Genomic DNA, 144179 nt, shown 5'->3' with positions numbered 1-144179 from the left:
GAAGTATTAATTTTTTATTAGTTTTTTTCTTATTATTTATGATAAAGTGAATGGTCAAAAAATAAATAAAAGCAACCCTTGTGAATTTGGGTTTGAGAAATAACTGTAGTTGTCTCTCCTTATTCATGGGGAATATATTCTAAGACCCCCAGTAAATGCCTGAAACTACAGATAATATCTAGCTGTATATGAAGTTCACTTTTTTTCCATGCACTCACATCTATGATAATGTTTAATCTATAAATTAGGCATGATAAGAGATTAATTATAACTAATGATGATGTAGAATAACTGTAACAATTTACTTTAAAGTTATGTGAATGTGGACTCCCTCTTCTCTCAAAACTGTCCTCACCTTTATTCTTCTTGGAAAGATGTAAAATGATACAGTGCCTACGTGACAACACCGTGGTGACTGGTTAAGGACTGTGATATAACAATAGGAATCCAAGACCCTCTCCAAGGTCCCTGGGAAGCCATTCTGAGCAGCATGATGAAATCTCTCCTCATCCTCCTTCATCCTTCCTAGTACATGAGTCATTCCTTTATCTAGAATATCCATATGGCATATACTAATTACCTATTAGTCATAGGTATCTTGTTGGTTATCAAATCACATGTCACCATATTGCAGTATTTGTGAAAAGGCACTCTATTTAAAATGTATGGATTGCTTATTTCTGTAATTTTCCATTTAATGTTTTGGACCATGTTTGATAATTGAAACTACAGAAAGAAAAACTGCAGATAAGAGGGACTACCATAAAAGACTTTGAAATGTGCCTGAATTATTTGCTAGTTTGCTTAGGAGAAGAAGTTATTCATTGTTTTTTCCTTTGTTTGATTCTTTGATTCTGATTCTTGGGGTACTCATAGTAGATAGGAGCACTACAGATATTTATGAATAAACAAGTACATGTTTAGTTATAGATCGGACCCCAGAGTTCTGTGACTGACAGAGTTTTGAAGAAAACAGCAAGAGATGTACTTTAAAAAGTGCTGAAAATGATCAAAATGAGATTTGTAGCTGGAAGACAGAAAATACAGAGGAGAAGTCAAAATGGGTTTGAATACCAAAGAGAAGAAAAAAAAACCTGATAATAAGAATTTATTTGACATTTTTTGTTAAGTTCTATAGCTAACAAGGGAAGTTAATGTCAAACTCGTCTTTTTCTCCTAGTATAAGCAACCAAAAAATCCAAATAAAATTGCAGATCTAGGCATGTTAATAATTTTTATTTTGCTCATTACTTTTGGGTCACTCAAAATAGTGTGTCGAACTAAATGAAATTGGAACACTAATATAGAAGCATTAAAGCAAAACTTAATTTTAAGGCAAATTACTGAGGACATTCCAAAATATGAATAAAGATTGTGAACCTTAATTTTTCTCACTTCCTGGTATAGTAGGCTTCCACAGATCTCCTTCCTGGCAGAAACCTCTTATTTTCCAATATGACCTATAAAATTTCTCACCCTAACTTTATCTAAGTATATATCTGATCATTCCTAAGGGGAAAGATGAAAATTCTCCTTTGGACTTAAGTCCACCCACCATAGGAGCTAAAGTTCTCTGCATACATTCATTAAGTCCCAGATGCTTTCCATTCACTATTAAACTTCAAAGCAAATAAATTATTAATTACTTATAGTATATACTCACAATAAAAGACAATGTAATGGGTTTTATTATGAGGATGTTTAAGTAAATCATCCATTTTCTAATTGTACTTTTCAGAGGTTTCTACTTAGTTCTTAATGTAAATTCTATCTTTGTCCTTATGCATCTCTATTTTTAAGACAATGAATATCAAAAAGTATAGTGATAAAATGATAATTTTTGTCATTATAATTGAAAGTATAGTGATTAAAAGGACATTTAAAATATGGATAAACATTGACAAATTGCCATAAAAATGTAACCAATTCATCCTCTTCTTACCACTATGTGGGAGTGTCTGTTTTTCTATATCCTTCTCTAAGTAGAATCAAATGTCAATCTCATTTCAATCTTATATGTCAAAAACAGTATCTCACTATTATTTTAAGACCTATTTCTCTGTTTGTTATAAAGCTTTGGTATATTCTTATGCCAATTTGTCATTCATAGTCATTTTCTATAAACTTCCAATTTTTTTACTAGGTGAATATTTTTAAATATTTTTGTGAAATTACTTAATCCTTTGCATTCCATTTACATGGCACTTTCCAAATTTCAGGTATTTATATTATTGTAATTATAATTATTATTTTATTTTAAACCAATGATGTGTATAATCAATCAGTTTTTCTTTTGTGGAGTTTAGAAATGGTTTCTTATCCAGAAATTTCTTACTACAAAATCTTGAATATATTCTTTGATTAATGTATTTAGTATATGCTTTTTGTATTTGATTGTTTTACAAACATAGAATGCATTTTGGAGTATGAATAAAATAAAAAACAAGTTTGCTTTCTCCACAGAGTTGGACAAATGGTTCTAAAAAACAATAGTGGGAAAATTCATTGATTATTCATTCTTATTTATTAAACTTACTATGTAACATTCACTGACAGAGAACATTAAATACTTCTGTTGAAGGTGGGAATTCCTTTTCTCCCTGATATTCATAGAAATGTTTCTTATAGTTTAAAAATAATTTTGTTATTACTTTAAAGATATTTTAAGGAAACATCTACCTATATTGTAATGCACATATTTTGAAAAAAAATATGAGGAATAGTTCCTACACATTAAAAATATACCATCTGTTAAAATAACTATTATTTTCAATTTTGAGTTATATTCAGAGAATTCCTAAATTCTATCTCTATTTTGCAAAAATTAATATCACTGTATTCTTTAATGTTCATTTATTTTATTTTCTAATCTTTTCTCTAAGATCTTATAATTCATATCATCACTCAATATTTATGTGTAGATTTTTTTGTGCAGTTCTTGTCATTTATTTTTATACATATTATACTGGCTTAAAAATAGTAATTTACTTTTCTTTCTGTGCTGGGGATTAAACCCACAGTTTCATGCATGATAGCAACTGCTCTACCACTGCTTGTGCCCATTCCCTGTACTTTTTTAGGGATTAAAAAAAAAAGAAATTATTTGTTTCTTAAAAATTAAAGGTAATTTCACATGGAATTCTTTTAGAAATGACTAATTTTATGTCTGGATTACATAATATGCCTGATAAGCCTACAGACAATTTTCAATACAGAAAGAAAAAAATTGAAGGACAGAAGCACATCCAGTTGTTGAAGTATTCTATTTCTATTATTTTTTATCATATTTTAAATTTAGTAAAATTAGCCTTCAGAATTTTATCTTTTAATATTTCTACATTTTATATTATCTTTGTTTCCCTTTTAGATTTTTTGTTCATTTCTGTAAATAGTGCAGTTGCATCAAGTTATTTTATACTATTTATTACAGTTCTACTTAATGGCTAAAATACATATCTTCTTCTTAATTAGTTCATGGATATTTTACAAGAATGAGGTTTCTGAAACATTACAGTATGGTCTGTTATTTGATTATATTTTACTACAGTTACAATCTGAAGGAATTTCTGGATTTAAATGTCTACTACTAGTCTATTTACTCAACTAACTGTGTTTCAGAGCTTCTTTTTCTATGTACAGTAGAATGGAAAGATGTGAGTAACTGAAGAGTGTAACTTCCAAAATTGCCTTTTACAGTACATAGGGAGGGCTTGTTTACTTTGAAGGTCTCAGATATTTTGGGATTCTTAAAGGATTATATACGAGTGACAACAGATTTTTCCAATACTTTTACTATCTGTTCATGTGACCAAGGTTGAGCATGCCTTGAGGTGATTGATGGTCAAATCCAAGTTAGTTGTCACTGTTGTAAACTGCTTTAATCTTTCTATGTCTTTCAAAGGTTGCATATAGTAAGACTGCTTCTTTAGTTCAAAGATCTCAGCATGTCAAGTACCATACTTATGGATGTTTGTTGAGTCACCAAATCACACTGTTTTAAATATTAAAAATCTCTAGATTCATCACATAAATCTTAAAAGCTATATGCATTATTGTGGGTGTGCATGTGTGTACATGTGTGCTAGCAGCAGTTGCCTCCATAGGAATCTTCATTTAGTTTTTTTAATGTGCATATTCCAGTGTAGGCTGGGGTTAGTGAGGCCTAAGCTAATGTAACATATCCCAGAAATACAATGTTATCATAAGGGCTTCCCAACTCTTGTTCTATAAAAATCTGAGAATGGGGATTCAAATATAAATTTTCTGAGATTCTAAATCATTAGCAAGGAATTGTCAAAATAGGTGGACTGAACTACAAAAAAGAATTTGAGTACAAGGCCAATAGATTCAAAGATAAAAGACAGATGTGAAAAATTAAAAAAAAATAATAATAATTTTTTTAAAAATTACAAGTTAAAGATTTAGACTGAGCAATTTGTGCAGTGACAATAGTGGCTTTCTATAGATTGCTTGTGACCTTAGAAATGAATGGAAAGGCAACATTAAAGTAAAGTAAACTTTATTTCCATAGCTGCTGAATACTGAAACTGCAAAGTCATATTAAACTTCTTTGCAAAACATCATTCAACTTAGTCATGAATTCAGTGAAAAATCATGCAGCAGAGAAACAAAGACTTACACCTTCTCACAACTCACCTGAAAAATAAAATACCTTGGAATTTTCCACCTGACATCTCACCAGCAAAAATAAATGACTGTAAAAAGATGCCAGGAATCTCAAAGAAACATCCATACATTGTTTCAGAAAATGGCTACAACTGCTTTCATTGAAATGCTGATTCAGAAAAATCTGAATATAAATCTGAATTATTTGTAGAATGTATGAAACTGATTTTCACTGCCTACCTACCAAGCAGGCAGTTCCACTAAAAAAAAAAAAAAAAAAAAAAAAAAAAAAAAAAAAAAAAAAAATCTATTGCCAAGTGTTGCCTATGGATATTACCTTTTCAGTGCTTCTCAACATTGCAATTGTCATTACAGTCCAAACTATTGTCACTCCTCCTAGAAAGTTTTCAGTGTTCTATAACTGCTTTTCAGAATGCAGGCTTAGCTTCTCAGTGCAATCTGGGTAAGGTAAATATGATACCTTACTTGCCTACTCAAAATAATTCAATGGCTTACCATTTTCTGATGTTGAAGTTTAATTATCTTAATGTGACTTAGAAGGCACACCTTTATCTGCCCCAGTGTGTCTTCTTACATCATTATTAATATCAGGGACTCCATTTCCAGGCCTTCATCCATCTTTATAAGTCCACCAACATCTACCAAATGCCTAGCGTAATACTGGTTTCTCAACAATTGTTTTTTAGACTTTATTTTATTTATTTATTTTATGGGGTGCTGAAGATCGAAACCAGTGCCTCATGCACGCTAGGCAAGTGCTCTCACATTGAGTTACAACCCCAACCCACTAATTTTCTCAACGATTTTTGAGTGGGCAAATCTAGTCCAAATCCTGTTTAAGGTAGAGAAACATCAGAGAGAGTGGTAACAGCTATAATGAAGATGAAAGATTTTTATCTAAGGGGATAGGAACATATCTTGAAGCAGTCCTTGGTGAGTTCTCTGTGGTTAAGGATCTGACACTTAGGTTTACTGCAAAACTTATGTACAATATATAACTATACGACTGGTAGGATTCTACATCGTGTATAGCCCGAAAAATAATAAATTATACTCCTTTACATATGATGCATCAAAGTGCATTCTACTGTCATGTATAACTAATTAAAACAAATTTAAAAATTTTTTAAAAGGTAAGTAACTCCATAACCCTCCTTTAAAAGAATCATCTTGGCATTCAACAGAATATTAAAGGTTAAAAACTAAGCAGCTTGTGGAAAGTCACAAAGTTATGGAAAATAGGAGAAACTTGACTGTAGCTAAACACCTATGACAAGGGAATAAACACAGAGAATAATTTGAAGATAGGTTGGAGTCACCTCATTAAAGATCCTGAATGCCAAACTGAAAATATGGGGCTTACAACTGTAGTTAATAGAGTTGTTATATAGGAAAATGATGTGATGACATTTGTTATTTACAAGATAACTCAGGGACAACTATAAAAGATCCACTAGATTGAGAAATGTTTGCTAGACACAAGAATATAAATGAGTGAAGTGTAGTCATTCAAACATAAGTCTTGGTAAGACAAAATTGCATAAGGTATGTAGACTGGTCTTTTCCTCAATTTATAGAAGCATTAACCTTAAGGTGTCTGATAGGACTGAGTTCAGATTCCAGCTTTAGAAAATACAAAGTAGGAGATCTCAGGGAAATTGTTTAACCTCTTTTGTTCTTGTTTTGTTATCCATGAAATAATGATAATAGTAAATTTGAAAAGATTTCCAAATATTATGGGAAATATGTGAATGTTAAGCTCCTAAACTAAATAATGCTTAATTGTTTATACTTCTTATATGTTTAAGGACATTATTTTCAGAAGTTAATTTCTGAAAGTGTCTTGTCTTCTACATATAATTCAACAGAATCCTGTGGACCTGCTTTACTTAATCACATGGCCTGCAATGTTTGTCCCCTATAAGTACATATTCAAGGTTATGAATCTGGGTTCTTCCTGCTTCTCATATTCTCTCTCTTTTTTAATATATGTATATTTTTTAGCTGTAGGTGGACACAATACCTTTATTTTACTTCTATGTGGTGCTGAGGATCGAACCCAAGACCTCATGCATGCTAGGTGAGCGCTCTACCACTAAACCACAACCCATCCCCCTCATATGCTCTTTACCACAACAGCATTACATATTCTCTGGTCACAGTAAGAAAACTGAAACAGAAATCAGATAGAAATCTGTTTTGCTTGGGATCCAAGATGAGAGTCTCTCTTCAGTGTCCACCCATATATCTCCATCTAGATTTCTTGGATCCCATTCTTTTCCAAGCAGTGCCCTCACTTTTAACTGCAGAGATTCTTCAAGGCTAAGAGTAAAACTTGCATCATAGTTCAGCCAATTACAGGATGAGGGTTTGGTTTTGGTTTTTGGCAACCTCAGCCCTGTGGCTAAAGGAGAGAAGATTCCCCTTTAGCACACACTGAGAAGTTTTCACGTGGCTTATACACACCTGGAGATGAGAAATTGAATCTTTGACTTCATCCTTCTCTTTTGTTACATTGATGAAGCCAGAAACAATCAACCAACATCATTCTATTTATCAGTTTTCCAGAAATTTTCAAAATTATCATGTATAGAAGTCACTGAACTCCTTGACTATCACAAGTGGCAAATTAGGATCATTGAAGGCATTTACTTTGCATTTCTCTTTAAAGAGTTTATGTCATGAATGATCCGAGTTTTGCACACTACCAGCAGGAAAGACTTTAGCAACTATAGGCCTAACCAATTTAGAGAGCCCACTCCAGAAACCACAAACTGAGGAAATTCATTCTTACAATGTTTCTCTAGAATGGCTCCTGGTAACGAACTCTATATTAGGGCATACACACACATATATAATTAAACTATATTATATAGAACTATGTATATTGATTATTTAGCATACATAATTATATATTATGATATCATATTTTTATATATTATATATAATTATATATTAGTTACATAATATATAATTATAAAATGGGAAATTATTAGATTGGCTTCAAAGATCAGAAGCTGGATAGTCTCATAATGGTCACCTGCAGGATGGGGAACTGGAGAAACCAGTAGTTACTCAGTTCAAGAAACTGGAGCCTCAAAAGAAGAGGCACTAATGATGTAGTCCTAGTCTGAGACTGAAGGACTGGAAACTAGTTGGAGAGTCTGCTTTGGAATAGTTAGGAAGTTAGAGTTCAGTGTTCCCAGGTGATCATAGCAGCCACCCAAGCACCCCCTCAAGAAGAATGGAACTTCTGTCCCCACAAACTTCCACCCTTTTCCTATCCAAGTCCCCAGTATATTGTTCTGTACTGCTCACATTCCAGAGGAGTCTTGCCCCTCAGTTTGCTATCCCACATGCCAATCATCTCTGAAAACACCCTCATTGACACACCCAGAAGGCTCTTAATCCTACCAGATTAATCACCAGATATAGACCAGTTAGGCATTTTTAGAACTCTATTTTTAAAAATGTGAACTTATTCTGAGATAATGGCCATGACATATAGATAAGATTTGTGAAGTTTTGTGAGGTAGAATTGGACTTACTGGATATAGATGAAGAGGAGAATATAGAACAAAAATAATGACAGCAAATGCTGATGTTACTGAACAATATTATGAATAAATGCAAAAGATCAGTTTTGTGAGAAAGAAATATGATAGAGTTCAGGAGCACCTAATAGTGGGAATTCTATATATACAACAGGGTTGGTTTTTAATTATAAGGACATTTAATCCTTAACTGGAAAACTGGTTAATTGTACCTATACTCATAAAGTGGCAAAACCAAAGGGCATTTTGTCATTTAAAAAACTAGCTACTCAATATTACCCTATGTATATGTATGATTACATGAATGGTGTGAATCTACATTATGTACAACCATAGAAATGAAAAGTTGTACCCCTTTTGTGTACAATGAATCAAAATGCAGTCTGTAAAAATAAAAAGTTTTTAAAAATAAGTTAATTAGTAAAAATCTAGCTACTCAAATGATGTTATTTGTTCTACAAATATTTCCTTCAAACAATTGTCTGCAAAATCTGAAATAACTGCCGGCCTTTGCCCAAGTAAACAAAGCTCCCTGAAGACTGATCTGAAAATGAAAGTACATCATGATAGGAAATCTAATAAGCAAAGAATTCCAAACTGTGTTATTGTTGAAAATCCCTTCAGGAAGCAAGAATCATCCACAGTGGCTTGCCTGGTAGCTGTGCCTCCAGTATCGCCTGGAATCTGGTGAGAAAGATGACCAGTTGTTCCTGCAGGAGGCACACTCCTGGGTTTTTGCTTTTCCTTGCTTCAAAATGCTCCTGTTAGATATAGTTAATAGTTGCTTCTTCAGGTATCCATATCACGGGACTTTAACTGATACTGTGAGTACCAATTCTCCCTTCAGTTCAAAATCTATTCAAAAATGTATTGAAAAGTAGAGGATGGTTTCAATTTATTGTAATCTCACATTTTATTAAAATATACTATCATTTTCATGAAATGTAATATACCTCACTCACTTCCCCAAATTAAGAAACTGTACAGCATGAATAAAATCATCCTCATTGAGAACTATTTGTGGATAATTAAAATTACAACATGAGTAAACAAGAATTCAAGTAATCTTAAAAAAGTGCTCTGAGATTTTATAAAATAGTGCCTATTTTTATAACTTTAAAATGGGGTTATAAGGTTATAAATAGCATTACTTGTTAGTCAGAAATAATGCTTGTAAACGTTAAGTTGCCTTATTAAGAAAGGGACTGGGCGCTTTTTCAGTCTCTAGGTATTTTGGGAAAAGGGATCTGTTGTACAGAAGGTCAGCAGAGGTTAATGATGCTTCAGGAAACCGTGGGTTTAGCCCTGACTAAAAGTCAGCTCACATGTCTGCAGTTGGTTCAAAGGGTCAACTGCAAATATATCTGTGATCTAATCAACAATGGTCTCCCAACTTCATTGTAAATGTCCTAAATTAGTGCTACTCCATTTGATTTTTTTTCCCTTGGTAATGCGTATTGCTTTATAAGGAGTATTGCTCTTGGTAAGAAAGTTCTGTCTCTGACTAAATTGGTACATTCTTTTTTATAAAATTAATTTTTATTAGTACTTTAGAGTTATGTATAATATTGGTGTTCACTTTGACATAATTATATAAGCATGGAATTTTAATTTATTTAAATTTATTTATCCTAATTTAGTTCCTAGTACTTCCCCTGTTCCCTTTCTTCTGTTCTACTGGTCTTTTTTTCTATTCATTTACATTTTCTAAAATTAGTGCATTATGCATATACATAAAGGTAGAATTCACGATAGAATGTTCTTGTGTGTACATAAGATAGTTTGAAGAGTTTCTCGACCTTGTTGCTCCCTTTTCTGGTGCCTCTTCCCATGCTCTCAGTACCCTTCCTCTACTCCAATGATCTCAATTCTATTTTCATAAAATTCCCCACCTCTTCTTTTTTGCTATTGTATAGGAGAGAAAAGATTTGACCCTTGACTTTCTGGGTCTGGCTTATATCATTTAGCATGATGGTCTCCCATTCCATCCATTTACCAACAGATTCCATAATTCTATTCTTTTTTTTATAGCTGAATAAAACTCTATTTTATATATATATATATATATATATATATATATATATATATACGCTGTATTTTCTTTATCAATTTGTGGTGACAGGCTTATGAGTTTGTTGTATTTCCTGGCTATTAGGAATTATGCTGCTTTGAACATTAATGTACCTGTATCCTTATAGTAGGCAAATTTTAGATCTTTTGGATATATACTGAAAAGTAGGATAGTGAATCATATGGTTCCATTTCTAGTCTTTTCAAGAATCTCAATACTGCTTTCCAGAGTGGTTGTAATAATTTGAAGTGCCACCAATAACATGTGAGTATACCTTTTTCCCCCACATCCTCACCAGCATTTTTTATTATTTGTGTTCTTGATAATTGCCGTTCTGATTGGAGTGAGATAAAATTTCAATGTAGTTTTGATTTTCATTTTCCTAATTGCTGGAAATATCAAACATATTTTTCCACAATATGTTGACCATTAGTCTTTCTTTATTTCTTCTCATGAGAAGTGTGTGTTTAGATTTTTGGAGTTTTTATATATTCTGGATATTCATTCCCTGTCTGAGGAACAGGTAGCAAAGATTTTCCATTCTGTAGGCTCTCTCTTCAAATACTTAATTGTTTCCTTTGCTATGAAGAAGCTTTTACATTAGATGCTGTACCACTTATTACTTCTTGGTTTTATTTTTTACACTTTAGAAGTCTCACTGAGGAAGTCAGTGCCTGTGCCAATACAATGGAGAATTGAGCCCATATTGTCTTCTAGCAAGTGCAGAGGTTCTAGTCTAATTCCTAGGTCTTTGATATACTTTAAGTTGACTTTTGTGCAGGGTGAGAGATAGGGATTGAGGTTAATTCTTCCACATATGGATACCCAGTTGCCCCAGCACCATTTGTTATCCACTCTATTGATATGTACTTGTACTTTTGTCTTCTGTTCTGTTCCATTCATCTTTGTGAGTGTTTTGGTACCAATACCATGCACTTTGGGTTTGTTTATTTTTCTACAGCAGTATAGTAAAACTTGAGGTTTGGTATTGCAATGCATCTAGGATCACTCTTCATGCTCAGAAATACTTCAGCTATTCTGGATCTCTTATTTTTGAAAATGAATTTTAGAACTATTTTTTTCTAGTTCTGTGAAGAAGTTAATTGGTGTTTGTGGGGATTGCATTGAATCTGTATAATGCTTTTAGCAGTATGACTATTTCAATTAATTTTATTTTTTCCTAATTCAAGAATGTGGGAAGTCTTTCCAGCTTTTAAGATCTTTAATTTCTTTCTTCAGTGTTCTATAGTTTTTATTGTGGAGATCTTTCACATCCTTCATTAGATTAATTCCCAAACATTTTATTTTATCTAGATTATTTTAAATGAGAATATTCTTGAAAGTATTTCATTTAAAAAATTATTCTCTTTAGTCCTTTTTCTTGGACTAATGAGTGAAAAAACTCAGATAATCAGCTGTGAAAAGCCTCCCACTTTGACATTAAAAATCATCAAAAAATTGCTACCACTTGTCTGGTGACATTTATTTTAAGAATCAATCTAATAATATAAGGGTTCAATTGATAGGAAAAGATTTAAGGGACTGGTGAGAACTAGCTTTTCAACCTCAAATTTAAAAAGAGTAGCTAACACCAAAATTCTTTGCATATGAGGGATTTGCATATGAAGTGATGTTTTCAAAATGCCTTTTACTAATGGATAAGTAAAAATGTGAAAGGTTAAAGAATTTTCTTTGGTAATTTAGTTTATAAGGACAGCTCTATATTTGAGTTGGTTCCCCTTGAACTTTCTTCTCTTAAAAGCATATTAAATACTTACATGTACATCATTATTATTCTATATAATAATGATGGTGCTTCAGAATTTTTGAAAAATTTAAGTGCTCAGGTAAATGAATTCTTTAGATAGACCAGGGGTAACCAAGCAAAAGCAAAAAAAAAAAAAAAAAAAAAAAACAAGTCAGTCTTTATAATAAAAATCACTTCCTAAAATCCCTATAGCTAAGGAAGCAAACTAGTTGCTTCATTGTAATGAAATCACTTGTTACACTCAGGTCCTGCAAATCCTCAGCTTCCTTAATCTGAACACTAATTCTGAATATCTATATGCCATCCTGTTAGAAATGTAGCAAGAAGTTTTGTAGGATATTGTTCTTCATAAGTTAAGAATATTTCTAAGCAAATTCCTCAAATCAAGTTAGTTTCAATTCATTGATGATAGATATTTATCAAACATCTAACATTTTCTAAAAACATTATTGTCACAGAACAATATTTGAGAGCTTGAAGAATTTTACTGACCCAGGTAGTTTTAAAAATACTATTTTGTTCATATAAAAATGTCTACATATGTAATCACTTAAAATTAGAAGGGGAGAATAAAAGACCCACGAGAAGGATGTGTTCATGATGTAGATGTGCCTGAACCCTTTTGGAGCTTATTATAATAAAGGAAGTGAATTCTCAGCAGAGTTTTCTTTATATATAAAAACTCACTTCCAAATAGCTTATGAACACAAATCCAATGACCAGAAACTTTATATGGGACTATCATTCAAAAGTTATTAATACCTCAAAAATGAACTTCTGGTCACATCTGTGAACCTTAAAGGACAAATGAAATGATAATCATCTAAAATGCCTAATAAGCAAGTCCAGGACTCTTTTATAAGAATCGGATTTTCTTTCCCTTCCCTTCCTTGTTTGCTTCCTACTTTTGCTCTCTCTTTCCCCTCTTTCTTTCTTTTAATCATAAGAGATTAGGAGAAATACAGACAATAGTCCTGCTTCTCCATAAAGAACACAAAGACTCCCAATAGATGCCCCAAGTCTTAGGTAGTACCTACAGTAAACTTTAATTTATAAACTAGACATGTAAGAAATTGATAACTACTAATAAATTAGAAAGAATATAACAATATGCTGTAATAAAAAGGATGAGTGTAGTCTCTCAAAGTATTCTATTGTGCTGTACTCACTCTTTTTCTTGTGATGATGTGACATGACACAATACTGGTGTGTCATCAGGGGGATATACCTTTAACAAAGACCAAACATGTTGTGTGTTTCCACAATGTCAGAGTTTATTTAATAACAATAAATTCACAGGCTAAACCACTTTCAGCTGTTGCAATTCAACAAACACTCATGGAACACCTGATAGGCATAAGCCAGGAAATCATAGATTCTTTTATTCCAATCTTAACTACTAATATCAATAATATCACACATCACATATTACACAATGATCCCATATATCATTGTGTAGTATAAAGTGTGACTAGAGTGGTATATATTGACTTATATATAATATATATAGAGTGAGATATACATATATATGTGTGTGTGCGTGTGTGTGTATGTGTGTGTGCTACAAAGAGGTTAAAAAAGGATTAAAGCAGCTACAAGGGTTCAGGACACTGAACTGAGAGCCAAGACAAAAAGCAGATACAATGTGAAGTGTCACTGCAGGTGGTAAGGTAACACTAGAACCAGATAAGAACTTGTTCAGAGCTCAGAGCTGTCAAAGTGCAGGAACATATTCTAGGCCAGGGTCCAAATGTTGGGAGTTTCTATTTCATCTTGAAGTGGGCCATTGTGTGGTCAGCACAGACAGGAGAAACTGCACTGTGCTGAAGCCCAAGGACAGAAGATTCGAGGTTTGTCACTAGGTCAATTTTCTCAGCGAGGCTTATGATGAGTGACCAGGTGATGGGATCAGTGTGCCACCATGTCCAGTCTCTGTGGGGACATCGGGGCTGCTTCTTTTATGGGTCTTAGTTGAGGGGTTTGCATCTTTTGATGTTGATAAGCCTCTGTGTCTGGCATTCCTTATATGATATGGGATGTCCACATGTTCATGCACTCTTTGATTTAGTTTAGTTAAGTTGGCATGTGTAAGTTTATTTATCAGTCTGTGCCTTATGGTGGTGCTGAGCAGATGGTGGTTGTTTACTTGTACAAACAAGGTTCATAGCCATTCTACCTTGGCACTTGTACTCAAAATATAATAGCTCATAGCAAACTACTGCTTTACAAAATGGAGAAACTCAGGGTTAGGCACAGGCTGAAAACTACTGAACTATACCTGATGGAGTAACTCAGAGCAAAACACAAAATGTGATGAGATAAAGTGACCTCAAAATATGATTCTTTTCCTTACTAATTTGAGAGACTTTATCTTTTTACTCCAAGGATACACTTTATGGCATGCCTAAATTTCCAGCATCACTACTTTTTGCATTAGAACTATAACTGAAATAATGGGTTATTTGAACATCCCACCCAGACAGTGCATCTGATCATCTAGATGGCTCTGAAGTGACTAAAGGACTGGTTGTGCTTCCAACATGGACACACTAGACAAAGGGATGTTTTATGTCCTGGGCATGATGAAGTGGGACAGTTTAAGATTTCATCATGCTACTCAGAACAGTGCATAATTTAAAACTGATTAATTTTTTTTTCTTTCTGAAATTTTCCATTTAATGTTTTTGGACAATGGTTGACTGCAAGAAAGGAGCTAAGGTATAATCCAGAAAAAAATTGAAAGAAACTTGTAAAAGGGTAGAAGAATATTATCAGGACAACATATGTTCAGAATGAGATGTGACTTAAAGGGATATTAAACATTGTAAAAGTGTTTCCTCAGTCAATGTTTTCAGTGGCAGGATGAACAGGAAGGAAGGTCAACTGCTTAAGGCAGGCATTCTTGTTTTAAGTCAAAGGAGAAAGAAGCCTACGCTACTCTAATTTTTCTGTTACCACCGGAAAGTAGAAAGCTCTTTAAACTTAAGAGTGGGATAAATATATAAAAGAGAGAATTAAATTCTTAAATCAGGTATTGCAAACTTTAATGTCTTCAGGCACTGGACAGATAATATAAATTAGAGAGGTAGACAACGTGTGAAATAAAATGGGGAGAATATGGAACTGAGAGCAATTCTTATCTGAAGGGATTTATATTTCATTATAAAAATTAATAACACATTGTAAGGGGAAAATGCTGTTGCAGGGACTGCTCCCTTTCCTGCTATTCATTATATCTAAAGTACTGGAAATATTTCTGGACTATGACTATTATCACAGTATAGCAGATGTTATAAAAAAAATCATCATATAATGCACATTAACACATTAACATCAAATGTATTCTAGAAAACATCTAGTTTTTTATGGGTTGGTTATGGTTTGTTAATTTGGCTTGGCTTAGGTTTCTTTGTTGAGAAAAATCTTATGTATTAAGTAATAGAACCCCTAGGGGACAGTGGGAGCTAGAAGTCAGAGGGTTAAGCCTGCATAGATTTGAAGCTGCTCTGGAGCCTATAAGGATACTGATAAACTAAGAGAATATTTTAGTGGTTGTTCAGGCAGCAGGAGACAAGGCATCCCCTGTAAAGAGAAGAATTGGGATATTCAATTAAAACTGGAACCCATCTCATGGAAATTTCATCATATTGACAAGGGAAAGAGTCCTCACGGACTGCAGTCTCCATTGGGCTAAGAGGTCAAAAAGGTATCTTTTGAGAAATAAGAAGCACTGTCCCCTCTCAAATGGATTTATGACTTGCACTTATTTCTCTGTGTAGTCATGGATGGCCCCAGATAAACATTACCTTGGAGTGACCCACAAAAGCAACAGGATGCTCAGCTGAAAAAAATGAGTAAAGCTGAGTGCGGTCGTACATGTCTGTAATCTCAGCAGCTGGGGAGGCTGAGGCAAGAGGATCCTTAGTTCATAGCCGGCCTCAGCGACAGGGAGGCGCTAAGCAATTCAGTGAGACCCTGTCTCTAAATAAAATACAAAATAGAGCTGGGGATGTGACTCAGTGACTGAGTTCCCCAAGTTCAAGCTCTGGTACCCCCATGTCCCCCAAAAAAGAGTAAAATAGTAGAAATAGACCCACATATTTATGTATCTGGAATAAGAGATCAATGTGGAATGAATGAACTATTCAAGAAATACTATTGGGACAAAAAAAAGGTAATTGGATTCGTATTTCATGCTGTATAAAAAATTCAATTGTAGGTAATGAAATACTAGCTAAGGCAAGAAAACTTGAAATTTTCAGAGTCAAATATGCAATAATATCTTCACAAATTTTTACAAAGAATTTCTTGATACAAAACAAAGTATAATTGAAAGTATTGATTGGTGGACTATATGTAAAATTACTTAATGACAATGAAAATAATTAAAACACGACTATATTAAGAAAAGATAGTTGCAATGCATTTACCAATTTGTTTATATAAATGTTAACATATTAAGTATACAGCAAAACTAAAAATCAATAATATAAGGCAAAAATATACAAAGGGAAACAATCTTCAAATGAGGAGGATTGAAATAATTAACATTTGAAATGATTATCAGCTTCATTTTTAAGCAGATATTTGTTATTCAGAACACATACCCATCCAACAAACATTTGTTAAAGTTGTAATAATAAGATCAAAAGTATATAGCAACATAACTGTTATAGTCTTCTAGAGGAAATGTAAATTAGTGCACTCATGTAGTCTATAATTGGAAAGGAGCTAGCAAATGTGAAAAATCTATATATCATTACCCAGCAATCTTGAATACATAGCCTAGAGAAAAATCTCATCTATGTGCATAAGTTGACATCTACAGAAAAAACTTTTCTTTTAAAAAATTAGAAACAGTAAAATAATTTATCTAAAAATATAGTATATTTATGGGGTGAAAATCACCCTTATGAAGATAGAACTTCAAATATCAAAATTGGTGCATTTTATACACATATATCTGAATGAAAAATCCTCAGTAGAAAATATATATATAATATATTTACTTTTTTGTAAGCATGTTTTTGTAATTTTGTTTTTGTAATTGTGCCTGTGTGTTTGTGAGCATGGGGGCGGGGGGGTGGATTATAAACCAGAGCACTGTAGTAGATAAGAATTTGAGGATAGATATTACACTTAGTATGTGACGAGGAAGAGGAATGTGCAAGGAAGGAAGGATTTTAAGGTATTCTGCTAAATTTTAATGTCACATTAGACTAATTAATGAGTACCCATTTTTTCTTCATTTTCTGTTTGCTAAGGCATAACTCTAATGGAGATGCTGAAAATACCACAGACATTTAGCAGAATCATTCCTCTCTGGCTGATAACAAAGTGTGTTAATATCATGTCCAACAGACAAACATCATTTTTTAAAAAAATTGTCAAAATAACAAATGTCAAAGATGTGCAGCAGCACAATTGTTATATCCTATTAGTGGAAATGTAAATTGGTGTGCTCTGAAGATGGGTTGGTTTACAGTTCTCTGGAAGTTGTTCTTTTGCTCATAATTTTCTGACTCCATGGAGTTGATCCAATTATGCATATATTCATAAAAGGATTAAAAATATGATTATATGTGGAAAGAAATAAAAATCTTAAAGAACCCTAGAAGAGCATCTAGATCTAAAAATAATGAAGAAAATAAAATTAAGTAAATTTACGTGGTGCTTATCAACAGACTTGACACTGAGGAATGAAAGATAAGTAAACTCGATGACATTGAAAAAAATATCAAATGTGAAGTACAAGGAGAAAACCAGTCTAGCGTGTAGGGAGAAGGGAAAATACGTCTGCAAGAAGTGGTCTATCATCTTTATTTTTAAATACATAAATTCATATCCAACTAAAGACTCAAGGGGACCCCTAAGCATATTTCTGGAGCCCTGATAATCTACCACGTGAAACTTATGTACATCAACTTTCCAGAACCCCACTGTCTATCTCAACCCAGCAAGACATCCACACTTGCTTCTCTGTAGTCTCAAAAGCAATGCCAAGTCAGAAACTGTGTGATGACCGAGCACCTAATCTGTCTTCTTTCAGGGATAACAGCCTGTGCTGTCTGTTAGACACTATCTAAATGCAATTCTGTCAGATATTTAGTTGTTTAGCTGATTAGGAGGACAATTCCAGTACTACTTACTCCATCATGGCTATTCTCTTTTTAATTTTTTTTTAAATAAATTGCCTAGTGTAATTTAAACACCTGTTTAATAAAAGGAACGCAGTCCAAACAACACAGACATTTAGAATTGCTTAGTATTTAATGCAAGTTATACATATACACTCAACTGTATAGAAAGCATACAGAAAGGCTTCGATAATCCTCCCAAAGGAATTTTTCAATAATTATAAAGGATTAGATAATAATAAAGCATACTGTGCATACTACATAATCCCCAAATAAAGATACATTAAATTATATGTATAAATATATTTGTTGACCTAGATAGATTTTCTTAATTAAAAAAGGTTTTAATGACTGTTGCTTTGGAATCAAATACATGTGTAAATTTCTTAAACAAGGATTTCATTTGATTCACAACCGATTCATGTTTACTAAACTCATAGCATTCTTTTAATTTTGATAGGAATTAGCTAAACACACAGATTTCTAGAGAAATTTTATGTGATTTGAGCAATTAATATGCAATATGAAGCATGCACTTGAATTTTCTTTCAAAGTTTCAAGTATATTTACTTTTTAAAATAATAATTTCTAAGATTTGATTGGGAATGCTGGTTTTTGATCCTAATTTTCTGATATTATTAATTTAACTGAATGAGACTTGGAGACTAGTTATTAGTCAGAAAGAAACATACACTCAAAATTGAACCAGGGTACAAATGCACCTCACTATAATGGTACTAATCACAACTAATATTTACAAATGTTTAAATATGATAGGAACTCTTCTATATATACTTATTTTTTTAATCCTTATAAACTAAATGTTAAGCAAGGAATTTACATTCTATTTTACTGGTGAGATAACAGAAGCTGGGTAAATGAATATTTTTGTCCAAAGATACAGGACTCAAGTCCTGACAGACTGAAGGTGATATAGTTTGAAGAAACTAGATGTCACTGTTTAGTCTACTACAACAGAAAGGTCTACTAACAGTGGCAAGTTTTTCTGTGCCTATAGACTCTACAAGAAAGTGCAGATCTGAGTAAATAAAGTCATGTAATCTTTTGGAAATGAATACAAAACCCAATAATCACTATCTGTTTTTTTTCCCTTAATTTCAAAGTTAAAACCTTACTGTCCAATACAGCTGCCATCTTAGGAATGTATACCAGCTTCCACTGTATTCAGGATATTTTCTATCTTGGAGAAAAGGGATACATTAAAAAATTCAACTATGATGATATTAGAGCAATTTGAATGATATACTTCACTCATGGAAATAACAAAATTTGATGAAATTTGATTGAATCACTAATAACTATATTCTACCTTCTTATTTGCAATGATGCCTTAAGAAGGTTCCTAGAAAAGAAAATAACATTATTAACACATTAATTTCATCTGTGATAATAGAATGTGAAATAATACTTAAGTATATTATTTATCTATCTGATAAATATCTGAACCTTTCAAACTTAGTCTTTGTATTATTGGAGGTTTTGTGTATCCTCAGATACACAATTTTAAAACAAATGTTTTTATATTTATAGTAAGTGTATTGGTATTGGAGTTCTTAGTACAATAGTAATTTTCTTCAATTGTTTGATAAACACAGTGAAGCCACGTGGGTCTGGAATTTTTGTTTTACAAAGGTATTTAAATTTTTTAAAAAATTTATATATGTAAGATATTTGAATTATTTACTTTTTCATTGAGTGACCTTTTATTAACTTTTTATTTTCAGGTACTTTCCAATTAAATAGTCATATTATTATTTTAATGAATAATTCTAAAGTTACCCCCAGTATCCTTTATTATCTCTCTCACTCCAGATATTGGTAATCTCTCTCTCTCTCTCTTCCACATAAATTTGTTTAAAACCTTAGTGATATTCCCAAAGAACCATACTTGGCTATATTATTTTCTTTATTAGTTTTTTATTTCACTAATTCATAATCTTATTTAATTCTTCTGCTCATTCTATGCTTAATTTTCTCCTAAATTGTTTAACATGGAACTTTGAATCATTGCAATTTTTTTATGTATTTTAACATAAGTTTTTATGGTCAAAATTTTCTCTAAAAGCACTACATCCCTTGGTTCCCACAAACTTTGATATGTTTGGTTTTATTTGTATTCTGTTCTTAGTTCTTCCAAATTTCTCCTTTGATTTGTTCTCTTTTTCTAGTTGTTATTTATAAGTGTGTTACTTAGTTTCTAAATATTTGTGGATTTTACAGATAACTTTCTGTTATCAACTTCTAATTTAATTACATTGTGATCAAATAATACCCTGCATATGATGCAATTCTTTTGAATTTATTGAATTTTTTATGATTGTTATGTGTTTTCCAAATTTCCCAATGTCCTTTATGAAATTTTATCTACTTATATCAGTTTTACTGGGTGTATGATATAAAAAACCTGAATAAAATAGTGGATTTGTATATCTTTTCATTGATTTTCTTTCTTCAATGGATTTTTTGCCTCCATACCTTTACAGTGTTGTTATTAGTTACGCAAACATTCAAGATGGCTAAGACTTCTTGAGGAATTGATAAAATTACCAATGAAAATATTCCTCTTAATCCCTGATAATATCCTTCACTGTGAAATTACATTTCTCTGATATTTAAGTAGTCCATCTTCTTTTGTATTATTGTTAGCAAGATGGTTCTTTCCTAATCCTTTCACTTCAACTTAATTGTGACATTTTATATAAAGTGAATTTCTTGAAGAAAATGACTTTTAGTGTCTTACATTTTATTTCCAATTTTTCATTTGAATATTTGTTGGTAGTTATTGATAGAGTTGATTTTAAATAGATTCATATTGCCATGTTTTCTATTAGTGTCTTATTTTCTTTTCTGCCTCTTTTAGATAAGTTGTATACATTTTATTAATTTTATTTACCACCTGAGTTAAATTATGAACTATAATTTTTTAAATGAGTGCTTTAGGGTATATGGTATTTACTTATGTCTTATTATAGTCAAATTTCAAATAATAATATATACTTCATGTGCAATATAATTACCTCACCTGAGTGCAATTGGACTTTCTTGGCCTTACTGTCATAAACTTGAATAAAATTCAGATTGCATTGTTATTGTTTTGAACTTAACAATATCTTTAAAGTTTTTTTTTTTTTTTTTTTTTTTTTTTTTTTTTTTGCAGTGCTGGGATTGAACCCAGAGCCTTGTGCTTGCAAGGCAAGCACTCTAGCAACTGAACTATCTCCCCAGCACTCTTCAAAGATATTTCTAAATCAAAATAAAAATATTGCTTTTTGTTTACCCAACTATTTAGCATTTTTTGTGCTCCTAATTTCTTTCATTAGATTTAATCTTCCATTTGATATTTTCATTCTTTCTGAAGGAACTTAATTTTAACATTTTTGAAGTACAGATATGCTGGTGACAAATTCTTTCAGGTTCACTATGTCTGGAAAAGTCTTCATTTGCCTTCGAATGATACTTTCACTATGAAAGATAGTTTTTCTGAGTTGCCTTTTGATTCTAAATTATATTTTTTCTCAAGATTTAAACAAACAATATATTAATTTTTTGTATTTTTCTTTGTTATTAATATGCTTAGGATTCTTCTAATTTTAAACAATATATTCTTTTTTGTAATTTTATTCATTAATAATATGTATAGGATTCTTTCAAATTCTTGGACCTGGGAATTAATAGTTTATTCAATTTTTAAATCCATTTACTCAAAATATTTAATTTGAATCATTTCATTGTACTATACATATATTGGGCCTCTTGAGTAGTCCCACATTTGATTCACACTCCCTTATCCTTTTAATGCTTACTTTTCAACTGTGTTTTGCTTTGGATAATTCCTCTTCCAAGATTTTGTGTTCAATAATGTTTTTTCTACAATGTCTAATCCACCATTTAAAGCATCCAGTTTATTTTTCATAGTTTACATTGAGCTTTTATATTTACAATTTCAGATTCAACTTTAAATTTCTTCCATGTCTTACCTAACATGATTATTTTATTGCCATTTACTTAAAATACAGAACTGGAAAGTAATTGCTCAATGACTTTCAATGCCTTTGTATATTAATTCCAAAGTTTGTCATTTCTGTGTTTTTGTTTTTGGTTTTGGTTTTATTTTTTGTATTGATTTTGTTTTTTTTCTCATTATGAATCAAACTTTCCTGGCTTTTTCTGTGCATGGCAATACCTGATTGGGTGCTGGATATTGTAAATTATTTTTAATTGGGTCTTAGATAATTTTATATGCATAGAATATACAATTTTCTAGGATGGAAAGTTACTTGTGAACAACTTTTTCTTTCCAAAGATTTTCTTTTGAAGTTGTATTATGCAGAATAAGTTCTAATAATCAAGGACTACCTTTTTTCTACCACTTAGGCAATTCCCTTATAATTATGTACTCCATTTAATGCACAGTGAATTACCAAACCTCCTCATGCTGATGAGAATAGGTAATAACCCTAGTGCTGTGCGATTCCTGGAATCATTTATCTACTCCTTTTGGGTAGGTATATCCAAGGTCTTAGGAAATCATGATGTGTATTTGCTTATCAATGTTCAGCTCCAACATAAAGGTGAACTTTCAGGAGTTCTCCAAGCCTTTCGCTTTCTGCTGTTCCCTCTTTAATATTTTGCCTGGTGAGTTTCAAGCACTTTGATCTATTGAGACTTAGACTTCTGTCTTCTCAATTTAGGGAGACTGCCATGCTCCAACTGGTCTTCCACTCCTCGCACTGCAATTCAGAAATTCTCTAGTTAGTAAGCAAGAGAAGTCAGATGGTACACCTCATTTGTTTCCTTTCCTTCGGTGTTCACTATGATTTGCTGCCTGATGTTCAGTGTCTAAAGTTCACTGTTCATATATTTGCCTATTTGTTTCACCCCCTCTCCTTCCCCCTCCTCCTTCTCTCCTCCTCCTCCTTTGTTTCAATTTTCAGGGACAAAAAGTAAATTTAGTTCTTTTTATTCTATCTTGGTCACAAATTTGTAACAATAGACCTGACTTCTCATAAAAAGAAAATTTTCACAACTCAAGTAGAATAACATTCCTACTTGAGTAGGACTTTAAATTTATTAGGCAGTAAGAAAGACAATTTTTTATTTCCTTTTAATATGGGGAGAGTACTTTCAGAGTTAGAGGTATCATAGCTATTCAAGTTCTACTTTTCATTTACCTTGGGAACTAAAGCTTATTGATGTCTTTATTCAGATATTTAATATTTACATTTAGGATATACCAACAGGTCCTGTGAATCTATTAAAAATATCTAGCTTTCTGAGTCTAGTAGACCTCTAAGTTCTCATTATGAACCAATATATATACTTCCTTGGGTTTAATGTATGTTATTTTTAACTTCTGAAGATTTCCTTTTCTTTGTTTTGATTAATGTGTTAAAAACCTAATTTGTCTTTATTTTAAAATCCAGAATCTTATGGAATTGCACTGATGAAGAATGTGCATACAATTTTGCTCTATTGTAGTCACTATTTTTTCTTATCACTTAATTTAGTTGCCTTTCTTTTAACACATTTCAGTTGTCTATACATCATTTTACTTGAAAATTATATATGCAGATTGAGGGAAGTTTCTGAACTCTAGGACAAAAGAAGTACGAGAAAACTCAGTATTTAGAAATTTTGCCAATATGCCAAATACAGATTAAAGGCGCACCCAGAAAGCAGCAAGGATAGTTTTGGAAGCTACTTCCAGGGATCTCGTTGTATAGAATAGCATAAAATAAAGGATATTCCCAGCACAGTGAAGATAGGAGTAGGAAGGGTAATAATGTGTGACAATAATGAAATCGAAGTTGCAGGAGCAGAATAGCCATATTAGGTAAAGACAGCAGTTGAAGCTTGACATGATCTTCTCTGTTTTATATAGAAGTGGGCTAAAAAGCAGAAAATCAAAAAATATGAAATAAGATTATTCAGATTCCAACTCCTTAAGGATCTGAAGTCAGCTTAATTTGTACATTTTAAAGCAATTAAAATGTTTTTATTTCAAATGTGAAACAAAGATTTTTGATCGTATTGTATCTCTTAACAAGTTAGGTTTCATATACTTCAAAATGCCTATTAACCTAACATGTTTTTCTTTTAAAAAGTCAGAGTAATTGGGCAAGGATAAATCTCTCAGAAAACAATCTGATAATGAATTTAGTCAACAGCAGAAAAGAATAGGAACAAAATTAATTGGACTTTGAGAAGAGCAAATAAAACCTGTCATTGTGATACACCCTATCTGTAGGTAAACTATGTTTTGATGGTTGATTTACTGCACAAGAGTTTTCAGCATAATTATTTGCACTGTTTTATAAAAAGACTTGGAATTCTGGTACAGTTAATGTTTTATGTGTACAAATACACATGGGTTCGAATATGAATATATGTCACATAAAAATAATCAAATGTATATTTGTGATTATAAAAAAGACTCCATTCTCTATATTTTCGTAAACCCAGTAATTTGTATATTTATCTACTGAACATGGTGCATTGTGAAATATAAAAGATAGGCTTTTTTAACTTAAAAGCAAACACAGCTGTGATTGATTCAACATCCAATAAGTTGATCCTCTCAATAAATAAAAGAGGAATACTTAAATTTCACATTGAATATATCTTCACCATAATTTACCGATCTAAAATAATGCCTCCAACTCCAAAATAAACATTCTCCAATTTAAGTCAGTCTATATCCTTTACCTTGAAGTTCCTTTTTCCTTGTTGGTTGTCCACCCACCCACTCCTGCTCAGCATCCAAGTAATATCTATTTGTAAAAGTCCTACTTCAATGTTATTTCCTTCCTGGAAGACTCAAATTCTCCACATATATCCATTGTCCCTCAATTCCTACTGTTGTATTCAACTATGCAGCATATAATTTTATGATTGTTTTTTCTATTTTTCTCATATGCTTCTTTTTATATATCCAAGTAATGCATTATTCCCTTAGATATAATCATCAAACTGATTCTTCTTCCCACTTTTCCAAAGTGTATAAAATAGAAACAAAAGTTAATATCTCAAACATACCTACTGAATCATAGATTGTTGATTGAGATCTTCTATATAAAGTCAGACCAAGAACAAAAGCCCCCAGGCAGGTCTTTCCCAGGTCATCCCATCTACTTTTGTCTTCAGCTTGGAGGACAGAGAAGAATCCATGAGTCATGTGCCTAATTTCTTCAGTGTCTTCTGTAAATCCATAAAAATAAGCTTTTGATCCTTTCAAGGAACCAACACAATTTGTAATTGATCTTTGGCTTTTTATTCAGAGAAATCTTTTCTGACAATGAATCTTTTAGTTTTAGCATCTTTTACAATATTGATAAAATAAGAACAATTTCCCAATTCATTCAGTCCTGGTTATTTAGGCTTAATATACCTTTCCCTAATTTATCTCTTTTTTCTCCCATTTTAGTATAAGCTGGATGGAGAAACCAGGCTTTTCTTTCAACAAATGCCTCATATAAATGTTCAAGTTCATTGCTTTAAAGTTGTATTTTCAACACAATTATAGCACACAGCCTAAGTAGCCTTCTGCCACTGTATTAAAAGTATCCCTCTTCCTCCATTTCCTAGTGACATATCTTCACTCTTCCTATGAACCCTCACAAGCAGTTTTTAATGTCCATTATTTTTACCAACAATGTGTGTGATGATTTAAGCATTCTCTAGGACACTATGGGATTTCCCTATTGTGGTTCTTGCTTTCTGTACCCTCAGCCAAACAGTCATTAGCATCCATATTTCTGCAAATGGTTGATGTAAGACAAAGCGATTTCTTTCATGCTTGTCAAAATTCTTCCAGGCTTTACCCAGAATCCAACTCCAGGGGCATTTTTATCTTTCAGATATTTGTTAAAGCAGCACCCCATTTCAAAATACTAAAATCCATATTTGTTTTCTTTTATGGCTATAACAGGTTAACACAAAATTAGTGACTTAAAAAAACACAGATTGACTATCTCATAGTTATGAAGGTCATAAGTCCAAAATGGACTGGAAAGGCTGTGATTCCTCAGAAGGTCTATTGGAGGATCTTCTCCTTTGCAATTGCAATAGACTGTCAGCCTTCCTAGGCTCAAGGTCCTATGTTACTTTAACCTCTGCTTCTGTCTTCACAAAGTCTCATCTATCCCTGACCCTATTGTCTCAATTTTATAAGGACCTTTGTATGATTATGTTAAGTTCATGCAGATAATTGAGCATAAATTCTAAATTCTAAGATTCTTAAATTAATCCACCTGAAAAGTCCCTTTTGTTATGAAAGGCAAGATTTATAGATTTTGGAGATGAGGACTTGTATATTTTGGGGGAACCAATATTCAGTCTATTATAAAGTTGTAGAAAATATTTCATTTATAATGCATAGAATTATTTCAAAATTTAAATGAGCTAATCAATGTAAAACACTTGAAAATTCCTGACCTGTCATATGTACCTAATTAAAGCATATATATGAACTTGGGTTTAAAGAAAACAGCTTTAATCTCAGTGTTGACACTGTGTGAAATGGGTGGATTTTGCTTTTTACTCCTATTATCCTGATCCTTAAAATCAATGGAGTGGCATTAAATATCTCACAGGGATTTTATCAATATTATATAAAATAATTCAAGTAAATTGACTCAGCAGTGTCTGCTACACAGCAAGTGCACAGAAAAGTGTTATTAACATCCTCAACATTATCCCCAAACACAATTTGTGGTTTCCTTACTCCAATTCCAGTAGATACAAATAGTTCATATTCCAGACATCATTTATCCAACACACATAAGAAATTCTGAATAAAATAAGTAGGTAAAGTTTGCTTTTTACTACTTCCCACTCTTTCCTTTTAAAATTCAGCTCATTCTCTTTGCAGTACTTTTTATTTTCTTCTTTTAACTCCCTATTATCACATAGCATTCTTTACCAAAACAGATCATTTAATTATTCAATAACTCTAATCATTATTACCCATCTTAAGGTTCCCTAGGACAGAGGCTTTAGTCTGTTTTATTGATTGCCATACCCCAACTTCAAAACCAGTGCCTGGCACACAGTATGTACTCCATAAATACTTGCTAAATAAATAGATTTGACCCTACTTTACTTTTTTCAAAATTCACATTTCTTAAGTTCTTACACAGAAACGACTCTCCAAATTCAGATTTACTAAGAACTACTTCATGGACTGGATGTATAGTCAAGGATCACACTTATGCAGTGTAAAAATATCCTATATTTTTGTGTCATGTATTTTTGAGTTAAAGTGTTTTTGGTTATAAATAAAAGGATAGCCATTAGGGTTTTTTTTTTTTTTTTTAATCACTCTGAATTGAGGTTGAAAATAGCCAGAAAGGGTTCACTCTTAGTTAATTCATTGGCCAAAAATGACATTGTCTATGGATGTGAGATGAAATTTAAGTGTTTAAAGTTGATTTTATGCCAGAAAAGTCTATAAATTCTTATATTTTTTAGTTTTCACACATATATTGTGCAATACTAACTCACTCTCATCCTTTATCCTCTTCTATCTAGAAACTATTACTTTCCTTTACACTTAGCTTTAATGTCTTGGGCTTGCAGCAGGGACTAAATCCTTCCTTTGGTTATTGACAATATCTTTATGTTTATTAGCATACTTATCCTCATTTGCTATATCTTTCTTCACTTGCAAATGTGCCTTGTTTTGTTGGAAGACTATTTCACATTTGAACAACATTAAAAAGGGTGAAGAGCCTTAAAGAAAACTGGGGTTTTATGTCGAAAACATTTCTCTGAACACCTGTGAATTGTTGAATTTAATTGGGCTACAGCTGGAACAGACTGTGGAGAGCAGGGTGCAGGCTGGCATTTCCAAACAGGGCATACATTAACATTGCCCTGACTTTGCTCTAACAGGCTGGAGGGCAGAATGGTCGTGAATGAATCAGGCTAGGTTACGGCACTCATACTCTCTTTTCCATCCTATTATCTACATCTGTTGTCAAGACAGGGTCAGGGAAATGTTTAAATGATTGGCAGTGTTTAATAGGTTAACTCTCCCAATTTTATTACCATTTTATTATGGACATTACCCTAAACTTAAGCAATAAAAAGAAATTATAGAATCTCAGCAAGCAGTATGGAGTGGTCAGGAAGACAAAATAGGTAGTTAAAAAATATACTCAGTAGGGTTACCAGGCAAATGCTAAATGCTCAATAATTATGAACTAATATTCTGTGTGAATATGTACTTTTTTTAAGAGTGCGGTTTTTCCAGTATTACTGAAAATTGCTTCCATGGAAATTCTATGTCATAATTGACTAAAAAAGAAAAATGAGCACAAATATGCAGAGCAATAGACTATAGAGAACAATTTGCCACAGAAAGATCCTTCAAAAAATATCTCAGAAGTTGCTGTGTGGTCATTGGAAAAAGTAGTAAGAGAAGTCATGAATCTTAAGGATTGAGTTTTCACAGACCAATCTCTGTGTCTTGTATCACTAATCTAAAAATCAAGAATGAAAAACCTGTTCATGTGCTAGTTCCTAATGAAGTTTTAAGCACTAAATCAGATTTTGACACTAAAATCTTTTAAATACTTTACCACTTTAATTATTTATATCTTTATGCTTTTATTAGTGTACCATAATTATACATGATATTGAGTTCATTTTGACATAATCGTACATGCATGGAATATAATTTATTTCACTTCAGTCACCAGTAATTCCTCTTTCCTAAAATCTTCTTCTTTATAAAATCTTGTAAAAGGTTATGCAGGTTGCAGAATTGTTGAAAGGCTAGTGTTCAATTCAAGTAGAGGATCCACAGTAGTGCCATGGTTAGTTTTAAATAGTAACAATATTTTTGTTCATAAAAGAGGTTCTGATTTCTTAAAAGGAAATAAGAAACCTTTACATGTTCATCATTTGTTTTTATGGGTTCTTTGCTCCAGCTGATCTGGTCTTTCTTTACTTCTTAAAACTACTTTGTCTCTGCCTTCTTTCTCATTGTATTCACTGTATTTTTGTTTTCTTATTCTTATGCCTATATTCTTCCCCATAAGTTAAGCATGGGGCTTAAAGAATTTATGCTGGACATTTTGAATAATGATTAATAATGATTAATGCCTAATTACTCATATATATATATATATATATATATATATACGTATACATATAGCTACTTACCACATTGTGATATATATATATATATATATATATATATATATATAAAACATTTATTTTTAGGATAATTTAAGATGCTAATTTTAGGGTAATTTGTAAAATATCCATTAGCTAATTGAATTGGGGTCACTGGTATAGGAGAATAATATAAACAGGAAAGTCTCCCTTAAAACATTTGATATACATAACAGTCTTCTTATTCTTCACCCTTTTAGGCAGAATTCCTATGTGTTATGCTGAGGTAAGACATGCACAACCTTCTATGCAAGTTACTTACTGCTGAGGACATCACCCCAACTGCATTTAATGACATAGTAATGATTTTTAACTATAATATATGTAGATTCTTCTAAAAGCAAAGGTAGCCATTCTTGCATTTGAACAGTTAAGTGAGAGATGGCATTATGTCAGATGGTCATGAATGTCCAGGAAAGTGAAACACAAGAACAGTTGACCTTATTTCTGGAGCTGGCAAGTGTTTTGATCTACATAGAACATGTGTGGGAGCTGGCAAGTGTTTTGATCTACATAGAACATGTGTGGAACTGTGAGCCTCATTACATAGATGTCACTTAATTGAAAATATGTAAAGGACTCTAATAACTGCAGTCCAATCCTCACTAAGTCATGGCATAATGAAAATGACAGACATCTCTAGTGGATAATCATGTCAGAGGAGCATTTGTCAGAGTTCATTTTTGTTCTGTTTAAACAGAGTACCTGAGATTGGACAATTTATAAAGAACAGAATCTTATTTTTTCCCAGTTTTGGAGGCTACAAAATTCAAATTCAAGGTGTTGACACATTAGGATCCCATTTCTTTGCTTCCAAGATGGCATACTGGACACTATAGCCTTCAGAGAGGAAAATACTATGTCCTCAAATGACAGAATTTGATAGCAGAATTAATCCCTTCATAAAGGCAGAACTTTTGTGATCTAAACACCCCCCAATGAAGCCCACCCCCTGACACTATTGCATTAGGGTTAAGTTTTAATACATCAATTTTGAAGCTAGAGTCATTTGAACAAAACTATAAAGTAGTATTGGATTAAACCCATAGAATAACATCCAAACCATAAAAACAAGTAAACCATTATCAATATGATTGGACAATAATAAGACTAATACAATCATGAAAAAGAAAGAAAATAATACAGATGTGAGAATTATAAATTAATATGAAAGAAGTCTTAAAATACAATATGCTAAATATTTAAGTACTATCAGTTAATACTAAAGTTCTATAAATACTTTGTGATAAATGAGATGAGGCATATGTTAAATACTAAAAATCTGTTAAATTTCCCTGAAGTGAAAAAGAAGTCTGAATTCTAGAGGTATCGGAGTTAAAAATAATACAGAAAATGTCCAATGAGACATATTGGGGATATGATATTGATCTAAAATTTTGAGACAGTATATACCAGGTAGTCAGCATGAAAAGTAAAAAATCCACAAGGAATACAATTTAAGCTGGCCTCAGAGAGTTCATGATAACCTTCAAACTGAAAGGGGAGGGGTAAAAAGGATTTACCTAAGCAATTTTGGAAATTAAAAGGGAACTGTACATAAGCACCTCACCATAGTTGACAAAGGTATTTTTCAAGGGATTAGGAGTTATTAAATAAAGAATCCACTAAACACATACCTGGAATTCAGTACTGAACAAAAGGATGGGATAATGGAATCCTGGTTTCTCAGTATGACAGTGAGAGGCGGAGAGAAGGAAGCCACAGTGATCTGCAGGGTCCTGGATTACAGTTATATGTCTACATTTGATTTGCAATTGGGTATAATAAATAAGTCTTCTTTCTCTGTCACTTCAGTTGGCCAAAAATCAATGACACTCCAGTAGCAAAGAGTCCTGCAGTGTCCAGGTCTTGGTTTTTAATACATTCTTCAATAAAAGGAATCATAACTCCTTGAAAAATGGATGATTCTAGGACTGGGGCATAGAATATACATGATGAGGCTACAATATTCTCTAATTCCAGAGAATAAAGAAGTCCTAAAACACACACACATGAATACATTTTTGAGTATATCAAAGCACAGTAGCCAAGAGTTTCCTATAGTAAAAGCTAGAGCAATTTGAACAATAATGTAGTATTTGATTAAACTTATATAGAATACAAGAAAATGATCATGAGTTCATACTTGTACAAAGAAAGGTTTGAAAAAATAAGAAAATCACCAAGAATAGAGAACTTTCCCAGCTAACATTATCAGAAATCATTTACTTACTTTTGTGGAAACAAATTTTATCTCCTGACTTCATAAGTGCAGTCTTTGCATGGAATATTTTCTTCCAAAGAACTGAGCATGTAAAGAGAAAAAGATGTCCTCATAAATGAGAAGCCCTGCAAACACTACCCCAGAGGACTCACCTGGCTAGTCAGGTGATTAGTATTGACATCAATTATAAACTGTGCTGATAGAATCCACCCCTGATATAACTTATGAAAATGACACTTAGTTCTGAAAATAACAGACAAATCCCTTCTTTAAAAGGAGACGAAGCTCTTCTCATGCTGTCATTATTTATCTGATTATTATGTAATTTCATCTCAAATTCCTCATTGTCACATAAAGAATTAAAACATGCAAATCATTGTGAGATCATTATTCTACTCATACTTAATACATAGGAAATCAATTCATTCTACTCAAAAGTAAAAACATACTGTGCACACATGTAATCCTAGTGTCTCCAGAGGCTGACGCAGGAGGATTGCAACTTTGAGGCCAGCCTCAGCAACTTAGTGAGACCCTCAGCAACTTAGCAAGAACCTGTCTCAAAGTTGTTTCAAAAACTGACAATTTTTAATACAAAATAAATTAAAACATGTCTTTATTATCTTCTGTAATATTTTTCTTACTCTTAGGAATATATTTTAGAATATAATATGCCCTGAGAAAAAAATATTTATCTGAATTTCAGGTTTTACTTAAGGGCTATTTTTCACTCTTCTATAAAATTGATTTAGAACTAATTTAACATTTTTAAACATTCTGTGCTTGGTATATTTTCGATTACTTCTCCTAGTCATTATATCTATGTATTTACCAGTATGATACATGACTGGAAGGTTGTGTGTGATATGCACAATAAAAAGCATATAAATTTGATTCATGGAATGATAAGAATATTTTAATTTTTATTGCATTTTCAGTAGTTCTTTTAAAAATAGTGTATTATATTTATTTTTTGCAATTTATTTTTCTCTCTTGCATTTTGCTATATTATTTTTATCTTTTAAAAATAATCCATGTATTAAATTTATTAACTCTAAGACAAAAATAAAGTATTACCTTTTGAAAAATGCAATTATTTATTCTTTATTAGAGGCAAAGAAAGATGTAGTAGTGTATACAACATAGGCATTTATAGTAAGAATAGGCTATTGCTTGAATTTTCAGAAGATGAGAGGAGATGTTCATCTAAAGTTCTAATTATTCTAAACAATAATACTAACGAACACATGAAATTAGAGTTAACATACCTTAGCTCTATGCAATTCATAAACAAATTACATCTGAATTGCAATATATGCTATTTTTCTATTTTATGTTATGGGGGTAGCAAGTGGGGCAGATAACCATGTTTCCCACTATAAGTTACGAAATGCAAGGAAAGAGATTTCACAGAATATACAGAAGTCAATGAGATCTGAAGAATGGGACCAGGAACATATGTGCTAATTTCCTCACTAAACCTTTGGTAGACGGACAGAATACAACTTTATGGCTTAGTTAAGCAAGGTAAGAAAAATGGAGGGCAATGTTGACCCATCTCTATTTTAAAACATGCCACCTCGTTGTTGTTTCATATTTATGTTTCCCCTCTGTTATTTCTTCCTTGAAAATTATTTCTTCTTTTCATTATCCAAAGAGGCTGAGTGGTTGATTGAAATTATCTAGCCTTCTTGTGGTCCAGCTGGGAGTAGTCAGGCCTCCTGACCAACTGCACTGTATGTTGCCCTTGGCTCACTGTCTCTGGAGATAGCATTAAGATTCTCTTCCGTAAACAATTTTTTTTTTTTTTTTTTTTTTTGCCCAAGACCAGCTTCACGATAGCTTAAAAAGGGCAGATATACCAAAACCAAAACCAAAAGAGAAAGATGTACATTTGAAGAGAGGGGTTGATGCCAGGTTTTTCTTATAATTACATTTTGGAGAGAAGTCTGTAAATAAGTCCAGGAAGTCCCAGAATTTATTGAAAAGGTGAGATTATGTGGAAGAATCCACTAGTTGTGCATGAGAAAATTCTGGAACTAAAATAATATTATATTTCGATTTGTCAGGAAAGAAACAAAAGAGAAAGGACACGTTCCTCTTGCACAGTCTGCTAATGAAAGCAATACTGGAAAGGAAAACAGAGGGAGGGAGAGAGGGAGAGAAGGCGAAGAAAGGAAGGGACAAACATCCCATTCATTCAGAGGAGAAAGTCCCAAGAGATCAAAATGACACCAGCTAGTGCTCTAAGAGTGAGAAACAGCCACACACTGCCTGGAATGTAGAAGACTCTCAATGTGACTCAAGGATTGAAGAGAAGCAAGCAACTTGGATAAATGAATCTGGAAAGCAATTACTTTACTGAATTCATCAAATCAAATGCACTCATTATAGAACACATTCATTATAGAAACCCATTACACATATGTAGATGTCTACAGGAGACAAGCTTGAGAGTAAATGTCAAAGGACAAATACCAAAATCATCTAAGTACTCAGACCAAGTTCTGAAACATGGACCCAGCTCTATTCAGTTCTCACGTGCATAAGCACTGCTGCAAACTAACACAAATGTTCAAGTCAGTCCTGTGATTAAGTGTGGTGAGACTATTTCTTTTTTACATTTTTATTACTGCATTATCAATTCATATATTATTGGGATTCACTGTAAGCTAATTATACAAGCATGGAATTTTATTTGCTCAAATTCAATCCCCTCTATTTCCCTTTTCTCTCTTCTCCTCCTTCCCCCTCTTCCCTTTATTTGTTTTTCTTGTACTTACCTATAGGTATTTTTAATTAGTGCCTTATAAATATACATTAAGGTGAAATTCATTGTGGTTTATTCATATATGTACACAGGACAGTCAGGTCAATTTCATTCTACAACTCCTCCCATTTTCCATACCTCCTCCCTCCCTCTTAAACCCCTTCCTCTACTTCACTGATCTCTCTTTTATTTTCATGGGACTCCCCCACCCTTTTCCCCTTATTTTGATCTAGCTTATACATATGAGAAAAGCATTGATCCTTCACTTTCTAGCCTGACTGATTTCACTTAGCATGATGGTCTTTAGTTCCATCCATTTATCAGCAAACAACATAATTTCATTCTTCTTAGTGGCTAACTAAACTTTCATCGTGTATGTATGCATTTTCTTTATTCATTCATCTATTGGTGGGCTAATGATTGGCACCCAAGCTGGTTTCATAACCTTGCCATAGTAGTTTGTGCTGCTATAATCATTGATGTGGTTGTATCACTAAGCTTGGTGATTTTCATTCTTTTGGATAAGTATCAAGCAGTGGAATAGCTGGGTTGTATGTTGGTTTTATTCCTATCTTTATTTATTCCTAGCTTTATGAGGAATCTCCACAGTAGTTATAATACTTTGTATTCCATCAACAATATATGAGTGCACTTTTGCCCCCCACATCCTCACCAGCATTTTTTATGATTTATATTCTTGATAATTGCTGTTATGACTGGAGTGAGATCAAATCACAATGTGGTCTTGATTTGCATTTCCCTGATTGTTAGAGATGTTGAACATTTTTTCATATATTTCTGGACCATTCATAATCCTTCTTTTCCTTTGTCTGTTTATTAATACTTTAAAATATTAGACAAAATATAATCAGATGGGATAATATCAAATACTAGGGAAATAACTCTTGAATCAGAATGAATAATAATACATTTAAGATCAGAATGGAGGTTGGAGCTATTTCTACTAATCCATGCCAAGGTGGAGAAAATTCTTATTTGGTCTTCCTGGTTTAGATTTCATCAGTATTTGAGACCCTTAGAAGTTAACCATCGCTTTTCAACTTTGGATCCTTCTAGAGGTGATAGAGTACAGGGGCAACTTCCCTGGTTGCCATGAATTTCTCACAAGTTGGTTCTTGTTTGTCAGGTCACTTACCTGAGGCTGCATACTCAGAAGGGGTTGTGTTGCATCTGTTAGCTGTTTTTTTCAGTGCAGAAGCATAGGATGCAGGGCTCAGGGATATTGCTCTGACTACTGTGGTATACTGTCCAGTCACTACCTTCCATAGAGTGTCACAGAGCCTGGTGGCTGTCTGCATCTGAGTTCTCACTGCCTGCATTTGTGGCCCATGTATGTTGCTCCTCTCTGTTGACTAAGATAGGGATTGATGCCCTCCGTCCCCAAATCTGAGCCCTCACTGCCTGTACCTGTGACTGCTTTGTGGGCATCCACTCCTGTCTTTGCCTGATCTCCTTCAGAGGTTGTGTTGAACATTGGATCAGGGCCAGCACTTCTCTGGAGTGATTGACTCTTGGGTCTGTTCCACTTCACTCTACCTGTCTATGGTGAGGGGGAAGAGGTTTCAGTAACTTTCAGCTAGCAATGATCTTTCTATCAGTCCCACCTAGATGGATTATTGAGATATCCCCTTTCAGAGGTATTTCTTCTGGTTTGATTTGTTACTACCTGAAGGTGGGAGAAACTGTACTGAATTAATTTCTTCTAGGGTAGCTGGCTAGCTGTATCCTCTATAAAAGAACTGCCATGGCTTGTGGCTTTCAGACCACAGTTTGGGTTAAACTGCTTGATATCCTTCACTGATTTTGTTGTTTCTGTTGCATTTTGACTTGATTTGCCTGTTGTTAAGGAAATGGACTTCTGGGATTTTTCTTTACTTCTTTCTCTTTTTGTTACTGCCCCCCACACACAAAGGCACACTATCCTGGCCAGGTTTTGGGGTTGAGGAATTCTGTACTTATTTTCTGTTCAGTAACCAAACTCTAAGTCTCTTCAAGTCTTAAACTGTCCGACATTGAGTTTTAGAGTATGTATTGGTCATCCACATCTCTGGTCTGCTGTTCTTTCACTGTTGACTTTCTGAACTGAGGAGGCGTTGGGGTATGCTGCCTAGATTCACTCCATCATTTTCTCCTCCTGATGAGGTCATTTATATATTATTTTATTTTAAGAAAAACTTGAGATTTTATTACTTATACATCTGATTATTTTAAAAATTTAATGAGCATTTTCTATTTGAGAACACTATTTAAAATCCTTCCCGTATACTGACTTTTAGAAACTTAAAAAGAACAAATTAAAATATAATGGTATTATCTCTTTTACAGAGGGTAAGCTGAGGCAGGTACATTAAATAGGTTATCCATATTCATGTCACAATTAAGGAAAAAAAGAGTTGAAGAAGGCAGTATGCTACTAAATTAAGCTGACCTAGAACCTGAAATCTCTATCACATTGATTCCTATGGGTTATGTCAGTGAAGAACTTATTGATTCACCTATTCTTCCCCTTAGAGAGATATCTTTTTTCTTTCTTGAGGCTTTGGATTTTTCAAATATTCAATTTGGATCACCTGATTGAGCTAGGCTCTGAGTGAGCAAGTTTAAAGTGTAAAAGTATGAAAATGGCCCTGTCCAGCTACCAGTCAATCAGAATAAATCTCTTATCAGTGCCCTGAGACAGGAAGACATAGGTTGGAAGGACTAAATTATCAGCAAGAGAGTTGCTATCATTTAACAAAAACTATTAAAAAATGGCAGATATTTATTTGCCCTATTGGCATGGAATTCAGAGTTTAAGTTTCTCAATTTTTTGTACCGTTCCCCCTCCTCAATATTTATTCTTAGCCAGGTACCTTGGCATATGTTTATAATCCCAGGATCTTGGGAGACTGATACAGAAGGATCACAAGTCTGAGATCAGCCTCAGCAACTTAGTGAGGCCCTTGGCAAGTTAGTGAGACCCTGACTTAAAATTTAAAAAAGGATGATAATAATAATAAAAAGGGTTGTGCATATAGCTCAGTGGTAAAGTACCCCTTGGTTAAATCCCCAGTACCAAATAAGTTAAAAAATGCATATATTCTTTACATATATGTTTATTTATATAGTTATATAAATTTTATATAATATATAATATATATTTATGTATATTTAAATATATATTGTATATACATAAATATAGCTGTATATTATATACACATCTGTAAGTATATATATATATATATATATGCACTTTTTTGAAAATTAAGTCTTGGTATATTTTGGGTTATTTCGCTGGACATATCACTACAAAGCAAAGCATGTGAAGTCACAAATTTCTTCCTCTTTCAAAAGACAAATATACAATATTATATATAATACATAAATGTTCCAAGACCCTACGCTAAGATCAAATATGCTTCAACCAGGTAAAACAAGATGAGTCAAAGATCATTTAATATTAAAGAAACAACTACAAAGACTTATAAATTGGAGTAATTATTAATTTACTCAATGCCTACTAAATATGTGTGGTCAGCTTTTATTGAGTTCTTACTATGCTCTCCAGAATGAGACTAAGGTTAGTGAAAAGTACGAAAACAGTGATACTTTTTCTTCAAGGACTTGGTGATGTGCTTGTGTGTATAAGGCACAAACATAAGAAACAGGCATAAATTATTTACTATAAATGAAGGATCCACATTAATCAGAAATTTCATATACATAACTTTTAATTCCCTATCTAAAATTCTCTCTCAAAAATTATTTATTCTAGAGTGTCTCTAAAAGTACTCAAATTCTTAACATTATATGATTACAGAAACAGCAATAGAGTCATGTGGTACCACAGATTGCAAAAAAGGTCAGTTTCATCCAAAGCTCTAAGTTTACCAACCTCTTTCTCTTTTCATCTGCCCTACTATTTTGAGAACATTGACCTATAGATTTTAATCAAATGTCTACTGAAGTAATACAAAATAGGTCTGTTGCATTTTATAGAATATTTTCTTTCTCTGATGCCTAAAAGTTTTACATGAAAAACAGGATGCTAAGTTCCCCTACTATGAACATGGAGAATCACCCTCAAGGGTGAAAATTTTTTCAGTATTCACTGAGTGGTCCCAGGTTAGAAAAGAAAAATGTGCTACCATTCATCCCACCCCTTTATCCCTTAACCAATATCAGGAACGTGCTCAAAGTCAGTCAAATATTTGTGAGTATACTGATTCCTAAAGGAAGGTTATTCCTCCTATTATGCCCCACTTGGAACAGGAAATGGCAGGGGTCTTCTTCCCCCATAAGAGGGCATAATCATTTGTGATGATAATTTAGGAACTTTTCAGTGTCCTTCTCTGCTAGCATTGCACCTGTGGACTTTCAGAGTGTCTGAGACTTCTGATGCATGTGGAGATGAAGGAAGTAAGAGAGACTATATCGGTTGGGGAAGGTGCAGTTGCTCTTTGATGTGGCTTAAATAAAGATTTCTTTCATTGTCAATTGCACATCATTTGAAGAAGCTGGACTTGATCCACCTTCTTTTAATATATGAGCAAACATGAAAGTAAGAACATTTAATCTACCCAGCGAATAAATGAATAAAACACATGTGCAAAAAATGAAGAGCTATATAACCTCTGTTCACTGCTCCAGATTCATTTTTAAATTATGCTGTACTGCTTTGTACAGGTTCTAACCCCCTGGTATCCACATGGGATTCTCCCTTAAGAAGCATTTGTAGGGTGTAAGAAAGTGGGAGGAGAGAAATGTCTGCAATGCCTGCTTTGCCAGCAACTGCAATCCTGTCTCTAAGCCTCATCTGTTCAGGAGCCTTTCTTCAATGACTAAAGCCAAAACCCTTCTAGATAATTCAAACTGCACAACTCTGACTTTCACTGAAATTCATTAACTCTATTTCTTCATCTTGTTCTGCAGCACTAGGAGTAGTAACAGTTTCCAGATACAATTATTCTCTGGGTGGGTCACCATCACTTTTTGGCACACTGACACAACACAGAGGTATGTAAATAACTCATTAATTTTCCATTACTCTATGCTGGGAATATGACTGATACAAAATTTTGGTATTATGAATTGTTTTTATGTTTATGAATAGACTGAGAAAAACAGGAGGACAAAAAGAAATTAAACCTTTGAGGTCTGAAAGCTGGAACCATAGGGCCCTCAAAACAACTCACTAGTACCCTGTCATTATGCAATATGTTCAATTAGTTTTTTAGACAGGGAAACAAGTCCAGTTATTTAGGCAATCTTTCTGTTCCTTGTGCAATAGCAAAGAAAAAGTAAAGGAAAGAGAATAGGTCAAGGAATATGAAATTATTCTACCCCATTCCAACGTTCTCTTAAGACTGCAAGATGCTAAAGTTGCAACTCTGTTTAGCCTGAAATGGAAGGAAGGAAGAATTTCTTTCAATGAGATTGACAAATGAATAAGAGTGGATTTTAAAATTGAAATGACATGGTTTGAATAAACTCAAGTGACTGGCATGAAATCTAGCAATAAAATTATTTTTAAAAATCAATGCAGAGAGGGTTTATATAGGAGACTTGCCAAGTAGTTAGTAGAAAAATAAAATGATTTTTTATTTAAACCTGTGATGAGTTGAGAATCTTCAGTAAATCTATTATACTAAATGTGTTATGCTTTGGCCAAGTTGGTATAGGTTTAATCATGTAATAAATATGTAACTATTACATTTAAACAGCTCAACTTATGGAATATGACCATGGGAATGTATTATGGCTTCCTTCCATCTTTTTGACTATGGTCAGGAGCACTAGATTATTCTCATTTCCTGGATAAAATTGGTAAGACACATGTTTTAATGCTCATGCTTAGATAAATCCTGTTACACTGCTTACTTTAAGATATAAACCACTCTCAAATTATCAAATAATTTGTGTCCTCAGAATAATCCAAACTTACAAGTTGACTTAAAATATAAATTTCTTCATTGCCTAGCAAAAAACCTAATGATTAAGAGAAGACAAATTTCAGTAAGGGATCAAATGGTCAGCATCCTCCTTTCCTAACCTGGTATCCCTTTCCATGTGGAAAGTAAACTAATTATGCCTAAATCCTCCAATAGAGAGCAGGAATAGTCTTAGTTAAACTAGTTTCTAGGAAATTAATATTAATAATCTAGCTTTGGAATATTCTTTTGAATTTTATAGGTATTTAAACTGGTGTTCTCTGTCTTTCTCTGTGTGTGTGTGTGTGTGTGTGTATGTGTCTGTCCGTCTGTCTATCTGATACTTTTATGTATACTTTAAAAAATGTTTTAGCAGTTTAAATATTAAATAACTTCCTTTAAAAGATGAAATGAATATTTATACAAGATGGTGCTTAAAGTTCCCTTTTGCAATGTTTCAGTTGAAGGTAGGATAAGTCCACTTCAAATCTCCAACTTCCAACCATTTATATCCTTAATCTATATATGGAAAATGGTTTGGGAGGTATAAATTCTTGAATCTTCTTTGAATATTTAAAACTGTCTTTGAATCTCAGCAGAAATGTTTCCAAGTTTAACAACCTAAAAAATTGCCTTAGAGAGTCCATGGTAGTTCCTTGGGAACTGGTATGCCCCTGCCTCCCATTCCAACAGAACATGCAAACAGAGAGCCCATGGTTTCTTTGCTCATCCCCACTAGTGAGCTTCTTATTCTACATGGACATCAGTGAATAAAATCTTTACTTGTATTACTTTTATTTTTGATTGACATATGTTTGTACACATTTATGGTATACAAGGTGATGTTTCTATATATATATATTAATTTTCTAATGATCAAATGAGGAAAATTAGCATATTCATTCCCTTAAACATTTATCATTTCTTTGTACTGAAAACATTCAAAATCCTCTCTTCTAGCTATTTTGAAATATATAATGCATTATTTTTAACTATAGTTATCCTACTGTGCAGTGGAATGCCAGAATTTATTCCTCTATCTAACTGTATTGATTGTACATCTGTAGGGGTCCAGAGAGGCACTGTGAAGCTGTGTACACTCCTTCCTTTGATATTTTTCTCATGTGCCTTTTGTTCTCTATGTTTGCAGATCCTCAAACCCCAGAAGCATGAACAGGTTTGCAAGTTTAGATTAGTCTTTTATGGTTTACCCAGGACACTGCAAATGAATCTAATCCAATTTTGATTTCTATAGGTAAGAAGACAGGGAAGGTAAATTCTGTGGTGAGTCCAAGGTGCCTTAATTACCATATACTTTCTGCAAGAAGAGCAGGAATCTTCATGAACAATATAAGGATCTGTGGGAAGAAAAGGTAAAGGTCAATTCATCTATGTAAACAGTTTGGCTGTATTTCATTTTCAATGAAATTGTCTGGCCACTTGCTGAATTGTAAACATACTTGTAAACAAGTCTCTCATGTGAATTGACCTGTGGTAGAATGATCAGTTTGGTTCTATTTATAAAGATTGTGTGTGTGTGTGTATGTGTGTGTGCATGTGTTTTAGAAAGAACAGGGTGATGTCTAAGTCAGAAGGAAATTTAATTAATTAAATTAAAACCACAGAAAAAACATATAGACAGTTTGACTTCTTTCTCTGAAATTTCATAAATTTTATACTTATTGCTTAAAACTTTCTCACTAGTTCTAGTTTTACATATTATTCATAAAATGCAAAAAAATCTTTTATCTGCTAAATATTTTTTCATATTTGGGTTATAGATTAGGCCATTTGGTTTTTGAGAAGACATTGGATATTTTGTTTCTTCTCCCTAGTCTTTGTTTCCACTATTATATGTGATCCCTGGTATGAAATTGATACAGGTTTTGTGGGGTTTTTTTGCGGGGAGGGGTACTTGGGTTTGAACTTGTGGGCACTCAACCATTAAGCCACATCCCCAACCCTATTTTGTATTTTATTTAGTGACAAGGTCTCACTGAGTTTCTTAGCGCCTCGCTATTGCTGAGACTGGCTTTGAACTCATGATCCTCCTGTCTCAGCCTCCCAAGTCACTGGGATTATAGGCGTGCACCACTGTGCCCCACTGATACAGGTTTTTTAGGTGAAATCAAGCTCAGATTGAATCCATTCATAATTGCTAATCAGTTAGAAGTGTTCCTAGTTTTAGACACTTTCAGGTTTCATAATAATTAAAGAGTAAATTACTTAATGCCAAGCTAATTGTATGCAAGTAGAGAAAGCCAACTTTCGTCGCTCCCGCCTTCTTTTATGATCAAGACTCTTCTGAAGTGGGGCCTAGGATGAAACCTCCACTTTGTTTCCCATCTTACTTTCTCACTTTCAGCAGAGATGAAAGGTAAAAAAGAAAGCAGCCATAACAATTCTTCAGGTGCTAGGGAATAAGGTAGCAGGGGTAGGAACCTCTGGGCAGTGACTGTTTCCTATTTACCAAGAAATTGAATATAAGACAAGGGTGCTTTGAAGATTAAAAATAGGTTACACGAAAGGAAAACAGCAATGATAGTGTTTAGGAATAAATCAGTCTATTCAAAGGGGAGTGCAAGCACTTGATCAACGGAAATTACAGGAAAAAAATTTAAAAGATGTGTTCTCTTCTTGGCTGTAAATTGAGATTTTAGAAAGATCTGCTAAAACACTGGCATGGGTGCGGGGAGGGACAACCGTGAAGCTGATAGCCACCTAGGATGGTAAAGGATGGGAACTTTCCCAAGAAAGCAATGTATGCTGGGCATGTGGCAGGGCAAATATATGAGCTAGAGAAAATCATCTTTTCTTTCATCATTATTTGCCTTGTCTGTAAAATTGAGAGAATTGTGTCTAATGATCTGGAACATCCTTTTGGTCCCCAAATTGGATTCTATTTCTTCCCTCCCCTGGGATGTGCTGATACTTTCATCCAGTTTAGAATCATATTTTTCTGAGGAAAACAGTGAACTCGCACCAGTTGTGAAATGATTTTTTCTTTAGTTCAAAATAGGAGTCACAGAGAGTCACACTTACTACAAAGTACAAGGCGCGCCAAGTCACTGATGGTACAATTCTTCAGAAAAATGAAACTCTGTGTGTGTGTGGTGTGTGTGTGTGTGTGTGTGTGTGTGTGTGTGTGCAGGTCTTCCTGTGTGTGATGACCTCTGTGTGTGTGTAGTGTGTGTGTGTTTTCTTTTTTGTTTGGTAGAGGTGTTTCTCCTTTTATCCTTCAAACTACGTTACATAGACAAGTGTCAACTCCAGCTAGATTATACTTCCTATGAAAACTCCAGTTAACAGTCAAACAGGATCCAAATGTACTTCAGTTCCACAGAGAATGAGATTGGTTTTTCTATGGTGGAACTCTCCAGCCATCTAGGTACTGAAGACTGAGGTTTAAGGAGTTATATAAGAAATCTATAACAACCTAAATCAACAAAAATATCTTCAGTAATGACAACTGAGGAATAAAAATATCATTAAAGAATAGAGCTATCTCACATTTTCAAATAACCCACATTTTCAAAGTATAATTTTATGCAAACTATTGGAATTATAAATTTCATAGCCTTTATCATATGTTTTTACTTTTATTTATTTTACATTTTTTCAGGGCTAACCTAAGTGACAATGATATACAAAAAAAAGTTGCACAAGGAAAATTAGAGACTAAATACTTCAAAGAGATATATTCAAAAATGGACAAGAAAGCATAAGTGGCTGAAAGAAAAGACAAAGGCTAGAAAAGAACTTTATTAGAGGGGAAACTTAAGATCCTCATATTTTAGAATATTCTTTATTAATTATGACTCTAAAATCCAGTTCCAGTCATACAATCTATCAGTACCAATACATAACATCCACTTATATCTATTGATCAAGATCAACATGTTAGGGTTGTATGACATGCACATATTTAAAACTTAAACCCAAATTACCATGGATAGAAGAGTCAATATATGTAGTGTTTATATTCCAAGACCAATGTTTGAGTTTTCTAAGTATAAACGCCCTGTGTGTTCACAGCTCTTTGATGTATAGTCCTACTGCAGTGGTACCCATCAACTCTTTTGATATTCTTCTGGAAGGAGGGTCTGTACCTTGCTCTAAAGAGATCCCTTGCTCTAAAGAGTAGCATCTAACCTGCAATGATGGCTACAGTGATGGCCTGCAGTTAGTTGCCTGTCTCTGGAGTGACAACAATTATCTATGCCAGAAGTGAAAAGTGAAAAGGTGCCCAGACAAACCACTCCCATTGTGGGAACTCACACAAGAGATTTTATTAGGCAGACAGTGTCTGCCCTGAAGAGAGAGAGAGAGAGAGCATGGGGGGGGGGGGGGGGGGGGGGGTTGGGGGGGGGAGCATCGCTTAAGTATTTGAATTTCCCAGGCTAAGGACGATCTTGCCAATTGCTGAGCAGTTAACATTTGAGGGCTACAGATTAAGCCAATGGTTGCCAAGCACAAGCTGACAAGAGGACCAATGATTGGCTAGGATGGCAGTCTGAAAGCTGGGGTGCTGTCATACCTCCTTGCCTTCCCCCACAGGCGTGTCCTGAGCCGGCTGTCCAGGAAGGAGCCCCAGGAGGTCGTAGGCAGCCGAGAGCCCAACTGCAGGGCAAACCCAGCGCCCGCTTGCTGCCTGCCACAGCCAAGCGACGCCCGGCAGGTTCACGTGGGCAGAGTGCTCCATCACCAGCTGCAGGCCTGCCGCCCACTGAGCACTACATAAAGGACCCAAACAGAGACCCACCTAGAGCTCAGACGCTGTGTCCTTCCTTCCTTACCTGAAATTAACTTTCAAGTTAGTGAAAGGGTTAAAATAGATTACTAATTTTATGCTGGATAATATTTTATTGCAGTGAATAATTTTCCAATAATTTGAAAAGATGACTGGTTGATTTCCATATATCATGTCTAAGTGAGTGGAGTGAATTTAACACAATTTTCTACAGGGTTTAAATGATTATGACTTTGACATACACGTGCTATTATCTAAAAGGGATTGAATACTGAGCTCCTCTGCACATGTCCACCATTTCCCAATAAGTAAAAGGCAAGGAAAATAAGGATACTCAAATTGAATGAACACCAATGTGTGTACATGTATGTGTGTGTGCATATTTGAGGCAGAGAGAGGGAAAGGAGAGAGAGAGAGAGAGAGAACATGGAGACAGGCAGACAAAGGAAGAAATTTGAGGATGATTTATCACACTAAGATATGACAAAATGTTTGCCTATTCTGCCAACTGAACTCTCATCCTCTTGCCTTTATTAAAAAAAAAGTGACCTCCCAACATGCTAATAGTAATATATTTTAAAGATCCTGAAGAATACCGTAGTGAAAATGTGCATAAATGATTGATGTTTATGATTTTTAACATACTCTCAAGATATTATGCTCAATAAAATGTGCTTAAATAAAACCAAGTGGGATTCATTTCAGGTATGCAAGGATGGTTCAACAAAAGCAAATCAATAAGTGTGATATACCACATAAACAGAATGAAGGACACAAACCATATGATCATCTCAACAGATGCAGAAAAGACATTTGATGAAACTTAACATCTTTTTGTGAGAAAAACTGAGTGAATTAGGGATAGAGGGAGCATACTTCAACATGATAAAGGTCACTTATAATATGAGATAGCTGGCATTATACTGGATGGGGAAAGACTGAAAACTCTCTATGACCTGGAACAAGACAAGGATGATCACTTTCACTATTTTCAGTTAACACAACTGTCCCAGTCAGAGAAAGGAAGAAGGGCACTCAACTTGGAAAAGAGGAAGTCATATACAGAAAACCAGAAAGGGTTCACTAAACACTATTAGAATAAACAAAGTAGGAAAATTTTCAGGATACAAAATAACATATAAAAATCAGAAGATTCCAGTACACCAATAGCCAATTATTTTAACCAGAAATCAAGTAAATGTCATTACAATGCCTACAAAAACAAACAAATGAACAAACAAACAAACAAACAAAAAAACACCTAGGAATAAATTTAACCAAAGTGGTGAAAGATCACCGTACAAAACTTAAACAGTGATGAAAGAGATTGGAGTGGATTCAACAAAATGGACAGACATACTGCCTTCATTGAATAGAATCACCAATATTGTTAAAATGTCCATACCACTCAAAGTGATCTTTAGTCAATCTCAATCGAAATAATAATGGAATTATTCAGAGAATTAGAAAAATCAGTCCTAAATTTTTTATGAAACAACAACAAAAAAATCCAAATACACAATCTCACGCAAAAAGAACAGCAGGAGGTATTACACAACCACACTTCAAAACAAAGTTATAGTAATCAGAAGAGAATGACTTCAATATAAAAACAGACACACAATTCAGTAGAACAGCATAGGCACACCTACAACCAACTGAGTTTTAACATGGGAACTAAAAACATGCACTGGAGAAAGAGCAGTCCCTTCAACAAAGAATGTTAGGAAAACTGGATAGCTACATGCAGAGGAAGAAAACTAGATCTCTATCTCTCAGCAGTAACAAAAATCAACTTTAAATTTAATAAAAACTAAATATATGGGGAGGTTTCAAGATGGCGGACTAGAGGATGGCTGCATTTCATGTTGCTCCAGGACGCAGGATTCAAAAGAGGACTTAGTGAGAGACTTGGGACCAACTCAAAGCTGCCAGGTGAGTCTCTCCCATTGGGGAGGCATCCCGGATGGGGCGGTAGTCCCGGAATGCAGGGAACTTTGTGAAGTAGAGTTGCCCGGTGAGACGCCCCTCCCCCCGCTGAAGCGGTAAACATGGACAACTGGGAACATCGTAGAGGTGGCTGCTCAGCACAGCACTTGGACTCGGAGCAACCACTGGGGCTCCGGGCGGCTGCCTGAGACGGAGCTGCGTGGCGAGCTGTTTGGACTCAGAGCAATCGCTTCTGAACACCAGTGGCTCCCGGAGGAGGAACACAGTGGGTCGCTTGGTCTCGGAGCGACCACTACTGAACACCCAGGGGGCTACCCCGAGGAGGAGGAGGAACAGGGCGGGTCACTTGGACTCGGAGTGACTGCCTAGGGCTACGGGCGGTTGGCGGGAGGAGGAGATGCAAAGTGAGTTGCTTGGACTCCTAGTGACTGCATCGGAACACTGGGCGGCTGTCCGGAGGAAGAGGTGTATGGCAGGTCTCTGGGACTCGGAGCTATTGTATGGGGCTCCAGGTGGCAGCTCAGAGGAGGGGCCGCATAGCCAGGTGATTAGGTGCAGAGCAGGGTCCCAGGACCTAGGCAGCTTCTTAGTGGAAGAGCTGCACAGAGACAAGCTGAGGGGTGGAGCGAAGTTTTCCAGGACTGCGGGCAGATTCTCTGAGGAGGGGCAGCCTAAGGAGACTCATCTGTGAAGGGTGAGGCTCCCAGGCCCAGGAGGTAGGTCCGGGCCCCTGGGAACATTGCAGAGGAAGGCAGCCCAGGCCAGGCAGTAGTTGTAGATTGAGGGGAACCTCTAGGAGGGGAACTGACCAGCGAGACCTCCCCACCGGGTGAGTCTTCCCTGCCGGGGGAGGTTTTCCCACAAGGACAGTAAAACCAGAGACACAGGCACAAACAGGCCTTGCCTCAGCCCGCAGCCTAGTTCCCCTTTGGATGACCATTGGTCAACAAGTGGAGGCACCTCTGCCCACTATCGGGGAATATACCCCACCTGAGGGTCACCACCCCTAGAGAGGCAGCTTCTTCGTGGAGCTCTGCATTATCAACTTCCTCCAAGACTTCAGGCTACTGAAGGATAAGAGGGGATATACTAGCAATCTTCAGGGACATTATAAGTCAATAGAGGATATCTGCAATATCTTAATGATCCACTGATTCCTGAACAATATGAGAAAACAAGGGAAGAAAATGCCCCAAACAAATCTAGATGTTACATCAATAAAATCCAATGACAGCATGGCAGAAGAAATGACAGAAAGGGAGTTCAGAATGTACATAATTAAAATGATCAGGGAAGCAAACAATGAGATGAAAGAGCAAATGCAGGCATTGAATGATGAGATGAAAGAGCAAATGCAGGCATTGAATGAACGCTCCAATTGACAGTTAAAAGAGCAAATACAGGAAGCAAAAGATCATTTCAATAAGGAGTTAGAGATATTAAAAAAAAAACAAACAGAAATCCTTGAAATGAAAGAAACAATAAACCAAATTAAGAACTCCATAGAAAGCATAACCAATAGGATAGAACACCTGGAAGACGGAACCTCACATATTGAAGACAAAATATTTAACCTTGAAAACAACGTTGACCAAACAGAGAAGATGGTAAGAAATCATGAAAAGAATTGGCAAGAACTATGGGATATCATGAAAAGGCCAAATTTGAGAATTATTGGAATTGAGGAAGGCTTAGAGAAACAAACCAAAGGAATGAACAATCTATTCAATGAAATAATATCAGAAAATTTCCCAAATCTGAAGAATGAAATGGAAAATCAAGTTCAAGAGGCTTATAGGACTCCAAATACACAAAATTACAACAGACCCACACCAAGGCACATTATAATGAAAATACCTACATATAAAATAAAGACAGAATTTTAAAGGCTGTGAGAGAAAAGAACCAAATTACATTCAGGGGGAAACCAATATGGATATCAGCAGATTTTTCAATCCAGACCCTAAAAGCTAGAAGTGCCTGGATCAACATTTTTCAAGCTCTGAAAGAAAATGGATGCCAACCAAGAATCTTACACCCAGCAAAACTTACCTTCAAATTTGACGATGAAATAAAATCATTCCATGATAAACAAAAGCTAAAGGAATTTACAAAAAGAAAGGCAGCATTACATAACATTCTCAGCAAAATATTCCATGAGGAAGAGATAAAAAACAAAGAAGCAATACAGCAAAGGGAGGAATTATCCTAAAGGAACTGTCAAATAAAGGAGGAACCAAGTTGTGCCAAAAAAAATAAATAAATAAATAAAATTTTAAAAAATGAACCAAATGACCGGGAATACAAATCATATCTCAATAATAACCCTGAATGTTAATGGCCTGAATTCATCAATCAAAAGACATAGACTGGCAGATTGGATTAAAAAGAAAGATCCAACCATATGTTGTCTGGAAGAGACTCACCTCATAGAAAGAGATACCAATAGACTAAAGGTGAAAGGATGGGGAAAAACATACCATGCACATGGACTCAGCAAGAATGGAGGAAGGAAGGACTGTATAGAGGGAAAAGAGGGGTGGGAGGGGTGGGGGGAAGGGAAAAAATAACAGAATGAATCAAACGACATTACCCTATGTAAATTTATGATTACACAAATGGTATGCCTTTACACCATGTACAAACAGAGAAACAACACGTATCCCATTTGTTTACAATAAAAAAAAAAAAAAACTAAATATAAGACCTGAAACTATGAAATTACTAGAAGAAAACATCTGGAAAATGTTCCAGTTTATTAGAATGAACAAGGATTACTTTTTTGGACAAGACCCCCAAATTGTAGGAAACAAAACCAAAAACAGACAAATGTAGTTTTACTAAACTAAAAATCTTCTCCTCAACTAAGTGAGCAATCATCAGAATAAAGAGACATTCTACAGAATTGGAGAAAATATTTGTAAACTAAACATGTGACAATTAGTAAACATTCAGAATATATAAAAACCTGAATGAAACATGGGCAATAGATCAAGTCATTTTAAGCTGAAAACATACATATGGTCAATAGTATATGAAAAACATGTTCAATATCTAGAATCATCAGGAAAATGCAAACGAAAATCAGAATGAGATATCACCTTCTTCCAGTAAATGAAAGACACAAGATAGTAAGTGCTTGTATGGATGTGGAGAGAAAGGAATCCCTTGTGTTATGGTGTAGATAAGAGGTTTTGCCCTAAAGCTCATGTGTGAGACAATGCAAGAAGGTTTAGAGGTGAAATGATGGGGTTATGAGAGTTTTAAACTCTATCAGTACATTAATCTCCTCATAGTGATTAACTGAGTGGTAATCAAAGGCAGGTAGGGTGTGGCAGGAGGAGGTAGATCCCTGGGGGGACGGCTTTGGGGTATATATTTTGTCCTGCCTGACTACAGTCTCTCTCTCTGCTTCTTAATGGCTATGTCCAGACATGCTTTCCTCTTCTATGATGTTCTGCCTCACCCTGAACCCAGAGTAAAATTTTTCTTTTCAGGTCTTTTGGTCACAGCAGTGTAAAAGCTGACTAAAACACATTATTATTGTTGTTAGGAGTGAAAATTAGTACAGACATTATGGAAACTTTATGGAGATTCCTCAATGTTTTTGAACCAGAACTACCATATGATCCAACAATCCTACTATTGGGTAAATATCCAAAGGAAATGAAGTCAGTATGTCAAAGAGAAATTTGAACTATTATGCCCATTACTATTCACAGTAGTCAAGAAATGGAAAACCTAAGTATCTGTCAACTGATTGGGGAGAAATTCAGCCAGTGGTGTGCGTACACAGTGGATTATTATTTGGCCATAAAACAGAATAAAATGTTGTCATTTGTGATGACATGGATATTATTGAGATCACTATGTTAAATGAAATAAGCCAAGCACAGAAAGACAAGCAGTACATGATATTACTGATAGGTGGAGTATAAAAAAGGTAATCTAATATAAATTGAGAGTAGAATGCAGGTTACCAGAGAGTGTGGGAGAGTAAGGAAATGGGAGGGATGAAGAAATGTCCATCAATGGGTGTAAAGTTATAGTGGTATAGGAGTGTTTTATTTAGCCTTTTCACTGCTGTGACCAAAAGACATGACAAGAACAATTTTAGAGGAGGAAACATTTTTTGGAAGCACATAGTTGCAGAGGTCCAGTTCTTAGAGATCCAACTCCATTAGCTTGGCCTAAGGTGAGGCATAACATTATGGCAGAAAGGTATGGAAAAAGAAAACAGCTCAGGACGTGCAGCCTACAATTAGAAAAAGGCTCTTCTCTTCAGAGACAAAATAAATATTCCAAAGACATACCCCAGAGCCCTACCTCCTCCAGCCACACCCTACGTGCCTTCAGCTACCACCCAGTTAATCCCTGTCAGGGGACTAATGCAGTGATTATGGTAAGGATCTCATAACCCAATCATTTCACCTCTTAACTTTCTTGCAATATTTCACGCGAGTTTGGAGGGACACCTCACATCTAGATGATAAGAAAGAGAAAAAAGTTCTGATATGTTATCGCACAGTAGGGTGACTATAGATGACTAAAATGTACTATATATTTCAAAAAACTTGAAAGAAAGATGTTGAATGGTTTCACCATAAAGAAATTACAAGTGTAAGAGGAGATAGATATGTTTGATTTAAACGTATACAACGTATGCATATATCTAAACATATCATATGATGCTCCAATATGTACCTTTTTTTTTGCTATTTATCAGTTAAAAAGGAATTTAATTTACATTTAAAATGATGATATGGATCAAGATTGTCTTAGTCCATTCAAACTACGATAACAAAATATAATACATTAGGTAGTTTATGGACAACATTTATTTCTCACAGATCAAGGTGCTGGTACATTTGGCATTTTGTGAGAGCCGTCCATCATAAGTAATACCTTTCTCCTTCATTCCCCTACAGCAGAAGAGTAATGGAAACTGCTGTGGAGGAAATCAGGGGAAGTACTCTGGAACTTTTCCCAGAAGGCTTTAATTCATTCATGAAGGCTCAGCTCTTACGGACTACGTACCTCCCAAAGACTCCACCTCTTAATACTATCATATTTTAGATTAGTCTTCAACATGGGAATGTTGGGGGACACAAAATTTCAGACTTTAGCGAAGGGAAAAGTTAAAGATGAGTTTTAGTGAGGAAATATTAGAAGAAAAAGACTTTTAATTTTCAAATTATGGAATGAATTACACATCATAGGCAATCCTCAACAGGTTTGACAAATGAGATACCATATCAGTGACACTTCTGTGGAGATAAACACAGAGGCCCACACCTCCCCAGCATGGGTAGTGAGAAATACTTCCCCTGATTTCCTCCACAGCAGTTTCCATCACTACCATTCCTCTTGTCTTAAGTAACAAATGGACACGAGGAAGTGTTGAGTGCCTGGGGTCACTAGGAAGTCCACTGAGAGGATACGTATTTCTCCTTTGAGTAGTATGACATCCTAAAGTACTTCACAAACCACATACCACAAGAAGGAAATCCTAATAAACCTAGCTGTGCAAATTTTGAGGTTTTACTTAAGGATTCCCTAGAATTGATTTTAATCTTGAAAATACTGCACAATTTTTAAGCCTGAGACAGAGAGCATAGACTTGTATTTCAGTCAGATTGCCAGGATTTAAACCACTGCTACTTCTTCCCAGATTGTCAACTCTGTTGTGTTTTTAAAGTACATTAAGCATCAACTTCCTCATCTATAAAATAAGTATACAGTATACAGTTCGTGGGAAATCATAAATGTTTAGCAAATGGTAGCTGTTGTTATCTTTTTTATATCCTCTGCTCTGATCTTCTTAGCATAGAAGAAGTCAACAAAGCATATTATAAAGAGCGATTTATATCAAGGAAAATTTGAAAGGATATTGACTTAAAAGTTTTTGATTTGTGATTAACAAGATCATTGTTATGGTTGGGATGTGAGGTATCCCCCCAAAGCTCATGTGTGAAACAATGCAAGAACATTCAGAGGTAAAATGATTGGGTTATGAGATCCTTAACCCAATCAGTGAATTAATCCTGATCGGGATTAACTGAGTGGTAACTGAAAGTGAGTAGGGTAGAGTATGACTGAAAGAGGTGGGTCACTGGGGGTCTGCCACTGGGGTATGTATTTGGCGAGTCAAGCTTAGTGACTCTGCCACCTGATCGTCATGTGAGTCAATTCCCTCAGCCGCACTCTTCTGCCATGATTCCTCACAGTCCTGAGGAATGGGGCCAACTGTCTATTGACTGAGACCTCTGAAACTCAGAACCCCTAAATAAACTTTTCATCCTCTAAAATTGTTCTGGTCATGTCTTTTAGTCACAGAAGTGAAAAAAGTTGACTAAAACCCTCATCATTTGGGTTGGGGATATAGCTCAGTTGGTAGAGTGCTTGCCTTGCAAGCACAAGGCCCTGGGTTCAATCCCCAGCACTGCCCAAAAAAAAAAAAAAAAAAAAAAAAAAAAAAAAAAAAACCCTCATCCACCTTGTACTCTATCAGATCATAATGGATTGAAATTAGAAATAAATGACAGAATAAAAAACAGAAACTTCTCCAATACCTGGAGACTAAATAATACACTATTATATGATGAATGGATAACAGAAGACATCAGGAGGGAAATAAAAAAATTCTTAGAAGTAAACGAGAACAAAGACACATCATATCAAAATCTCTAGGACACTATGAAAGCAGTACTTAGAGGAAGATTTATTTCATGGGGCGCATTCAAAAAAGAAGTAGAAATCAACAAATAAACGACTTAACACTACAGCTCAAAGCACTAGAAAAAGAAGAGCAGACCAATACCAAAAGTAGTAGAAGACAGGAAATAGTTAAAATCAGAGCCAAAATCAACGAAATCGAAACAAAAGAAACAATTGGAAAAATTAACAAAATAAATAGTTGGTTCTTTGAAAAAATAAATAAAATTGATAAACCCTTAGCCACACTAACAAAGAGAAAGAGGGAGAAAACTCAAATTACTAAAATTCGGAATGAACAAGGAAACATCACAACAGACACGAGTGAAATACAAAACATAATTAGAAGCTATTTCGAAAATCTATACTCCAACAAAACAGAAAACCTCGAAGACATCAACAAATTTCTAGAGACATATGAACTACCTAAACTGAACGAGGAGGACATACACAACTTAAATAACCAATTTCAAGCAATGAAATAGAAGAGGTCATCAAAAGCCTACCAACAAAGAAAAGTCCAGGACCAGATGGGTTCTCAGCCGAGTTCTACAAAACCTTTAAAGAAGAGCTCATTCCAATACTTCTCAAACTATTCCATGAAATAGAAGAGGAGGGAACCCTACCAAACTCATTCTATGAAGCCAATATCACCCTGATACCTAAACCAGACAGAGACACATTGAGGAAAGAAAATTTCAGACCAATATCCTTAATGAATATCGATGCAAAAATTCTCAACAAAATTTTAGCATTTGTGTTGATTTCTAGATAAGCCCTGAACAACAAAATATAATAAGCCTCATGTATACACAGTTTAAAATTTTCTATAGTCATATCTTTAGAAGTGTTTGATCTGTAATCAATATAAAAATTTTACCACAGATTTTACATATTGTTGGTACTAAGTTTTTAAAATCTAGTGAATGTTTTGCTCATGTAGTTTGTCTCAGTGTGGACTAACCTTATTTCAAGTACAGTCATCTGTGGCTAATGGCTACATTTTTGGATAGCACAGTATTAAAATACCAGCCACCAAAACCTAGGATATGTGATAGATCTCCTCTTGTGCCCATGGAAAACTTGCCACTTATTTCTGTTGTGCTTGTACCTGACTTCGGTCCTCTCAACTTAGCACCTGGGAAATCACTACCAATTAGCAACTAAGAACAAAGTTATTTGTAAACTTAGATCTATATAAACATCAATATCTAGCCTGATGAAGAAAATTTTTCTTAGGTCACAAAGTTTTTCTCTAACTATGGCGTTAGTAAATCATTAACCTTGTGGACTGATTATCAGATATCATTAGCTTTGCAAACAGGAGTCAATAAATCTAAAGAGTTGGTTTATAGAACATCTGTCTCTAAGAAATAATCTTCTTTTGTGTGTAGGAGGATAGACTTGTAAATATTTATTAGCTTGCACAACTACTTAAAGCTAAATATAAAATGGATATTTTCTGAACAAATATATTAAAATCCTAGATTAACAAAAGTTTAGGTTTTGACATAGGCACACTTTTCCTTTGGACTTTTCCTCTTCTTTCTTTTTTATCAGTATCCTGTTTCTCTTTGTCCAGTGTTTTATCCTCTCTTCTCTTTCTGACCATATTTCCCCTGCCTTCTTTCCCTCCCTTCCCCACCCTCTTACCATTTCTCCTCCTGACATATTAGCAACTAAACTATTGGCTGTTCTCTCATGCCAACAGAAAGTGAGAATGTCATTTCTCTGTCATACACCTGGTTCCTATGGATCATAACTAGTAAGTAGAATCTGAACACTTTTGAAGGTGCCTTTTAATGATACATTCTTCAAGACTATCAGAGAAATAAACTTCTGCAACCAAAGGAAGGATCTTATATCAGAACTATATTATATTTTTTCTGAAGAGTAAAAGCCATGAAGAGAATACCAGTTGCCCGACTGATCAGATTTACTTTTCACACACTTGTTTGACTCTGACCCTTTTACTGTTTGAAAAGTATATATTCTTCTGCTTCTCTCAGCTCTAGCAATTTCTTACATGCTTTTTAATGGGATAACACATTGTCCTAATGGAAGAACTTTTTTTTTTCCTGAAAGCCCTGAACAACTCATTAGCTGGGAATTTGGAGGTGGGTATGCTTCAGGGCACCAACAGATGGTTTAATTGGGTAAAAAATTCCAGAAGGCAATGTGCAGATTGATAGCATTTTTGTCCAAAACCAGGCTACTGCAAGCTTTATGTAGGAAAGAAAAGGGCTACCTGATTAGAAAGTGTGGTTTCAGAAAAAGTGGACAGATCTTCTATAGCCCCAATTCTTCCTTCATTTGGTCACTGAACTTCTAACATTACAGATTCAATTCTCTGACTTAAGGTTTATTTCTTGTTGAAATGCAACCTCCCCCAGAAATTTGAACAAGTTAAACATGAATGACTTATTCTGGTCCTTTCCAACAAGCTAAAATTTGTAGTAGGTCCTGCATTGACCCCAGATGCAGGTAGATTCATTATTCTAATCAGACTAAACAAAGAGGATGTGGGAAAATAGGGGCAAACATACATTGTAAAAAGAATTTTAGTCATTTTAGTTTTTGTCTCAACCGCTCGCTCAGAACAATTTATAGTGTGACTTTTACATCTGTGGTAAGGAGGGTTTAGGCCTTCTGACCCATTTTTTTCTCAAGAGTGTAAGTGGGAAATAGGGTGGAGCGTGAACACACTGGCAGAGGGAAAAGAGTGCTCCTGCTGCATGCCAAGGTCAGTTTGGAAAGGAAAATACTTACATGCAGATTGACCAATGCACTTTCTTCACACAGAAATGGTTTGACCTTTCAAAAATGATCCTCATATTTTACCATGGCTTAAGTTTCACAGGAAGTAATTCGGGTAGTTTCCAATTCTGACACCTTCAGTTCAATACCTCAGAGCTAAACCATTGCCAAGGTATAATTTATCCCTTTATAATTTATTGTTCTTAAGTGCCTTCTAATGGGTTTCATTGATTTGTTCATTGTGCTGCTCACATGGCAAGTTGGCCATCTGTCTAAGTGTGTTGACATTCACATTGATTTTGAATAGCCTTCAATGTCTATCTTCCTTTGGTCCTAGTGGGTAAGTCCATTCTGAAATAAATACATAACAGAATGGAGGCTCCATTTTATTTGTAGCTAGTTGTTTTAGCACATGCAAGTGCACACACGATGTATAAGGACAGGTGGATACAAGTAGGATGAAGACAGTCTCAGGAAGTACCCAGATGAATCATAGTAAAAATTATTACTCCGCCATAAAGAATGACTTTATGACATCTGCCAGTAAATAGATGCATATGGAGACTATCCTGTTAAGCAAAATTAGCCAGTCCCTGGAAAATCAAAGTTTGAATGTTTTCTCTGATAGGTGGAAGCTAACCCACAGTAAGGTACAGGGAGAGAATAGAAATTCAGTAGATTACACAATGCTATTAAGAGAGTTAAGACACCTATTACTTTTCTAATTTTGTAGAAATCAAGAGAGAGACTTGGAAGAGAACTGAATCTCAGGCTCATTCTGTGCCATTAACTTCTCAGGTCATTGGCAAGGTCTTAACCCACACACCAAACCTGTTAAGAGTGCATTGTCATTCCACAGACACAGAGGCCCAGCATTTCCATAACTGCCTCAAAACTCTACAGCTGACCATGCAACAATTGTTGAGATCAGGAAGTAAAAGAAAGGGTTGATTCTAGTTTACACTCTTAATTTCCTTCCTATTAGACAATTTAAACCCCAAGAGGAAAAATAAAGGTAGTCTTCTCTGTTCTTTATAAATTATCCATGCTTGCATATCCTATTATATCAGCACAAATGGACTGAGACATTCGTAATTCCTTCTTTGCCCCATTCAAGTATCAAACTCGACTCTGATGTCCAGGACAAATTCTCCGTCCTATAGGAACTGTTTGAAACTGTAGAAACCCCAGACTCTAATAGATTTGGTCTAGAAATTAGCTCTTAGGGCTGCTAAGATCAGCTTTTTACACCCAAGGCCTCAATCTATCAGTCTCTCGCACGTGCTATTTAATTAAATTTCTTGCGCCTTGATTTTAACCCTGGGGCTGCACACTATACCAAGGAAATAGTTGTTTATGAAGTATTTCAAATCTTCTGAAAATATTCTACTCTAACTTAACATTTTTCACAAAATCATATAACCTTTATCTTATTGATAAATCCTAGAATTCCTGTAATAAGTAGAAAATTTTCATAGCATAGTAAAAAACTATAATTAAAGGCCCAATGTGTTATTAGAACTTGATTCTAAAGTATTCTTTTCAAGTGAATTGTAGTGTGATTTTGAGTCATTTTGTTTAATCCATTCAGCTTTGAATGGACACGGTTTATTTCTACTTTTTGGCAACTATGAATACTGTATACAAGTATCTGTATGAGTCCCTGTTTTAAATTTCTTTGTTTATATATACCTTGGAATAAAAGTGGTAGGACATATAATTTTATATTTATCTTTATGAGGAATCACCAAACTCTATCCACAGTTGCTTCACCATTTTATATTCCTACCAGAATTGTGTGAGGGTTTCTAATTTTCCATAACCTCATCATGTTTATATTTTCCATTTTTAAATATTATTAGACCCATCCTAGTTGGTGTCCAGTGGTGTTTTATTGAGATTTTGATTTGCATTTCTTTAGTGACTAATAATATTGAGTCTCCTCTAAATAGAGGCCATTTGGATATCTTCTTGGAAAATAGATTGAGTCATGTCTTTTGCCTATTTTTCAATTAGCTTGTGTTTTTTTTTTTTTTTTTTTTTCATTTTTTTGTTGAGTTGGAGGCATTTGTTATGGACTGAATTGTGACCCCCTCAAAATGCATATGTTGGAGCTCTTTAAGTGTTACTGTATAGTGCCCTTAACTGCACAGTTAAGATTAAATGAGAGAGAAGTGTGTGTCGGGGGGGACCATAACTCAACACAATTGGTATATTTTAAAAAGAAACACCAAAGACGCATAAGCAAAATGGAAAGACCATGTGAGGACACCATCAGAAGGTAACCATCTGCAAGCTAAAAAGAAGCCTCAGGTGATCAAACCTTCCTATGTACATATATGAATATGCCACAGTGAATTTATATCATGGTGCATCTCACCTTTATGTACATCCATAATGTACTAATTAAAAAACAACCATAAGTAGAAACGCCATTAAGCAGGGGAGGGAGGAATGGAGGGAAATGTCCCATACTGAGGACAGAATCAGAGAAAATTATATTCCATGCTTGAATAATTACATCAAAACGAATTCTGATATTATATATAACTAAAATGAACTAATAAAAAAAAGAGAAAACTTGTCATCTTGATCTTGGTCTTCCATCCTCTAAATTATTAGAAAACAAGTCTCTTTTCTTTAAATCATAATTATGAAGTTTTTTGTTTTATCAGTCCTAGAAAACCGATTTGGAGTTATTTATAAATTCTAAATATGAAATACATCATATGTGTGATTTTCAAATAATTTTCTCACTCTGTCCATTGCTTTATCACTTTTGTAATGTGTGTTGATGCAAAATGTGCTGAATTTTGTATCATTTATCTGTTTTTCTTTTGTTATTTATGCTTTTGGTATCATATTTAAAATATATCGCATTGAAGAACCATTGTCTTAATCCTGGTCATAGGAAAAGCACTTAGACCCACTCATGGGTGAGTATTGAGTGTGATCTTAGCTGTAGGTTTTTCTTCAATACCTTTACCATGTTAAGGCACATAGTTTTTATTCCTAGTTTTCTAAGTATTTTTGTCATATAAGTGTGGTTGATTTTATCAAATTGCATTTTATCACTTAAGATGATAATATTCTCTCATTTATTCTACTACTGTGTGGATTACCATTATCTATTTTCTTATATTAAAATCTCTGCATTCTTAGGATAAATTCCACTTGTCTATGGTGTATAGTCCTTCCTATGTGCTACTGCATGTAGTTGTTAGTGAATTGTTGAGGATTACTGAATTGATACCAGAAGGGATATTGATCTATAATTTTCTTTTCTTATGCTCTCACTATCAACATTTGGAATCAGAGTTATCCTTGCCTCACAGGACAGAAAGCATACATAGAGAGTATGCTTTCCTCTCTTTTGTTGGAAGAGTTTGAAAACAATTGTTGATAATTCTTTAAATTCTTAAACATTTAGTAGAATTCACTAAAAAGGCCCCCTGACCCTGAAATTTTCTCTTATGGTAGGTTTTGATCACTGAATCATTCTCTTTACTTGTTAGAGTCCTGTTGAAATTTTCTATTTATTCTTGAGTCCAGTTGATAATTCTTGTGTTTCTAGAAATTTGTACATTTTGCCTACAAAATCAAAACTGCTAGCACACAATTATTCATAGTCAATAATATAATAATATATCTTTTTTATCTTTACAACTGGGCATTAAAGACATAAATTTCTGAGAACTGCTTTCACTGCCTCCCATATTTTGTGTTTTCATTTTCATTTTTAAAAAGATAAATTTTTAAATTTACCTTGTGATTTGTTCTTTAACCTATTATCCTTTTAATTTGCACACATCTGTGACCCTTCTGTTTTCCTTCTGTTTTTGATTTCTAGATTCATTCCTTAGTGGTTTCAGAAGACACTTTGTATGATTTTAATCTTTTTAAATTTTAAAGACTTATTTGTGGCCTAATGATCTGTCCTGGAAATGTTATCTATTCAATGGAGGAAAGTAAGTACTCTGGCATTGGTTAGATTGCCTGTATATATCAGTTAGGTTTGTTGGATTACAGTGTCATACAAATCCTCTATTTCCTTAATGATCTTTTACTAATATATAATGTGATTTTACATCCAGAAAACTCCATACTATGTTGAAATAGCTAAGTCAAAAATATTTTTAACACATACGGAAAATCATAGTTTAGCCTCCCATTACACTGAGAGTACCAGTCCTCTGCCTTTGTAATCAAGCAACTGACTGAGAGCAGCAGGTAACAATACAGTACTATTGAAACAATATGGTACTATATAATCAGCCTAGGAAATCAATCAAATTCAAAGTACAGTTTCTACTGAATGTGAATGACCTTCACTTCAAGGTAAAATTGAAAATTGAAAATCAAACCAATGTAAGTCAGAGAACATTGGCTTTATATATTATTGGAAGTGGTATATTGATGTTTCCAAGTATTATTGTGTTACTGTCTTTTCTCACTCCAATTCTATCAATTGCTTTTCACTGTTTTATGCATACCTATTCATAATTGATATCTTCATGGTGTATTCTTGATGTATCTCTGTTGTGTCTTGTAACAGTTCTGAGGTAAATTCTTTTAATATTAGTATGGCCATTCAGATCTCTTCAAGTTAATATTGGCATGGGATATCCTTCTTTCTTTCAAATTATTTATGTCTTTTAACCTAAAATGAGTCTTTTATTAACATTATATAGTTTGTCATTGCTTAGAAAATTCAACGTGTTTTGTTTTCATTGTTTAAATCCATTCTGCCTAGCTATAATTTTTTTTCTTTTTTTTTTTGCAGTACTGGGATTGAACCCAGGACCTCGTGCATGCAAGCACTACCAACTGAGCTATATCCACAGCCCCTATGTCCCTATCTCTAATTTTTGACTGAAGGAGCTAATTCATCTTCACAAAAAGTAATTACTGATTAAAAAAAAACTTGTTAATGTCATTTCATATTTTCTCCTGTATTTCTTATACATTTTGGGTTATTTTATTTTCTAAATTACTGCCTCTTTTCATATTTAGTTAATGTTTTATAGTGAACCATTTTCGTTTTCTGTCACATTTTAATTGCTGAATTTTTTTGGATAATTTTTTTTTACTTACCATGGAGATCACATTTAATATCTTAAACTTATAATAATCTAGTTCAAGTTGATATCAGTTGAATTTCAGTAGCCTACAAAATCTCTACTCATACTCCTTTATGTTGTTACACATTACGTTTTATACATTATGTGCCAAACAACATTGATTTATATTTTATGCATTTGTCTTTTAAATCCTGTAGAAACTTTAATGAGTGGAATTTCAAGCCAAAAATACAATAATACAGGCTTTTATATTTACCCATGTAGTTATCCTTATAAAAGATCTTTGTATATGCACACAACTTGAAGAACTCTCTAGTGTTTCTTTTCAACCTAAAGGATTTCCTTTAGTATTTATTGTGGGGCAAGAGCAGTGGTAAGAAACTTCCTCAGCTATTGTTTATCTAGAAAATTCTTAATTAAGCCCTCATTTTTAAAGGATGATTGTTGGTGAATAATTTCTTCTTTTTTTAAAATTTTTATTTCATTGGTTCTTCTTAATTTTATGTGACAGTACAATCCACTTTGAAAACATTGTACAAGAATAGGATAGATCTTGTTCTAATTAGGACCCCAGTCTTGTGAGTGGACATGATGGTGGGGGTCACTTAGATTTCTTCATATGTGTACACAGGAAAATCATTTTAGATTTATTCTATTGTCTTTCAGTAATATAAACGTTATCCTACTGCCATCTGGCCATCATGGTTTCTGATGAGTTATCTGTGGGCAGTCTTATTAAAGACACCATTTATGTGATGGATAACTATTTTCTTGTTGCTTTTAGATTCCCTTTTTGTCTTTTGACTCTGGCAATTTAGTTAAAACGTTTATTGCTATGGATTACCTGTGTTTATCCTACTTAGTGTTCATTATTTTTTATGTGTTTTACATGTATTTCATGATATTTGGATCAACAAATCCTTCAAATAGTCTGACTTTTTTCTTTTACTTCTTATGCTGATACTACTGTATAAAACCTGTATTAGCCTATTTAATAATGTCCCACATGTCCCTTTGACATTACTTATTGTTCTTCCTTTTTCTTTCTGTTCCTCAGGTGCAATAAATTAACTTGCCCTTTCTTGGGTTCTCGACAATGTGTGCTGCTTTCTCAAATCTGCATTTGAATGTCTGTACTGAATTTTTCATTTTACTTTTTTTCTCCAGCTCTAGATTTTTGTTTGGTAACTTTGTATGATTTCTCTTTCTTGATATCCTCTTTTGGTTCATGATTAATTTTCCTGACTTCTTGTTATTTATTTATAGTTTTCTTCTTTTTTTTCTGTATGTTTATTTAAGGCAGTTATTTTAAGATCATTGTCTTATAATTCTGATGTCTAAGCCTGCTCAGGGATGGTTTATGTCCATGTATTTATTTTCTCTTCAAATGGATATACATTCTTGAGTTTTTTCTTTTAAGATTTGCATTTTTTAAATAAAAATTGGACATTTGAATGCTGTAATATGAAGATTATTTTAACCAGATTTTCCCACTTGCCTATGATTTGCTGCTTTGTTGATTTATTTGTTTATTTATTTATTTATTTATTTTTTGTTATTGTATTTGTATAATTGTTTGGTGACTTTCCCACCATCGTTTTGGAGAAACAATATAGAAACCACTTTTTAAGGAATATATTTCTTCCCTCTATACTTAAAGTCAAAACATGCTTATCGTAGGTCATTATAAATGCTAAAATAAAACAATAGTTTTATTAAAAAATAATAAATAAAAATAGCTTATCACACATGGAAATAAGGATATTAAATAGCTTGATGTAGTTCACATAGCATAATTACTTATGTGTATTTGAGCAACAAATTAGAGATTCGACCATCTATGGTAGCCTGACACATCTTTTCTCATATCCCATAAGCATATGCATTGTGACAATAATTATGATAATCCTAACTTGAAAACACTACATAGTTTTTTTCATACTGATATGCCATGGTTAATGTATTATTTGGTTGCTCTTTTCCTGTAATGAGTATGTTTCATAAAATCCTTTTCTTCCCTCACGTGAATTCTATTGAATCAGTATTAATTTATTATTTGGTCAAAGACAAATATCAAATACCCCTTCAGAAAATTTTTAACCAACATACATCTTTACTTAGCAGCATGAACATACTTTAAAGTGAATTTTTATGTCAGTAATAATTTTCATTTGTAAGACACTTGGTAAATTATAAATTATAATTATGTATTGATTCTCCAAATATGCTCAGAAGTAGGAATAAAGAATCATTATCCTAGTTTCACAAGTGAAGAAGCAAAATTCAGATATATTATATGACTTGCAGATACAGATCATAAATTAGTAACTTCAGGAGTCAAAGTAAAGCCTTCCAAAGTTTAGCTTAAATATTCAGTGGCATATTTCTGTATCATATGGATAGACAAGTTCTGGATGACTCAAAAAATGGAGAAGATGGATAAGAATAACTAGCTAATAAAGGATGGCATATTAGCAATTCCAATGTCATAAAAATAAAATATATGAAAAATGATAGTCATGTTTGAGACAAGTTAGTATTGATTATAATATACTGAAGTTTTGAAATATTCTCTTTTAAGAGAATTAGGGTAGATGAAAAATTATGCAGAAAGTTGTATAACTCTTGTGAATTTGGAATCACTTCTGAATGGATGAGAAATCACTACACTCATGACTCACAGAACACCTTATTTATGTTCCACATAAAACATTATAATTCAATATGTGACCATGGGATGCTGGGGAAAGAGGGAGTTTAACAAAACTACTTTAGAATCATTGCCCATTACAGACATTGTTAGTCAATATTGTCTTCTTTCTAATTAAGGAGTTACATTTTTTCCTAAGAAATAGCAATAAAGTATAGTAAGATGTATAATGCCTCCCACACCAAGATGTCCACATTCTAATCCCTGCAGTCTATAAATATGCTACATTACACTGTAAAAGAAACTTTGCAGATGAGTTAAATTAGATATATTGAAGGAGAAAGATTATTCTAGATTATCTGAGTGTGAGCTAATCACAAAGGTCCTTAGAAGGAATCAGACCAAATGATTTGCATCTGAGAGGTAGGTGATATAAGGAGAAAAGCAAAGATCAGAGGAAGAGAAGTTGCAATGTTGCTGGCTTGGAAGATGGGGGAGAAACCCATGAGACAGAACCTAGGCAGGCAATGGAACCTGAAATTTATAGATTTGGTTTCCCTAGAAGGCAAACTAGTAGGGCTTTAATTTTAGCCTAGCAAAACTGATTTTAGACTTCTGAGTTCTATGAGTTGTGCTAATAAATTCAAGTTTTGAAGTGCATAAATTATAAATTTGTTATAGCAACTATAGAAAACATCAATTTTTTAAAAAACATTATTATAATTTTAGAGTAGTTTTTCTTTCACAGCAAAACTTCCTTCAGTATCAACATTCCCCAACAGAATTGTGCTTTTGTTAAAAATGAGGAAACTGCACTGAAGTGTTATGGTCTTCAAAGTTCATAGATTACATTGGAGTTCACTCTTAATATATTACATTTTGTAATTTGGACAAATATATAATTACATGTACCACATATAAATTTTCACTGTTCTTCCTAAAAATTTTCTATCTTCCACAGATTCATACCTTCTTCCATGATCCTGATCTTTTCAATGTTTTCATAATTTGTCTTTTTCATAATGTCCTGTAGCTGAAATCATAGTAGATAGCCTTTTCAGATTGGCTTCTTTAATTTCTTATTAAACATTTAAATTTCCTTCTTGCTGTTTCATGGTCATATAGCTCATTTGTTTTTATAACTGGGTTAGTAAAATTCCATTGTCTAGATGTACTGCAGGTTTTGTTTTGCTTTGTTGTTACATATTCACCTAATACAGGGCACCTTGTTTGCATACAAGTTTTAGCAATTATGATAAAACTACTATAAACATCTGTGTGCAGAATTTTTTGTGGAGTTGTTTTTAGTACTTTAGAAAAATGCTAAGGAGCACATAAGAGTGTGTATACTTTTGTGAGAAACTGTCAAAACTCTTCCAAAATGTCGGTACAATTTTGCATTCCTACTGGAATTCCTATTGCTCTGCCACATCCTCCCATAATTTATTACTGTCAGTTATATGTATCTGGCCATTCTAATGGGTGTGTGATGATATCTCATTGCTTAAATTTACAGTTCTTTGATGACATGTGATGTGAAAATGGTTTCTTATGCTTACTTGCCATCTATATATCTTCTTTTGTGAAATGTCTATTCAGGTCTTGTGACATTTTTTTTTTTTTATTATTATTTAAGCCAGCATGCTTGTTTTTCTTATTGCTGAAATTTAAGAATTTTTTTGGTGAGTATGTGTTTTGGATTAACAGCATTTTATCAAATGTGGAAGTTTTGTTTTGTTTTGCTTTGTTTATGCAAATATTTTCTCCCAGTATGTGGCTTATCATCTCATTCTCTTGATATGGTCTTTTTTTTGCAGAAGCAAAATTTTAATTTTAATGATGTGGAGCTTATCAATTCTTTCTTTCATTGACCATTCCCATGAAATGAATATGTAATGAATATTAAATCCCCCTAAGCACTGCTTTTGCCATGTTACACAAAAAGTGGTGTTTTCATTTTCATTTAATTCGAAATATTTTTTAAATGATTCTAGAATTTTATCTCTTGTGTATATATTATTTATAAATCTGGCATTTAATCTTCATAATTTTTAGAATTTTCCATTTATCTTTTTACTGATGACTTCTCATTTAATTCTGTTGTCTGAGAACAAACATTATAAAATTTCGATTATTTTAATATTTTTAAGTTGTGATTAATGACTGAGAATGGGGTCAACTTTGGGAGGTGTTGCATATGAGCTAAGAATATTTATTCTACTGTTGTTGGATGAAGTAGTCTTCAGGTATCTATTATAGGCAGTTGCTGATGACACAATTGAGTTCAACTACGTCTTTATTGACTTTCTGACTGCTTGGTCTCTCTACATCTACAGAGAAGGGTGGATGTTTGCAACTATAATAGATCAATCACACACTCATACTGTATGTACGTTAGATCCCCAAAATTTATCTGTACTGAAAATTTGTACCCTTTAGCCAACATCTCCTTATTTTTTCAACTACCACCCAATCCCTGACAACCACTATCATACTTTCTGCATCTATGAATTTGACTTTTTAAAAATTTTACATGTAAGTGAAACAGTGTAGTATCTGTCCTTCTGTGGATACCTAATTTTCCTTACATAATGTTCTCTGGGATCCTCCATGTTGTCAGAAATTACAAAATTTCCTTCTCTTTAATGCATACATAAGTGTATAATATATATGTATGTAAATATATATGTATATATACACAGGTACATACATGTATATGCATATATATATATACAACTATGTGTACATGTATAAATTTTATTTTATTTATCTATTCATCTACCTATGGACCCTGAAGTTGTTCCCATATTTTGACTATTGTGAATAATGTAAAGAACAGGAGGGTCCTTATATTTTCAAGATACCAATTTCATTTCCTTTGACTAAATACTCTGAAGTGGAGTTGCTGAACAATAAAGTAGTCCTATTTGTAATTTTTGAGCAAACTCTTTATGATTTCCCATTATATCTGAAACAATTTACAACCCCTCAACAATGTAAAAAGGTTGCATTTTTTTCTATACCTTCACCACAACTATCTGTTGTTTTCTGGATAGCAGTCATCCTAACCATAAGACTGTATATGTATTTATGTTTAAAGTGATTTTCTCCATATGTAGATGGATCTTGTTTAGTGATGTACTCTGGTAATCTCTGTCTTTTAATTGGTGCAATTAGATCATTGCTATTCAAAATGATTGTTGAGATATAGGGAGTTAAAAATCCCTGTTTCCTGGAAACACATATAGTAGATAATTTACAAAAATGTTTATTACACATGGGAAAATATAAAAATTCAACCTAAACAGAGCACATACCTAAATAAAATTTATAAAGGAAAGTCTACATAGATTAAAAGCCTTAATGAGAAAAAGTACATTATAAAGTAAATGGGGAAAAAAAGTATAGTCTTTGAAAACTACATTCATTGAAAATGTTTAACATGTACTTATTTTAAGCTGATGAGTTTTCAAAAATGTGTACATTTTTTAACTGCCAAAATGATTAAGGTTTTGGAGTAAATGTATTGAACATTTGTCTCAAGTCAACATCCATATTCTTCCCCCAGAGATGAAGGCAATTCTTGTTACATTAGATTTGTTTATACTCTAGAGTTTTATGTCAATAGAAAGATATAATATTTGCTCCTTAATGCCTAATTTTGTTCAGTCAAGATAATGGTACTGGGATTCATTTCTGTAGTTTTGTCTATCAGGCTATCATTCATTTTTATTGCTGAGTGTTATCTTAAATGCATATACCAATATTTGTTTATCCATTCTATTTCTCCTTTGAATTTTATTAGTTTATAATAATTTTATATAAATATTCTATGATGAACATTAATATTTAAGTCATTGTGTAAGCATAATGCATTTATATTTATCTTGTTAAAATACATAAAGATGAGATTGCTACATTATCTGAATGATGCTTAATTTTAAACAGTACTGTGAAAAATATTTTCTACAGTAATTTTATTTTCCCTATCAACATTTGGAATTGTCAGTCTTTCATTTCAACCATGCATGTGGCAATGTGGTAATAACCCAGTGAAAACTAATGTTCACTCTTAGAATAAGCTACATTTGAATATGGATTATCATTTACTGTTTAGCTGGATAGTTTGTAAGATTTTGTTAACTGTTTTAAATATATGTTTATGAAAGGTATTGTGTTGTTTTGTTTTTGTATGTCTGTTTACTTTTTCCTTGTATGTGTGTGTGTGTGTGTATTTCAGTTTCTGATTCAAAGAAATGCTGACCTGATAAAATTACTTGACAATTTTTCTCTCTTTTCTATTTTCTGAACAATTTAGTAAAAAAAAATTATTTTTAATTATAAAATATTGGTAGAATTTACAATGAAATTTCACTTTCTGATTCTTAATTTTGTTATATTTTTATAAACTTCTAATTAAAATTTATTTAATACATATAAGTGAACACAGGTTACATATCTCCTCTTGAGAAAGTTTTGAAGTTGCAGTTTTTTAAGGAATCTGTACGTTTGACATGTTTATGTACAATTAGTGAGCATAATCCTATTAGCGATACTCCTTTATTGTCATTGTGCTATTTACAATACTGGTAAAAATATGATTTCTCTTATTTGTACCCTTGGTCATCTGTATCAGTCTGGCTATAAGTTTTTCAATTCTGTTACTTTTAAGAAACCAGATTTTGAGTCATTTTTACTTATTTCTGCTTTATACTTTAATCCCCTTCATTATACTTTCCTTGGTTCTAGTTTGACTTTGTCAAAATCTTTAACATAGAAGTTTAGAACACTGTTTGTATTATTTACTTCTTTCTAAAAATAGTATTTAAAGTTGTGTATTTCCTCCTAATCGTTACTTTGTGAATATGAAAAATGACGAATATGTTTTAATTTTACTTCAGTTATATATGTATATATGCAAGTATATGTATATATTTTTAAATTTAATTATGTTGAAGAATTAAATTATTTTCTAGATGATTTTGATCCTGCTTATATTGGGTATAGTATTCCAGCAATATAGATTTGATTGAATAGGTATATATTGTTATTCAAGTCTATTTTTCCTTATTAAATTTAATTGGAGTAACAAATTTTAAACAATGAAAATGTAGATTAATTGTATATTTACATAACCTATTAATTTTAACTTATAATTTTAAATTAATTATAACTCCAATTATTTAGAAATAAATATTGAAACCTTCAAACATAATGCCCAATTTTCTTTTCTCACCTTTCTGTTTAGTTAGTCCATGTTTCATTCATTTAAAATTGGTTTATAATTTCATGAACATACATTTGGATTTTATAATTTTCATAAATTGTTCCTTAAATTTTTTAGTCCATTATGATATACATAACATCAAGGTTCTTTTTGACATAGTTGTACAAGCCCAGAAAATAATTTGCTCAGATTCAGCCTCCAGTATTTCTCTTTTCCCTCCTCTCCCCCTGCCTACTCTTCCATTTCCTCTTTAATCAATAATAATAATTTTAAAAATTTTTTTTTTCCTGGTAATTTCTTCTCCTGAAATTTACTTGCTAATATAAAATCTTTGACTTTCTTATAATGAGGTTTTGTATGGCATATATTTTGTATTCTTTTGTTTTCTACATGTGTAGGCTCAGTGGTGGCCCCCAAAATATGTCCAGGTCCTAATGTCTGAAACCCATGAATATAAGGACTTTACAAATGCAGTGAAATTAAAGATCTCAATATTAGGAGATTAGCCTGGATCAATGTAATCACCAGACTCTTTTTAAGATGGAGACAGACTCAAGTTCAGAAAAGTAGATTTCATGGTGGGTCAGATACTGGATATGCTGTGTATAGGGATGAAAATGCAAGGAATGAGGAGGTGGACTCCAGGAGCTGGATACAGCACAGGTAGGGAAACACTTCGCAAAGACAGAAATGGGTCCTTGCACGCAATTGCTGCTGTTGGATTCCCCTAAGTGAAACTATAAGCAGAGGGGCTCAGTTCACAGACCCTCAAAGGGTGGCACTCTTGACCTGAGGGTGCCCAAGATCATTTGCTCAGAACCTTTTTTCTCCAGATAATAGCAAATGGCTAACATTTGAAGAAGAAAAACCAACATACACAACTAAAAACTGAACTGGAGGCCAATACAACACCGCCCAGCTGGTACCTCCTGCTCTGTCATTTCATTTGCATACCCCCAACCCACCCACAAAGGAAGGTGAGACCAGGAGGAGTGTCACCTCTGCCAGAAGCTGCCTGGATCAGTCGTATCTGGGGTTCACTGGCACCTGGTGCAGTGCCACTTATTTGTAAAGAAATACTTTTGAAAAATTATTTCAAGTAAGATGCAGAGTCCTCCCCACAACTTTTCAACCCCATGTGGTAAATATTTGATTTTGTTCTAGACTTCCCATAGCTGTGACTTGTTCAAATGTGTCTGATTCTGGATTCTGGGTAAAACAAACTCATGCTGTTAACAATTTCTTGTAGATTTTACTGTTTTGCCTTCATATAAAGCCTTTTTCTGTATATGTGTCACACAGAGTTTCTCAGAGGGTTCATAAGTGTACATGCACAAGGATTTGTACACAGTTGGATTCTGCAGTAAGGAGAGGGGATTTTGAGTATTACATGTTTTGAATGTGCATCGTGGAGTACTACTCAATGATTAGAATACCTGAGTACATGTATGTTTTAGTCAACTTTTTCCTTACTGTAACCCAAAGGCGTTATAAGAGTAATTAGAGGAAGAGAGGTTTATTTAGGAGCTCCTGGCTTCAGGAGTCTCCATCCATGTATGGTCAATTCCATTCTTTGGGGCCCGAGGTGAGCCAGAATGTCATGGTGGAAGAGTGTGGCAGAGGAAAGTGCCTGAGGACATGGCACCAGGAAGGAGAGAGAGAGAGAGAGAGAGAGAGAGAGAGAGAGAGAGAGACTGCTCCACTCAGACTCAGCATATTTAAACAGTTCCAGAGAATATATTTACATTTCTAAATGTGACACAGGTGTATCATCTAATAATATAAAGATCAGCTAACATCAAAAAGAAAAAGTGCTACCTCAAAGTCACATCCCCAGAGACCTGCCTCCCTCAGCCTTAATTGCACAGATTTGGTTAGTGTTCTCATAACTCTATCAGTTCACCTCCGAAATTTCTTGCATTGTCTCACATAGGAGCTTCTGGGAGACACATAATATCTAAGCTATCACAATGTACACACAGGAAAGTGGATGGATCTTATAAGCATAATCTGAAGTACTGAAAGTGGAAAAGGAATAAAGCCCAAAACTCATTTATGTTAAAATACATGTATGTTTTAATAATAACGTCAATATTAGAGTGAGTTATAAAAAATTAATATACAGTAAACAACACAATGATTGTCTTTGAGATGAGCTAGAAATGGGAATGTGAGTCAAATGGTAATATGAATCATTTCCCTATTTCCCTTGCAGTCATAGATGATCACTTGGCATAGTTCTAACAAGTAGTGAAGAAAATCATTAGGAAACTTCTTAAAGGAGGCATAATAAACTATTACATACTTTTTGCACCTGGCCAATCACCTTCTCACTGGTTGGAGCACACATGAAATACCTCCAGTTTTAACAATGATTTTTTTTTTTTTTTTCCCGTAAGAGAGCAATGAGGAGAAGAACAGAAGCATTTGATATCTTAGTACAACTAAACCTAAAAAATATAAACAACTGCTAACCTCTGGAAATTGTGTGGTTTGTTGATTGTAACAAATAAAATCCTTTCTGAATAAAAGAACTAAACTAGAGCATACTGAGCTACTTCCTGTAAAGTTTGAGCCAAGGATCATGATATAGGAAAACATTCAATTGTTGAACTTGGATATTTCGTTACATCGAAATGAAAGTGTATAGCAGTTAAAAGGACATGAGTTTTGCAAATGAGAGCAATGAGCTAAAGTCTCATTATTCTCAATAACTGGATTTTATTCCAATGACGTGACCCACTTCTACCTCACTGTTTCCATGTGTAATATTGAGAAAATGTAAAGCCTTATGTTTACAATTTAATAGAGATAATGCTTTTAAAATACTAGGCATTTAATTTTCCTTAAGTATTTCTGTCTCTCCTTTTGAACAAATAACTTGAGTTGTATCAAGGGAACAGTTCAAAGAGACCAATTTGCTTCTGAACCTAGAAAGGGACCTCAGATTAGTTATCTAAGTTAGAATTCAGGCTGACAGTGATGCAATGATCCTTTTCAAATCATGCTGTAGAAGTTAAACCACCATATGTCATTGCAGATGGCTTACTGGCAGGAGGGAGCTGTGATATTTCAGATGACAAAATCGAGTCAAAAGCACTTTAAAAGGTTAACAAGAGGGTCATGAAATGTAATCTAACAGGATTATATATAAAACATTTTGATCTGGCTTTTAAAAAGCAACCATACAGGATTGAAACAGAGGAATACATTTGAAAAGTTTTGATATGAAAGGTTATCGTTTTTTAATGATCACATCAGTTTAGAAAATAAAATGAGGCACAAGAAGATAGTGAGTTCAAGGTGACTAATCAAATCTACTGTTTATTTCTCTTTGCTCTGAGAATCTGATAACATGGTAATAAGCACATAAAAGCAAATGAGACAGGAAACAGATCATGTGGGTGTGAGAAGTTTATTTTTATTTATGGAGAAAGTGGATCCATGAAGCCAATACTCAGTGCTCATAGGGGCACTTGCAGAGGAGGGGAGGACTCCTCTGGATCTGCCCAGCAGAATCCAGAATCCTGATTGTAGCACAAAGGGAGGGAGGGAGAGTGATAGCAATAACAAGGACTTATCTGAAAGGCTGAATATTTAATTACTCAGCCTACTATCATTTTCACACTCATTCCCCGAGTAAAATAAGAGAGTACTATAACATTCCAACACCACATACATTGATAAGTAAGGGCCAGTTTTTGGAGAGAAAAAAAAATAGCATAGTCCAAAATAAATTTGAACTTCTGTAGAGGGCTTTGAAATATCAGGTAAAGATACAGTATGGTAGAATTTGGTGATCCCCAGTCTAAAGATGAAATCTCTGCTTCTGAAGAGATATTTGAAATAAATATTTCTAGCATCAAACCTGAGACAAATTCTTAGAAAATATAACAAAATTTACCAATTATGAGAATATCTAGAGAAAAAACAGTTTTATAGGATAGTAGGAACAATAAGTAGTTGTCCTAGAAAATAAACAAAATCAATACTGCCTCTCAAAGCTCAATGTCCATATAGTTAAAAAAAATCTATGTTTTATTGTGAAATAGAGAAAATATTTATAAATGCTAGAAGTTAATAAAAAGAAAACCTATGAATCCAGTACCTGTGTTTAAAGGTAATCCTCCTTCAAGTAATGGTGAACCAGCTCATATGTTGGATTTATCTTCCTACAAGTAAACGTTAAAAAGCTGAACATGAACAATAAAATAAACCATAGGAAGGTCCTGAAAAATGGCCAGAAGCAAGCAGAAACTGAAAGATAGTTGAGGCTTGATTGAGGGGTAATGTCATAACTGGGAATCGTGTCATGTCATTTTCTCCAGGAAGTTCTCCTAGCTGTGTTGTTTGAGGTGACATGAAATCATATAGACGTTTGCTGTCCTCTTGCTCTATGAAACGGAGGATAGTGTTGGAACCTCCAAATGCTCTGGAAAATAAATGTTGAAATCTTAGACAAGAGATAGGCAAAGTATAGTGAGACCAACAATCCACATAAACTCCACTGAAAAACCTTCATTGAGACGATTTCATAATTTCTTAAGTCCCGAAAGTCTGGAAATGCTAAAAAACTGCTGCAAGAAAGAGAAGAGAATGAGGTCTAGGTTAATTCTTCTGAAATTCATAGTCTCACATGGAAAAAGAAGAGTCTTTCAAGGATAGAGAAGAATCAAGAGTGTTTACGATTTATCATTCACAATGTCAAGTACACAATAAAAAATTATTAGACATTTGTAGCAATTAAATCATGTGACCTACATTCAATAGACAAAGTAGTAAGTTGAAATTGGACCAAATGTTTGAATTACCAGAGAAAGATTTTAATGATATCATAAATATGTTCAAGAATTTACAGAAAAGGAGTAAAAAAAATTAACAATCACAAAAAAACAATGGAATATTTAACTTAAAATAGAAAACTTATTGTAAAATAAATGGAATTCTAGAATTAGAATTTGTAAAATCTGCAATAAAATCTTCAATGAATGGTTTTCACTGCAGATTGAACTAGCAGTTACATAAAATACAGGCTAATAGAAATTATCTAGTATGAATAAATAAGAAATAAATGAAAATACTATTAGTCAACTGTGGGCTCACAGCAATTCATTTAATGTATGTTGAAATTAAATTATGGAAGGAATACAGAAAAAAACAATAGAAAAATATTTTAAAAAATAATATTCTAAAACTTTCTAAATTTATGGGATAACATCAACGTTTAGAGTCAAGAAATTTTAACGATCATTATGCCTAGGTATAGTTCATATGAGATGCAATTTACAAATGAAAATTATGCATTTGAAGATGCACAATGCAATGTTTTGATAAAAGTACAAATGAAATATTCACCATTGCTGAGAATTAACATATACATTACCTCATATAGCTGCCTTTGGGTGTTTGTAGGCATGTAGTAAGAACATTTAAAATATTGTGTTAGCAAATTCAAGAATACAATACAATATTGTTAACATAGCCACCATACCGTAATTAAGTCTCCAAAACTTACTCATCCAACTAAACTTTATACTACTTGTCCAACTTCTCTCCACATCCCTTACTCTTTTAAAGTGAAATTTTTTAAAAAGTAAATTTTAAGAAAGTAAATGTAACATATTGAAAACATACCAAGGAAAATAATGCATTGCAAAGAAAAGAACAATAATAGAAATGGAAGCTACATTTTTTTCATAAGCACCATTAAAAAAAGCAAATGAAACAGTTTTTGCTGATTAGGGCAAGAAATGAAAGAAAACAAAATACAAACTGTTAACTCAAATTCAAATGCAACAAAACTATCCTTTGTAAGAAGACAAAATAAAGCATTCTGCAGATAAAAGATTAAAACAATATAAATAAGTGTAAATATACAACCAGTGGAATTTCACTACAATTAGAGTAAATAGGTTATTTACAATAAAAAAAATTGAGATCAGAGTAAGAGTTGGATATAGGAAGAAAATTCCTCAAAATGAAAAATATATTGTGATCTTTGGTTTGTAATGTGTGTAGATGTATTAAACATGAAAAGTGTAGCATTCATATTGGGGGGTAATTGAATTTATCTGTAGCAAGTTTCTTAGAGTTTATTAAATAATTTAAGGATGGCATTCAATAATGCATTTTTTTAATCCCTGGAATAAGCACCACCTGAAAGAGTCAGGCCAGGGACATAGAGTGGAATGTTTCACACTTGCTATTTGGGTTTTTCAACTTGCATGATTAGCTGGAAAGAATCCAGAACCCAGACTTTATATGACAAACCCAAGGCCAACATTATGTAAGTGGAGAAAGAAGTTCCTCTAAAATCAGGAACAGTACAAGAATATCCACTTTTATTCAATATTGTTTTTAGAGCTCCACCCAGGGCAATCTGAGAAGAGAAAGAAATTAAAGCACTACAAATAGAATCAAATAGGAATGTAGGAGCTCACATTAACTCTATTTGTTGAGGACATGATTCTACACCTGGAGAACTCAAAACACTCCACCAGAAGACTTTTAGATCTAATAAACTGATTCAGCAAAGCAGGATACAACATTAACATAAAAATGAATAGTTTTCTTATACTACAATAATGAATCCTCCAGAAAAGAAATCAAGAAAAGTCCTCCACTCACCATAGCCTCAACATATAATGGAATACTTAGGAATAAATCTTACTAAGGAGGTGAAAGATCTTTACAACAAAAATTATAAAACACCAAATAAAGAAATTAAGTAAGACCTTAGAAGATGAAAGACTTGGATAGGTAGGAATAATACTGTCAAAATAGCCATATTGATTCAGATTCAATGCAAACTCCATCAAAACAGCAATGACATTCTTCACAGAACTAAAAATGGCAGTTCTAAAATTTATGTGGACAAATATTCTGGATCCATTTATATCTTGTTGGAATCCTGAGCAACAAGTGTGAGACTGAAGGCATCACAATACATCACAATAACTGATCACAAATTATACTATGGAGCTATAACAACAAAAACAGTATGGTATTGATGTAAAAATAGATATAAAGACCAATGGAATATATTAGAATACAGAAATAAATCCACATAAAAACAATCACTTGATCTGTGACAAAGGTGCCAAAAACATCCACTGGAGAAAATTTATCCATTTTCTTAGTGTCCCAGATGTTCTGGCATGTGGTATCACTATTCTCTTTGGATTGAAGAATTTGTAAATTTCTCCTCTGGTTTCTTCTATCACCCATTCATCATGTAAAAGTGTATTGTTCAATCTTCTGTGCTTATATAATTTCTGTAAGATATTTTGTTAATTTCTAATTTCATTCCATTATGACCAGATAATATGCAATAAATTGTATCTTTTTTTATTTGCTATGAGTTGCTTTGTAGCCTAAAATATGGTCTATTTTGGAAAAGCCTTCATGAATAGAAAACTTTTGAGAAGAAAAGCACATTTGGTAGTTGTTGAATGAAATATTCTATAGATATCTCTTAAGTTCACTTAAGTGATAATATTTTTTAGGTCTGAAAAGGCTTTACTGAGGTTGTCTAGATGACTTCATTGGTAAGAGAGGTGTGTTAAAATTGCCCAGTATTATTGTAGTGGGATCTATCTGCATCTTTAATTTGAATAATCTGTTTTATGTTATTAGGTGTACCAATGTTCCAGCATAAATATTTACTATGTTTATATCTTCTTGCTGAATTGTTCCTTTTACCAGCGTGAATGACCTTCTCTGACTAATGGTGCTGGGAAAACTGGGTATATGTAGAAGAATGAAATTAATCCCTACCTCTTCCCCTGCACAAAACAACTTAAAGTGAATCCAAGATCTAAAAATTAGACCAGTGAAAGTATTACTAGAAAACATAGAGGCAACACTCCAACATGTTGATTCAGACAATGACTTCTTTAATAAGACCCCTAAAGTTCAGGAAATAAAGTCAAGAGTAAATAAATCAGATGGCATCAAAGTAAAAACTTTTTGCACAATAAAGGAAACCATTAAGATCATGAATAAGGAGCCCATGGAATGATAGGAAGTATTTGCCAGATACCCTAATAACAGAGGATTTAATAAATCCTAGAATATATAAATATATATGCTAATAATGATTATTGAACTTTGATAATTTTGTTTTCCCCATGTTATTTCTAGTCTTTTTTTACTTATGCTGTTTTTATCCATATTTTCATTGTTTTATTGATTAAAGCTTACTGCATATTTTCAACAAAGTCTATGTTTAATCATAGACTTCCCCCAAGTCATATAACTGAGAAGAATTTTGTTTTCACTGATTAACATCTGCCTGAGTTGCAGGTTCCTGTCAAACAATATTTAAGTTCTTATTTTTTAGTGTCCTAACTTAAACTTTATTATCACTATTAGTTCTTTCACTACTTTGATAAACATAGTGGGAATAGTTTACCTTTATCTTGAAATATGTATTTTAGAAATCCTTCTGTATATAAAACATTACCAATTTTAATTATAATTTAATTTTAAATATAAAAATATATTTTATCACTTTTAATAATGATAATGTAGCTATCAGATAGTGTTTTATCATAACAAGAATTCTGCCATCAATCATTATTTCATGTATAACAGATCCCCCTGACAACTGAAGAATTGAAACGATTTGATAATAAAAAGAAAATCATATTTTATTTTGGCCCTTTATAAGTAAAATTCCAATGTTTTTTGAGAAACCTTCGGATTCAAAGTTGACAATTATCTTTTATAAGAAGTGTGGTAGCAGAATTCTAAGATGAACTCAAATGAGCCACATGCCTGCTTGATCCTTTCCATTAAGTGAGGACAGGATATCAGAACACAACAGAATACAACACCAATGATTATGTGATTATTTTTAAATTTTAAAAATGGAAATCATCCTGAATGAGACAGGCCTAAACTAATGATGCTATGATAAGAATTTCAAACTGACCCCAGTGACCCTCATACTATTATAAATTATTCCCTTTTCATTGTAAGCCTTTGTGAATAAGGTAAATTACAATCATCTTCATTATCATCTTAAGTCATATGGAAAAAAGGAGAATATTCTAAATAGAAATGATCTAGGTAAGTGAGTTCCTTAAAAATAAGTTTTCTTTGCCTGCCAGCCAAAGAGAAAGGGAGATGGTCTCCAACAGGCCTGGTCAACGGCAGTCATCAATGATGCAAAATGCCTGTGGGATCCAGATGGTCAGACCCTAAGAACAGCTTCTAGGAATGGAGAGTGTGTTGAGAATGCAATTAGCAAATAATGGGAAACTTAGTAAGAAAAGGAACTGAACTCTGCCAATGAGAATAAATTTGAAGCAAAATTTTCCCCAAGGCTTCCTTAGGGGAGAACTCCATCAAATTATGCTATAATTTGAATGTGGTTTGTCCCCATCAAAATTCATGTTGAGGCAACCTGGCCAGGGACCCAGCCCAGCACTCGAGGTCTACAGTGCCACCCAAGCCAAGTTACTGTGGTCTCTGGCACCCATGTCCAACATAGTCTAGTGTCCACTCTGCAGCTGACCATCAATCAACAGGTGGGGTCACCTCTGCCCACTATCATGGATTATTCCCTACCTAGAGGCCCACCATCCCTAGTCAGGCAGCACCCTTCTTGGGACACTGCCTTATCACATACCTCTCAGGCATCAGGCTACTGAAGACTAGGAGGTTTGAACAGTAAAGTATATTTTTATTGTGGAATACTTTTTATTAGAAGTATTATTACTATTATGCTTATAATTTTTTCTATTTTTCTTTTCTTCTTTATTATTTTTCTCACTCCCTCTATTTTCCTCTTATCTATTTGTTTCCTTGGAGACTCTTTCTTCCTTTTCACATGCTAAAAACCAATTTCTTTTAATTCCACTTTCACTATTCCTAGGACATAGTACGTCTATGGACTCACTTTTTGTCTCATTAACATTACATCCTACACCCCTCCCCATTCTCTTGGTCCATGATTAGAAATTATGGTCATTATTGCAAACCTATTGTTTATGCTGTAGATAATAATCAAATTCATCACCTTTGTTTATTAAGACAATACTGTCAATATCTTAATAGGGACTATTTGGGTTAAGGATGCATATTGTTTGCATTGTGTGCTGCTAATATTGATCTTCCACTTTAAGATGAGGTATTGGAAACCTGCAAGGTCACTATTAGTCTATGGGGGGAAACTGCAATACCTTGGATTCCCACTGCTAGAGGTGAGGATACATGAACAACATGAGAAAGAAAGGGTGGAAAGTATCCCAAACAAACCTAGATGCTACACCAATATAATCCAATGACAGCATGTCAGGAGAAATGTCAGAAAGGGAGTTCAGAATGTACATAATTAAAATAATCTGAGAAGAAAATGATGAGATAAAAGAGTAAATGCAAGCAATGAATGATCGCATCAATAAGCAAAAGATCATCTCAACAAAGAGATAGAGATTCTGAAAAAGAACCAAACAGAAGTCCTTGAATTAAAAGAAACAATAAACTAAATTAAAAATCAATAGAAAGGAAAACCAACAGACTAGATCACTTGGAAGAAAGAACCCCAGAAAATGAAGACATATTTAATCTTGAAAACAAAGTTGACCAAACAGAAAAGATGGTAAGGAATCATGAATGGAACCTCTATGAATTATGGGATATCATGAAAAGACCAAACATAAGAATTATTGGGATTGAGGAAGGTTTAGAGAAACAAACCAAAGGAATGAACAATCTATTCAATGAAATAATATCAGAAAATTTCCCAAATCTGAAGAATGGAGTGGAAAATCAAATACAAAAGGCTTACAGGACACCAAATGTACAAAATTACAACAAATTCACACCAAGGCACATTAAAATGAAAATACGTAACATACAAAATAAAGATAGAATTTTAAGGGCTGCAAGAGAAAAGCATCAGATTACATATAGGGGAAAACCAATGTGGATATCAGCAGATTTCTCAGTCCAGATCCTACAAGCAAGCAGGACCCAGAACGACATATTTCAAGGTCTTAAAGAAAATTGATGCCAACTAAGAATGTTATACCCAGCAAAATTTACCTTCAGGTTTGATGATGATATAAAATCCTTCCATGACAAAAGCTAAGAGAATTTACAAATAGAAAGCCTGCACTATAGAACATTCTCACCAAAAAATTCCATGAGGAAGAAATGACAAACAATAATGTAAGGCAGCAAAAAAGAGGAACTACACTAAAGGAAAAGCAAATTAAAGGAGAAACCAAGTCAAGTTAAAAACCAAAAATAAGACAAAATAACTGGGAATACAAGTCATATCTCAATAATAACCCTGAATGTTAATGACCTAATCAATCAAAAGACATAGACTGGCAGATTGGATTGCAAAGAAAGACACAACAATATGCTGCCTTCAAGAGACTCATCTCATAGAAAAAGATGCCACAGACTAATGGCAAAAGGATGAGAAGAAACATACCATGCACACGACTCAGTAAAAAAGCTGCAGTTTCCATCCTCATATCCAATAAAGTGAACTTCAAACCTAAGTTAGAATAGATAAAGAAGGACATTTCAAACTGCTTAAGGGAAGCATAAATCAGCAAGACATAACAATCATAAATATTTATGCCCCTCCAAAAATGGTAAACCATGTAGGTCAAATAAATTCTTCTCAATTCCAGGAACCAAATAGACCACAACACAATAATACTAGGTGACTTTAACACACCTCTCTCACTATTGGACAGATCTGCCAAACGAAAATTGAACAAAGAAACCATAGATCTCAATAACACAATCAATAATTTAGACTTAACAGACATTTATAGTATATTCCATTCATCAATGAGCCAATACACTTTATTATCAGCACCACATGGATGTTACTCTAAAGTAGACCATATGTTATGCCACAAAACTACTCTTAGCAAATACAATTAGAGATACACCTTGTGTTCTATCAGATCATAATGGAATGAAATTAGAAATCAATGATAAAATAAAAAACAGAAACTACTCCAACATCTGGAGACTAAATAATATGCTAGTGAATGATGCATGGATAACAGAAGACATCAGGGAGGAGATTTAAAAAAATTCTTAGAGGTAAGTGAGAACAATGATACAACATATCAAAATCTCTGGGATGCTATGAAAGCAGTACTAAGAGGAAAACTTATTGCATGGATTACATTCAATAAAAGAAGAAAAAGTCAACAAATAAATGACCTAACAATACAGTTCAAAGTCCTAGAAAAGAAAGAAAAGATCAACACCAAAAGTAGTAGAATATGAGAAATAATTAAAATCAGAGCTGAAATCAAAGAAATTGAAACAAAAGAAACAATTCAAAAAATTGACAAAAAAAATTGGTTCTTTGACAAAATAAACAAATCTGATAAACCCTTAGCCACACTAATGAAGAAAAAGAGAAAACATAAATTACTACAATTCATAATGAAAAAGAAAATCATGACAGACACTATTGAAATACAAAACGTAATTAGAAGCTATGTTGAAAACCTGTACTCCAACAAAATAGAAAATCTCAAAGACATCAACAAATTTCTAGAGATATAATCCACCCACACTGAATCTGGAGACATACACAATTTAAACAGATCAATTTCAAGCAATGAAATAGAAGAAGCCATCAAAAGTCTACCAACCAAGAAAAACTTGGGACCAGATGGATTCTCTGTTGAATTCTACAGGTCCTTCAAAGAAGAGCTCATTCCAATACTCCTCAAAATATTCCAGGAAACATAAAAGGAGGGAACACTTCCAAACTCATTCTATGAAGCTAGTATTACCCTGGTACCAAAACCAGACGGAGACACATAAAGGAAAGAAAACATCAGACCAATATACCTGATGAACATAGATACAAAAATTCTTAACAATATTCTTGCACATCACATACAAAACATATTTAAAAGATAGTTCACCATAATCAAGTGGGTTTCATCTGAGGGATGCAAGGTTGGCTCAACATCCGAAAATCAATAAATGTAATCAACAGACTTCAATTTAAGAATCATATGATTATTTCAATAGATGCTAAAATAGCATTTGATAAAATACAGCATCCCTTCATGCTCAAAACACTAGAAAAGATAGTGGGAACATACTTCAACATTTTAAGGCTATCTATGCTAAGCCCACAGCTAACATCATTCTAAATGGAGAAAAACTGAAAGCAATCCCCCTAAAATGTGGAACAAGGTAGAGATGCCCTCTTTCACCAATTCTATTCAACATCGTTCTTGAAACTCTACCCAGAGCAATTAGACAGACCAAAGAAATTAAAGGGATATGAATAGGAAAAGAAGAACTCAAACTATCACTATTTTCCAATGACATGATTCTATGATTTTATATTTAGAGAGTAGCAAAAAAATTCCAACACAAAACTTCTAGAACTCATAAATGAATTCAGCAAAGTAGCAGGATATAAAATGAACACTCATAAATCGAATGCATTTTTATTCATAAGTGATGAATCCTCAGAAAGAGAAATAAGGAAAACTACTCCATTCATAATAACCTCAAAAACAATAAAATACTTGGAAATCAATCTAACAAAAGAAGTGAAAGACCTCTACAATGAAAACTACAGAACACTAAAGAAAGAAATTGCAGAAAACCTTAGAATATGGAAATATCTTCCATTTTCTTGGATAGGCAGAATTAAAATGCCCATACTACCAAAAGTGCTATATAAGTTCAATGCAATTCCAATTAAAATCCCAATGTCGTACCTCTTAGAAATAGAGTAAGCAATCATGACATTCATTTGAAAGAATAAGAGACCCAGCATAGCTAAAGCTAAGCAACCATAGTTGAAGGAAACAATACCAGACCTTCAACTATACTACAGAACAATAGTAACAAAAATAGCATGGTATTGGCAACAAAATAGACACATAGACCAATGGTACAGAGTAGAAGACACAGAGGAAAAACCACATAATTACCGTCACCTCATACTAGACAAAGGAAGCAAAAACATACAATGGAGAAAAAATAACCTCTTCAACAAACTGTACTGGGAAAACTGGAAATCCATATGCACAAAAATAAAACCAAAACCCTATCTCTCACCTTGCACAAAATTCAAGTCAAAATGGATAAAGGACCTAGGAATTAGAGCAGAAACCCTGCACCTAATAGAAGAAAAAAGTTGGAGTAAATCTTCATCATGTTTACTTAGGACCAGACTTCCTTAACATGACTCCAAAAGCACAAGAAATAAAAACAGGAATCAATAATTGGGATATTTTCAAACTAAAAAGCTTTTTCTCAGCAAAGGAAACAATCAACAATGTGAAGCTAGAGCCTATAGAATGGGAGAAAATCTTTGCCACACACACTTCAGATAGAGCACTAATCTCCAGAATATATAAAGAACTCAAAAAGCTTTACACCAAGAATACAAATAACCCAATCAATAAATGTGTTAAGGAAATGAGCAGACTATTCACAGAAGAAGATCAATAAGCAATCAACAGATATATAAAAAAATGTCCAACATCTCTAGTAATAAGGGAAATGCAAATCAAAACTACCCTAAGATTCCATCCCACCCCAATTAGAATGGCGATTATCAAGAATACAAGCAACAATAGGTGTTGGCAAGGATGTGGGGGAAAAGATACGCTCATACATTGCTGGTGGGGCTGCAAATTAGTGCAGCCACTCTGGAAAGCACTGTGGAGATTCCTCAGAAATCTTGGACTGGAACTATCATTTGACCCAGCTATCCCACTCCTTGATCTATACCCAAAGGACTTAAAATCAGCATACTACAGTGATGCAGCCACATTAATGTTTATAGCAGCTCAATTCACAATAGCTAGATTGTGGAATCACAATCAACAGATGAATGGATAACGAAACTGTGGTATATATACACAATGGAATATTACTCAGTCATAAAGTAGAATAAAATTATGGCATTTGCAGGTAAATGGATAGAGTTGGAGTATATTATGCTAAGTGAAATAAGTCAATCCCAAAAAACCAAATGCCGAATGATTTCTCTAATAAGTGGATGATGATATATAACCTGGGGGGTGGGGGCTACAATGGAGAAAGGATGGATTGTATGAGAAAAATGAGGGGTAGGGAGAGAGTGGAGTTAAGGAAAGATAATAGAACGAGACAAATATCATTACCCTATTTAATGATTACACAGACATTGTGACTCTACTTTGTGTACAACCAGAGAAATGAAAGTTGTACCCGATTTCTGTACAATGAATTAAACTTTAAATAAAAATAATAAGTAATAATAACAAAAAGCAAGTAAAGAGCAGAAAGATCAGTAGAGTAGAGGGAAGGGAGCAGGAGGACCAGAGGGGAAGGGAAGTACTGGGGACTGAAATAGAACAAAATATATTTCTTGCTTTTATAATTAATTCAAAATAAATTATATTATTATGTATGATGATAAACAACCAATGAAAACATTTTATACCATAAAAAAAGATCCAGAGCTATTAAAATTCTATTAGAAACCTGAGAGAAAAATTGGAGGCATATAAAATATGTATATTGCTAAGGGTAGCAAAGATTTTTAAATAGGACAGAAAAACACAAAATGTAAACAAAAATAATTAGTTAGATTTGTTAAAATTTAAAACATGTGTTTACTAAAAACACTGTAAAGGAAATGCAGTGGATTATACCTGGGATAAAATATTTACAAAATGTATATCTGTACTTGTAACATGAATAAAGAGGTCTTACAAAAGGAAAAAAAAAACAAAAAAAAATAAATAAATAAAAGTCATGTTGAGCCAGGTACACTGATGCACATGTGTAATCTCAGTGCTCAGTTGTCTGGAAGACCGAGGCAGCAGGATTGCAAGTTCAAAGCCAGCCTCAGCAACTTAGGAGGCCCTTAGCAACTTACCAAAACCCCGTCTCAAAACAAAACAGTAAAAAGGACTGGGGATATTGCTCAGTGGTTAAGCATCCCTTGGTTCAATTCCCAGTACCACCACCACCACTACCACCACTAACAACAACAACAACTTCACATTGAGGCTTAATTTCCCCAATGTAATGGTGTTGTGGTACAATGGAAGGTAATGAGGACATGGGGACTCCACCATCATAATTGAATTAACTGTGGTCTCCAAGAGTAGGTTGGATTTTTCAGGAGACTTTAAATTTTCATCAGAACAGGTTGTTAAAAGTGAGACTAATCCATAAGCTTGATCACTTCTATACATGACCCTTTCTGCTCCTCCACCATGTTATGATACACTCAGTAGGACCCTCGCCAGGATAGCAATACCATGCTCTTCAAGCTAATAACCTAAACAAAAATCTCTTATTCATAAAGCACCCAGCCTCAGGTATTTTTTTATAGCAACATAGGCTGAGGCAGGACAGTACTTTATGTTTACCCTTTTTATACCCTGAGCAGAGATCTCATGCATACCCAGCCAGATTTCTGACATACAGCACTTTAAGATAATAGGTGGATCTTATTTTAAACAGTAAAATTGTTGATCCTTTCATATATAGCAATAGAAACCTATTGAAATGCATTAAAAGGAAGGGATTCTTCCTAGTAAAATAGATTCAAGATCAGAGCTGTTCAAGTAATGAGTGAGATTATCTGTTGCTGGTTTCAAAAACAGGAGGTCTGTTGAGAATTACCTGGGAGTAGTGTCTAGAGATGGTTATAGGCTTCCAGCTGACAGCTATAAAAGAAATAAAAACCTCATCCTAACAAGACACAAATAATTGAATTCCGTCAACAATCTGTGTGATCTTCAAAGCAAATTCTTTCCCAATGCAGCCAGATGAGAACTCAGCCCAGGTTTAGCATTAGAAGACTACACAAAACACCCAGTAGCCCTGCTTTGCCTTGTCCACACTTTTGTCTTTTTGAACTGTGAAATGGCAAGCGAGTTGCTTTAGGTATTAACATTATGGTAATTTGTTGACAAATACAATACGCCAGGGAAACGGGCAAGGTCCATATCTCTATATACATTATCTAAAATTTTGCCTTAAACTACAGGTGTTATAACAGAGAAATGGCAACAAAGATGGAAACTGAAAATGCATACGAACATCAAATAGCAGTTCAATCCTGAAAAGAAATGAGGACAACAGCTGTATGATAATCAGATAAAGGTCAAACAGTAGGAAAAACAATTGATGCACATGGATTAGGAAGAGAGACAAATGTCACTAAAAATTATTTATCATGCCTTTTCAACATGTCATATTTTTGTGATGATTTATTTTGATAGAAATTTTTGTACCATAAGGGATTTGTAGAAAAGACTCCATGGTTCTCTCATTTCTATACATCTTGTTGGCACAAACATTGGTAACCTTTGCTCCAGACTGTCTCTTTAGAGATTCTTAGAGAGCAGAAAGTTTGTAAGACAGAGAAAAAGCCTCTGTCTGGAGAAAAGGTGAATATTTATTTATTTATTTAATTTTATTTATTTATTTATTTATTTTGCTATCCGATATAATTAGTACAATGTCTCCCAATGGGGCAAAATTTGAAATATTTAAGTTCATTACAAAAACTGAGGCTCTCTAGCCTCTGGACTACCCAGCTGTGAGGCAGGACTGTTGCATGGGAATCTGCTATCTGTACCGCTCTGTGTCATTCCTGTGGGACTTAGGCACAGAAGTTAAGATTTGTAACATGGACCTATCATGCATGAGTTTTTGTTGAGTTTTCAAGCCTCTTTGCCACTGACCTGTAAATTTTTCATCTTCTATCAGTGTCCATGAAATTTGGGCAGGCGAATTTGTTAGCTAGTAACAAAGTAAATCTTAAACCACATTCAGTTTTCGATAAAGTTGACATGTTTAATCCTGAAATTACAGAAGGTGAGAAACTGAGACAGAGCAAAAAAAACTTACAAAAGTGAAGTCATTTTGGCCAAGGAAAGGACTAAGTAATTTCCCAGTCAAAATATACTCAGATATCATATTAAATAACAGTGAGACAATTAATCTGTTTGAGAAGCTAAAAGCATAGAAGGTCAGCATGAAAAGAAAATGAAATTACAATCACAAATATGTAGGTGTATAACAGTTACTCTCAAGGTCTTTGCTAAATCTCATCTTATTTTCTGTCACTTGATTTTTTTTTTTTTTTTAGATGATATCCCATTAATTCCAGAAGGTAGGAAAAATGTTACAGCTTCATTGAGTGACAAAATTACCTTGAGCTTCTGGGTTGCTTAAGTACTTTCAACCAAAGATAATTGCACATTTTTTAATGATACCAACATATCAAATATTATGCCAATAAAAGTGTTTAATATTTGTGCATAACAATGATAGATGATTTTTGTTCAATGTGTCTTCTCATTTAGGTGTACTTGAGATTTGTCATTTTTAGAGCAATCCTTAAATGCTAGATTTTTTTTTTCCTAATACTATCTTTTCAGCTAATTCAGTTCTTATAATGTGGAATAAGAAATAATTTTTTTTTGTCATTCTTCAATTTATTTTCTTATATGCATGCCTCCCTATGCCCATCATACTCATATTATTAGGATAATTAAGATTTAAGACTATGGATTTATTTCCATTTGAATTATCTCTGCTGTCCTGTACTGGAGTTCATGTTGGAATTTTGCATGTCCTCCTTAGTCTTTTTCCCAGGTAACAGTTGTTTAATCAGCAAGAGATATGCCATTGTACAAGTAGAATAGAGTGAATATTCAGGAAGACTCTGAAAACTGATTTCAGGCAGGGCTTGACTTAGAAATGGCCGTAATATAAATTTAAAAAAATATTAATGACTTTTTTAATGACTCATCTTCTATTGTTTGACTGAATTATCTTGAGCACATCAATTAACTTCTCCAAGCATGATTTTTTTCCTGTTTATAAAGTGCACATAATGATTCACTCTCTGTTACCCTCTTAGACTTTAAGTGAGAATGAAACATAAAAATGTTTAAATGCCATCAAAAGTAACACATTAATAATAAAACTCTACATGTTGCCCAGAGGATAAGAAAGTGTATGCCTGAGAAGTATGCTTCCAATGCTGCCAGAAATGTCTTCCATTACATATAAATATCAAACCCTCTGAATCTGCTAGTAACCACTTTGCTAGGAAAGAGTAATGCCATTTCATGGAGAAATGTCGCACTCATACAGACATAGAAACTAGGTAAGTGGTACAAACAAATGCTCAGAATGCCATGAAGGAACAGAAGTTAAGTCATGATACCAGTTGGGAGATCTGGCTAATATTTAATTAGACCAAAGAACAAAATTCCATTCTAACATTCATGATTTGAGAAATCAGGAATGAGGGATGAAAACATAAGTTGTCCAAAACTGGATGATATTAAGGCAGAAAGCTTAGTTTAACTACTTTCCATGAATGTGTTAATCACAGGCAACATGAGAAGAGGCCATAGAAGGTTCCCCACTAGATACCGCTCAAACTCTCCAGGGGATCTGAGGATGAGAAGATGGGGAGGATGCTGATATGTCTAAAAGTTTCCCTATCTTGGGGTGATATTGATACAAGTGTACATGTATTCTTTCCCTATATGAATTTAGCTTTTAAATGATTAGTGTTTATTAACTGTACAAACTAATAAGTTTTATCTGACAATTTCATAAGTGCATGTAATGTACTTTGGTAGCATTAAAACCCTTCTCACTATTAACCTCTTCCTCCTCCCCTCCCATTTTCTTAAAAGTTCCTCTTCTACTTTAATGTAATCTCTTTTTTTTCTCCTGGATTTTACATATGAGATTAAATTATGAGATACTTGTATTTGTGAATACAGTTTATTATGTTTAACATAACAAAGTCAAGTTCCATCCATTTTCTTGAAAGTGAGATGACTTAATTATTCTTTATGGCTGAATAATAATCCATTGTGTAAATATGCCACATTTTTTATCTGTTCATATGCTGATGGGCTTCTAGGATAATTCCATAACTTGACTCCTGTGAATATTGCTGAAATAAGCACATGTGTATGATTTTGTATGTTGACATGAAGTTCTTCTGGTGTATACCTAGTAGTGATATAACTAGATCATTTAGTAATTCTATTTTTAGATTTTGAAAACTATCTCTAGTTTTACAGAGTAGCTTTATTAATTTCCATTTCCACCAATAGAATATAAGGATTTTTGTCACTGCATCATTGCCAGCATCTGTTGTTTTTTTTATTTTCTCAAAAACAGACATTGTAACTAGGGTAAGATGGTTGATACATTCATGATTTTTATTTCCATGATGGCCAAATATTTTGAGCATTGTATTATGTATTTATTGGTCATTTGTACTTGTTATATTGATAAGTGTCTGTTTAGCTTATTTTCCCATTTATTGGTAGAATTACTCATTATTTGGGGGTTGAAATTTTAAGTTAATTATATTCTAGACATCAGTCCTTTACCAGATGAGTAGTTGGCAAAGGTTTGCTCCCATTCTGTAGGCGATCTCTTTATTTTGTTGATTATTTTCTTTGCTGCAAAGAAGCATTTTGGCTTGATATCATTGCATTTGTCAATTATTGCTATTATTTTCTAAAATATTAGAGCCCCATTCAAGAAATTATTGCCTGTATTTATATCTTAAAGTTTTCTCCCTGTTTTCTTGTATTTTCAAAGTTTCAGGTCTTACATTAAGGTCATTGATCCACTTTAAGTTGATTTTTATACAGAGTGAGAGATGGAATCCAGTTTCAATCTGTTACAGGTAGAAGTTCAGTTTTCTCAGTAACATCTGTTGAAGAGGCTGTCAGCTTAGCGTTTTTTCCCCTACCTAATGCAAGTGATTCCAGGACTCCAGTTGCAATTGTACATGCCAGAAGCATGGATGATCCCCCTCCAAAAAAACCACTCAAATACGGGTTTAAGATTTTTTTTCTAGATTACTTATACATCTTTAGTAGAAGTGGGCATACTTGTTATATTTTTTAATAGTTTTTTCAAGGCCCACCAACTCCCGCACCAAGGTAGGACGCCATTGCTGAGCCTGCCTGCCTGCTCCCTACTGCTGAGGGACACTGCACTTGCCTCTGTGCTGACTCAGCACAACCTCACTGGGGCTCCCCAGCTTCATTGGAGGCTGGTGATGGCATTTTGAATTATTCCTGAGGGCACAGCCCTCATCATTGGAAGGGCGGCTCTCTTCCTGAGACACCTGCAGGAGACTAGAGTCCCTTTGACAGGACTCAGGATTCAAGAAGAGGAGGTATTGAGAGACTCGGGGACCAACTCAGAGCTGCTGGGTGAGTGTCTCCCACTGGGTGAGGATCCCTGAATGAGTCAATAGTCCTGGAATGCAGGGAACTTTGTGGAGTAGATTTGCCCAGTGAGACTCCTCCACTGGAGCCATGAACCCGGACAACGGGGAGCATTGTAGAGGAGGGCCACACAGCAAGAGGCTTCAGCAAAGGGTGAGGGTGCCAGGCCTGAGCAGTAGGTCCAGTCCCCAGAGAACATCGCAGAGGAGGGCTGCCCAGCCCAGGTAGTAGTTCTGCACCAAAGGGAATTTCTTGGATGAGAGTTGCCCAGTGAGATATCCCCACAGGGTGAGTCTTCCCCACTGGGTGAGGCTTTCCCACCAAGGTGGTACAACCAGAGACACAGGCCCAGACCAGCCATCAGTCTAGTCCCCCTTTTGACTGACCATCAGTCAACAAGTGGAGGCGCCTCTGACCACCAGCAGGAAATATACCTCACCTGAAGGCCAACACCCCTAGAGTGGCAGCATCTTAGTGGAGCACTGCATTATCAAGTTCCTTCAAGACATCAGGCTACTGAAGGCGAGGAGGTGAGTTATTGGAAATCTACAGGGACGCTATAAGTCAATAGAGGAAATCTACAATATCTCAGAGTCTCACTACTAGAGGGGTAGATACCTGACCAATATGAGAAAACAAAGGAAGAACATATCCCAAACAAACATAGATGCTACATCAATAAAATTCAATGACACCATGGCAGAAGAAATGTCAGAAAGGGAGTTCAGAATGTACATAATTAAAATGATCAGAGAAGCAAACAATGAGATGAAAGAGCAAATGCAGGCTTTGAATGATCGCACCACTCAACAGTTAAAAGAGCAGATGCAGCAGATGCAGGAAGCAAAAGATCATTTCAATAAGGAGTTAGAATACAGAAAAAAAAAAAGACAGAAATCCTTGAAATGAAGGAAACAAAACACCAAATTAAAAACTCCATAGAAAGCATAACCAATAGGATAGAACACCTGGAAGATGGAACCTCAGACATTGAAGAAAAAATATTTAATCTTGAAAACAAAGTTGACCAAACAGAGGAGATGGTAAGAAATCATGAACAGAATCTACAAGAATTATGGGATATCATGAAAAGGCCAAATTTAAGAATTATTGGGATTGAGGAAGGCTTAGAGAAACAAACCAAAGGAATGAACAATCTATTCAATGAAATAATATCATAAAATTTCCCACATCTGAAGAATGAAATGGAAAATCAAGTACAAGAGACTTATAGGACTCCAAATATACAAAATTACAATAGACCCACACCAAGGCACATTATAATGAGAATACCTAACATAAAAAATAAGACAGAATTTTAAAAGCTGTGAGAGAAAAAAACCAAATTACATTCAGGAGGAACCAATACAGATATCAGTAGAGTTTTCAACCCAAACCCTAAAAGATAGAAGGGCCTGGAACAATATTTTTCAACTCTGAAAGAAAATGGATGCCAACCAAGAATCTTACACCCAGCAAAGCTTACCTTCAAATTTGACGATGAAATAAAATCCTTCCATGATAAATAAACGCTAAAAGAATTTACAAAAAGAAAGCCGGCACTACAGAACATTCTCACCAAAATATTCCATGAGGAAGAGATGAAATACAACAATGTAAATCAGGAAAGGGAGGAACTACCCTAAAGGAAAAGCCAAATAAAGAGAAACCAAGTCATGTCAAAAAACAAAAACGAGCCAAATGACCAGGAATACAAATCATATCTCAATAATAACCCTGAATGTTAATGGCCTTAACTCATCAATCAAAAGACATAGTCTGACAAATTGGAATAAAAAGAAAGATCCAATAATATGCTGCCTGCAAGAGACTCATCTCATAGAGAGAGATTCCCACAGACTAACAGTGAATGGATGGGAAAAAAGCATACCATGCACATGGACTCAGCAAAAAAGCTGGAGTATCCATCCTCATATCAGATAATGTGAACTTCAAGCCAAAGTTAGATAAAAGGGGTAAAGAAGGACATTTCATACTGCTTAAGGGAAGCATAAATCATCAAGACATAACAATCATAAATATCTATGCCCCAAAGTGTGGTTCACCCATGTACGTCAAACAAATCCTTCTCAATTCCAGAAATCAAATAGACCACAACACAATAATACTAGGTGATTTTAACACACCTCTCTCTCTCCACTGGACAGATCTTCCAAACAAAACTTGAACAAAGAAACCATAAATCTCAATAACACAATCAATAATTTAGACTTAAGGGACATATACAGAATATACCATCCAACAAAGAGCAAATATACTTTCTTCTCAGCAGCACATGGATCCTTCTGTAAAATAGACCATATTCTATGGCACAAATCTAAGGTTAGCAAATACAAGAAGATAGAGATACTACGTTGTATTCTATCAGATCATAATGGATTGAAATTAGAAATAAATGACAGAATAAAAAACAGAAATACTCCAACATCTGGAGATTAAATAATATGCTATTGTATGATGAATTGAGGGAGGGAAAAAAAAATAAAAAAATTCTTAGAGGTTATTGAGAACAAAGATACATCATATCAAAATCTCTGGGACACTATGAAAGCAGTTCTTAGAGGAAAATTTATTTCATGGAGCGCATTCAATAAAAGAAGAAAAAAAATCAACAAATAAACGACCTAACTCTATAGCTCAAAGCCCTAAAACAACAACAGAGCAACACCAAAAGTAGTAGAAGACAGGAAATAATTAAAATCAGAGCTGAAATCAATGAAATTGAAACAAAAGAAACAATCAAAAACATTGACAAAATAAAGTTGGTTCTTTGAAAAAATAAACAAAATTAATAAACCCTTACTCACACTAACAAAGAGAAGGAGAGAGAAAATACAAATTACTAAAATTCGGAATGAACAAGGAAATATCACAACAGACATGACTGAAATACAAAACATAATTAGAAACTATTTTGAAAATCTATACTCCAACAAAATAGAAAATCTTAAAGACATCAACAAGTTTCTAGAGACATATGAATTACCTAAATTGAACCAGGATGACATACACAATTTAAATGGATCAATTTCAAGCAATGAAATAGAAGTCATCAAAAGCCTACCAACAAAGAAAAGTTCAGGACCAGATGGTTTCTCAGCCGAGTTCTACAAAACCTTTAAAGAAGAGCTCATTCCAATACTTCTCAAATATTCCATGAAACAGAAGATGTGGGAACCCTCCCAAACTCATTCTATGAAACCAATATCACCCTGATACCTAAACCAGACAGAGACACATTGAGGAAAGAAAATTTCAGACCAATATCCTTAATGAACATTGACGCAAAAATTCTCAACAAAATCTTAGCAAATTGCATACAAAAATATATTAAAAAGATAGTGCACCACAATCAAGTGGGTTTTATCCCAGGGATGCAAGGTTGGTTCAACATCCAGAAATCAAATCAATAATGTAATTCAGCATATCAACAGACTTAAATTCAAGAAGCACATGATTATTTTAATAGATGCAGAAATAGCATTTGATAAAATACAGCACGCCTTCATGCTCAAAACACTAGAAAAAATAGGGATAGTGGGAATATTACTTAACATTGTAAAGTCCATCTATGCCAAGCCCATGGCTAATATCATTCTAAATGGTGAAAAACTGAAAGCATTCCCCCTAAAAACCGGAACAAGGCAGGGATGCCCTTTTTCAACACTTCTATTCAATATTGTCTTTGAAACTCTAGCCAGAGCAACTAGACAGACCAAAGAAGGGATACAGTTAGGAAAAGAAGAACTCAAACTATCCCTATTTGCTGATGACATGATTATATATTTGGAGGAATCAGGAAATTCCACCAGAAAACTTTTAGAACTCATAAATGAATTCAGTAAAGTAGCAGGATATAAGATCAATGCTCATAAATCCAATGCATATTTATACATAAGTGATGAATCTTCAGGAAGAGAAGTTAGGAAAAATACTCCAATTACAATAGCATTGAAAAAAATAAAATACTTGGGAATCAATCTCACAAAAGAGGTGAAAGACCTCTACAATGAGAACTACAGAACACTAAAGAAAGAAATTAAAGAAAACCTTAGAACATGGAAAGATCTCCCATGTTCTTGGATAGGCAGAACTAATATTGTCAAAATGGCCATATTACCAAAAGTGCTATACAGATTCAATGCAATTCCAATTAAAATCCCAATGATGTACCTTACAGAAATAGAGCAAGCAATCATGAAATTCATCTGGAAGAATAAGAAACCCAGAATAGCTAAAGCAATCCTTAGCAGTAAGAGTGAAGCAGGGGGTATCAAAACACCAGAACTTCAACTATACTACAAAGTAATAGTAACAAAAACAGCATGGTATTGGTACCAAAATAGACAGGTAGATCAATGGTACAGAATATAGGACATGGACACAAACCCAAATAAATATAATTTTCTCATATTAGACAAGGTGCCAAAAAATAAGCAATGGAGAAAAGATAGCCTCTTCAACAAATGGTGCTGGGAAAATTGGAAATCCATATGCAACAGAATGAAACTAAACCCATATCTCTCACTGTGCACAAAACTAATCTCAAAATGGATTAAGAACCTCGGAATCAGACCAGAGACCCTGCATCTTATAGAAGAAAAAGTAGGTCCAAATCTTTATCATGTCCACTTGAATCAGACTTCCTTAACAGGACTCCCACAGCACAAGAAATAAAAGCAAGAATCAATAACTGGGAAGATCCAAACTAAAAAGTTTTCTCTCAGCAAAAGAACTATCAGCAATGTGAGAGAGATCCTACAGAGTGGGAGAGAGCTCTGCCACTCGTACTTCAGATAGAGCACTAATTTCCAGAATCTATAAAGAACTCAAAAAACTCTACACCAAGAATAAAAATAACCCAATCAACGAATGGGCTAAGGACATGAACAGACACTTCACAGAAGAAGATCTACAAGCAATCAACAGATATATGTATGAAAAAATGTTCAATATCTCTAGTTATAAGAGAAATGCAAATCAAAACTACCGTAAGATTCCATCTCACCCCAATTAGAATGGTGACTATCAAGTATACAAGCAACAATAGGTGTTGGCAAGGATGTGGGGAAAAAGATACACTCATACATTGCTGGTGGGGCTGCAAATTAGTGCAGCCACTCTGGAAAGCAGTGTGGAGATTCCTTAGAAAACTTGGAATGGAACCACCATTTGACCCAGCTATCCCACTCCTTGGCCTAAACCCAAAGGACTTAAAATCAGCATACTACAGAGATGCTGCCGCATCAATATCCATAGCTGCTCAATTCACAATAGCCAGAATGTGGAACCAAATTAGATGCCCTTCAATTGATGAATGGATAAAGAAACTGTGATATATATATATATATATATATATATATATATATATACATATATATACACATACACTCACACACACACACAATGGAATATTACTCAGCCATAGAGAATACTAGAATTATGGCATTTGCAGGCAAATGAATGAAATTGGAGAATATCATGCTAAGTGAGATAAGCCAATCTCAAAAAACCAAAGGACGAATGATCTCATTGATAAGCGAATGATGACATATAATGGGGGGTGGAACTGGGGCAAGAATGGAGGAAGGAGGGACTGTATGGAGGGAAAAGAGGGGTGGCAGGGATGGGGGAAGTAAAAGAATAACAGAATGAATCAAAAACTATTACCCTAGGTAAATGTATGATTACACAAATGGTATGCCTCTACTTCATGTACAAACAGAGAAACAAGTTGGACACCATTGGTATACAATAAAAATAAATTTTAAAAAATATTTTATAATTCCATACAGATCTAAGAAAACTTCGATATGTTTATGCCTAAGAAATGTCTAGTTCTTAATAGTTTAAGTGGTGTATATTTTTAGTTGTCTTTTAAATTATTCTTGTACATAGAAATGGAGTTGATTTTTGTTCATTGATTATGTTTCATCAAGGCACCTTTCTAGATGACTTATTATTTCCAGCCATTTTGCATTTGTTTTTCTCTATGTACACTTATATTATTTGAAGCTAAATAATGATATTTTTTCTTTCTTTGCAATTTATATATCATATTTTTCATTTTTTTCAATGCTATCCTGAAACTCCAGCACATTGATAACTAAATAGCAATGATAATGGTCATTTCTCTTAATTTAATTTTAAAGGTAAAGTTTCTAATATCTTACAATTAAAAGCTATGCTTGATATATCTTGATAAGGATTTTCAGTCAGTGATTATTATTGGAGAGAAAGTTATTTTCTGTTACTGTATGCTATTTTTATATTATGAGTGGATATTGAATTTTATTAAATGATTTTTAGAATCTTAAAAAAATATTACACAAGGGATACATGTATCAAAATGTCATATTAATATCACATTAATATGTATAATTTTGTGTTGTATCAAATAAAAATAAATTTACCTTAAAATTAAAAAAATCATTTTTTCATGCATTTTGATTATAAATAATATTTGGTTTCATTTTTTCATATTCATGCATGCATGGGGTTTATTTTGCTCCATTCCGATCTTCATTGTTTCCACCTTCCTGCCTCTCCTTCCATTCCCCTTCCTCTACTCCACTGGTCCTTCTTTGATTTGTTCATTTTTTAATTGATGCTTCATAGATATACATCAGGGTGGAATTCACTGGTATATTCATATAAGTTCATAGCATAATTTGATCAATTTCATTCTGCAGGTTGTTCCATATTCTGCCTGTCCTTCCTCAATCTCCTTCTTCTACTCCACTGATGAACCTTCTATTTTCATGGATCTCCCATTTTTATTTCTTTATTTTTTTTTCTCTAGCTTTTACCAATAAAGCAAAATATTTGGTCTTTGACTTTTTAAGGCTGGCTTATTTCACTTAGCTACATGATCTCCATTTTCATCCATTTATCAGCAAATGACATAATTTTACTCTTCTTTAAAGCTGAGTAATATTCACATTTATATATATATATATATGTGTGTGTGTGAATTATGATATATATTTTCTTTATCCATTCATCTATTGATGGGTACCTGGGCTTGTTTCATAACTTCTCTTTTGTGAATTTTTCTGCTATATACATTGATGTGCCTGTATTAAAATAGTATTCTGATTGTAGTTTTTTTGAATACTGAGTAAGGAAACAAGTCACCCCAAACAGTCAACAATATTTTACAAAAAGATCCCATTGATATGATAGTGAAGGAAATGTCAGATAAAGAATTTAGAAAGATTGCAAAATGTTCAATAAACCAAAAGATGATGAAGAAATGAACTGAGAAAAAATATAGAAAGTGAAAGAACTTTTCAATAAAGAGGTAGAGATTCTGCAAAATGTTCCATAAATTCAGGACATAAAACACTCCATAAATCAAATATATTCAGTTGAAGGCATTTCCAAAAGTTTAAACCATACAGAAGACAGATTTTCAGGTGAAAATATACATTCTTGAAAATAAAATTGAATAAAGAAAATATGTTAGGAGATTATGCCCAGAATATTCAACAAATATGAGATAACATAAAGAGATCAAATATAAGAATCATTGATATAGAAGGTGCTGAGATACAACCTTCAGATATATATTTAAGGAATGCACACCTTTTCAATGAAATTATATCAGAAAAATTTCTGATCCTCATGAATGAGATAGAAATCCAATTACTATGGGTATTTAGGACCCCAAATAGACAAGATCAAAAAAGATACTTTCCAAGACACATTATAATAAAAATATCTAAAATAAAGAACAAAGAATTTTAAAAGCCACAAGAGAAAAATGGCAGGTCACATTTAGAAATAAACCAGTTAGACGTTCTCTGATCTTTCAGTACAGACTCTAAATGTTCAAGATTTTATATAAGATTTCCAAAGGCCTTGTTGTATTTGGTTCTTCATTTATCCCATCTGGTAAAATAATGGTGTACAGTGAATGCAGCCATATTGCCTAGTGATAAATATAGCCCATTATGGAAATCTGAAGAATTCTACCCCTAATGAAACCCTACCCCATGTGAATGGGAATTGCGAGTGGATTTAGAGGGAGGTATTTATTAGTATTTATTCCTGCTAGAAATTTGAACCAGCAGTGGATAACATTAATGTATCTTATAAAGTTAGAAAGCTATAGATATAAATGGAGAAAAAGAAGAAATGCTGAGAAAAATGGGTTGTTCAATAAGTGAAATCCAATAATAAATAGTACTAAAAAAGTCTCAGAGCAAGAGGCAGTACTGTGTCTTTGCCCATTACACCAGAAAGAGTACGTTATATTGAAAGAGTAATCATATGATGTTGAGAGTATTCTTGCTTTTAGTACCAGATCAGACAAAACCAAAGCTTACAAATGTGAAAGGTGCCCCTTGGGAAGAACTTTTAGTCATATGCTCTGATGATGAACTAAAATACTTTTTAACATCTGAGTAGGACTCTACTAATGATCATATTTTTTTACCTTTGCTTTTCAGGTTACATTTACAGTTTACTAAGGAATTGTCTACTACAATGGAATTATTGACAAATTTATGACACTGATATTGAAGGTCAAATGTATTGATAAAATAATTTATAGACCCCTAAGAGTATAGTACCAGTATAAAATTAATAGATTGAAAAATAACAGGATTTAGTTAATCATCCATTAATTTATTTGCTAAATAGTTCTCTATAATTTTATAATAAAGTATGAATAGAGGTGCATCAAAGGACAAAATTATGAAAACATATAATACATAATAATAAAATATGAAAATACATGGATTTAGAATGCAGATTATTTCTTCAGATTAATTCCTACCCTATTCTGCTTTCTCTAAATGGTGGGTTTTTTCATGATGTTACTATAGCTCTTTTGATTATAAAAATTCTACACTAAATGTAGATGCCCAAAGGTGTTGGTGTTGTTGTGAGAGATCCTTGGTCAATGCCCAAATGGTTGTCAACGTGGTAAGAAATTTAATCTACCACAAAAATGGACTGAAATTTATCCTCAGCTCCCAGGATGTAACCTTCATCTTGAATTCTTTCACCAAACAGATAGCAACAATGTTGTACAGGTTGGGAGCCAACTGTGCCAGAAAGACCATGAGTGTGATTTAGGGTTAGGGATTTGGAATAAGTGATAGCATCTGTTCTTCTCAGCAAATTTTAAATGGTGTCCTTTTCATATGATAAACTATGAGTATTACAATCTTCATTGCAATCTGTGAATCATCCAAGCAACTTCCTTCATCTCTCAAATTTGCTATGAATGTCAAAAATAAGAGTAGTTTGGGGTAAATACCCTTTAACTTTACCTAACTTCACCTGAATGTGCCACTGAAGAGAGTTTTCTCATTAGTTGACAAAATTTCTTAAAAAGGAAGAAACAAATATGTCTCCAAGGAAATATTCAAATAACTGCCTTTCAAGGCATGGTAAAGATACACATGAGTCATTTGTTAAAGCTGTGTCCACCAAAAGCATTTCTTCCCTTTCCTGGAAAGGTCATTGGTACAGATTAGTAGATCCATGTAAATATCACTCAGGCATGGTTTGACAGGGAACACAGAAGAGGGTGACCAACACAATAAAGCTTCACTTTTTGTAAAATAGTTATAATGTCAAATACAAAGTATGTAGTGGGTAATAAATACCCAGCTGTATTATTTACATGTTAAGATCTTTTTAAAAAGTTAAAATAGAAAAATGTATAATCTTCCCACATACTCCAGTATCAAAATGTTTAATAGAGCAAAAACATAAAAAATAAAAGACATGACCTGTGTGTCAAACTGAAAATATGTTCAGTTTTACTGTCTTGGCCAGAAGGTGTTTCAGTCTTACTACTCAAAGGTACAAATTTATCTCTGTGTATCTCAAAGTTGCCAAATTTATCTCTGTGTATCTCAAAGTTGTCATTAAATAGACTAATAGTATTGAATCAGAAGAAATATAAGAATTAGTGGGATTAGGAAGCTTAGAAAAAATTTATGGTAGAGTCAGTCAAAAAATGACCCTCAAATTCTACATATTTAAAAAAAGAAAGAAAAGAATAATAAAATTTTAATATAAGTTCTTTTAATAGAAAATGACCCATAAAAATATCAATTGTGACTTTAGTAAGAGAAACTACATAAACAAATAAATGACATGACAATGGTAAATCTTTTTAAAATTACCTTAATTCAAATCATGGGTTGTCTTGATAGAAAACTGGAGTTCATGGTTTCTAATGAACTCACAGCCTTAGAATGAAATTAACCTGGTGTGTTATAAAAAATTGTGACCATTGTATGGAACAACAGGCACATAATTTAATTTTACATTGAATGTCAGTTTTCCTAATTTTTTCCTTTCTAAACACTAGTAAAGGGTAATCCTACTTCCATCTTAATTCTACAAAAAAATTAACTGAGATATTATTGAATAGGAAAAATTTGTGCTCTTGACTTTTAAATACTAAGTATTTTGTTTTCATTTGTTTTTGTTCAGACATACTGAAAACCATAGGGCATTCTCCAAATCCCTTTTCACTATTCTCAGCAAATAATAATCTTTTCTATTTGACCATTTTTCCCAAGAAATTCTCCAACATTTTAGGTCTGACAAGTTAGAATTGGAATTTTAAAATACAACCTGTCAGCTGAAATTATCAAATAAATGTAATATAATAACACTGCTAGGTTTGATTAACTTTGACTTGAGGGAAATCGAGCTAAAATAGAGAAAAGAAAAAAAAAGCTTGAAAATGAATTTGGCTCTTGAAAGCTCAATTTCTCAGCCAAATTGAGAAAATCTTGCTTGACATCAAGGTCAGATTAAGCTCTAAACTTGATTTCATTCAAATTGATTTGATTTCAACCTAAAAGTTCAGCTGAGTTCCACCCAATAGAGATTTTAAGGTTAATGAAATATAGCTCAATATACTGCATAGAATATGAAATTGAAATATGTTTTCATTTAAGAAATACACTAAAATATGACAATTCCACTGTACAGAATCAAATTTAGTGAGTTGAGGGGAGTCTTTGTATCAATATTATAGCTTGGTTTGACACTAACTTCTAAAGTATAAAATCCACTTTTTTCCTGAGAAACAATTTCCTAAAACACACATATTTGTGTTACACACACACACAGAAATATTTTAATAAAATAATGATTCCATAACTTTCAATAATTTTGGAAGTTTGTGATACTTTTAAAAACAGATGTCTTCAAGCTCAGGGACTAAGAACTCAAATTTCATGAGAGGCAGATTTCTTTGAACCCCCAAGTAGTGACCATCAGTCTTTACCAGAAATCCAAGTGGCAAATTAGTTTGAGGTTTTCTGATGCCCCCAAAGATGTAGAAGTGTAACTATCCCTCTCTGGTGTTAAGAAATAGATTACCATAATGGACTCATGCTCGAAGAGCAGGGAGGCAATTTGCAAATATTTGAAACTCCCAGTGTCCTCCCAAAACAAATAGCTATTGCCCAGATAGTATGGATATTGAGACTCTGTTTGTTGGTGAGGCACTATGAATTAAAAGATCCAGCCAAGATTAAAAGGACCAAGGAAACACTGCCATCATTTCCTGAAAGATATAAATCATCTAGGAGCATTTGAAAAGACATGGCATGAACAGTCCTTCTTCTGAAGACTATTGCTCAATAACTCAGATAAGGACAGAGGTTGGAATTAGCATTATGAGCTCTGGTTCATGCTTATGATTAGAGAACTTATAAAATTAAAGATTATGGATTGTACAAGTTTGGAAATAGACTTATAGACTCAAATTACTTTGTTTCTTCAGAGTGGGTTATGAAATCACATAATTGTGAATCCCAGCATTGCTTGAGTTGCAAATAAGTTGAATTTTGAGTGATTTTAAAGATATATTTTATATAAGCTCTAAAATAAAGTGTGTGGTATAGAGAAGAACTTAATAAATGTTAATGTCAGCTTTCACTCTTCCCAATTAAAAAATCTTTATGATAAAAGGGTATCTTAGAATTAATAAAACAGCAAATAGAGTAATTCAGGGAACAATATAAATATGAAAAAGAGATGATTAAAAATTAAGGTAGTAATTCCTATCTTACCTAGAAGAGCTACTAAATCAGATTCTTCAGCAGAAAGAGAAGTGAATCAGAATGCAGTAATGGTGAACACAGAAACTGGGAACCAACATGATTAAATTCAATTAAATGCATCCAAAATATGTTTCAAATTAATGAATAATTACAATAAGTAGTATTTTAAAAACTTTAAGCTAGTATTTCAAGGAGTTCTAGAATAAGTTTAAAGGACTGAAAGTACTACTCAATTGATACTTGAAATCCACTAAGAACATAACCTTGGGAAGAAATACATATAATTAACAATTTTGCATTATATTAGAGTTACAATCAAATGTTTTAAATCAACTTAATATAATAAAAGAAGATGAAACAATTTATACCTTTCCAATTAATAAAGGGAAAAAAAGTATTGAAAAATATTTTCCTACTTTTTATTATGTAAAAAAATAGTAGGAAGGAAAAACATTTGGCTTACATAAAACACAAGATAAAATCATAGTGATAATTTTAAAATATGCCAAAGATGTTAATAAGATGGAGAATATGTGGTTTCAGCTCTCATTTCTCCACAAAAATACACCATTTTGGCAACCAAAATACATATAAAAATCCAACTATGTGCTGCCTAGGAGACTCATCCTAGCTTTAAGGACAAACAAATTGAAAGGGAAAGGAAAAGTAAAGATTTTTCATGTCACTGTTGACAGAAAAAAAGTAGGATATATCCATATATCAGACAAACTAAAGTAAGTCAACAGCTGTAACAAGAGACAGTCATTCTATAACAGTACAAGGGTAAATTCATTAAGAGAATATATCAACTCTTAAGTAAACATACATCACTCATTGGTATACTTTTGGGTAGAAACATCTAGCAATACTAAAGTAGGGAAATCCAATGCCCTATATTCAACAATAGATATATAATGGAGACAGCAAATCAATAAAGAATTGGTGGAGTTGAATACCATCACAAACCAAATGGACATAACATCTATACAGAAGATTCTATTCATCATTGGTAAAATACATGTTCTTCTCAACTATACATGAAAAATGGTTCACAAAATAAGTCTCAGAAAATTTACTAAGATTGAAATTATATCAAGTATTTTTCAAACCAGAAGAATATGAAATTAGAAACCAAAAATGAAGAAATTTGAAGAATTAAAAAATATAATTAAGCAACACACTACTGATCAAGCAATAAGTCAAGAAAAAAATCAAAAGGAAAATAAAAAAATATTGTGAGACAAATCAAACTGGAAATATGACCTACCTGTATTAATGAATGTAATGGTTTGGATGGGAGGACCCAAAAGCTCATGTGTGAGACAATGCAAGAAGGTTCAGAGGAAAAATAATTAGGCTGTGAGAGTCTTAACCCAGTCAGTGAATTAATCCCTTAGTAGGGATTAACTGAGTGGCAAATTAAGGCAGGTATGGCTAGAGGAGGCAGGAGTTGGGCATGGTTTTGGTATCTGGCAGGTGAAGTCCCTCTCTCCTTCCTGATTATCATGTGAGCTGCTTCCCTCACCCATACTCTTCCTTCATGGTGTTCTACCTCATCTCAAGCCCTGCAGTATGGAGCCTACTGTCTGTGGATTGAGACCTCTGAAACTGTGAGACCTGAAATAAAATTTTTCTCCCCTAAAATTAATCTGGTTGGATCTTTTAGTCACAATAGTGAAAAAGCTAACTAAAACAATGAAATAAACCAGAGGCAGCCAGGCGAGGTTAAGAATGATAAATGCCAACATAAGAAATAAGATCTCATATTCCTCAACTATTCACCACAAGGAAATAGGAAAAAAAAAAACACATGAATTACATACATAGCGGAAGAAAGGAAATAACAAAGATCAGGACCAAAATGGAGTTTTGGTGTCCATAATGACCATAAAAGCAATAGAAAAGATGAAGAAACACAGAATTCTATTTTTTGAAATCAGCAAAGATTTTATTTATTTTTTTAATGTTTTTATGTTTGTTTTTTTTAGATATACATGAGAGTAGAATGTATTTTGACATATTATACATACATGGGCATAACTTTCCATTATTGTATTTGTACACAGTGTGGAGTTACACTGGTTGTATATTCACATATGAGCAAAGGAAAGTTGTGACAGATTGTTTCTACTGACTCTCCTATTCCTTCTCCCTTCCTGTTCCTTCATTCCCCCTTGTCTAATTCAAAGAACTTCTATTCTCCCCCACCACCCCGCGCCTTATTGTGTGTTAGCATATGCATATCAAAAAGGACATTTAGCCTTTGGTTTCTTGGGATTGACTTATTTCAATTAGCATAATAGTCTCCATTTTCATCCATTTACTGGCAAATGCCATGATTTCATTATTCTTTATGCTTGAGTAATATTCCATTGTGTATATATGCCACATTTTCTTTATCCATTCATTTGTTGAAGGGCACCTAGGTTTATTCCATAGCTTAGCTATTGTGAATTGAACTGCTATAAACATTAATGTGGCTGTGTCACTATAGTATGCTAAGTTTAAGTCTTTTGGGTATATGTGGAACCACAGGATAACTGAGTCAAATGGTGGTTCCATTCCAAGTTTTCTAAGGAATCTCCATACTGCTTTCCAGAGTGGTTGCACCAATTTGCAGTCCCACCAGCAATGTATGAGTGTACCTTTTTCCCCACATCCTCACGAACATTTATTGTTAGTTGTTTTCCTGATAATTGCCACTTTGAATAGAGTGAGATAAATCTTAGAGTAGTTTTGATTTGCATTTCTCTAATTGCTAGAGATGTTGAACACTTTTTTCATATATTTGTTGATCATTCTTATTTCTTCTTCTTTGAAGTGCCTGTTTGGTTCTTCTGACTGTGTATTGATTGACTTCATTGCTTTTTTGGTTTTAAATTTGTTGAGTTTTTATATTATGTTCTATTATACTATATTATATTATATATAATATATTATGTCATATATATGTATATATATACATATATATTAGTATATATAGTATATTATATTATAGTATATTATATATTATGTATTTTTTCCAGTTTTCCCAGCACCGTTTGTAGATGAAGCTATCTTTTTTCCAAGGTATATTTATGGTGATTTTGTCTAGTATGAGGTAATTGTATTTGTGTGGTTTTGTCTCTGTGTCTTCTATTCTATTCCTTTGGTTTTCATGTCTGCTTTGGGGACAATACCATGCTGTTTTAGTAAGGTCTGGTATTGTAATGCCTCTTGTTTCACTTTTCTAAGAGTTGCTTTGACTGTTCAGGGCACCTTGTTTTTCCAAAGGAATTTTATGACTGCTTTTAATATTTCTACAAGCAATATCATTGGAATTTTAATTGGAATTCACATTAAGTCTTTATAGCGCCTTTGGAAGTATGGTCATTTTGACAATATTAATTTTGCCTATTCAAGAACATGGGAGATCTTTCCATCTTCTATAGTCTTCTTCAGTTTCTTTCTTTAGTGTTCTATAGTTTTCATTATAGAGGTCTTTCACCACTTTTGTTAGATTTTTTTCCCCAAATTTTTTGAGGCTCTTGTGAATGGAATAGTTTTCCTAATTTCTCTTTTAGTTGATTCATCACACATAGGAATGCCATTAATTTATGAGTGCTAATTTTATATCCTGCTATTTTGCTGAGTCCATTTATGAATTCTAGAAGTTTTCTACTACTCTAACACCTGGAGACCAAATAATATGCTATTGAATGACCAATGTATAGCAGAAGAAATCAGGGATGAAATAAAAAAATACTTAGAAGTAAATAAAAATTGTGATACCACATATCAAAATGTCTAAGAGGAAAGCTCATTACAACTAGCTCACTCATTAAAAGAATAGAAAATCATCAAATAAATAACCTAACTTTACATCTCAAAGTCCTACAAAAAGAAGAATGAAGCAGAAGATAGTAAATAATTAAAATCAATGAGGAAGGAGGGACTGTATAGAGGGAAAAGAGGGATGGGAGAGGTGGGGGGGAAGGGAAAAAAATAACAGAATGAATCAAACATTATCCTATGTAAGTGTATGATTACACAAATGGCATGCTGTTACTCCATGTACAAACAGAGAAACAACATGTATCCCATTTGTTTACAATAAAAATAAACTAAAAATAAAATAAAATAAAATAAAATCAATGAAATTGAAACAAAGTTCAAAATTGAAAAAACAAAAAATTGGTTCTTTGAAAAAGTAAATAAAATTGATAAACCATTAACCATGCTAATGAAGAGAAGGAAAGAAACCTCAAATTAATAAAGTGATGATGAAAAAGAAAATATCATGATGGACAATACTGAAATACAAATGATTGTAGAAGTTCAGAGATGGGTTTGCTGAGGGTGAGGACTACCATGCCTACCCTACCTAGCCTTACCCAGCGTGCTTACCCAGGCATCAGAGACCGAGCTCTGAGGGCACAGATCTAATTTTATTTAGGGTTGCACAGGACATATATAGGCACATTATCCAATCAGGTTAACACGCTTGTTAAAGGATAACAGAGTCAGTCTACAGGTGAACTATATGTCGAGGGTCAGGTAGTGTAAACAAACCAAGTATGCCTAAGCAATTCTGTCCAGCAACAGGTCCGAGACGAAGGACTGGGGGAATGGCAAGCTCCAACACACAGCATGAGGCAAGGCAGCGCAGGCGAGCTCACATCACAGCTTTCTGGGATGCATGACAGAACGAGGCCTCCCCTCAGCTCAAACTCAGCCTCAACAGTTACAAAGACCTTCATTCCATGGCGAGTCTTTGCCATTACCTCAGTTTCTCTGTCCAGACTGTTCGGCTTACTTGGACCATGGTGTCAGCGACTGCTGTCAGATAAGCTTGAGGGATGTTCCCTACAAATGATAATCAGAAACTATTTTGAAAATTTATACTCTAAAAATTCTAAAATCTCGAAGATATACTTTCTGGACCTGTGACCTACCCAAACTAAGAAGACATAGAAAATTTAAACAGAAAAATTTTAAGCAATGAAATTGAAGTCGCCATCAAAAGCCTACCACCTAAGAAAAGCCTCGTCGAGTTCTACCAGACCTTGAAAGAACTTACACCAATCCTCCTCAAATTATTCCATGAAATGGAAAAGGAGAGAACCCTTCCAAACTCAGCTATGAAGCCAGGATAACCCTTATGCCAAAACCAGACAAAGACATATCAACAAAAGAAAACTTCAGACCAATATCCTCGATGAACATAGATGCAAAAAAATGTAATAAAATATTAGCATATTGCATACAAAAACACATTTAAAAGAGAGTGAACCATGACTAAATGGGTTTCATCCCAGGGATAAAAACTTGAATAAACACAGTGAAATCAGTAAGTGCAATTCACATCAACAGACTTATAGGTAAGAATCACATGATTATCTAAATAGATACAGAAAAAACTTTTGACAAAATACAATGTTCATTCATAATTAAAACACTAGAAAAAATGGAAATAAAAGGACAATACCTCAACATTGTAAATGCTACATACAACAAACCCTAGGCCAACATCATTCTAAACGGAGAAAAACTAAAAACATTCCCTCTAACAACATGAAAAAGATAGGGATGCTAAATTTCATCACTTCCTAGAATCTCTAGCCAGCAATTAGGAAAAAGAATTAAGAACTAGGCATATGAACAGGAAAAGAAGAGTTGAAACTAGCTCTGACATTATCCTATATTTAGAAGACCCAAAAACTCCAACAAAAACACTTTTAGAACTTATAAATGAATTTAGCAAACTAGCAGTATATAAATTAACACTCATATCAGGTACATTTCTATTCTCCAATGATGAAACAGCTAAGAGAGAAATTAGGAAAATCTTCCTATTCATAATAACCTCAAAAAAAAAAAAATACCTGGGATTTAACCTAACAAAATAAGGTGCAAGACATCTACAATGAAAATTACACTATGCTAAATATAGAAATTGAGGAAGATCTTTGAAGATGGAAAGACCTCCCATATTCTTGGATAGGCAGAATTAATGTCAAAATATCCACATTACCAAAATCACTATACAGATCCAGTGCAATTCTCATTAAAATTCCAATGATGTTCTTCATAGAAATAAGAAAAGGAACTCATGAAATTCATATGGGAAATCAAAAAGACCAGAAGAGTCAAAGCAATCCTTAGAAAAACAAAGCAGAAGGCATCACAATTACCAGGGCTAAAATTATACTATAGAACTATAACAAAAACAAACTATGAGTTATAACTATATAACCAAACTATAGAGCTGTAACAAAAACGGCATGGTATTGGCATCAAAACAGGCAAGAAGATCAATGGAACAGAATAGAAGACAGAGACAACCCCATAAAAATATAGTTTCCTCAGTCTATATAAAAGCTTCAGTAACATCCATTGGAGAAAAGATAGCTTCTTCAACAAATGGTGCTGGGAAAATTGGTATTTCATACATAATAGAAAGAAATTTAAACCATTTCACCCTGCACGAAACTCAGCTCAAAGTGGATCACGGACCTGCACATACTAGAAGAAAATGTAGGTCCAAACACTCTGAAATACTGGCAAAGGAACTGAATTCCTTAATAATATCCCTAAAGTGTAAGTAAAATCAACAATTAATAAGTGGAATGGCATTAAACTTAAAAACTTCTTCACAGCAAAGGAAACTATCCAGAACATCAAGAGAAAACCTACATAATGGGAGAAAATCTTTGCCACATGCATCTCGGATTAAGCATTAATCTAATGGATAAATAAAGAACTCAAAATACTCAACCCCAAAAGAAAAACAAATAATCTAATCAATAAATTGGCAAAGGAATTGAACAGACATTTCACAGAAGAAATAAGAATGATCAACAAGTATATGAAAAATGTTCAACATTTTGAGCAATTAGAGACATGCACATTAAAACTACACTGAGAGTCCATCTCACTTTAGTCAGAATGACCATTACCAAGAATATAAGTAACAACAAATGTTGGCAAGGATGTGGGTGAAAGGGTACACTCATCATACATTGTTGGTGGGACTGAAAATTGGTGCAACCACTCTGGAAAGGAGTATGGAGATTTCTCAAAAACTTAGGAATCGAACCACCATCTGACCCAGCTATCACACTCCTAAAAATATGTTCAAAAAAGTTAACATCATCATACTCAAACTAACCCACTCCTCAGTTTATACCCAAAGGACTTAAAATCAGCATACTATAGTAACACAGCCACATCAATGTTTATAGCAGCTCAACACAGGATAGCTAAAGTATGGAACCAACATAGGTATCCTTAAACAGATGAATAGATAAAGAATATGTGATGCATATACACAATGGAATATTACTCAGCCTTAAAGAAGAATGAAAATGATGGCATTTGCTGGTAAATGGATGGAGCTGGAGAATATCATGCTAAGTAAAATAAGCCAATCTCAAAAAACCAAAGCCTGAATATTTTCTCCAATATGTGGATGTTAATTCACAATAAGGGGTGGGACTAGGGAAGAACAGAGGTACTTTGGATTAGGAAAAGGAGAGTGAAGAGAGGGGAGGGTTATGGGGGTAGGAAGGATATTAGAATAATCTGACTTTATCACCCTATGTACATATATGACTACATGACTGGTGTGATTCTACATCATGTGCAACCATAAGGATGAGAAGTCATACTTCATTTACGTATGACATGTCAAAGTGCATTCTACTGTCATGTATAACTAATTAGAACAAATAAAAAATCAGCACACTACAATGATGCAACCACATCAATGTGTATAGCAGCTTAATTCACAACAGTTAAGCTATGGGACTAACCTAGGTGCCCTTCAATAAATGAATGGATAAAGCAAATGTGGTATATATACAGTGGAGTATTACTCGACCATAAAGAGAAATGACTTTATGACCTTTGCCAGCTAATGGATGGTTCTGGAGACTGTCATGCTAAGTGAAGTCAGTCATTCCCCAAAACAACATCAATTTTTTTTTCTGATAGGTGGAAGCTTATCCACAAGAAGGAGCGTGGGGTAAGGGGAAGAGGTATAGTAGATTAGAAAATGGGGAATGGAGGGAAGGGAGAGGGGAGAATCAAAGGAAAGACAGTGGAATAAACCTGACATAGTTTTCCCATGTACGCATATGAAAACAACGCCGTGCATCCCACCTCCATGTACATCCATGAGAATGGGACTCTAACTAGAATGAGATATATTTCATGCCTTCATAATTATATTCAAATGGATATGTAACTAAAAAAAGTCCAATAAAAATTTAGAATGTGATTACCTACCTAAAACAAATCATGACAGATTGGAAAATAATTTAAAATTAGAGAAAAATTCAAAAAAATTTCAATTGAAAAGTATAAAATGTGTGGAAGGCAGCTCATCTCTTTTTTCCTCCTTGCACATTCTTATTAGTGCATCATGGTTGTAAATGATGATGGGATTTGTTGTTATATATTTACACCTGGACGGAATTTAACAATTCATTTTGGACAACACCACTCCCCAGCACGTCCCTTGTCCCACCCCTCCTCAGACCCTCTGGTCCCTTTCCTCCACTGATCTCACTTGATTTTCATGAGATTCCTGACCAATGCCCCCTTCTTTTACCTTCTCCTCTCTAGCTTTAAGTGTTTTCAGGACTTTTTAAAGTTTTGCTTTTTATAGAATCCTCCTTTTTTTGTCTGTATGATGATCTATTTTTAATTGTATAACAAAATTAAAAATTATCCCATTCCCATTTATGTAGGGCTTTGCATTCCCCACTAATCTTCCTTATTACCTCTGGCAACAATAAATTTCACTTTGTGTCTATCATTCCAGGGACCAGCAATTTACTCCTTTCTGTGTTTGTAGAAGTCTTAATTACAAGGTTTGGTGAGTAATGATAATCACAAGTAAATCCTGAGAGTGTTCAAATTAAGGTTGCATCCATGTCCTTTCTAGTGATTGAAGACCCAGCTTTTTCAGTATGCCCTTTCATTTTAAGGATCATAAATAAAATCCTTGATTTTATGTTTATTGGCACCTATTGAACTCATAACTTTATTTCTAGAACACTGTGATGTTTAACTTACTAGGCTTTCCTATCAATGAATATGTTATGTTCTTATATTCCTGAGTTTATGTTCTTTAAAATTCTTTTCACAACAATTTATAAATAATAACATAGAAAAAGATTTACCTTCAATTTTTTTTATTGATATTGTAAATGGCATGCTTACACAACTATGTTTTTTGGGGAGTTTTGTTATTTGGAAATGCTAAATATTTTATATGTGGACTTGTGTGTTCACAAAATGCTAAAACCCTTCTTTAATTCTTTTATCTATTATGATCTAATATGTCACCTCTACTTTTAACTTTCTAAAATGTAATTTCTGACATCTTACATAACCAGTATTTGTGTTCACATATCTCTGAGTTTACCCAGGACTTTGGTCACTTTTCCTCATAACTATCAGAATTCCTTCCAAATAATTTTTGGCTGGCAGTGTATGTCTTCCAAAGATTTTTTTAGTCAGGATGGTCTGGTGGTTATGAACTCACTTTTCATAGTTTTCTTTAAAAAAATAAAAATTTTCATTTTTATATTTGAGAGTTTAGCTAAATATAGTATTCTAGATTGAATCTCACTTTTTTATCAATTTGAAACATACCACAGTTTTCCTATTTCCTTTGTTGTTGTTGCTGATAAATCTTTTCTTCTGTTTTAATCGTCCTTGACAAGCAGTCTATTTCTCTCTTTGAGGGAATTTTTGGTGCTTATTCATGTTGAATTTTCATAGCCTACATGTCATATACTCTAAAACTTCCTGTGTCTGCCATCTCTTTGCACTATTGATATTTTGGGGTTAATTTTCTTAGATTTATCTTCCTTTATAATAAATATTCATCTGCTGTACGTAAAGCTTTTTTTAAAGTCTGTTGATCTGATCTTTTCTATGATTAAGGATTCCATTTCCTAAAAGTATGTTTCAAATCTCTTTTATCCTTTTTATATTTTCTTATTACTTGTTCACATTACTCATTAATACTTGGTTCAATTCTTAATACATTTTAAACATAACACCTTCAGGTTTGATAATTCTCTGAGAATATGCACAAGACCCAGTGTACAGGCATTCTTAAGACTATGATTTATGCCAATGAAAGTTTGTAAATCAAAATTAGCAAGAGGGAAAAGTTTATGGCATGAAGCCTGGAGGAAACCAGAAGCAAGCTTCCAAGAGCCATTTCATAATTTAATCATATAGGACTTGCTTAATTCCTTTAGCATCAAACTCTGTTAACACAGGTAAATCATCCAGCATTTAAAAATACAGAGAAAGGTCTACATGAACATAAAAGAAAATAGTAGAAAATGTGTACAGTGGAACTGTATAATTTTATGAAGCAAGATTAAACCTGGAAGCATTAGATTTAGTAGTTACAAAACACATAGAAGTCTTGTATTTAGTGATTGTAAATCTACCCGGAAGCTCATCAGAGACATGAGTGAGGCTATTTATATAGACACTCTGTGTAGCACATGCACACTTTCCAAACTCCAGGAGGGAAGCTGACGCTCAACAAAACTCACATTGTTCACACAGTTAAGACACAATGAGAGTCTCTTCAGGGAGAAGTGAGAACCTTGTGAAGCCAGTTTCCAGCCAGCCAAAATCCCACCCTTGTATGCACACCTTCCTAAAGATGGCGTTCTCAAGATTGCTATGCTAACCCCCTGCTTACAATATCCTATGAGATAATTTCAACATCTGACTTTTGGGTGTATACTTCTGTTACTTCTTGGTTCTCCTGGGCACTTTTTCATGGTTTGCTTGTTTCTTCATGTCTTATGATTTCTCATTGTCCTGTCCTGTCCATGAACACCCTGAGGCTGCTAGGTTAGGGCTTCTTTTCTCCAAAGTGAGTTTGGATTTATTTCTTCTAAGAATTTGAGAGCGTTGCTAAATCTGGCATCCCTTGATTATGCACTTAGTGTAAATTAAACCACAAAAACAAATAAGAGTCTAAGCATACTGAAACTTTCCAAATATACTGTTTTTATTTACCTTCAAACAGAAGCATTGTGGAAACAGATATTTTTCTTGTTCACAATATTTATTAATATGTGTACGCTTTTTGCCCCAATCTTTACTTAACATATCTTCCAATTCCAGCGTTATGGAAAGGAGACAGCTTCTACCTTCTCTGCTTTGTGGGGTTCAGACCTTTTGTATTACTTTCACTGTTAGATCTCTAAGACCTGGTTCTCTAGGTTTGCAATAATGGCAGATGTTCCAGTGTAGCCTAGGTTTCTAAATTTAGTTAACATATTATCTCAGTTTATTCTTAGTTTTTGGATGATCAGAGATTTCCCTTAGTTTCCTGTGATTTATTTAATTAGATGTTTTTAAATAAAAGGTTTCTGGAAAAATCTGGTCTCCCTACCTTGCAGGAAGCAGAAATATTGGGTTCATTTTTTTCAATTCCATTGCTTTCTCTCTCTCTCTCTCTCTCTCTCTCTCTCTCTCTCTCTCTCTTTATTACTCTCTCTCTCTCATCTTATATAATTATATCTTGAGATGACAGAAAAAAAGTAACATCCAGCACATAGTGGCAGCTCCCTGATGTTGAATCAAATTGACAGTTTTGAAGTTGCATAATAAGGTAGGAGAGTAGTGGGAAGTACTGGAGTCCATCTCAGAGAGTCAGAAACTAGGTGAAACCTAGAAATTTTGGTTTTATTAGACTAAAAATAGAGAGAAAGAGAAAAAAAAAGACTCTATCAGTATATGGCTATTCTGTTGAGGAGGGTAAGTTCCTCTCTGAAAAGCTTGAAGAAGAAACCACACAAGGAAATGAAGACTCTATTATTTGGCAAACATGAAGTCTGAGCAGAAAGGGAACTTAGATACTGCTTAGTGAGATGGCATGGAAGAAAAGATTAACAGTTCCCTGCACCTCCCTGCAGGTTCTGTGAGAGCTGGAAGAAGAAGCCATATTAAATGTGACTGTACCAGTCAGAAATGGAGGAGAGAATCATTAGCCCAAGGGGGAGATCCAAGAGAGAATAGTCTTTTGGAAACCCATTGACTTACAAAAAGAGTAATACAAAGGACAACTAGTACAGCTAGAAGTAACATTTTAAGTTTCACCACAATGAAATGATCAGTGTTTGAGAAGATAGATATTCTTAGTCTGATTTGAATATTACATAATTTATACATGTACGATAGCATCATATGGTACCTCATAAATATGTAAAATGTTATGTATCAGTTAAAAAACATATAAAATCAAACTGCTATTTCTCATGTGTTATATTACACAGCAACTTGACAATATCTATAAAAATAAAAATGCGTTTTACTTTGAAAATAGTAATTCTACTTTAAGGAACTTATACGACATGTGTAATGCACTATTATGAAACTATGAATGACATTATTTTTTGAAACATTTTCCATATAGCAAAATATTGGAAATAAACATACTCATCTACATGGAAAAAAAGGACTTCATCATCTAGGCTTTCTTTAAGGGAGATAACAAGTCCCTGTATTATTTATTTCTTACTTTTTGTATCTCCAAGACCCCACAGTCACTTTCTCATTTCTTTTTACTTGGTTGGTGGGTGCCCAGATCAAAAATTAGCCCAGGCTTGAGTGAGACTCTGTCATGAACCTGTTGGGAGCTCCGGACTTTGGAATCTTTCTTTTAAAGTCCTTAGTAATTGCTGTCAAAACTCTGAAATGAGGTCTGAGAGTGGCTGGGTTTTGATAAAAAACAGGTCTGGATATGAAAGTGCCAACCCTAGGTTAGGTAGAAAGCATATCACTAATAGTACCCCAGCCTAGAACATACCCCATGGTCCCAGCCACCCTCCCCACGCTCAAAGGCATTTAAAGAAGTCTCTCCCATGACTTGGGTACTTGCTATACACTCCCAGAACAGGGACTGAGGCTCTTGGGTTGCAGAGACAACACAAGTCAAATGGATCCACAGACTCTGTGGGTGAGAGGGCTGGTGTGGTGGGTTCTCTGACAGATATACCACCATCCCCAGGAGCACAAACATACCTACTGAGGATGAGGTTCGTTCTGCAATGAACAACATCCCCTCAGCACTCACTGGCAGGCCAGGAGGTGTGGGGCTCAACCTGTAAACTCCACACAGCAGCTTTGGTCTGTGTGGGTTGAAACTCAGAAGGAACAATTATGTCCCACAAAACTCCCCATCTCTAGTAGATCCTAAAATTGAACTCTCAGTAGGAAGTGTGCCATTTTAATCATCTCAACAAGGAAATTTTTCAATTTTTGTAATTTGTTTACTGTTTTTTTTTTTTTTGTAAGTTGTTTTATTTTGCTTTCTCTTATATTTTTCACATTTTTGTCTAATTTTATGTATATTCTCAACTGGATTTTTTTCTCAATATCTCTTTTATTCCTTCTCATTTGTATTCCCTTCTCTTTTGTCTTTCTCTTACTCCTAATGAAATGAATTGTTTTGATGAATTCATTTAATGAATTGTCTTTTCATTCTTTCCTCTCCCCTTTTATCTTTTTAAAATTTTCATCTATGTATTTTAGTAATAAGTATACTAACATTTTTGTCTAATATTTCAGCCTATTATAAAATAATACTTTTCTCTTTGGTTAATGGAATTGTAGAGGTTATATTTCAATAAGATTTTTACTGTATGTTGACATAAAGTTTGTTCTTAAAATACCATTGTTCCTGCTGTTCTCCTCCCGAAACGGTATTAGTGGATGAACTTAGCACTGAGATTATGCTGAGTAGGTTTTTTGATGCTGAGATATTCATCCAGCCCAGGGTATATTGTAAAGAGATATCTGTTCACTAAAAAGACCCTCACAAAACAGAAAAGAAATCCATCCCACGAGATGTACAAACTTCAACATAGAATCACAGAAAACATGAGAAAACAGGTCAATAAGATGCCTCCACAATTTCATAATTTCCCAATGATCGAATAAATGGACAATTAAATGGATGAAGTCCCAAAGAATTTGAAAAGGTGATTGTTAAAATGATCAATGAACTCAAAGATGTATAATAATTGACTGAATAAATTAAGGAAGATGATGTAGGATATGAATGAGCAATTTCACATCGAAATAGACTCTGTGAAATTTAACCCCTACCCTTTACCCTGCACAAAACTCAACTTGAAGTGGATCAAAGACCTAGGTTTTAGGTCAGAAACCCTGCACCTAGTAGAAAACGTAGACCCAATAGCCAACATGTTGGCTTAGGAACCAAATTTCTTAGCAATAGTCCTAAAGTGCAAGAAGTAAAATAAAAATTCAATAATTGGAATGGTATCAACCAAAACTCTTCTTCACAGCAAAAAAAAATCAAGAGTATGAAGAAAGAACCTACAGAAAGGGTAGGGTTTTGTTTTGTTTTTGTTTTTGTTTTTGTTTTGCCACCCCCACCTCTATTAAAGCTTTTATTTCCAGGATACACAAATAATTAAAAAAAAACTTAATGCTACTCATTAAATGAGCAAAGGAACTAAACAGACACTTCTCAGAAGAAATAAGAATGTTCAACAAATATATGAAAATATGTTCAACATCTCTAGCAACTAAAGAAACACGTATTAAAACTACACTGAGATTTCATCTCACTCCAGTCAGATTGGCAACGATCAAGAATACAAGTAACAATAAACGTTGGTGAGGATGTATGGAAAAGGTACACTTACACATTGCTGGTGGGACTGCAAATTGGTGGAACTGCTCTGGAAAGCAGTATGGAATTCCTCAAAAATGTAAGAATGGAACCATTTGACCCAATTATCCCACTCCTCAGCATACTCCAGTAGTTAAAAGGAGTTAAAATTAGCATACTCCAGTGACACAAACACATCAAGGTTTACAGCAGCACACTTCATAATAGCTAAGCTATGGAACCAAACTAGGTCCCCTTCAATAGATTAATGGATAAAGAAATCAGGATATATACACAATGGAGTATTAATCAAAAAAAAAAGAATGACTTTATGACATGTGGTGGTAAATGATTAAATCTGGAGACTAACATTCTAAGTGACATAAACCAATCCCAAATAACCAAAGGTTAAATGTTTTCTCTGATATGTGGATGTTAACCCACAACAGGGGCTTGGGTAGAGGAGAATAGAAGTCCAGTTTATTAGTCAAAGTGGAAAGAGGGAAAAGAGGGCATATAGGAATAGGAACGACAGTGGAATGAATCTGACATAACTTTTCTTTGTACATATATATGAATACACCATAGTGACATTGTATACATCCACAAGACTCAGATCCTAAGTAGAATAAGATATATAAGCAACCACGGACTGGACAATTTATGAGAACTGAATGTACAGCCTTAAAATATAATGTGGACCTAAAGAAGCACCCCTTTTGCAAGATTTGTAACAAGAATTAATATGAGTGGAGTTAATAGTTCTAATGGAGTGGTGGACCCAAGAGCTATATCAGTGCTAACAAAAAGACAGAATTTATATAGCATCAAAGTTGTTCTGCAAGAGCTGCAGCACTTAATGATGTCTAAAGAAAATATGAAACTCCCTCATTTGTGGGAAGGACAGTGGACAGTATTACCGCAATTAATCAAAAAGAAAAACCACAGGTCCCCACCCCATTCAATTTAAGCCAGTCTTCATTTTCCACCATAGTGAATTTTCTAGTTGTGTCTTGTAGATCTCAACATATTGGAAAGGAAGCTCCCTTTCAAAGGCAGTTTGAATGTGCTATGACAAATCATCCTGTCAAGTGTAACCACTGTCCATGTGGTTGAACTTCTGGATCAAAAAAAGTCTATTTAAATTGCTTCCCATCATGACCGGTGGGGCACATCTAACTAACTGTGAAAAGACACATCACATCATTACCTTGCAGCTGATTACTTGGCCTGGGGCTCTCCCTTCTCCCACTCCACTGCTTCCGCCCGTCCTGGGACAGCCCTCCAACAAGAGGCTTGCTAGAGTAAAGATTTCAGGTCACACCCTGGGGACTACTGCTGGGTGGGGTGCTTTGCCTGCACCCTGGTTACTTTTTTAAGTCTTAAATGATCCCCCTTCCAACCCATCATCTTGCCCCACTCTCCTCCACTCCCATCTTTGGCTGAAGCTTAGATTGTGACCCTCCACCCGCTTTGAATTTGGCCTTCGTGAGGAAGTCAGGGCTCCCCGCAAACCTTGGTCTAGGGGTGCTGCTTTTCCCTCCTCCTCAACTCCCTTGTCCACTGTCACTGCTAGCACTCTCCACCACACTCCCCGGCCCTGGCCAAAAGCCATGAGTTCAGGTTGGAAAGCCTCTGACCTCCCTCACTCCTATTTGGAACCACGTTCATTCACTCTCCCACCAGCCTGGGAAGTGAGCTCTGTCCTGGGCCCTGCCACCCTGCTGTCACCCTCAGCAGATGCGTCTTTGGTCCAAGTTTCGTAAGGTGACAGGGCAGTCACCAGGGTTACCAGACCTGCCAGTCCTCATCGTCCCTGCTGATCAGACCTGCAGAAAGGACACATGAAGACACCTATAAGCACACAGGTCCCTCTGGATGGTTTCCTTTTCCTGTAGTGACTTGACTTTCAGACATTGAAAAAGGGATGAACCGGGCTCCTGTTGGGGCACCCCTGACATCCACGAGGGTCTAGTGTGGAACCCGACAACTGGAACCAGACAAAACTGGACCCAACGCACAGGATGGTTTTGGTGTCGCTCCTTCCCAGGTGCTCAGCAGAGACTGAGGAGGAGTCGGTGTGTATAGCAGATCCCAGAATCCAAGGGCCTAATCTGGCACATTACTACATATCCCACTTCCTGTTCAGGACCACTAAATGCTGAAATGTGGATGCATATTGAAATAAAGCCAGTTCATGGTGTTCTGGAAAAAAAAAAAAAAAAAAAGATATACATCATGGTAGTATAAATATATCAGAATAGTTTCCATTGTCGTATATAATTAAATAGAACAAATAAAAAGAAAAAGGAAAAAAATATTCAATTCTGAAAAAGAACCAAGTAGAACTCTTGAAAATGAAAAGCACAATATAGTCAAGTTAAAAAACTAAGTTGAAACTTTCATGAATGGATAAGATGAAGCAGAAAACAGACTTTCAGTGCTTGATGACAAGATGAATAAAAATAGAAAACTATGATCAGAATATCTTAGAACTCTGAGATGGAATTAATCAACCAAATAAAACATATGTCTGAAGAAGGAGTAAAGATACAGGCTAAAGGCTTAAATAAACTATTCATTGAAATAGAAGCAGAAATTTTTCCAAAACTTGGGAATGAGATGGACATTCATCTACTGGATGCATTGAAAACCCCAAATATACAAGATGGAAAAATAATCTTTCCATAACATGTTATAGTTAAAATGCCACAACTCCAGAACAAAGAAGAAGTTTTAAAATTTGCAAGAGAGATATGTCCAACTCACTTATAAATATAAAGTGAAACAAGATTTCTCAGCAAAAGCTCTGAAGGGCAGGAGGGTTTGAAACAAAGTATTTCTAGGTTTGAAAAAAAATAACTCCCAATCTAGACTGCTATATATGGCAAAACTATCCTTCAGAAAAGGAGAAATATAAACCTTCCATGATAATTTAATGTAAATTCAGTCCACAAAGTCATTATTGCAAAGTGTATTTAAAGAAATTCTATATACGGAAAAAGAAAATTGAAGAAAGAGAGCATGGGAAAGAATAAATTACATTAGAAAATAAATAAGCAAATGGGAATAAGAAATAAAGCATTAGATGAGGGATTGGGAGGGGAAAATGAGAAATGAGAAAAAATGGAAAGCACTTTCTCTAAAATCTAGAATGAGACAAGGATGGCCACTCTCACCACTCCAATTTAATATAGAACTTGAAAGCTTAGTTGGAGCAATTAAGTAAAAGAAGGAAATAAAAGAGAAAGCATACAAATATAAAAGAAAAAAATCAAGTTATGACTAGTTACAGATGGCGTGATCCTGTACTTTAAAAGAATCTAATGACTCCACTAGAATACTTCTAGATCTAATAAACAAATTCAACAAAAAAAGTCAGATACAATATCAACATACAAAAATAAATTTATATAATAATGCATCCACTGAGAAAGAAATAAAAAGAACAATTCCATTCAGAATAGTTTCTTTAAAATACCTAGGGATAAATCTACTCAAGGACTTAAAAGATTTCTACAATCAAAATTACAGAACGTTGAAGAAAAAAAAAATTGAAGAAAACACTAAAAGATAGAAAGATCTTCCATGCGCATAGATGGGGGAATCAAAACTGTTAAAATGCAATTATACAGATTCAATGCAGTCCTCTGCAAATATCAAGGACATTCTTCACAGAAGTAGAAAAAACAATCCTAAAATTCGTATGAAAGAACAAAGATCTGGAATAGCCAAAGAAATACTGAGCGTAGAATAATGTCAGTGGCATAACAATACCTGATTTCAAATTATACTACAGAGTTATAGTAAAAGTAATAGCATAGTACTATTTTGTGTGTCTGTATTTCTACTACTATTGCTGATGAACAGGCCTGTGGTACAGATTGTGGTGATGGGTGCACAATGTAAATATAATTAGTGCCACTGAATTTTGCAGTTACAAGTGATTAAAATGACAAATGTTGGGTTATTTGTTTTGAAAAAAAATTTTTAAAAACACCACCACAAAAGAATAGCATGGTACTGGCATTAAAAACATACACAGTCCAATGGAATAGAATAGAAGACACAGCGAAAGAAACTCATACCTAGTTGTCTGATTCTTGACGAAAGTACTAAAAACATACATTGGAAAAAGCCTCTTTACCAAATGTGCTGAGAAAACTGGATATCCAAATGCAGATCTCTATTTCTCATACTGCATGAAAGTCTACTCAAATGAATGAAAAACCTAGATATAAGACCATAAAGTTTGCCTCTGTTAGAAGCAAACAGAGAAAATATGCCAATATATAGACATAGACAATGACTTCCTCAGTAGGACGCCTATTAGTTCACAAAACAATTCAAAGAACTGAAAAGGAAGATTGCATCAAATTTAGAAGATTCTGCACAGTAAAGAAAAGTACAGCATGAAAAGACAGACTACATAATGGGAAGAAATTAGTGTCAGCTATTATTCCAGCAGAAAATTAAAATCTGAATATGTGAAGAACTCAACAAATTCAATATGAAAAATGATAATAATAATAAACAATTCAATAGATGGGTAAATGAGCTGCAAATGCACTTCTTAAAAGAAGTGAAAATTGCTAACAATCATATAAAAAATAGTTCGTATCTTTAGCCATGAAAAAAATTACAAATCTAACTCCACTAATAGTCTATTCTAGTCAGAATGGCAATCATCAAAATACAAGTAACAATAAATGCTGGTGAGAATGTAGGAAAAAGGAAATCTAATACACTGTTGGTGGGAATGGAAATTAGTAACAGTCACTATGGATATCAGTACGAGAGTCCTAAAAGAACTAAAAATAGAACTATCATATGATCTGACAATACCACTCTTTAGTATTAACCCAAAAGAACTTATGTCAGTGTACTTTAGAGATACATGCATGCAGCACAATTCACAATAGCCAAATTATGAAAACAGTCTACATACAGTCAACCAATTAATTAAGAAAATATCATCCCCAGCACCACAAAAAAAAAGAAAATATCACACACACACACACACACACACGCATACACACACACACACACACACACACACACACACACACACACGAGTTTTATTCATCCATGAAGAAGAATGAAATGATATCATTTGCTGGAAAATGGATGAAACTGGAGAGCCTAATTTTAAACAGAATAAGCCAGATCAGAAAGACAGGTGTCATACATTTTTTTTTTTTCTCATATGTGGACTTTAGAAAAAGGGAATCTCATGGAAGTTGGAGGTAGGCCACCAGGAAGAGTAAGAAGATCATGAGAACGGTAGGAGGAGAAGAGTGGGAAAAGTCTTGGTGAGTGAAATTGAATAAAATAATTTTATATACATGTACCAGTAAGTCACAATGGAATTCTCTGGTTTTTATAAAGTAAACCAGCAAAAAAAATCTGTCTTGATTTTCATACTATTCTGCTTCAAATTATCTTGTACTCGATTTTTCTTCTTTAACAAAATTTGTTTTCTTCTGATATTAGTGTATTTTTAAATTATTTCTTATTTAATAATAAGTATATTTGGATATAAATTTTTCTTCAATAAATCTTGTTTTGAAAAACATAACAAATGTAGTTGTGCTATATTCTAAATATATTTATTTTTCAGCACTCTCATATTTTGGAAGGAAAGAAGGCCCAAATTCCTTTAAAGATTCTGTTCACACATTTCACATTCTGTGGACACTAGAAGCAGTTAGGTTAGAATTCTTGCTACAATCCTTATTACATGTTTTATTTGCACTCTTTTAGATTACTTCCTCTGTAAAACACTAATCTTATATTTTTCTGTGGATATTCAAATAATATCTGTCTCATATGACAGGAAAACTTGTGAATTCTCAAAATTGAACTAATATATTAAGTTTCAAAGAATATTTTTGAATGATCAAATAAATGTTTGGTTCAGTTTGCCAAAATTCCTTTCTGTTAAAAAAGGTATAAAAGATATTTACCTTCTGAAATGTCACTGAAGCATCATTTTTTCCTAATATTTGCTCAACTTTCAGAATAATCTTTTGGTTTAAACCTGTAGTCTCAGTCTAAAGAATGTTTTCTCAAACCCAAATTGAGGAGACCAGCTAGCTACAAGTAATTGAAGAAGAGACTGTTAAATTTTAGACCTTAAATGATGTGCCAGTATAGACTTATTATTATTATTATTATTTTTTTTTGGTTTTACCCTGAAGACTAACGTTCATGTAACCTTAGAAAAAAGAAAAATCAAAAGTGCCAAAAATTTATGTTCCTCTATTAATCATGCGTCTTGCAGTAAAGAGTAAAAAAAGGTCTTAAAAGTCCATATAATACAATATGATTATCAGTTAGCAGACATATAAGTATTGTATGCAGCTAATGTGCATGACATCCAACAGAGATGGGGGTCCAGAATAGGTGAAAGTGGGTTCAGTGAGAGGAAAAGAATGGGATTTTGATGGGCATGATCTTACATAGAATATAGGAGTTAGACATAATGCTATCAATTGAAGACTAATGTGTACCAAAGGTAAAGTATTTAAAGGAAACAAATATCATCTTTAAAAAATAAACTATGATAAATTGTCAATTTTACAATACCTGCAGATCTATAGCAGGAATGTAATTCTAGTCATTATTGTCACATCAAAACAAAATGAAAGTTAGATATCAGGCACTGAAGTATTAATGGTCATGAATCTAACTCGCTCCCAGGACTGAATAAGCCCTCTGCAGATGGAGAGTTTGTTAGAAAGTTGGCATTTCAGTCAGGTAAATTTGTGCTCTGAAGACTCTTAGAGTGGTTCTAGAGCTTGCAGCATTCTGTTGGCCTACCATCGTGTGTGCAAATTCTACCAAGCTTGAGGAAGATCTGTTTTGAGATATTCCTGAAAATATTAAAAATTACAATAAGTTAAAAGCCTATTCAAATTCTCGTTCCACCCTTAGGTTTTTTGACTTGCGAACTCATTCACCTTCTCTAAGCTACAGTTTGCCACGTAGCAATGAAAATTAAATCAGACTGAATTATTGCTTAGCCTGAGCACTTTATTTCCAACTATTTTTTCAATTATTTAGACATATCCATTTCCTGTTTAAAATTTTACAAAGCACTTTCATATGAGTGTATCTCTCTTCCCATTTTAAAGATAGAACTCAGAGTTAATGAACTGTTCACGTTATTTGCTTAAATATAAGTGAATGATCACTGATCATGTACTCTATCAAACTTCATCCCACTAAGCCACTGTAACAATTGAGTTTAAAAAGCAGGATGTAGCTTATCTGATATTTTCTGTACATTTTACATCCTTTCTTTACTTCTACCAACAAATATTCGATTCTCTTTTGTTACCCAATTACTTTTTCTAAAACTTTCTCTAAGTTTGCTTTCTCCAAAACTTTCAAAGAGTGGGTCAAATACTCATTTATACTTTAGTATATTTAAGTACTCAAAATAGAGCATTTTTTTTTTCTTTTGTCCTGGCATTGCTAATTTTTAGAATTTCATGGCATGTTTTTAAAAATTTAGGTTCTGGCTCATCAGATCAGATTCCCTGGATCAATACTTCTGGAAAGTGTTATGTAATATGTTTATTTAAAATCCCCCAATGGAAGATGATGATCAATAGTTCAAAAACCACTGACAGTTCCAAACTTTCCATTTAACATAGGTCATAAAATGGTTTTACATGATCTGTAAGATTCTTCTCAAATTAAAATTCTGAAATTATCAAACACTACAACTAAAGAGATTCTGAGATTCATCTCTAGCCCACTGTTTGCAAATGTGTTTATAAGGGAAATGGCATTCTGTGATAGTCCTTAGAGCTCACTATTTTGTGTTGTTCAGAGGCTAAGTAACTAAGGCTCTGAATTTCTTTTTTCTTTTTCTTTTTCTTTTCTTTCTTTCTTGTTTTTTTTTTTACTGTTTCATTTTTTTAATTGATACATAATAATTATACATATCCCTGCAGTACAGTATAATATTTTGATACTATATATACAGTGTGTAGTGAACAAATCAGCATATAGCACATCTATTACTTCAAACATTTATCATTGCTTATTGGTAAGAAGATTCAAAATTCTTTCTTATAGATATTATGAATTATACAATAAATTATTGGCTATAGTCACCCTACTCTGCTTTATTACACTAAAACTTATTCCTTCTACCTAACTGAAATTTTGTACCCATTACTCCCCCTTATCCCTTTTATCCTCTGGTAACCTCTGCTTCACTCTACTTCTACAAACTCAACTCTCTTAAATTCCACATATGAGAGAGAGCATACAGCAGTATTTGCCTTTCTGTATCCAGCTTAGTTGACTTGCAAAAATGTCCTCTAGGCTCATCTATGTTGCCAAAAATGGCAGGATTTCCTTCCTTTTATGGCTGAACAGCATGAAGTATACATTTCTTAATCCATTAAGATTAAGTGCATGCTTTCTTAATTGATTCATTTGTTCATGGACACCTTGTTTGATTTCATTAGCAATTGTGTTTAGTGCTGCAGTAGGCATCAGACAGCAGATTCCTCATCAATGTACTGATTTCCTTTCTTTCCCTTTGGATATATACAACGTATATATGAGATTGCTGGATTATATGTTAGTTTTAATTTTTAGATTTTTGAGGCACTTCAACACTGTTTGCCATAATGATTGTACAAATTTAGGTTCACAACCACAGTGTATAAATATATATCTTCTTTATCCACATTGTCACCAGAATTTGCCATTTTTTGTCTTTTGGATAGTAGCAATTTTAAATGAGTGAGATATTATCTTATTGTGGTTTTGCTGTGTATTTCCACAATGATCATAAGTATTTCCTCATATATACCTATTAGGCATCTGTCTTCTTTTGAGAAACGTCTATTGAGATCATTTCCCCATTTCACACAATTGGATTATTTTGTTTTGTTTTGTTTTAGTTTTTGCTATTGCTGTTGAGTTCCTCATACTCTGGGTATTAATTCTTTGTCACAAGGATAGTTTGCAGGTATTTTCTACCAGTCTTCAGATTGTGTCTTTACAATATTAATTGTATTCTCTGCTGTGCAAAATCTGTGTAGTTTGATCACATTTGATGATTTTTGCTGGTATTGCCTGTGTTTTTAGGTCTTATCCAAAAACCTTGCCCAGACTAATGCCCTGAAGCATTTCACCTGTTTTCTTCTAGTGTTTCATAGTATATTTTTACATTTAAAGTCTTTAATCCATTTTGAGTAGTTTTTTTCAATTTGTTCTTTTTTTTACAGCAATTCTTGGCTTTATATTTTTATTTTTTTTTAATTCAGTCTAGTTATACATGATAGTAGAATGTGTTTATGCACTTTAATATATCATACATAAATGGGTATATTTCTCATTTTTCTGACTGTACATGTTGTAGAATCACATGGGTCATGTAGTCATATATGTAGATAAGGTAATAGTGTCTGTTTCATTCTACTGTCCTCTCTATCCCCAAATCCCCTGCCCTCCCTTCACTCCTCTCTACCTAACTAAAGTAACTCTATTCTTCTCTAGCACCCACTCCCCTCCTTGTGTATTAGCATCCACATATCACAGAAAACATTTGACCTTTGGTTTCATGAAATAATTTGCTTATTTCACATAGCATGATATTCTCCAATTCCATCAATTTACTGGCAAATGCCATAATTTCATTAATCTTTAAAGCTGAGTAATATTCCATCAAATATATATACCACAATTTCTTTATCCATTCATCCATTGAAGGGCACTTAGGTTGGTTCTACAATTTAGCTAATATGATTTGAGCTGCTATTGATGTGGCTATGTCACTCTAGTATGCTAATTTTAACTCCTTTGGGTATAAACCAAGGAGTGGGATAACTTGGTCAAATGGTAGTTCCATTCCAAGTTTTGGGGAAATCTCCATACTGCTTTCCAGAGTAGTTGCACCAATTTGCAGTTCCACCAGTAATGTATAAGTGTATGTTTTCCCCCATATCCTTGCTAACATTCATTGTTACTTGTATTCTTGATAGTTGCCATTCTTACTGAAGTGAGATGATATCTCAGTGCAGTTTTAAATTGCATTTCTCTAATTGTTAGAGATGTTGAACATTTTTGTCACATATTTGTTGACCATTTGTATTTCTTCTTCTCTGAAGTGTCTGTTCATTTCCTTTCTCCATTTATGGTTTGGTTATTTGGTTTTTTTTGTTTTTTTTTGTTTTTTTGTTGTTGTTTTTTTGTGTTAAGATTTTTGTGTTCTTTGTTTATGAGGGAAATTAACACCTTATCTGAGGAGCAGGTGGGAAGGATTTTCTCCCATTCTGTAGAGATATCATCTCTCTTCACGTTCCTGATTATTTCCTTTGCTTTTTAGTTTGATGCCATCCCATTTGTTGATTATTAATTTTACTTCTTATCCTTTAGAAGTCTTGTTAAGGAAGTCGGTACCTGAGCTGATATGTTCAAGTGTTGGGCCTACATTTTCTTCTAGTATGCACAGGGTTTCTGGTGTAATTTCTAGGTCTTTGATCCACTCTGAGTTGAATTTTGTGCAAGGCTAGATATAAGGGTTAAGTTTCTTTCTACTACATGTGAATTTCCAGTTTTCCCAGCACCATTTGTTAAAGAGGTTATCTTTTTTAAACTGTGTAAGTTTTTGGTGACTTCCTTTCGTATGTGTTATCTGTATTTTGTGGGTTTGTCTCTGTATCTTATATTCTGTTTCATTGGTCTTTCTTGCCTGTTTTAGTGCTAATACCATGCCGTTTTTGTTACTATATCTCTGTAATATAATTTAAGGTTTGGTCATGATGCCTCATCTTTGTTTTTCTTGCTAAGGATTTCTTTGGCTATTCTGGGCCTCTTATTTTTCCAAATGAATTTCATAACTGCTTTTTATATTTCTATGAAGAACATCATTGGATTTTAATGGAGAATGCATTGAATCTGTACAGTACTTTTGGTAGTACGGCCATTTTGATGGATATTAATTATGACTTTCCAGGACCTTGGAGGTCTTTCCATCTTGTCAAATCTTCCTCAATTTTTTTCTGTAGTGTTCTGTAATTTTCTTTGTAGAAGTCCTTCACCACTTTTGTTAGATTGATTCCCAAGTACTTTTTTTTTTTTTAGGTTATTGTGAATAGGATATTTTCCCTAATTTCTCTTTCAGTTGATTCATCATTGGAATATAGGAATGCAATTGATTTATGAGTGTTAATTTTGTATCTGATACTTTGCTGAATTTATTTATAAGTTCTTGAAGTTTTCAGGTATAGTTTTTTGGTTTATCTACTTATGGAATCATATTGTCAGCAAACCGAGTTAATTTTAACTCTTCTTTTCCTGTTCATATCCCTTTAATTTCTTTCTTTTGCCTAATTACTCTGGCTAGAGATTCAAAGACTATGTTGAATAGCAGTGTTGAGATTGGGAATCCCTGACTTGTTCCAGTTTTTAGAGGGAATGCTTTCAGTTTTTGTCTGAAATTGAGGTTTTATCCTTTTATTCCTATTTTCTCTAGTGTTTTAAATATGAATAGAGGTTATATTTTGTCAAAAGCATTTTTTGCTTCTATAGAGATAATAATGTGATTCCTGTCCTTAACTCTATGTGAATTACATGTATTAATTTCTGTGTTGAAACAACCTTGCATCCCTAGGATAAAACACACTTGCTCATGGTACACCATCTTTTTAATGTGCTTTTGTATGCAATTTGTTGATATTTTATTAGGAATTTTTGCATCTATATTCATCAAGGATATTGGTCTGACATTTTTTTCATGTCTTGTTTGGTTTTTTATCAGGGTGATACTAGCTTCATAGAATATGTTTAGTAAAATTTCTTTCTTTTCTATTTCATGGAATAATTTGGAGAGGATTGACATTATTTCTTCTTTAAAGGTCTGGTAGAACTGAGATTTCATCCACTGCTGGCCTTTTATTTGTTGGTGGAATTTTCATGGTGCTTTCAATTTCCTTATTTGAAATTAATCTGTTCAAATTTTCTAAATCCTCTTGGTTCAAATTGGGTATGTCATATGTCTCTAGGAATTTGTGGATGTCTTCAAGATTTTTTTAGCTTTTGGAGTATAAATTTATAGGAATATAAGTTTTCAGAATAGTTTCTGATTATACTCTGTATTTCAATAGTGTCTGTGATGATAGTTCCTTTTTCATCACAGATTTTAACAATTTGAGATTTTTTTTTTGCTCTCTTTTGGTTAGCTTGGCTGAGAGTTTATCAGTTTTAATAATTCTTTCAAAAAACCAAGTTTGACTTTCATTGATTTTTTTTAAATTTTTTTAATCTCAGTATCATTGATTTTAATTATTTCCTATCTTCTATTGATTTGGGTGTTGATTTTTTCTTCTTTTTGAGGTCCTTGAAATGTAGTGTTAGATTATTTATTTGTTATCTTTCTATTCTTTTTTTTTTTTTGTCTTTCTTTTTTTTTTTTAATTTATTTTTTTACATTTACATAGGGTAATGATGTTTCTTTTTTTTCCCTTCCCCCCCACCCCTCCCACCCTTTTCCCTTTATACAGTCCTTCTTTCCTTCATTCTTACCGCTCTCCTTAGCCTAACTCTAAACCTAACCCTAAACCTAATGCTAACCCCTCCCACCCCCATTATATGTCCTCATCTGCTTATCAGCGAGATCATTCGTCCTTTAGTTTTTTGAGATTGGCTTATCTCACTTAGCATGATATTCTCCAATTTCGACCATTTGCCTACAAATGCCATAATTTTATCATTCTTCATTGCGGAGTAATATTCCATTGTATAAATATGCCACAGTTTCTTTATCCATTCATCAACTGAAGGGCATCTAGGTTGGTTCCACAATCTGGCTATGGTGAATTGAGCAGCAATGAACATTGATGTGGCTGTATCTCTGTAGTATGCTGATTTTAAGTCCTTTGGGTATAGGCCAAGGAGTGGGATAGCTGGGTCAAATGGTGTTTCCATTCCAAGCTTTCTGAGGAATCTCCACACTGCTTTCCAGAGTGGCTGCACTAATTTGCAACCCCACCAGCAATGTATGAGTGTTCCTTTTTCACCACATCCTCGCCAACACCTATTGTTGCTTGTGTTCTTGATAATCGCCATTCTAATTGAGGTGAGATGAAATCTTAGGGTAGTTTTGATTTGCATTTCCCTTATTACTAGGGATGTTGAACATTTTTTCATATATCTGGTGATTACTTGTACATCTTCTTCTGTGAAGTGTCTGTTCATTCCCTTAGCCCATTTGTTGATTGGATTATTTGTATTCTTCCTGTAGAGTTTTTTGAGTTCTTTATAGATTCTGGAAATTAGCGCTTTATCTGAGGTATGGTTGGCAAAAATATTCTCCCACTCTGTAGGCTCTCTCTTCACATTTCTGATAGTTTCCTTTGCTGAGAGAAAGCTTTTTAGTTTGAATCTATCCCAGTGTTGATTCTTGCTTTTATTTCTTGTGCTATGGGAGTCCTGTTAAGGAAGTCTGATCCTAAGCCAACAAGTTGAAGATTTGGACCTACTTTTTCTTCTATAAGACGCAGGGTCTCTGGTCTGATTCCGAGGTCCTTGATCCATTTTGAGTTGAGTTTTGTGTAGGGTGAGAGATAGGGGTTTAATTTCATTCTATTGCATATGGTTTTCCAGTTTTCCCAGCACCATTTGTTGAAGAGGCTATCTTTTCTCCATTGCATATTTTTGGAACCTTTGTCTAGTATGAGAAAATTGTATTTATTTGGGTTTGTGTCCGTGTCCTCTATTCTGTACCATTGATCTACCTTTCTATTTTGGTACCAATACCATGCCGTTTTTGTTACTATTGCTTTGTAGTAGAGTTGAAGATCTGGTATTGCAATGCCCCCTGCTTCGCTCTTGCTACTGAGGATTGCTTTAGATATTCTAGGTTTTTTATTCTTCCAGATGAATTTCATAATTGCTTGCTCTATTTCTGCAAGGTACATCATTGGGATTTTAATTGGAATTGCATTGAATCTGTATAGCACTTTAGGTAGTATAGCCATTTTGACGATATTAATTCTGCCTATCCAGGAACATGGGAGATCTTTCCATCTTCTAAGGTTTTCTTGAATTTCTTTCTTTAGTGTTCTGTAGTTCTCATTGTAGAGGTCTTTCACCTCTTTTGTGAGATTGATTCCCAAGTATTTTATTTTTTTCGATGCTATTTTGAATGGGGTAGTTTTCCTAATTTCTCTTCTGAAGATTCATCACTTATGTATAAAAATGCCTTAGATTTATGTGCATTGATCTTATATCCCACTACTTTACTGAATTCACTTATGAGTTCTAAAAGTTTTCTGGTGGAATTTCCAGGTTCCTCTAAATATATAATCATGTCATCAGCGAACAGAGATAGTTTGAGTTCTTCTTTTCCAATTCGTATCCCTTTAATTTCTTTGGTTTGTCTGATTGCTCTGGCTAGAGTCTCAAGGACGATGTTGAATAGAAGTGGTGAAAGAGGGCATCCCTGCCTTGTTCCAGTTTTTAGGGGGAACGCTTTCAGTTTTTCACCATTTAGAATGATATTAGCCATGGGCTTAGCGTAGATTGCCTTTATAATGTTTAGGAATGTTCCCACTATCCCTATTTTTTCTAGTGTTTTGAGCATGAAGGGATGCTGTATTTTATCGAATGCTTTTTCTGCATCTATTGAAATAATCATGTGATTCTTAACTTTAAGTCTGTTGATATGGTGAATGACATTTATTGATTTCCGAATGTTGAACCAACCTTGCATCCCTGGGATAAAACCCACTTGATCGTGGTGCACTATCTTTTTAATATATATTTGTATGCGATTTGCTAAAATTTTGTTGAGAATTTTTGCATCGATGTTCATTAAGGATATTGGTCTGAAATTTTCCTTCCTCGATGTGTCTCTGTCTGGTTTAGGTATCAGGGTGATATTGGCTTCATAGAACCAGTTTGGGAGGGTTCCCTCCTCTTCTATTTCATGGAATAGTTTGAGGAGTATTGGAATGAGCTCTTCTTTAAAGGTTTTGTAGAACTCGGCTGAGAACCCATCTGGTCCTGGACTTTTCTTTGTTGGTAGGCTTTTGATGACCTCTTCTATTTCATTGCTTGAAATTGGTTTATTTAGGTTGTGTATGTTCTCCTCGTTCAGTTTAGGTAATTCATATGTCTCTAGAAATTTGTTGATGTCTTCGAGGTTTTCTGTTTTGTTGGAGTATAGATTCTCGAAATAGCTTCTAATTATGTTTTGTATTTCACTCGTGTCTGTTGTGATGTTTCCTTGTTCATTCCGAATTTTAGTAATTTGAGTTTTCTCCCTCTTTCTCTTTGTTAGTGTGGCTAAGGGTTTATCAATTTTATTTATTTTTTCAAAGAAACAACTATTTATTTTGTTAATTTTTCCAATTGTTTCTTTTGTTTCGATTTCGTTGATTTCGGCTCTGATTTTAACTATTTCCTGTCTTCTACTACTTTTGGTATTGGTCTGCTCTTCTTTTTCTAGCGCTTTGAGCTGTAGTGTTAAGTCATTTATTTGTTGATTTCTACTTCTTTTTTTGAATGCACCCCATGAAATAAATCTTCCTCTAAGTACTGCTTTCATAGTGTCCCAGAGATTTTGATATGATGTGTCTTTGTTCTCGTTTACTTCTAAGAATTTTTTTATTTCCCTCCTGATGTCTTCTGTTATCCATTCATCGTATAATAGTGTATTATTTAGTCTCCAAGTATTGGAGAAGTTTCTGTTTTTTATTCTGTCATTTATTTCTAATTTCAATCCATTATGATCTGATAGAGTACAAGGTAGTATCTCTATCTTCTTATATTTGCTAACAGTAGCTTTGTGGCATAAAATATGGTCTATTTTAGAGAAGGATCCATGTGCTGTTGAGAAGAAAGTGTATTCGTTCTTTGTTGGATGGTATATTCTATATATGTCTGTTAGGTCTAAATTGCTGATTGTGTTGTTGAGATCTATAGTTTCTTTATTCAATTTTTGTTTGGACGATCTATCCAGTGGTGAGAGAGGTGTGTTAAAATCGCCTAGTATGATTGTGTTGTGGTCTATTTGATTTCTGGAATTGAGAAGGATTTGTTTGACGTACGTGGATGAGCCAATGTTCGGGGCATAGATATTTATGATTGTTATGTCTTGCTGATTTATGCTTCCCTTAAGCAGCATGTAATGTCCTTCTTTATCCCTTCTGACTAGTTTTGGTTTGAAGTCCACATTATCTGAGATGAGGATGGATACTCCAGCTTTTTTGCTGTGTCCGTGTGCATGGTATGTTTTTCCCTATCCTTTCACCTTTAGTCTATGGGTGTCTCTTTCTATGAGGTGAGTCTCTTGCAGGCAGCATATTGTTGGATTTTTCTTTTTAATCCAATCTGCCAGTCTGTGTCTTTTGATTGATGAATTCAGGCCATTAACATTCAGGGTTATTATTGTGATATGATTTGTATTCCCAGTCAATTGACTCATATTTGTTTTTGGCATGATTTGGTTTCTCCTTTATTTGGCTATTCCTTTAGGCTAGCGCCTCCTGTTGCTGATTTGCATCGTTGTTTTTCATCTCTTCCTCATGGAATATTTTGCTGAGAATGTTCTGTAATGCTGGCTTTCTTTTTGTAAATTCCTTTAGCTTTTGTTTATCATGGAAGGATCTTATTTCATCGTCAAATTTGAAGGTAAGTTTTGCTGGGTATAAGATTCTTGGTTGACATCCGTTTTCTTTCAGGGCTTGGTAAATGTTGTTCCAGGCCCTTCTGGCTTTTAGAGTCTGGATTGAAAAATCTGCTGATATTCTTATTGGTTTCCCTCTGAATGTAATTTGATTCTTTTCTCTCACGGCCTTTAAAATTCTGTCTTTATTTTGTATGTTAGGTATTTTCATTATAATGTGCCTTGGTGTGGGTCTGTTGTAATTTTGTATGTTTGGAGTTCTATAAGCCTCTTGTATTTGGTTTTCCATTTCATTCTTCAGATTTGGGAAATTTTCTGATATTATTTCATTGAATAGATTGTTCATTCCTTTGGTTTGTTTCTCTAAGCCTTCCTCAATCCCAATAATTCTTAAATTTGGCCTTTTCATGATATCCCATAATTCTTGTAGATTCTGTTCATGATTTCTTACCATCTTTTCTGTTTGGCCAACTTTGCTTTCAAGATTAAATAATTTGTCTTCAATGTCTGAGGTTCTGTCTTCCAGGTGCTCCATTCTATTGGTTATGCTTTCTATGGAGTTTTTAACTTGGTTTATTGTTTCCTTCATTTCAAGGATTTCAGTTTGGTTTTTTTTCAGTATCTCTAACTCTTTATTGAAATGATCTCTTGCTTCCCGTATTTGCTCTTTTAACTGTTGATTGGTGCGATCATTTAATGCCTGCATTTGCTCTTTCATCTCCTCCTTCAATGCCTGCATTTGCTCTTTCATCTCCTCATTTGCTTCCCTGATCGTTTTAATTACGTACATTCTGAACTCCCTTTCTGACATTTCTTCTGCTGTGCTGTCATTGGGTTTTATTGATGTAGTATCTAGGTTTGTTTGGGACATTTTCTTCCCTTGTTTTCTCTTATTGGTCAGTTGTCAATGGGACCCTGAGATACTGCAGTTTTCCGCTATTGGCTTATAGTGTCCCGGTAGATTTCCAGTGTATCACCTCCCAGCCTTCAGTAGCCTGATGTCTTGGAGGAATCAGATAAAGCAGTGTATCCGAAGAAATCTGCCCCTAGCCCCCTACTGGTTCCACGATTTGGAACTGGCTCTGTGCTGAAATGCTCTCACTGTGGGCCTGCACCGTGCAGCTGGCCGTGTGGAAGGAGCTCACTGCCAGAGTGTGGAAGGCTACCTTGGGAAGACTCTAGCTGCCCTGCCCGGCTCCAATAAGCCACCTCTATCTGGGCCTGCCCCCCGGGCCGAGCTTTACCCAGTGGGCAGACTCACCCGTGGCTCTATTTCAGTCCAAGTCTCTCAATGCCTCCCCTTCTTAACTCCTGGGTTCTGGAGCGACAGGGGGTGCAGTCTCCCTCTAGGCCGCCATCTTGGAACGCCCCCTCTCTATTCTTTTAATGTATGAGTTCAATGCTATGAATTTTCCTCTTAGAACTGCCTTCATAGTGTCACAGAGGTTTGGCTATGTTTTATTTTTATTCTCATTTACTTCTAAGTATTTTTCATTTCAACCCTGATTTCTTCTGCTCTCCATTCATCATTCAATAGTAAATTATTTAGTCTCCAAGTGTTAGAGTAGTTTCTGTTTTTTATCTTATAATAGATTTCTAATTCCTTTCCATTATGACCCGATAGGATTATCTCTATTTTTTCTGTATTTGGTAAGAGTTACTTTGTATCCTAAGAAATGGTCTATTTCAGAAAATGTTCCATGTGCTGCTGAGAAGAAAATGTATTCAGTCATTGATGGATGAAATATTCTATATATGTCTGTTAGGTATAAATTATTAATTATATTTTTTAATTCTGTAGTTTCTATATTACATTTTTCTTTGGAAGATCTATTTAGTAAAAAGAGGAATGTTAAAGTCATCCAGCATCATTGTATTGTGGTCTGTTTGATTCTTGATATTGAAGAGTTTGTTGTGCATAGATGCTCTATTTTGGGGTGCATAAATATTTATGACTGTTTTTTCTTCTTGTTGTATCACTCCCTTAAGCAGTATGAAATGACCTTCTGTGTGTCTTCTGATTAACAGTAGTTTGAAGTCCACTTTATTAGATATGAGACTAGAAACCCCTGCTTGTTTACAAGATCCATGTGAGTGGTATGTTTTTTTCTTATCCTTTCGGCTTCAGACTGTGAATGTGTTTGCTTATGATGGGAGTCTCTCGTAAGCAATATATTGTTGGGTCTTGTTTTTTAATCCAGTCTGCCAGCCTATGTATTTTGATTGATGTGTTTCATCCTTTTACATTCAATGTTATTATTGAGAGATATTTTTTCTGTCATTTTTATTAACTTCTAGTTTTTAAGTTGAATTAGATTTTCTTTGATTGAGTATTCTTCTAGTATCATTTCTCCCTCTGCTGGTTTTCATTTTTATTCTCCATTTCTTATTCATGAAATATTTTTTGAGTATATTTTGTAGTGTCAGCACTCTAGTTGCAAATTTTTTTTAACTTTTTTTTAATCGTCAAAGGTTTTTATTTCATTGTCAATTCTAAAGCTTATTTTTGCTGGGTATAGTTTTCTTGGTTTGCATTCATTTTCTTTCAGAGTTTGGTACATATAATTCCAAGACTCCTACTTTTAGGGTCTGAGTTGAAAAATCAGCTATTTGGAATTTTTTACATCTAAATGTGACCAGTCATTTTTCTCTAGCAGCTCTTAAAACTCTATCTTTATTCTGTATGTTAGGCATTTTCATAATAATGTGCCTTGCAATGGGTCTAATTGTATAGGTTTGGAGTCCTGTATGCTTCTTGTATTTGATTTTCATTTACTTCTTAAGGTTTAGGAAGTTTTCCGATATTTCATTGTAAAAATTGTTCATTCCTTTAGTTTGTACTTTGGAGCCTTTATATATCTTGATGAATCCTAGATTTGGCCTTTTAGTGATATTTCTCAAAAATTCTGTTCATGGTCTCTTAATGTGTTTTCTCCATAATCATCTTTATTTTCAAGATTATATACTTTGTCTTCATTGCCAAAATTCTATCTTCAACATTGTCTAGTCTGCTGGTGATGCTTTCCACTTAACTCTTAGTTTGACTTATTGATTCCTTCGTTTTGAGGATTGTCATTTGGTTCTTTTTTAGTCTCTTTTTACTGAAGTAATCTTTCACTTCCTGTGTTTTCTCTCAGATTTCACTCCTTTTATCATCTTTTACCTTATATCTATAAGATCAGTTTAACTATGAACTTTCTAAATTCCTTCTCTGACATTTCCTCCACTGTAGTATCAATGGAGTTTATTTTTGAGGTATTTTGTGTTGTTTGGGATGATTTGTTCCTTTATATTTTCATAAAATTTGTGTATCTACTCATCTATCCAAATGGATCTGAAGCAGTAGAGTTTCTATCCTATAGACTTGTGGTGTCACTTTATGTGTCCTTCTTAGAGATTAGGGGGAACCAAATAATAGCAATAACCTGTGAAAACAATATATACCAATTAACTAAGTTCTTGATTCCTCTTATGACATTTACAGCATTAATTAGCACAATAAATGGAATTTGTAGAAACAATAATTTCCATCAGTGAAAATTCTGTTTATTGTGCTAATTAATACTGCAAATGTCATAATAGGATCAAGAATTTAGTTAAATGGTATATTTTGCTTTTATTTGATCATCCATACATAGGTCCTTCTTCAGGTCTCTGATGTTCTAATCTTCCAGATGAATTTCATGATTGCTTTCTATATTTCTATGAGGAATGTCATTGGGATTTTAATTGGAATTGCACTAAATCTGTATAGTGCCTTTGGTAGAATAGCCATTTTGACAATATTAATTCTGCCTATCCAAGAACATGGGAGAGCTTTCCATCTTCTAAGGTTTTCTTTAATTTCTTTCTTTTGTGTTCTGTAGTTGTCATGTTTAGACGTCTTTTACCTCTTTTGTTAGGTGATTCCCAAGTTTTTTGTTTTGTTTTTGTTTTTGTTTTTTTTGTTTTGTTTTGTTTTGTTTTGAGGCTATTGTGAATGGAGTGGTTTTCCTAATTTCTCTTTCAGAGGATTCATCACTTATGAATAGAAATGCATTAGATTTATGCATATTGATTTTATATCCTCCTACTTTGCTGAATTCATTTATTAATTCTAGAAGTTTTCTAGTGGAGTTTTTTTGGATCATTTAAATATAGAATCAAGTCATCAGCAAATAGTGATAGCTTGAGTTCTTCTTTTCCTATTCATATCCCTTAAATTTCTTAGGTGTGTCTAATTGCTCTGGCTAGTGTTTCATGTTGAATAGAAGTGGTGAAAGAGGGCATCCCTGTCTTCTTCAAAGTTTTTAGTGGGAATGCTTTCAGTTTTTCTCCATTTAGAATGATGTTGGTCATGAGCTTAGCATAGATAGCCTTTACAATGTTGACTTATGTTCCTAACTATCCCGATTTTTTCTAGTGTTTTGAGCATGAAGGGGTGCTGTATTTTATCAAAATGCTTTCTCAGCATCTATTGAAATAATTATATGTTTCTTAACTTTAAATCTATTGATGTGATGAATTACATTTATTGACTTCTGGATGTTGAAACAACCTTGCATCCATGGGATAAACTCCCTTGATCATGGTACACTATCTTTTAAATATGTTTTTGTATGTAATTTGCCAGAATTCTGTTAAGGATTTTTGCATCTGAACTCATCAGGGATGTTGGTCTAAAGTTTTCTTTCCTTGATGCATCTTTGTCTGGTTTGGGTATTAGGGTGATAATAGCTTCATAGAATAAGTGTGGAAGGGTTCCCTCCTTTTCTATTTCCTGGAATACTTTGAGGAGTATTGGTATTAGTGCTTCTTAAAAGCTGACATTGCATAAAACTACTAAAAATGGATCAAGAACTTAAGAGTTAGACCAGAGACCTTGCACCAAATAGACATCATTTTGTCTTAGATTCAGACTTCCTTAATAAAACTCCCAAAGCACAAGAAATCAAAGCAAGAATCAATAAATGGGATGATTCAAAGTAAAAAACTTTTTCTCAGCAAAGGATACAATCAATAATGTGGAAAGAGAACCCATAGAGTGGGAGAAAATCATTTCCACATGCACTTCAGATAGAGCACACTAATCTCCAAAATTTATAAAGAACTTACAAAACTTTACACCAAATATATAAAGAACCTAATCAATAAATGGGCCAAGGAACTGGACAGACACTTTACAGAAGAAGATATACAGGTGATTAACAAATATATAAAAAGTGTTCAACATCTCAACAGCTCATGTAATTAGAGAAATGCAAATTAAAACAAGTCTAAGATTTTATCTTACTGCAAGTAGAATGGCAATTATCCAGAACACAAGCAATAATAGATGTTGGTGTGGATGTGAGGGGAAAAGGTACGCTTTTGCATTGCTGGTAGAGTTGCAAATTGGTGCAACCACTCTGGAAAGCAGTATGGAGATTCCTCAGAAAACATGGAATGTACCCACCTTTTGTCCCAGTTATCCCACTCCTCGGTTTATACACAAAGGACTTAAAATTAGCATACCACAGTGACGCAGCCACATCAATGTTTATAGCAGCTCAATTCACAATAGCTAGATTGTGGAACCTACTAGATGCCCTTCAACAGATGAATGTTTAAGAAACTGTGGTATATTTACACAATGGAATATTATTCAGCCTTAAAGAAAAATAATATTATGGCATTAGCAAATAAATGGATGGAGTTGGAGAATATCATGCTAAGTAAAACAAGCCAATCCCAAAAACCCAAAGACCAAATGTTTTCCCTGATAAGTGGATGATGATACATAGTGGGGGTCAGGGGAATGCCTGAGAGAAGAAAGGAGGAACTTTAGATTACGTAGAAGAAAATGAGAGGGAGGAGGGAGCAGGGGTATGAAAGATGGTGGAATGAGTCAGCCATCATTACCCTGGGTACACATATGATTACACAAATGATGTGAATCTACATTGTGCACAAACATAGAAATGAAAATATGTGCCCCATTTATATACAATTAATCAAAATGCAGTCTGTAAAAATTTTTAAAAATGATAATAAAAAATGAAAAAATTCACCTTTCTTTTCCCGAGAGGTTGAATAACCTATCACTGAAATTGTAGCAGATGTAAAAAGCCAAGTATCTTTTTTAATATTTATCATTGGACTGAATGAATTAATCTGAAACTCTCCATCACAAATAGTAACTATGAGTCAACCTCAAAGATAGGAGGTTTGGATTCTTAAGAAAATATCCCTCTTGGATTTTGCACTGCTGTGAATTACTCATGCAGATGTGCCTATCACTCTACACTGCTTTTCATTTGTAACCAAATTTCAGTGACCACAGCCCAGAAATAAACTGAATAGTTGCCTATAATACCATCACAAATCCTTTTAGTGTTTATATCTAAAATTTCCAAAGGACTTATTTTCAAGCATTCACACCTTCTATATTTTCCAAGGAGTGCTACTGGGAGTTCCCTGTAAATGGAAGGCTTGATGTGTTTCATTCTATGCTAATTATTACTAAGTAGTCAATGTAAACTGCAACAATGAGTTTCTTGATATTAAAACTATGGATAATCTCAATGGAAGGGCTGAGTTTATCCTATATATTTAGTCACTGTGATAAGCAGTTTACAGGTACCAAACTTCATAGCAAGTTAAAAAAAAAAAACATACCTGTAACAACAGCAGCAGCAGCTCTACCATTCCCATTTTCCAGGGGTGGACAATCACGTATAGGGCTTTTGACCAGGTTAGAGGCATACCATTACTGATTCAAAGACAGAACTTGAACACAAAGCTTTGGTCCATGACAGTTACACAATGCTAACCTACAGCATCCATCTAAATTTCCATTACTGCATCTCTTCTTTTGATAAAGAAACAAATCATGGTCAAAGGCTTATGACTATATTCAGCATTTTACTTAGCTAAAAAACAATTACCTCAGTTATAGATAGACATAGTGAAAAGCAACTACTACATAGAATCACTTAAAATTATGTCTTTAACCATAGTGTATGGGAGAATGTATCTGGAAGATAATTCTTTGCAATTTAGTGTTCATAAGTCTCATATCCCTGAATCTTAATTTGTACATTTTCAACCTATCTTCCAAACTAGCCATTCACTTTTTTTTTTCATTTAAAATGACTTGCCTATCTATAAGTTAATGTCATTATTATCAGATCTTACTAGCTTGCAATGGTCTATCCTATCTAACCTGCTGCAGTAGTGTTCATGTTGAAATAGCTTAGGTACATGTGTTTTGTCCTGGTGGTCTGATTTACATTTATATATTTTGAATTCTCATTGACATAGAGATATTTTTCTCCATTGAACCAGTTCACAAATCTGCTGGGAATATCCCAGAATTAAGAGAACTGTATTCTAGTAATTCATCAGTAATTAAACACTTGAAATTTATAAGAGTTTTACTTGAATTTTTTTACCCTGGTATCTTAATGGTTTACAGGCTGATTCCAAGAGAATACTTCACTTCAAAGAGCAATATTGATTTTACTATATCCTCTTTTAAGACTTCATTTTTGCTATTTTATGCTGGATTTAAATTTTAACCTGGTTTATACAGTATAATCTATTTTAATGGTTTAAAGATATTACATTAGGATAATTTGCTTCTTCCAAGTTGAGAATTTTTTTCACTCATTTTAAACTACTAATCACTTAACTGAATATATTTTACTTAGTTCACTATAAACCCCTATAATATATCAGTAGTTTGTTTTCAGAATTATTAGAAAATGGATCTTATTTTACATACTTACAAACAGGCACACATATATAAGGTATTGCAATATATCTCTATCATGCATTCAAATTATAAGGATATATTATTAAATAATAGTGATTATAATTAATTTTATAAGAGAAAAATAAAATATAGTTATTCAGAATATAAAAGAATCTGTGTCATTCAACACCACTGAAACATATGTTAGGATTTATGCATATTGTTCAAAATTAAGTAGGGAAATTTAATTTTCAAAATGAGAACTCTGCCAAATCTAGTGATCATAAGTAATTAGGAGCTCAATTTTTGTTTCACCCATAATCATATTCTTATTTTACTATGATTATTTTATTTGACAGTTACATAAGTGAATGAATTAATAATATAAATAATGCTAAAAAGAGGTATGTTCACCATTCACCTTAAAAGAAATCTTTTTCCTATACTTTTGTAAAAGTAATGCTAGGCATCAAACTCAGGACCTCATGCTTGGTAGGCAATTTCTCTATCACTGAAACAACATCCTCAGCCTTTTTTCTGTACTTTTAAGGTGAAACCAGCAGAGATTTGCAGTAGTCAGTTCATACATAAATAATCTAGGTTCTCAGAGGGCTATATAATGAATAATAAGCCTATAGGAACTAGAAATCCTATCATCAGATTTATATTTTGTACTCACTTTCATGCACCTCTTTATTTTTTCTTGGTCCTTTTTAGTTATACATGATAGTAGAATCCATTTTGACATAATTATTAAAAAAAACATGGAATATTGTTCTAATTCAATCTCTTTCTCCTCCTGTCCCTGTTTTCTTCCTACTAGTCTACTGATATTTCTGCCATATGTTATGGTTATTTTTTAATTAACTTCTTGTGACATACACAATGGTGAGATTCACTGTCATATATTTATATGTACACATAGGAAACTTATGTCAATTTATTCCACTGTCCTTCCTTTTCCCATCCTCCCTCCCCTCCTTTCATTCCCCCTTGTATATTCTACTGAACTTCTATTCCATTTTTTTTAACTCCTCCTCCCATTGTGGATTATATTCCACATATAAGAGAAAACATTCCACCTTTGGTTTAGGGGATTGACTTAATTCACCTAGCATGATAGTTTGCAGATCCATCCATTTACAGGCAAATGTCATAAAGTCTTTCTTCTTTATGACCGAGTAATACTTCATTGTGTATATATACCACATTTTATTAATCCATTCAAGTTGAAAGGCACCTAGTTTGTCTCCATATCTTAGCTATTGTGAGTTGTGCTGTTATAAACATTGATGTGTTTGCATCACCATAGTATGCTGATTTTAAATCTTTTGGATATATATCAAGGAGTGGGATAACTGGGTGAAATGGTGGTACCAATCCAAGGATTTTGAGGAATCTCCATATGCTTTCCAGGGTGGTTGCACCAATTCTTAGTCGCACCAAAAATATATAAGCATATCCTTTTCCCCACACCCTCACCAATATTTATTTTTATTTGTATTATTTATAGTTGCCACTCTGGAGTGAGATGAAATCTCAGTGTAGTTTTAATTTGAATTTCTCTAATTGCTAGAGATGTTGAACATTTTTTGGATATGTTTGTTGACCATTCTTATTTCTTCTCATGACTAGTGTCTGTTTAGTTCTTCTGCCCATTTATTTATTGGGTTATTTCTTTTTTTGTTTTTAAGTTTTCTGAGTTCTCTGTATATCCTGGATATTGATACCCTATCTGAAGTGCAGGTGGGGAAGATTTTCTCCCATTCTGTAGGCTCCCTCTTCATGCTCTTGATTATTTTCTTTGCTATGAAGAAGCTTTCAAATTTGATGCTATCCCATTTATTAATTATTGATTTTACTTCCTGTGCTTTAGGAGTCTTGTTAAGGAAGTCAGCTACTGAGCTGACATGTTCAAGTGTTGGGCCTACATGTTCTATTATCATGTACCTCTTTTAAAGAGAGCATCTGTTCAGTTAGGAGTACTCAGTGGATCTTACATATTTTTTTTTGGTTTTACTAAAAATATTGAACCTGAGATCTACCTTCTTAACAAATTTTAAGTGCAAAAAAACCCACTATTGCCTATTATGGTTTATGTGCACATACCACATTTTGATTATCCATTATTCATAGTTGAAAACTTGGATTGCTTCTACAGTTTAGCTGTTTGAATAATATTGCTATGAGCATGAATGTGGAAATATCTCTCCAAGATCCTGCTTTCAATTATTTGGATATATACTGAAATATAAATTTCTGGATCATATGGTAATTCTATTTTTTATTCTTTGGGAAACTGCCATATCATTTTCCACCCCACCTGTACCATTTTATGTTCCTACCAGAAATGTAAAGAGTTTCAATTTCATATATCCTCTCAAACACCTTTTATTTT

The sequence above is a fragment of the Sciurus carolinensis genome, chromosome 13, assembly GCF_902686445.1.
Source record: "Sciurus carolinensis chromosome 13, mSciCar1.2, whole genome shotgun sequence".
In the NCBI taxonomy this organism is placed as follows: domain Eukaryota; kingdom Metazoa; phylum Chordata; class Mammalia; order Rodentia; family Sciuridae; genus Sciurus; species Sciurus carolinensis.
Note: the sequence above shows the minus strand (reverse complement) of the source record.